Genomic DNA, 139469 nt, shown 5'->3' with positions numbered 1-139469 from the left:
GAGTCACAGCATTGCTTTATTTGGGAATTATCTTCAATTTATAGCAAGTGATACAGGTTTTTCACTTATTACAGCAACATTGTTCCCTTTAAATTTGTTTTAAATTTTCATTCATTTTCAGACAGAGAGAAAAGTTGCAAGCATAATACAAAGAATTCCTGGATACCCTCATCTGGATTCCCTAGTGTTAATACTCTCTCTCCTCCCACAACACACACACACACACACACAGATGATTTTTTTTGAACCATTTAAAGGTATATTGCCCTTTGACCCCTAAATACATCAATACTTCAGTGTGTATTTCCTAAAAGCAAGAATGTTTTCTTACATAATTACAATACACTTCTCAAAATCAGGGAATGAACACCAACATAACACTGTTATTGAATCTCCAGACCTCGTTCCTGCATCACTACCTGTCCCAATAACGTCTTTGATGGCAAAACAAAGTCCCCGGCTGCGCCTTGCGTTCAGGTGGCTTGCCTCTTCGGCTCCTTTAATCTGAAAGAGTTCTTGAGTCTTTGTATTTTGTGACATCAGCGTTTTCGAAAAGTACATGCCAGATGTTTTGTATAATGTCTAAGGATTCCTTTTAAAATAAATTTAAGTTTTAAAGAAGTGAGTTCATTTAAAGGAAAACCAAGTGACGGAAAGAACGAATGGTCCACAGACAAAGCAAAAACCGTGAAGACGCACGTGGATAAGAGTTTTGAGAAATGTTGAGAAACGATGCTTTAAATGAATTTCATCCTGCCCCCGGGTTCCCTGGGATGGTCAGGCCCTGGGACACTGGGTTAAGGACTGTGGATAAGGCAGTGACACAAAGCCTGTCCCAGACTACGGAGGCAGCTGACCTCGGGGCAGAGGTGGGGTGCTGGGCTCTGTCCTGGATGCTGGTGAGGGGCTGGGAGGAAGGTGTGCTTTCGCGTAGGTGCATGGTACGTGCAGACCCCAGCTGTGGCTCATTGAAAAAGCAGCCCATGAAATCAGGACTAGAGAAGAAAGCTCGACAAAGCGGCAGGAAGACCTAAGTGTGGACAGGAGAAGAGGTGAGTTTCCTGGAACCAGAAGGCAGGGAGGAGATCTCTGGGTCTTCACTGGGCAGGGGGCTGGAGTCAGTGCTACCGCCATTTTTAATAAAGGGATTTGTTCTGTGAAGTTTGGATTTGGTAGAGGAGTCGCACTTGGGGATCTGCAGGGCCACATGTGGACTTGAGGCTGCAGGTTCCCCAGCCCTGCAGGGTCCCCACAGCTGGGGGTCCTTGGCATTAGCAGGATGACCTGGCTACTTCTGGCCCTGCACTAACTATCCCCAGGGTAGGTGGCCTGGGGACAGAAGGCCATGGTGGGCGGCCTTGCCTGGCCCTAGACCCCGGAAGGGCCCTCTTACGGGATGGGCTGCTCTTGCCAGAGGGAGAGTGTGGGCAAGAGCTGGGGTGGTCCTGCGAGGACAGACCTGCATCTCGGGGGTGCCATGTGCCTCCAGCTCCCACCAAGTCTCCGCTGCTGTGTGCAGGATGCACCCCCCTACTCTCAGGTTGCCAAGAAGGTGGGAGGAGTGAGGGTGAGGGCAGGAAACGCAGAGCAGACTGCGGGAAGGCCGGGCACTGGCCACACAGGGGCCGCAGGTGTGGGGGAGAAAAGAGGGACCGTCAGAGTCATGTGACAAGGGGCATCGCTGCATCTTGGCCATGCAGAAAAGCTGGGGGGCTCCTGACCCCAGTTATTTTAGTTTCTCATCCTCAGATGAGAACAGCCTCCACCTGCCTCCACACCAGGTGGGAGAGACTAAGCGAGGCCATGGGGAGAGATGGTGGCCCTGGCGGGGAGGCCACGGGGGAAGCAGGAGCCCTGGGTGCCGAATGCCGGGTCTCTGGGCGAGCCGTGTGCGGCCTGGAGGCCCACGGAGAGGAATGGGTGGGAACGGATGGGTGTGGGTCGTTTTTCTCTCCCCACTGTGTGGGAGAGCAGTGGGCAGGCGAGTGTGGGCTCAGCGGTGGCCGGGAAGGCCAGAGACCCCACAGGCAGAGGGCATGTTTGTGAGCAGGTTGCTGGGAAGGAAAGTGAGTCCCAGGCAGAGCCCACGGCCCTGGGGAATGACTCCTCCCTTCCTCCTACATTTGGTGGGTGGCCGGGTGGTCGGGAGGGACTGAGGTGCGGTGGCCTGGGGAAAGGGACAGGAAGGGGGCACCTGCCCTCAGCCAGGATGGGGCTGGGGTCCTCTGGGGAGCAACCTTTCCCCAAGAAAGGATGCATCGTGATGCTCCCGCAGCCTCCAGCCACCTCCCACGGTCCAGCCTTCCCCCTTTCCATTCTCTCTCCTCTCCCCCTCCTGCTGCTATGCCGCAGCTGCATGACTGGCTGCGGACCTGGCTCCCGTCCTAGCTGGGTGACCTTGAACTAGTGCCGTGACTTCTCTGGGCTTCACTTTTCTCACCTGGAAGGCAACGGAGATTAGGAGACCTTACGGCCCTGGGAGGTTCTGCACCTTAAGGGAGGCCACATTGCAAGGGACCCGGCAGGTGCTGGGGCCAAGGGCAAGGGATGGGTAAAGGCCTGACCGTGCCTTCCCCACCTGCTCAGACGCACCGCTCCCTCCCCGTCTTCCTCCTTCCCTCTCTGTCTCATTATTCTCCCCCCCCCCCTTTGTGTCTTTCTTCTTTGTCTTCCTCTGTTGCTATTTCGGTGCTTCCTCCATGATGTTGGTGAGGGGTGAGCCTCTTTTCAAGTCAGGATGCCAGAACCCCGTCTAGCTGGTAAACAGCTGAAGGATGTGGTGGGAGATGAACTTTCCACTGAGGCTACTTTGAACTTATCCCTTCGTTGATGGGGGCTCCCCTGCTCCTCCCCACGTGGAGCCTCCATCCCAGCCCCATGAAGCCAGGATGGGGGCCGGGGGCCACACCGAGAGGGGTCCACACCGAGCGGCCACACAGGGCTCCAGCCACCTCTGCCTGTTCACCAGAACTGCCAAGAGGGTCTTCTCGAGGGGCGGAAGTGAAAACCACAGATGGGGCGATAGGGAGGAGTGGGGAGCTGAGCAGAGGCTTGGCAGGTGTACCTCGGAGGTGTGAGGCTTCCAGTGGAGAAGGCCGGGGACCAGCAGGTGATGCCCTGCCAGGGAAGGGAAGCCACGCCTGTGCTCCCCAGGAGTGGCCTCGAAGCCTTGGAGCCATGTCCGTGTGGCCCTGGCGGGGTCATCCTGCCAGAGCCTCCTCCTGGCCTGGTCCTGGGGCTCTCTCAGACTTCTGCAGGATGCGATGTCGTTGTGGAGCCTGAAGAACTGCACGTGGCTCCAGCTGGGCGTTCAGGTCAGTGGGCACAGACGTGAGCCTTTGGCGTGGATCTCACTGCCACGTGGTGAGCAGGAGGCCACGTCCAGTGGCCACCAGGGCCCGGCCACACCAGGACGAGCTGACAGCCCTGGGAAAAACTCTGAGCCTTCCTAAGCCTCAGTCTCCGCAACCCTAAGATGGGGATGATGCCGGTGCCTCGTGGGGCTGTGGTGAGCATGAATGAGTCAGTGCCTGTGACGTGCTCAGAGCAGTGCCCGGCACACAGTGAAGCACTCAGGAATGGAAGCCATCAGTATTAATGTCCCTGTTGTCATATTGTCATTGTGGCTGGAGGCTGTAGTGTTGGAAAATCAGCCCCCATGTCTGTGATCACTCTCCAAATCCCGGATCCAAATCCCTTTCTGCTCTTCTCATCCAGCAAACTCCTACACATCCTTCAGTGGCCAGCTCAGTTGTCCCCTCTTTTGTCCTACTTTCCCCAACAAACCCTGGCAGAGCTAGCGGCTTTTTCCTCTATGTCCACGCATTCTCTGTAGCAATGTGGTGGAGTCCCACAGGAGGCGCAGGTTACGTGCTTAGGTAGCACACGGGACAAAACTCAAATGTGGTCAACATTACTCTTGAGAATCCCGTAGGAAAGTTTGCTGGGACACCCTGAGAAATGAAAAGAAGCAAGGAGCCTAAGAGTGTGGACACAACATCATTTTTGTGTAAAAAGGGTAGGGGGATGGCAAGAGGTATTCATATTTGCTGGTGTTTACATCAGAGAAACAATAGTAAGGGTGGATGGTGGGGGGGACAGGATTTTAATGATATGAATTTATGCTGTTGGGGTTTTAAACCATGTTAAAGTATTTACCACTTGGCAGGAAGGAAAGAAGGGAGGGAGGAAGGCAGGGAGGAAGGAAGGGAGGAGGAAGGGAGGGAGGAAGGAAGGAAGAGGAAGGGAGGAGGAAGGAAAAGTATGCTCCCTTAGGAAGGCGCCTGCATTTGAGTCGGTCCTGCGCTGGCTCCAGCCGGGGTGTTTCCCTGCAGCATTCGAGCAGGCAGGTGAAGGGGCTGCCTTATGTTTCAGGCCCAGCATGTATGAAAAATGAATCTTCAATAACTAAAATTCCACCTAGTGTGGCAAGATTCCCGCAGCGTGAACAGTTCCCAGGATCTGAGGGAACAGGGGGTCCCCGCTGTGCCTCTGTCCTCCCGGGTGTTTGTTCGCTGAGGGGAGCAGAGGCCCAGCTGCTCTCTTTCTTTCTGTTTTGCAGCCGAACAGATACACTTCAGTTCAGGGGGGTTAAACGTGGCCAGGACGGCCCTCACTCTGCAGTGTGGGGGTATCACACTGGGCCTTTGGAGTTAGGTAGAAAAGTTGTGCTACACACCGAGCTGTGTGGCTTCTGGCTGGTCCCTTAACCTCTCTGGGCCTAAGCTTCCTTATTTATAAATTAGGGAAGAGAATATCTTCTCAGAGTGTCCTTATGAAGATTACATGAAATAGCACCTGCCTGGCATCATCATCACCACCACTGCATGGTGATGGACTGTGTCTGTCTGTCTCCTCCAGAGACTGTAAACTTCCAAGGGCAAGGACCAGATTTCATTCCTCTCTGCCCCCAGAGCCCAGCACAGAGCCTGGCTTTATACGGGTGCCCAGGCAGCGCACGATTCTATTAGGACATCCCGAGCCCAGCGTCCCAGAGTGCAGTGGGTGCCTGTGCCGTTGGTGGACAGACAGGCTGGTGTCTCCAGATCCCACAGCTGGGCTGGGGCTCTGGCTGTGCCCTGCAGTGCGGCACTGGTGACACAGGGACAGGAATGGGTTCCCATTAGAAGAGCCATCGTTAACGCGCAGACTCTGAAGCTCGATGGCCATATTTAAATCCCAGCGCTGTCATTGTTTACCTGTGTGGCCTTGGGTATTTTACTTAATCTCTCCGGGCCTCAATTTTCTCACCCATGAGATAGGTTGGTGTGAGAATTCACTGTCCTCAACTCACTTCTCATCAAGCTGGACCCTCCCTTTCCCTGGAGAGCCAGGCAGCTTCCTGCTCTGTCTTTGCTCGGGCCATTCCGTAGGCTCGGAATGCCCTTCCCTCTCCACTTCTTGGCTAACTCCTACTCAGCCTTCACGACCTGGATCAGGCGTCCCCTCCCCAGGAAGGCAGGAATTCCCTGGTCGTCATTGTCTCACTGCATTGCAGAGCCATCGCAGCCCCTGTGCCTCCATTCTTGGGTATGCCCCGCCCCCACACCAACGTTTCTGAAATCGGGGTTCGGCTGCCAAGTCCGTGGAACATCTTTGTGTTTCCTCTCCTGGATCCTTGAGATGTGTTAGAACTCGAGCTCTCCACACCTCCCTGCCAAGCCGGGGCCAGCCCAGAGCCCGGATGTCATTCATCTCGGCCTTCTCAGTCCCAGCACGGGCCGGGCACACGTCATCTCAACCAGGGACAGGTCTGACTGAGTCCCAGGGAGGCTCACACGGGGGAAGGGCCTCTGTGTGAACAGCCCCCGCCATCCTCCCCAGGCCCTGTGGCCGTCATCACCGTTCTGGACATGTGACACAATGCCGCACGTGACACGGCGCCTCCAGGCTGCCCAGGGCTGGGAGGGGCAGGGCAGAAGTGTCTCAGAGTTTCCCAATTTCTCCTGGACTGTGCGGGGCTGGGGGGTGCGGGGGAGGCAGCGCTGGTGAGGGGGACTCAAAAGGTGCTGCCATCTCTGAGTGGGGTTGCGGTGGGTAGGACTGAATGTGACTCCAGCACTAACTCTCGGTGACCTCGGGCCAGGCCTTTCCCACCCCAGGCTTCAGTGACCTCATCTGTAAAATGAGAGTGGGACAGGATGTTCTGCGTGTCCCCTCACCCCAGCACCAGTGCACAAGACCCCCCGGAATTGCTGTCTTCTCCCCACCTTTCTCCTTTTAAGGAGCTCTCGCACCTGTAGTGACTAACCTACCAATGAGAAGGAACGTTCATTGCCAAGCCTCTAACCCTCACCACCACCTGTGAGCTGTTTACTGCTGCCGGGCACATTCTACAGGCAGACTTGCAGCTAACAGGCTCAGAGAAGTTGAGTGGCTTGTCCGAGGCCACACAGCCAGGAGCTGAAGTTGAACCCAGACTGTCCAGCTAGAAAGGCTTTCACAACCCCGGCCAGGGAGTCCGCCCCACCCCCCGGAGTGGCTCCTCCCGTAGGAATCCCCCGCCAGCCCTGGGAGGGTTGGGAGGGTTGGGAGGGCCCAAGGTGGGGGGGGGGGCCAGCACAGTGGCAACCACATCCTGTGACGGTTGCCCTGGGGAGCGCCTGCTTCTCTCCACCTCTGGGACAGGTGAACAGGCCCCGCCCAGCCCCGCAGCGTGGCGGGGGGAGGGGGGCGGGGGAGGCAGCTACAGCCCTGCCTCCTCCATCACCCCTTCCCAGGAGGGAACCGGAGCCCTAGCCCTCACCACACAGCAGAGCAGGGCACTGGTCATCACAGCTGAAATCACAGCCTCCGAGTGGGCCAGCACTGCAGGAAACGCCCAGATTCCGCTGCCTGTCTCTACCAGCCTCCTCCCCGCTCCCTGGCGGACGCAACCCCCCTCGCCAGGCAGCTCTGGGCTAAAACCCTCTGAATTATCCTGCCTCGGAAGCTCTGGGGGCTGCGGTGGGAACCCCTCCGGCACAGCGAGCCCTGCCACAGGTGGGCTGGTGCGGAGCAGAGCGGGGAGGCAGCAGCTGCGGAATTCCCGCAGGCTCTGCCCGAGTGCCTCCTCCAGGAGGACAGGCCCTGCCTTCTCGTCCCTGTGTCCCCAGCCACGGTAGGCTTCCCAGTTCACCCAAACATTTCCACCTCAATGGACAGAGCTGCTGCCACCAACGCCCCACCCAGCGCAGACAGACACGCCACACACATGCACACACGCGCACACACACACGCCACACACATACACACACACATGCCACACACATACACACACACATGCAGCCTCGGTTCTATGAAGTTTAAGAACTTGTGACTCCACACCCAAGTTTCATTCAGCAATTCAGTTTAATCTTGGAACACTCAGCACAGGACACGGGGCCTGGACACGCTGACGGCCCCGGGTGCAACGCAGCCTGCCCTCGCGTTCCTCCCGGGAGCACCCTCCTCTGTTGGAGGAGGCGCATGAGGACTCGGCGCTTGGTGCAGCCGCTGGGCCCCCCTCTGCGCTTCTGCCCCGCAAGGACTGGGCCTCCATCTCTGGGGTCTGCGGGAGGGCTGGGCTGGGCCCTCTTTGTAATCTGTCGGAAACTCAGAATAAAGGCCCACTGTCCAGGGATGGCCACTGCAGAACAGGCGTGTGCCCCTGGGGGGCTCCGGGGGGCTCTGGGGCAAGACTGGCCTCGGGTCCCAGCCCCTTGGTGGGGGGCACACCCTCATCCTGTTTGCTGTCAGCTGCCCCACCCCCAGCAGCTCCCATGAGTGACAGCAGCCCCACAGCCCCTAGGACAGGGGGCTCCTGCGACACCACCAGGGTGGGGGCCCATTTCTGCCCCTCCCAGCACCTCTGGTCCTGAGCTGTCAGAGACTTGGAGAATGGACGCACTGGACCCCCGAGAGTCAGAAGTGGCCTCAGGAGTCCAGCCCAGCACCCCCTGGCCCCTGGCAGACTCTGCTTGTCCATCCCAGAGACAGAGGGCTCACTCCTCTTGGGGGCGGCACCCTCCGTCCTGGGGTGCTCATCGGGGCCGAGAGGGCTGTGCCGAGGAGTTCGGTTTGATGGAGGGAGACCGAGGGGCACAGGGTGTGGAGTTTCTTCCATCTCTCCAGGGGAGGCCTCTCAGCCCCATGGGGGTGATCTGGGAGGGTGGGGGCGGGGCCGGCCGGTAGGTAGAGCAGGAGGCTGGGAGTGGGGGCAGCCACCCGAGGGGCCCCAGCTGGACCCAGTCTAGGCTGCTCCGATGTCATCGTAGTCCTCATTATCAGTGGAGTGAGGCTGGGGACTGGGGGACCCTGTGGGCCGGGAGGCTCAGGTCAGCGGGAGGCCCAGTCACTGCCCCTGGTGCCCCACGGCACAGAGCTGAGCGAGTCTGGTCCCCCCGCCCCGCCCACGCTGCTGTGTGAAGCCAGCCTAGCGTCTTGTCCACGGCCGTCTCCCGGGCTAGCGTGTCAGCCCTGAGGGCAGAGCCTTGTCTGTCTTGCTCAGTGCTGCAGTCCCCATGATGGCACAGTGCACAAAGTGATGGACAACTGAATGTGGGGAGCCCCTCTGCTTCCACAGTCTCTCCCAGGGAGCCAACTGGCTGCTTTTGCTTGAATGCCTCCACTAACGGGGCGGTCACCTCTTATCAAAGCAACCTTTCTGAATATTTCTTCATCCCATCCACATCCACTTTCCCCACTTCTTAATATTCTTGTTTTGATTTTTAAAGGAAGAATCTCTTTCCCTCTCTTCTTTTCCCCTTTCTTTCTCCTTTTCCCCCTTGGGCTGATGCATCCGACAGATGCCCCACTCATCCACTCCCCGGTCCCTCTACCCGCCCTCCCACGATCCCCTCCGCAGCCACTGGCACCTGGACACCCAAACTGCTCCACTGAAGGGGGCTGGGGTGGCGGCGGCTGGAAGTTCTGGTACCACTCTCCCGACGAAGTGCTGGAGCTGTCAGCAGCCGAGGGCCCTGCTGGAAACCCCCAGAGCCAGTCACCCTCTGCCAGGACACAGCCGCTTCGCCAGCTGTCAGAGCTGGGAGGCCTGCACCACTCAGGAGAGCCAAGTCCTTAGCTCGACAAATGAGGACAAAAAGGCCCAGAGAGGGGAGGAGATTTGCCCAAGGTCACACAGCAAGTGGCGGTGGAGCTGGGACTAGAATCCTGACCTCAGCCAGCTCAGGGCTCCCAGCCTAGTGCTTCCTCCAGCCGGGCCGGCTACAGGATGGGGGCTTGGGGGATGCACAGATTACCTGAAAAAGTTGTCCGGGAGCCGGCTAGCTCCAAGTTCGGGGGCTGCTCCAGGAAGGAACTCCTCTCTGAAGAGAACACCTGGGCGTTCCATGGAGGCGGCTTGTTGCTGGTGTGATTGCAGTAATCCTCCCCGGAAGATGTGCTGGACTCGCTGTTGCTCCTTGGGTGACTTTGAGGGTTCAGGGACGGGGGGCCTGCGATGCAGTGCCCAGGGTTGGCAGCTGGGACATGGGAGACGTGCAACTCTTCAAGTCCTGGGCCAGGAAAGGGAGAATAATGAGGAAAGAAGCAGCAATGCAGCAAGAGGGCTTTAAATCAGACTTGAGGAAGAACTTACTGCCTACAGGAATTGTTAAAGTTAGGAAGGACCCATTGAGGGAGGCAGCTGCTGGTAGGTCTCCAAGTGAGCTGAGCTACTGTCTGGAGGCAGGGCTGTCATCCTAATCACCCCCCTCCGGGCCCTCCCCAGCCAGACTCACCTTCCTCCAAGGGAGGCATCTGGAACCTGCTCTGCTGGGCCTCCTCGTCTGTGACCCGGTGCCGCTGGGAATCTGCAGGCAGAGGTGGCAGTGGGGAGGGGTGAAGGCTCAGGCTCTTTGTCCCAGGAGTCTGGAGGAATGGCTGGTGTCCCTCAGGGCTGGGGAGGGTGCCCCTGAGGCCGAACACGGTGGGGGACAACCCCAGAGGTAGCGCGGGCTCAGCTTTCCCTTCTCTCAGCTCATGTCGTCATCCAAGCAGACCCCTGACCTCAATCTAGGGAAGACTCGTGTTTACCCAGAAACCAGCCTGGGGCCAGAAACTCCAGTGCCCTGGGACCCCCCAGCCCCAGCCCCAGCCCCAGCCCCCGCCCCAGCGGCCCTCCTGCTCCTTAAGGAAATGCCACGAGTCTGGGCTGTCTCCTTGTGCCCTGGCAGCTCTGGGCAGGAAAAGGGCAGAGATTTGTCCCTTCAAGGGGCCTTCCCAGAGCGGAAGCTGGATGGTCTGGAACTGCTGTGTCACAGCCTCTGTGGCACTTTCGAGTTTCAGAATCAGAGAGACAGAGATTCATAGAGTCTTAAGAATTTGAGTGTCTGGGATCTTGAAGTCAGCTCTTTTGAACCTCGTACCACTGACTTTTAGTTTCAGTGTTGGAAGATTTCGGACTCTCGGTTTTGCATCTTACATGCCTGGGCTCAGAATCTCAGGGAACCATCCCCGTGGCTCCCAAACACCAGCCCATGGACCAGCAGAAGTGGGATCACTCTGTCCTACCCCCTGCCCCCTGGCCCTGAGTCAGCAGGTAGGGCAGGGGCGGCTAGCTGTTCCCAACATCCACCCTCTGTCTGCAGTAGGAGATCCCCTGGCCTTTATCTGGACATACAGCCGCCCAGGGTGGAGGCTTTTCCCTGCCTCCCTTGCAGCTAACAGGTGGAAGAATGTGAGTGGCGATGACGTGGCCATCTCTAACGTCTCGCCTTTTGGCTGCCTGGAGCGTGGACGTGACAGGGAGCCATTCTGGACCGTGTGGACAAGCATCTTACGGACTGCACAGCAACAAGAAAGGAGACTGGGCCCTCGCCAACTTCTCAGGACACTGTCACTTGGGGTCTCTGTCGCACACAGCCAGACTCTCCTCCTGCCTTGCACAGGAGGGGCAGGGCGGGGCTCAGGGATTTTTGACAAGCTCCCAAGTGATTCTAAAAGAGGTGTGGGGCTCTCAGTCTAGTCCAGCCTTCCAGCATGGCTGGCCCTGTATTAGGCACTGTCTTTCCTCTTCCTGTACCCAGGAGAAAGAGAGAAGAGCTAGACCAGCCAGCCAAGAGGCGCAAGCTGGCGTGACAGTGGAGGCAGGGAAGGGGGGTGGGGCTGGTGGGGCCAGCAGGGCAGGATGGGACACGGAGGGGGGCGGGTGTGCAAGACGCCCTGACAACTGTGCCTCTCGCCCGCACTCCCTCATGTCTCACACCAACACAGCCACCTTAGGTGAATGTCAAGGGTCTGGTTAGTGTCTTAAGACCCTACATGGCCAGAGACAAGCATGGGAGGGACAGAGGTCAGAGTGGAGACGCCGCGAGACAGCGAGGTGTCTCCAGGGTCGCAAAGCTCTTTGGAAGTTTCAATGCAGGGCCTTTTACAGTCACTCCAGGGGGGAGCAAGGGGGATTCTGCCTATGCCATGCAGGGGGCACCAGGTGGGACCTACAGGAGGTCCCCTGGCCAGCTGGGCTCTCTCCCTGATTCGAGCAGGTGGGCCCCTGGGAGCCTGGCCCAGGCACTCACTGTAGAAGGTGGTCAGGGCCACAGGAGGCTGGGCGCTGAAGTCATAGTGCTCATAGTCTGTGTCTGAGCTGGAGTCCGAGTCCTCAGGGGCTGGGGCCCCGACCTGGATGGGCAGCTTGGGAACTGGGGAGAGAACAGAGCGGGGGGCATAGCAGAGTGGTGGGGGAAGGGCGGAGGGAGACGTGGCAGAGAACAGGGACAGCAGGGATGGGAGACAGAGTGGCAGGAGGGCACCAGGAAGCGCATCTGGTACGGACCACCCAGCCTGGATTTCCCAAGCTCCTCCCACTCATTTCCAATATCGGGAACTAAACAACATTTATTAATTAGCAAATACTTAACGTAGCACTTGCTCTGGGCCAGGCACTGTTCTAACATTTACCTGCATAATAGCTCTGTGAACATTATTATCCCCATTTTACAGCTGAGGCAACTGAGGCGCAGAGAGGTTCTCGCCCTGCCCAGAGAAGCAGGCGTCTGGTCTAAACCCCTAGACTCTACTGTTCAGTGCGTGGCTGCTCTGGGCTCAGCCTCGCGCTAGATGCTGTGTTCATAGTGTCTTCTCAACTATGATACGGCTACTGTGTGCAAAGAATATTTATAATATTTGGCTGAGTTTTGTATTGGTCTTCATGTCATCAAACTCTTTCCAATAAAGGTGACTGAATATATACATAATGCAACGTGATGAAACTCAAACTCCTTTGCAAGACTTTCTAGATTTATCAATCCATATATCATAAAAGATGGATGACTGACCTAGTTTTTCTTTACCCAGAAAATATGAAATAAAACTATGTTCCAGGAGAACCTTGATGGAACTTTGGGGCAGGCCACTGAGGGGGACAGGACGACTCAAGCACACTCGCCAATTAGCGGAGTCCAGGTTTCCTCTGAGAACCAAGATCCCAAATGCCTTTAGCCTGTATTTGTCCAGAACTTAAAAGTCTAGAGTCCTAGGAGGACTGAACTGGAAGGCCATCTGCCCATCAAGGTCCAGAGAGGGACCTCATTTGCTCAAGGTCCCACAGCCACAAGCTGGCCCATCTCTGGCTGGGCACTGCTCTGACCTAAGCAGTACTGTCCCTCCAGAAAGTGTACCCTTCCTGTCCTCCCCAGGCCCCCACACCCAGGTGGGGGACAGCCTACCTTCTTCTTTGGGGATGGTGATGGGGACTGCTTGATAGCTATTGACGCCTGCCGGGATGGTGGTGGGTGGCTGCTGGTGGTTCACCATAATGGGGAGGGCTGAGAGAGGGGAGGCAGAAATTCTACAAGTCATTTTTTTGCCCTCTCCCAGTCTACCTGGTTCTGTCCTCATTGAGACACCCCCCACCACATACATACACACACACACACACACACACACACACGCACACACATGCACGCACACACAGAGTCTGATCCTCCCATGGGACCCACACTGGTGATTCCATTTCTGCTGGGCGTGCTGGGAAAATCCTTCCCATCAGGAGCTGGATGGCCACTGCTGGACCATGCCACGCCTGCTAGGGTTCCGCCAAGGCCCATGTCCCCCTGGGATGGTCCTGGCTCCCAGAACTTTGCACTTACCGTATTTTCCTTTAACTTTCAAGAGGATGAAGGCTATGGCGATGAGTGAGGCAAGGAGGAGAATTCCCAGAACAATGCAGGAGATGAAGAGCATTAGCTCCCGAAATTCCGTGTCATCCGTTTTCACTGTCACAGAAGATTCTGGAAACAAGAAACCCAATTCAGGGAGAAAGAGCAATACACATAGATTTCTCTTTGTCCTTCTTCTTGCCTTTCCATGCTCCCTACAACTGATCCACTTCTCTTCTCGATCTACCTTCCTCCTCCCTTCTTTTTTTCAAATTTTCCTGTCTGCTTTTAGGAGTTTGCTATACAGTAGGTGCTCAGTAAATGCATATTGAACGAATGAGTAATTGACCAAATGAATTTGTGCCTGAACTTTCCCCTGGCCACCAGGCCACAGGGATCTCTCTCTGCTAGCTCTTCAGTACTTAGTCTTTGTTCTATAGACAATTATTGAGTGCCCACTGTGTGCCAGGCACTAGGCCCTTCAGATACAAATATGAAAATAGTATCCCAGGCCTTGAGGGGCTCTGTCTAGAGGGGAGATCAACAAGCAGACCCAATGCGATATGGGGAGGGCCTGCTGCGATGGAGGTGTGGACAGGGACCCTGGGGGCATGCAGCCCTACAAGGGGCACCCTGTTCTCTAGGCGGGAGGACCAAGGCTGGCTTCCCAGAGAAGGTGACTCTAAGCCACCCTGGCAGTGAACAGATCATCAGGACAGCTGGATCTCCTTTCTGTGCCTGGGACCACCCTTCCTACCAGACGTGCCCTCCATGAGGGCAGGAGTGAGGTCGGTGATTTGGGGTCTCCCAGCTCTGCAGCCCCTGCTCTGGTGTGACTTCTTGCCTTCACCTCCCTTTCAGCCTCACCCCTGCTTTAAAAAATTGCAAAGCACAAGAATGGCTAGAGGGCCAGTGAGGAGGGTGCCTGGAGCCACATCCGACTAGATGGGTCCCACGTCCTGTTTCCTGTGTAAATCCTGGGGAGCGGAGACAGCAGCATGGCAGGGAAGGGGATGAGATCATCCCAACCCCCGGCTGGGGGCAGCGTCTGCTTCCTCTGGGAGAGGACCCTCTCTCTGTCCTTGTTTTCTGTGTGCAAAGGGGGCAGTTTGGGCCAGGATGGGAAGCTGGATCCAGCAGCAAGAAGCTGGTAAGAGGGCGAGGCTGGGTAGGGGGCTCCAGGGAGGCTACTGCGGGTGTGCCCAGAGGAGCTGCACTCGAGGGAGGGGCTGGTGGACCAAGGCTGGGGTGTGGTCCCCGGAGGCCAGTTCTCTCTTTGCTCTTCCGGGGCGGTGTGGCTCCCACCCCAACCTCAGGAAGGGAGGGTGTGTGCAGGGTGCCTGTGGGTCCTGGCAGGAGCTCACGCTCCAGCCTGTGTGGTCCAGCGTTCATTCCCTCTCCGCGCCAGGGCCTCTAGCAGGACTTGCTGCCCCTTCAGTCTCCCCCAGCCCCTGTCCACCCGTCTCTGGGGTGTCTGGGAGAAGCTGAGAGGGAGCCAGGAGGCAGGGGAAGCGAGTCTGGGCTGGTCCCTGTGAATATCGGGGGGCCGCAAGGGGCCCTATGCCTGGACTATGTAATTGTAAGAACAGCTGACATCCAGACAGTTCTTACTGTGTACCAGGCCCTGTTCTAAGCACTGTATAAAAATTAATTCACTGGAGCCCACAGCAACGCTAGGGAAAGGTACATCACCCCCCTTTCATAGTCTAGGCATCTGAGGCTCAGAGAGGCCAAGAACTGCCCGGTGTTACACAGCTAGCAAGTGGCACAGCTGGGACTGGAGCCCCAGGAGTCCGCCCCAAGCCGGTCAAACCACACACAGCTGGCAGGGAGGCCAAGCATGCGGGTCTGGAGTTCAGAGCCTTGGATGCAAGCTCTGGCCAGCACTTGGCTGGCTGTCACTTCAGCCTCGGAGCCTCAGCTCCTTCCTCCGTGTAAGTTATAATGAGACCTCTCCCATTTGGCTGCTGAGAGGATGAAAGGGTGGGGAAATAGCGGCTGCACTGGGCCCTGGGCCTGGAGCATCGCACACACACTGGCTGTTCCCCTCGGCATCCCCACTGCCTGGCCAGCCGACCGCCCTCCGCCTCCCCGCTCCAGCTCAAGTTGGTCTCAGACCAGCTACGGCTGTCTCTCCAGTTCTTCGCTCACAGAGAGTGGGAGATTCAGTGAGCTGCAGGCCAACTTGGCAGGGAGGGAAGGGACAAGAAGCACAAAGTGCCCAGAGAGCCCCTAGGAGGCAAGTCCATTGGCTGCAGAGTCCATTGGCTGCAGGTGGGGGATGGGGAACAAACCATTAACACCTCCCCCCACCCCACAGACAGACACACACACACACACACACACACACGTACCAGAGCTTCTGAGAGTCTACGTAGTACCTGGCAACACTCACCTACAGTGACCGGCTGAACACTTGCCGGGCCTTCGGGAGTGGACAGATTGTGCAGCCTCCGGGAACCTGTCAGAAAGCACTGCCCCGTCAGTCAATGCACATTACTGAGCACCTACTGTGTGCCAGGCCTTGTGCTAGAAACTGAACAAGACAGACAAGTGACCTGCAACTGAGGGCATGCTCCCATCTGGGGCACGTGGCTGAGGAAATATGCCTTTCCCATCCCCCACAGTAAGGAGGAGCTCATAGATCAAATGCTGGGGAGGTTCTTTGGTTAGAATAGGAGCTAACAGAAGAATTATCCCTTCTTCCTGTATAAGCTGCTACAGACCACAAACTCGCTTTCCATCCAGTCTTCAGTGTGCTCTTCTTCTGGCCCAGGAGACGGGGAGCTGACATTACCTCCATTCCCATAACCAGTGTCCCCATTTGATAGGTGTGCTTACAAAGGAATGGTGCTCACAAGGTCCCCTGGCAGATACTGTCTGGTCTCCCAGCTACCCTGTGAGGTGTCTAGTATCAGCATCCACATATGGAAGTTAAGGGACTGTCTGAAGCCTCCCAGCTGGCCGGTGGCAGAGCTGGAATTCAAACCAGGTGTCTGAACTCAGTATGGATGCCTCTAAAATCAGGATGATGGCCTCAATCGTTACATTTGATGGAATATCAAGAGTTTATTTGGGCAGCACTTTTTCCCCTTATGGTACATAAATAATACTAGTGAGAGGCCAAGGTGGGAGGATTGCTTGAGCTCAGGAGTTCGAGACCAGCCTGAAGAGTAAGACCCCATCTCTACAAAAAATAGAAAAATTAGCCGGGCATGGTGGCACATGCCTGTAGTCCCAGCTACTCAGGAGGCTCAGGCAGGAGGATGGCTTAAGCCCAGGAGTTTGAGGTTGCAGTGAGCTATGATGATGCCATAGCACTCTAGCCAGGGCAACAGAGCAAGACTCTGTCTCAAAAAAAAAAAAAAAAAAAAAAAAAATGGTGTGACTTATAATCAATGCCATCTCAGATTTGGTGAAATACAGTAGAACCCAACTCATAGAGTGGTTATGGGGCTTAGCTGAAGTGAAAGCTACTGAGTGCTTGGCAATGCCTGCCACGTGATTAGGGTTTCAGGTGCTGTCACTGATATTATTATTATTAGTGTCTCCTAATATTATTTTTACTAGGAATGCCCTGGGATGGCAAATTGGTTTCAACTCTTGAGTCAATTCTAGTCAACAGGGACCATTGCTCAGCATCTAATAATGCCTGAATCAATATTGGATCATGATTCTGGGGCTGAGTTGAGCATCTGTACAAAAGAAAGCCCTGATTAAATAGCAGTGTCTGCCTGGGAACAGTGAGGACAATAGTCCCTCTTATGTTGTGTTTGCCATTGCTGATCTAGTCCAGCTGTGGTCCTTGGACTGCAAGTTCTTAGGATTCAGGTGGAATTCTGGTCCAAATCTGGGGGCTAGAGTGGGGTGGGTAGGGGTAGGGGTACCTGAGCAGAGGACCCTGGCTGCCAGCGACTGGCTGCAGAGGTTGGAGTTGTTGAACCGCCACAAGCAGTCGGAGAGGCTGGGCTCCTTTCCCTTGCATGAGTAGTACATCCTGCCCGGCAAGGTGTGGGGCCCCCCCTTGGGCTGTTCCACTGAGGTTCCACAGCCCAAGGTCTGGCAGAGCACGTCGGCCTCCTCTGAGTACCACTCACTGTCACACACCGTGCTCCAGACCCCTTGGAAGAATACCTCCACCTGCCCCTCGCAGGGGTCAGCGCCCCCGGTCAGGCGCCAGGACTGGTGCTCTGTGGGGGAGGGGCAGGGGGCAGAGTTAGGTCAAGATTCTTCGGGCCAGAATCCCTGCCAGCCCAGACCCACCGATGCCGTATCAGCACAGGCACCCGTGCAGCCAACTGGCCTCCAGATCTCTCGTCTCCCCCTCCTGCACGTGTGTCCCCCTTTCATCTGCCACATCTTCTCTGGCCAGCCCTGCGGCAGTACCCTAGATCCTTGCTACTCAAAGTGTGGTCTGTGGACCAGCAGCGTCAGCACTGCCTGAGATCTTGTTGGAAATGCAGAATCTCCAGCTCTGCCCAGACCTACTGAGTCAGAATCTGTGTTTTAACATCCCCTGTCCCCATTCTCGTGCGTATTAAAGAGAAGCACAGGGCTCACAGAACCTCCCGGTCTCACCTAGACGGCCCAACAGCCTCCTCGGGGGCCTCCCTGTGTTCAGTCTGCTGCTTGAATCCAGGTGACTAACTACCACTCAGGATGAGTGTCACCTCTAATGCCACCTCCTCCAGGAGATGGACAGGCTCATCCTGCCTGTGGCCTCTAAACTCCACCTGACCTCCCTCCTTGGGACATTTCCCACTTTCTCCCCTGAATTATGTTCCTCTAAGTCTCATCTCCCCTCCTGGGCTGTGACGTCCCAAAGGCAGGGACCACCTCTCCAGCACTGACGCCAGTAGGCCTAGGGTAAGTGTTGGTGGATGGCCATGTTTCAGCACCGCCGCGCACTGACCTGAGCACACCACGCCCGCGTCCTCCTTGTGGCCGCAGTAGTGGTCTCCTGGCAGCCCCAGGCAGTCCCACAGGTAAGTCTCGGCCCCGGTGCAGTTCACCTGGTCCCGGTGGATGGGCCCCCGGCCGGGCGTGAAGTGCAAGCCGGGCAGGGCCTGGACTGCCCAGCCGCAGCCCAGCTGCCGGCACACCACGTGGGCGTCCTCCAGGTCCCACGTGTCGTCGCACACCGTACCCCACTGGCCGCTCTCCAGCATCTCCACGCGGCCGGCGCAGGGGCCGCCGCCGTCCACCAGCCGCAGCGCGTGGTTCTCTGGGGGCGGGAGGGGTGTGAATGCTGGGGCGCCGGGCGCGGGAGGAAGGTCGGGGCTGGCAGGGGAGTTGTGGGCGGGCTGTGAGCACAGTGAGACGGGCTGTGGCCTGGCGGGCAGGACTGGGGATCTCCTCTGGCTGCGGCTGCGGGTGCGGTAGGCAGAGCGGCCAGCCGGCTGGTGGAAGGGACTAGAAACCTGGTGGGCGGGGCCTGGAGAGCACAGCTGGGGCAGGAGGGCCACAGGGCTCGGGGACCCTGGGAACCCGACAAATTTCAGAATATGGGGAACAGGCGGAGATAGAGACCCAGAGCAGGAGGGGGTGCCCTGTAAATAGGGTTAGAGACCAGGTTAGTATCGGGAACCCAGGGGGGTTTGGGGACCAAGCGTAGGGGGAGGAGTCTGGAGGCCGGAGGGGAGGAAACGCGGGTCTGGAAACGCTACCGTGCGGTCCTCCTGCGCGGGAACCAGCTGTGCTCCCACTGCGGGGTGGGGGTGCGAGTGCGGAGGGCAAGGCCTGGGTCCTGTGGTTGGAGCGAGGGGCAGCGGCCGAAGGCCTGGGGAGTGGGGCAGGCAGGGGCCTGGGTGGCGGGCGCGCGGGGGTACCACCGTACCTGCACAGGTGACCCAGGCCGGCTTTCCGTCGCGGCTGCACGCGTGCTCCACCACGTCGCAGAGCTGCCACTCAGCGCTGCCGCACAGGATGGCGGGCGCCCCGGCCAGCGTGGCGTTCGGGGCCCCGCTGGCGTTCCCCGCCGCGGGCCCCCACGGCAGCTCGGGGGTCGGCGGAGTGAGCCGGGCAGCCGCGCCCGCGCCGCCGCATCCCAGCGCGCGGCACACGGCCTCGGCGGAGTGGTCGTTCCAGAGCGCCCCGCACGCGGGCTCCCAGGACGCTTCGAGCAGGACCTCCACCGTCCCGCTGCAGCGGCTGCTCCCGTTCACCAGGCGGACCCCAAGCTGCTCCCCTGGAAGTGTCAGACCCGAGCTGAGACTTCCATGGATTTGCACTCTGACCATCCCAGCGGTGGGGCTGGGGCGGGCAGTTGCCCTGACTCTACCACTGACCTTGTACGTGACTTTGGACAACGCCCTGTCCAGCTCTGGGCCTCAGCCTTCCAGCCTGCAAAACGGGGCTGTGCTGGCTCATCCCCGAGTCCCCTTTGAGGCCTGACCCTCTGGTTTTCCTTAGAGTTAGGAGAGGGTGGTGCTCAGGGGTCTCTCTAGAGGTTATTAGGATGGGTTAGGCCTGGGATGACAGGGAACCAGAGGTCCGGTCCCCACAAACCCTCTTCGCTTGCCCCTGTCTTCAGGAGCACCCTTTTGTGAAAGTAGGGCAGAGTTCTGGGTTCAGGGGCCCTGGTCCCGTGGGTACCATGCGTCCCCTCCTGAGCCCCTCTGCTGCTCTGAGGGTCCTGTCCTGGAGGCTGCTGCAACCTGGGAACCCTGAAGGACGGGCATGGGGGTTGACCACTGGGTTGGAGGTGGCCTACTTCAGCTAATGGTGGGTCCCCCTTCCCCAGAGCCCCTCCTTTGAGAACCACCTGCCCATATTAGCCCAGGATTGCACCCCACGTGCAAGCACACAGCTTTGCACAGAGTAGGTCCTTATCTGTTGAGTAAGTGAAGGACCCTTCTAGTGGAACCCTGACACCTCCACCAGGAGCTCTTTAGCTTATTCTCAACAAATCCCCTTAAAGTACTCAATGAATGACTGGCCCACGGGCACGTGACTTAGCACTGGCCTCTCAAAAATGGTAGTTCTACGATCTCAAAGTGAATCTCACGGTGGAACTTCAGGCACTGGGTCAGGAAGGAGAAGTCTTGCCTGAAGTCAGGGAGCCTCCCTGGCACCCTAAAAGCTCATTTCCCTTTCTTGTCGCCCAGGAGACCACTTACTTGGTTTCCGAAAGCTGACCGTGGACCTGCAGAAAGATTACTTGCTTACCTGGCTCCAAGGGCCCACTCTCCGCGCTGCTGGTGTTGGGCGGGCCAGATGGGGCTGGAGACGGAGGACCTGAAATTAATCAGGAGTGGCCATGGTGGGTGTGTGAGCTCAGCCATGGGGCCACAGAGGCACCCTGCTGGGCAGGGGTCATTTTCTGGAGCCTGCTGTGGCCATATGAACCCTTTGAAAAGACATAGTCCTTGACCTTGCCTCCCTGCAGGGAAGGGAAAATTCTCATACTTTGGGGTTTCAGTAGCCTCCACTTCATCTACTAATTACACACACATCGTCAGAAATCAGAGTAGAGCAGGGAAGAATGACAGTGGGCTTTGGAGCCAGATCCACTTACTGGCTGTGTGACCATGGATGGGTGACTTAATCTCTCTGTGCCAGTCCCAATTTGTTGGCAATAACACTTAGGAAAGTGCTGTGAGGCTGAAATGAGACAACTTGTAAGATATATGCCATACAGAAGAAGCTTGAAAATGGGAGTGATTTACGAAAAACATTTTTGTTTGGAGAATTTGTTTTTGAGAATTTCATACCGGACTTTAGGATAATGGCACACCCTGGGCTGGAAACCATTAGAATGTTAAGTGCCTTTGGGCATGGAGAAACGAACATTCACTAAGGGCCTTTTATATGCCAGGCGTTTGCATATATTTTTCCATTTACTTTCAACAACACATTGAGGTAGGTATTAGCATTCCCATTTTACAGATTAGGAAAGGGAGGCACAAATAAAAATCGATTGCCTGTGTCAAACAGTGTCCATCTGTCCCTCCAGAGCCACTATCCCCTCTGTCAGGGGAGGCTGACTGTTTTGGATTAATTAGTGTCTTCCTGGGCCTTTTGGCCTCTGTTAGGTTGAGCCAATGGGGAGCTCCAGCAGAGAAAGGAGGGAGGGAGGAGAGCGAAGGTGTGGTGCTTCTCCCCCCCTCCATCCCTGTGAGGTCCCTGGGCAGGCTGCGTCCCTCATCTGAAGGTCATTGCTCCTTCAAAGTAGCTATCTCTCCTTGACTGTCTCCTCCCAGGTCTCCATAACCACTCCCTGGTCTTGTCTCCCTGGGCTCAGGGTGGTCACAGCTCAGCTGCTCCTAGCTTCTGGTCAGTGCGTTATCCTTTGTAAACAGTCCTTTTGTAAATAAGCCCCTTCAAAGTCTCCTGCTTTGAGTGTGCCATCTGTTTCCTGTTGGGACTCCGACTGATACATGGCCCGAGGCTAGCCAGCTAGCAAACAGCAGGACTAAGGTTTACAGGGTCTCCAAGGAATCCTCCCCACTCTGGGCCCGGATGTTCTGGTTTGCAAAGCACAAAGGGAGCCTCTGTGGCAAGGACCGCTGTGCCCACAACGAACTCGTCTGTTTCCTGGTTTCTCTTGCACCTAGGTTGGGGCTGTTGAAGTCTGGATAGAAGATGTGTGCGTACTTCTGGGCCAAGGCAGGTAAGAGGCAGTGAGCCTCCTCCATCTGTTACTTCCCTGTTATAGGGCATTAGGGGCCCTGGGTTCCGAGGGGATCCCCAAGACAGACTCGATCTTGACCCAACTCGGATTTTGTGTGAGTTAAGAAATAAGCTTTGATTGTGTTAAGCCGTGAAGATCTGGGTTGTTCCGTTAGCACAGCCTTGCCCTCCTCAGCCTGACTGATGCAGAGGCCAAAGATTCAGGCAGACCGCTGCCTGTTCTCGCAGCTTCCCCAGGGGATGAAGCCTCTAATTGCCCGTCCTCACTAACTCCCTTGTTGGCCGCCCAGCCTGACCCCCTGAAGGGGGAGTGACTCAGAATTCAGAGCACAAACTCCACTACTAATGTAATACTCAGAGCAAGAATTCAGATGTGCACAAGTTAGGATTTCAGAATCCTGGTTCCCACAGCAACGGACGCAGTCAGTGCTCTGGCGTAGTTTTCAATATTTCTACATGAAATACTGAATGCTGGCTGCACTGTGTATGATTGCGGGGAGGGGGGTGTGAGTGACTGTGTGAGTGTGTGATTGCGATCATGTGTGTGAGTGTGTGTGTATGACTTTGTGTGAGTGTGATTGTGTGCGTGTGTATGTGTATGCGGGGGGCTGTCGCTCCATTCTGCATTATCTCTGTCTGGGTCTGGGAAACCACTTTCTCATGCATACAGGCACACATGTTTTCTACTAGAACAGACAACCCTAGAGGGCGGGGCCCAAGGCTGGGTCAGCCCTGTGTCCCCTAGGGTGTTTGTTGATTGACTGAATGAATGAAAGAGAGGACAGGAGCTGCCAGCTCCAAGGCAGTTAATTGAAATGAGAGATGTTCGAGGGCTTTGTGTTTTGTGTGATAGGCATCCTCCTGTTTCCTGTCCCAGGAAGGGAGCTGGCTTTCCCGTCTCTGACTTCTGTGCTGCAGGAACAAAAGCAGCGGTTACCTGGAATCCTCTTTCCAGCTGGGGCTGGTTTCACAGAGGGCCCAGTGGGGGATCTGTGCTTCCCAGACATCGTTACCACTTTTGTCTGGTCCTGTGCTTCACACTTTTCTTTAAATTGGTTCACTGTTTTGCTACAATAAGTTTATTTGAAAAGGAACCTGCAGTAGTTTGAACCGGTCCCCAACGTTCATGTGTTGGAAACTTAATTCCCGACGCAACAGTGTTTGTTGAGACGTGAGACCTTTAAGAGGTGATTGGGTCATGAGGGCTCTGCCTTCATGAATGGGTGAATGCCGTCGCAGGAGTGGGCTAGTTATTGTGGGAGGGGGTGTGTTATAAAAGCGAGTTCAGCCCCCTCATGCTTTCTCTAGCAAAAACGCTCTCCCGCGGTGTGATACCTTTCACCATGTTACGACACAGCAAGAAGGCCCTTGCTAGATCTTGGACTTCCTGGCCTCTAGAACTGTGAAAAACAAATTTCTTTCCTCTATAAGTTATCCAGGACCCAGCTGGCCAGCCGAGTGTTACAGCAAGCCTGGTGGGGAAGCTTTCACGTCCAATCAGGGGCCCACCGCAATGTCGCCCTGGCCACACCCGGCTACAAGTCGCGGGTAAATGCCAGCTACCACCTGCTGCCCCAGCTCCATCAGATGTGCTGAGAAAAACATAGTTGTATCATAAATGCTAGTTGAGTGGATGATGGAAAGAGATGCTGGGTAGAGCTGGGAGGCAGAGCGGAAAGAAAGGACTACAGAAGGATGGAGGAGAAATCTACAAAAAGAACCAGTGTGGCACGCGTCACCTGCTAGAAGCATATTTTTTTTAAAAAATCAGTAGAAAGTATTTGCAAGTACATACGGCAATAGCCTTAACGACAACAACCACAGCAAACCAAGCCCTCCTGATCCCGAGACTCCATGTCTGGAGTCTGCCCTGACAAAGACAGTCCTGAATGCGGTACTGTGCAGACATCAGAGTCCACGCTTCTGACTTGGATGGTTCCAGATTCCTTTTTCCGGCTCAGCCCCTTCCTAACTGTGGGACTCAGGCAAATCACTGAACCTCTCAGAGCCCCAAGTGTCCCCTTTACGAAATGGGAATGCGCTGTAGCAAAGCTCCAGGCTGGCCGTGAGGATTACATGAGATGATACATGCAGGGCCTTTAGGGTAACAGAGTGCTTTGGGGTGCTGGCTGTCTCTGAGGGAAAAAAAAAAAAAAAGAATCCAGACTGGAAACAACTGAATTGTCTAAAAGTGATTGGTTAAGAAATTATAGCACATTAAAAATATTTGCAAAAAAATGTTTATAAAAAGTTTTTAATGAGGAGGGGAAGTTTGTGACAAGGTTAGTGGGAGAAGCAGAATACACAGTTATAAATATGGTTTGTGCTCTTCCCTGCAGCCCCTGCCCTCACCCCCTGCCCAGGTTTTAAGCTCCTGAAGGTCTTCCAGGACCCCGGGAGAGCCCAAGTTCAATCCCCAATTCTATCCTCTCAGGGCACTCGAAGCTGTTCCTTTGTGGGCTCAGCCACGTGTCATTACACAGTGACTCTGGTCACGAGCTGTCTAACGGCCCTCGATCTCGCTAGCTTCTAAGCATCACGTGGACGAGGATGGTATCTATTTTGTGCATCCCACACACTCAGCACCTTGCACGGTGCCTGGCCCAGAGGAGATGCTAAGAGGACATAAATAAATAAAATTCAGTCCCTACTACAGAAAAAATATCATGGGAAAAATAAAACACATGCCCATATGGTGAGTTTTCTTTTCTTTTTTTCTTTCTGCTTTGTGGTGCTAAATTTTTCAAATGTTCTACATCAAATAAAAATTAAAGATCTCCAAATAAATGCTGGGCTTTCTCCTGGGGGGACATGTGGCTTACTCACAGTCCTAAACAATGAGCTTTAATCGGGACTACCCACTCATCCTGCCGCGGCCCTCAGAGAGAGCCTGGGCAGATGGCGTGGCCTCGTCAGCCAAAGCCATACTTGCTCCTGGGGAAGAAATGAAGACCTCACGTCGCTGGTGGGTCAAGGTGTTGTTTTTCCCGAAAATGTCACATTGTTGGGTGGCACAGTGGAGTGGGGTCACTAGGCTGAGCCTTACGAGATGGGCTCCTGGTTGATTTGTGTCATTGACTTGCTGTGTGACCTTGGATGAGTCCTTTGCCCTCTCTGGACCATTTTATCACTTGTATAGCAATAGATTTCTGCTCTCTTCCCGACCTTGCATTCTTTGGATATAATTAGAGAAGATCAGTAATGAAAGACATCTATCGAGCACTTTCTGTATGCCCCATAGATGAGAGTTGTTATCTGTGTGCTTTACACATAGTACCAATTTGATTCCTCACAGCTACCCTTTGAGGTGGGTACTATTGTCATCCCTGTGTCTCGCTGAGAAAACTGAGACACAGAGAGGTTAAGTAAGTCACCCCAGGTCACCCAGCTGGTCAGGAATAGAGGCAAGATTTGAACCTGGGCCGTCTGGCTCTGGAAACCACCTTTTAACTAACCGCTGTGCACTGCTTCCAGCATTCTGTCAGTATAGACGGGAAATCTGTCCTGCACGCTCAGTCTGTCATTGCAGAAGTGGACCCGTTGTGTACAAAGAGCTCATATATATAAATGCAACAGAGGAGCATAGACCTGGAGACCTTAGCGCTCATTCTGTCCAACTTGGAGAGTGACTCACATAGAGCCGTGCTGTCCAATGTGGCAGCCACCGGCCACACGTGGCTCCAGAGCATTTGAAATATGTTTTATGCAGGAACTGAAAATTTTATTTAAGTTTTTAAAATTTTCTATTTAATTTTAAAAACCAGTATTCCATTCAATCACTGGAAAACTTTTTAAAATGGCCAGAACAACTGAGATATGTGATTCTCCTGTTTCAGTGGTAAATCTTATGAAATCTAAATACAGATCAAGTATTTCTGATGGACCTTTAATGTCCACATTGAGATGTGGTTTATGCATAAACTACACTCTGTGTTTCGAAGACTAAGAAAAAAAGAATGTAAAATATCTCAATAATTTTTTTAGGCTGGGCATGGTGGCTCATGCAAGTTCCAGGGACTAATTTCCAAAAGGGTCCCAGACTCCAAAGATGTGCAGCATGAGGAGACCTTCCCTCAGGACAGGGGTCCCTGGATGGCCTTTGTCTCACAGCCCACACAGCAAGGACAAGATCTGGCGGTCCAGCCTTGAGCTGCCCCCACCCCTTGCCCACCGGCTCGCGCGCACGCAGCTGGCACCAGCATGTGTAAATCCCCTTGTTTCAATGCTGAGGCCAGAGGACAGACAGACAAATGGACAAGAAGGGCCAAGAAATTTGGGGGGGAGCCCTGAGTGGGAGGGGCCGGGACTGTCGGGAATGTTTTTGTTTAAAAAGTTCCCTTGATGGTGCCAATGGTGAGCAATTGATAAAACAACTAGGAGGAAGGAAAAGCCTGCGATTCTATTAAAATTAGGAAGAAGCACAGCGCTGGCTCTCATATGTAACATAATTTGATGGGGGGGGGGTAGCTGTGTTCCACCTTTGGGGGGACTTGGAGAAGTTGTTGCTGTCCAGTGGGACTGAGTTCTCTTTGTTTCAGGAAACTGAAGCTGTCCCGGGGCTTAGTTGGATAGCGCCATCCTCACCTGCAGAGGGGACCAACTGCAGTGCATGGACCAGGTTGTACCCACTGTGGCTCTCCAAGCCCAGGAAGGTTTGAGTGACTTCTCTCCCCTCAGAGCCCCAGGGAAGGTCAGCGGTTCGGTGCTTTGGTATTATTTTATAGGATTTTTGTTTGTTTTCACACTCCCCCATTGTCCCCAGGAAGGGCTTTGAAGACACAAAGAAAACTCAACGCACTCCATTGACAGAGGCAAAGAGTCCCAGCCCCAGTGGACTTCGGCGACTCAGGTCAAAGAAATTCATCCTTTTAAACTTTCTTTTGTCACCATGTCACACAACAGGAGATGTTCACCTGTGTGGCACCTTCTGTGCATGCCCAGATTTCAGCCCCCCTCCTCTCCACCACCAAGGCCAAGGGGAAGTAAAGGACGGCAATTCATAATCTCTGCTGTAAGGAAGCTTAAAGATAAGATTGACACAACATAATAGGCTTGGGGAATGTTCAGTTTCTGGAATTCACTCTTTCTCTCCCACCCGGGAAAGTGAGTGTGTGTGAGCCACGTTCTACTGAAAGCTGAGAAATGAGTCTCTCACCGGCCTGCATTCAATTCCATTAACATTGGCTGAACTTGGTTCACGTGCTGGGAGCTGGGGCAGGTGTTAGGGAGATAAGTATAAGTAGGACGACCCAGGGAGTAGGAGAGTCGCAACCTTCCCCAGGCACCAATTCATCTGTGTAGCAGCCTCCACTCTAAGGAAATTCTTTTTTCATAATTTAGAACAGGGACTTTGGGGACAGGCCGAACAGTGATCTGAACCCATCTCTGCCAATCACCAGCTGTGTGGCCTAAGGAAAGTCACGAAGTGGAGCTAGGTTTCATCTTTAACCTGCCCTGGGCACCATACGGGCCACACGGGGTCTCTTCGAGGGGCTCATGGATGAAAAATGGAAAATGCTTAGGACTTGGTCTATGGCAGCTGCTGTTATCATCCCCCGTCCTGAGGTGCCGACCTCCTCTGTCTCGTCCAGTCTTTAGTGGACGTGGGAGGGCAGCTCGCCATCGACTCTGCGTTCCATCCTGGGCATAAAGATGACTCCAGGGGCCCCTCAACCCCCTTCTCTGCAAAGGGGCGGTTCCAGTTCCCCAGAGGCTGCGTCCTTTCTTCCCTTCTCCTTGCCTTTCTTACTAACGTTATCGGAGCTGCTGCAGACTCCCAACTTGGCTGCTTCCTTCCCTGGCTCTGCAGACACGGCTTCCCGTGTTCCTGGAGAGGAGATGTAGGCTGCAGTTGCCATGGCAACAGGAGCTCCTCTCAGAGAAAAGGCTCCTGGGGTCCTGGGCCCAAGGCTTGCTCAGGCTCCCGTGCCAGGCGGTGCCTTCTTTGCAGCTCCCAGGCGGGAAGCTGAGACACCACCGAGCACGGAGGGTTGCGAGCAGCTCAGTAAAAAACCCCGAGGGATAACAGTAAGGGTTTGGCTCCAAGAGAGCCCGGCTGGCCAGAAACACTGGCCCCACCAGCCCCATGTTCTTGATCCCCCATGGGAATTCAGATCCTTGAGTAGAGGAGAAAAATGTCCAGGTCCCTCTTCTAGAATTTCCACTCAGTCTCGAATGGAGCTCTGCATCTGGTTGGGGGAAAACCACCTAGCAGGTCTCAGGCAGCAGAAAGAGCATTGGATTGGAATTAAACGCGCCTGGGTTTGAAACCCAGCTTCCTCCTTACTGTGGGGTGAACTTGGGCAAGTCTCTTCGTGTGCCTGCCTCGCCTTCCTCACCTCACAGGTATGAAAACCTCACGGGACTGATGTAAGATCACAAGAAAAATCCAGCACTCGGCCCACTGTAGGTGCCCAGGAAGATTTTTTTTTGAATAGATGAATACGAATGCATCTCGGAGATAAATGTATGTGTGTGCACATATGTATGGTAGGTGGAAAAAGCATATCATGAGCAAAATATACAGGATGATAATATCCTTATAAACATAGTGCATAGAAAAATGTCTGATCATACCTCATAGAGTTCAGGAGGCTTATACATTGACCTCAAAGCTATACCTTTATGTACAAATTCTAGAAAAAAAATTCTCTGGTATGTTCACACGCAGATGTGCTCAGGGATGGTAACTGCAGCACTGATTGTAAATAGAAGAAAATTAGAAGTAATCGGACTGTCCCCCAGCTGGAAATAAACGTACTGTACTGTGTCACAGACTGGACGATTCAGCTGAACAAATGAACTAGGTCTGTATCTACTCACTTGGATAGATCTCGAAAACAATGAGAAAAGTAACTTGCAGAACAAAATGCCCGGTAGGACACCGTTTATATGAAATATAGCACATGTCCCAATATCATCCATTGTGTGCAGGTACATTTTTGTGTAATAACCGTATAAAAACGTGAAAGAAAAGGGTACACCCACCACACTCTGGAGTGTGAGTGTTCTGGGGAGGAAAGGGTAAGGAATTATTAAACAGTGTCTGTATGGTTTTCTTTCTTACTAATATAGATCTGAGCAAATATAGTGAAAATGTAAACATTTCCTAAATCTGGGTCATGAGGATGCATGGTGTTTGCTAAAACACTCCCAGTGTGTTTCTATGTGTTTGCAATATTTCTCTCTCACAAAACGTCTGGAAGATTCTATAATAGGCTAGTAACAACAGTTATCTTCGAAGGTAGCATTATTGGTATGTTTTTTTCTTTTCTTTGTTTTTTGCATTTTCTAAATTTTGTGTCATTTTTACCATGTATAATTTTAGTGATCAAAATAAAAACAAAATTTTAAAAAATGAAAGCATGAGTGAAAAACCTTTGTAAATTGTCTGTGTCGTATCAGTGCACCCCGCCAATCATCCTTGTGCTCTTCCCTGGGTGAGAAAACTGTGGAGTTTTATAGTTTTAAACTTTTTAATCTCCTTAACAATACTCAGAAGTAGATACTATTATTATCACCACTTTGCAGATGGAAAACTTTAGGATCCAAGAAATCACGGAACTTTCTGAGACAGTAGAACCCGTGAGAGGCAGAGCAGAGATCTGAGCACAAACAGAGGGTCTCCTGGGCTCTGCTGCAGGGGCGGAGGTGAGGGAGCCCGGGGCCTGCCTTCACCCAGCGTCCGGCCAGGAGAGCCAGGTGTCACAAGCTGACCGGAATCCTGTCTCTCTGAGGTGGGTGCAGAGGCCTGAGCGACCTGCTCCAGGAACCCTGCGGAGGGAGAGGCCCGTCCTTGAGTGGGGGACTGGTGAGTGAGCCCAGAAAGTTATTGCAGGGGAGGTGACCTTTGGGCCAGGGCTTGAAGGTCAAGGATCAAGGAACACATTTACCAAGGACTTCCTCTGCGCAAGTGCTTTATGTACGTTACCTCACAACAGCCCTGTGAAGTGGTGCTAGAATAAAACCCATTTTATAGTCAAAGAGCTTGAGAGAATTTAAGTCACTAACCCAGGGTCCCGCAGCTTGACGCTGACCAGCCCGAATTCAAATTCAAATTTGTTCCCCAGATTCACTCTTTCCCCTATGTCAGGCGGCTTCAACACATGAGAGCAGGTAGGTAGAGGGGGTTTGGGGCAGAGGCACATTGTGGTCAAATGCCCGGGGCAGGATGGGGCCTGGTGTGTTGGGCTGGAGGCTCAAGATATGAAATTCAAGAATAAAATCCCCTGGAGCATGGCCCTCCGTGCAAAGGCTGGGAGGAGGAGGAGCGGAGGCTGAAACCGCTGAGGCCTGCGTGACTTTCCCGGGGGCCTGCCCCCACCCACCGGCTCTCGGGAGGGGCCCTGGTTCGAGCCTTCCAGAGCTGCTGGAGCAGCAGTTTCTGGGTGAACGAAGCTTGTACGTGGGCAAGAGGTGAAAATCCTCTCCACTCCGGGGGTGATGCTCAGACGTTTCCAAGGTGTGTAAAGCCCCCTAAGAGGAGGCCCCCTTGAGATCAGGCATCCAGAAGCCACTGGGAGTCATCGGCCTCCCTCCTTGGAAGGAAACAGCCTCTCCCAACCAGGTGGGAATTTAGACTGGGCTGGGCCCGGAATGTCTCCCTGGGGTGTCTGGGACCAGCCCTGGGGCAGAGGCTGGGCTTACCAGGCTCATATCCTGTGCCCATCAGCCCCATCTCCTGTGCCCATCAGCCCCATAGTCCAATGATCCCCTCTCTGTCCACCACCTGCCTCTTCTCTTTAATTAAATCCAGGATCCAATGTAGGTTTGAAGAGAAGCTGGGGAGGCACGGGAGATATTCAGGCTGATAGTCCATGGCCGCCTTGTGTCGTTAACAGCCCTGATCCGTGGGGCTCAGGGCCCACTGGCCTCAGGGATTCAAGTTCAGGAAATACATGTGGGCTCCCGGGAGGTGACCTCCGAATGCCCACCGTGTGCTCCTGCTTTACCTGTGTGGCATGATCTCTCCTATTAATCTCCATAAGGGGCCCCTGAAGTCTCCATTTTCCAGATGAGGAAACCGAGGCTCAGTGGCATGAAATGACTTGCCCAAGGTCACCGTTCCTGAGAGGTGGAGCCAGAATTTGACTCCAGGTCTCTCTATACCTGAACCCACACTCTCAGCTATCAGGCCCACAACTGCCCCATACTCCCCTCTGCAAGTCACATCTGGGGTGCTCCTGAGGTGGCTCAAAGTCCTTTCAGGTTCCCACCTATTGTAACCCTTAGCCAGGGAGGTGCCATTCATTCCTTCTTGCTTCCCTCCTTCCTCTCGGCCAGGCTCAGCGCCAGGCCCCATGCCCTGGTGGAGGAAATGGATGTACTTGCGATTGATTATGATCAGATATAGGTGCTATCCCAGGGCTCGGAACAAAGAGCTCCAAGAAAAGTAGAGGTGGGAGGGAATAACTTCGACTTCAAAGAACAGGGGCCATTTGGGAGGGGTCTTAGAGGATGCATAGGAGTTCTCAAAGATGAGAAATTTAATGGAAGGTGGTAGATATCCAGACCTTTGCCAAACCACCTGAGAGATCTAATTTGCACATTTCCCTCTCCCTGTGGGGCAAAGTCTTTAGGCCTTTAAGCTGGGGCAAGCAGAGACCTGGATGAATGTTTGGTCAATGCCAAAGTATGACGAACACTTGGGAACTTTTGGAGAGGACTGAGGTGGGCAGCCCAGGCTCCAGCAAGCAGCACTCACTGCTCTAGAGTCAGGGTCTGACTTAGCCAACTCATCTCCCAATCACCCCTAGGCTGCCTTCCCAATCTACTCCTCTGGCTGGTGACTTTGTTTCCAAACTCTGGAGTCTTGGGGAGCAGAGAGGCCAAGAATCTGGCCTCTATAGGGTGGGGCAAAATATGGCAGAGTTGGAAACATGTGGATTGCGAGTCAGAATGATGTGGGTTCAAATCCCATATCTTCCTCTTAATATCAGTACTTGGCTTTCTTAACCTCTCTGAGCCTAGACACCCTTGTCAACATAAACAGTGATGTTAATACCAACCTCCTGGAGCTCTGGGGAGAATAAAGGAGGGGGTGGGCACCCCAGGGCTGACTCTCATAGACATTCTGGCAACACTAGCATGGTCTCTTGCTGCAATTCTGAACCCCAAGATATCCCCAAACTGAATGTGTTTTCATAACTCTATTGGTGGCAAGACCTCATCATTTATTCTTCATGATATGAAAAATAATGTATTTTGCTGCAGAAATGTGAATATATTTGATTACAGTGGCTGAGCAGGCCCCGCTGAGACATTACCTAATATTCAACACATATACCACATCACTTTTCTAAAAATCCCAGACATTGTAAATTATGAATTGCCCCTGGCCCCACAGATTCCAGAAAGGAATTGTGGGCCTGCAATGGTTTCCCGTCTCTCCCCCACAGGAGTAGCCATGACAGTCAGTTCTCAATCAAAACGTGAGGACAGAAAAGTCACCCTAACTCCCCCTGCCTCTTCCTCTCTCCTCACCTGCCTGCATGGAAACCCTCTTCAGAAAGGGATCTCTTCTGGAAAGGAGTAAGGAAAAGGCGAACAGTGGGGATGTGGGCACAGGCAGGCACAGGCAGGACCCACGAACATGGAAAGTATCCGGCTCTCAGTGATCAGAGACTTGTAGGGTAAGACCACGGGGACACGCTGCTGGACAGCCACCCCACAGGCTGGGACTAAGCTGTGTGGTGAGATGGCACTGGGGACAACAGAGTCGGCAGGGACTCTGCCCATGGCTGGGGGAGCCAAGCTGGTACAGCTGCTCTAGAAGACATTGCATGGTCACGAGCCAGCAGAGCCACTCCTGAGTAGCGTGGGGCTAACGTTTTTGTCCGAACCTACAGTAACAAATGACGCAGCACCTACCCCCACCACACACCCACACATACACTGCTAGGGTTGAATTGTGTTTCCCCCCCAAAATGAGTCCCGATTCCCAGTACCTCAGAGTGTGACCTTATTTGGAAAGAAGATGCAATCAAGTTAAAATGAGGTGACTTAGGCCGGGCACGGTGGCTCACACCTGTAATCCTAGCACTCTAGGAGGCTGAAGTGGGAGGATCGCTTGAGCTCAGGAGTTGAGAACAGCCTGAGCAAGAGCGAGACCCCATCTCTACTAAAAACAGAAAGAAATTAGCTGGACAACTAAAAATATATAGAAAAAATTAGCCGGGCATGGTGGCGCATGCCTGTAGTCCCAGCTACTCCGGAGGCTGAGGCAGGAGGATCACTTGAGCCCAGGAGTTTGAGGTGGCAGTGAGCTATGAAGACACCATTACACTCTACTGAGGGTGACAGACTGAGGCTCTGTCCAAAAAAAGAAAAATGAGGTCATTCAGATGACAAATTCAGTATGACTGGTGTCTTTATCAAAAGGGGAAATTTGGGCCCAGGCACATGCACGTAGGGAAAACACCACGTTAAGAGGAAGGCAGAGATCGGGATTATATTTCTACCAGCCACGGAATGCCAAAGATTGCCAGCAAAGCACCAGAAGCGAGGGAGAGGCTGGGAACAGAGTTGCCGTCCCAGCTCTCAGAGAGAACCGCCCCTGCTGCTGCCTTGACCTTGGACTTCCAGCCTTTAGAACTTCAGGACGGCACGTTTCTGTTGTCACGCCGCCCAGTCTGCTACGGCAGCCCTGGCAAGCTAAGTTACATGCAACTATACACACTCCTGCCACAAAAGCTGCCTCCAGGGGCGGGAGCTGGGGAGAGCCGGGAGGAGCTTCTAGAGAATTCCGGTGGCAGGGGGCGGGGAGAGGTAGCAGCAGGATGGAGGGATGTGCCCCCTTCCCTTCCCGATGCTGCAGTCTATGAGCCCGCAAGCGCTTCTCGGCACTGAATTCCGAGGCTGTGTTGAGGTCTTCAGGGAGGGCCTTAGCATCTGTCCAGAGCAAAAGAGCTGACGCGCTGACAAGTGGCCCCACCCGCTGTACCTCAGAGGGGTTCGGGAACACGCCTGGGGTCGCAGCGGAAGTGGCGGAGCCTGGAATCCACGTGGGTCTCACAGCCCCCAGAGCCTGCGTTCTTGCAGCCACCCGACAGCGTGCATCAAAACCAGCGCGACGCCCATTAGCACACCCACCTTCCTGCTGAGGAGACGACGCCCTCGATGCGTCAGAGCCCTAAAAACTCCCTCCCGCGGGGGAAGGGCTGAGTCGTGTGCAGATACTGGGCGAGATTTTTCTCTTTGCATTCCCTCTAATGTGGTGGTTGTAACGTTCTTACAACGAGGGTGACTAATGTTTACATCGCGTCTGAATTTTCAGCTAGAATTGGGTGGGAGTAACAAGAAGAGTGGGCAGGCTCGAGACCAGCCATTACTGTGACCTGGGGTAAGTTCCTGCCCCTTTCCAGGCCTCAGTTTCCCCAGGGGTAGGTTGGGCCAGCTGGGGCCTGACTGTGGGAGTCGGGGTGGCTAACCATCTCTGACTGTCGGCCTCCCTCGCAACACAGCCCCCCACCGTCCCCGAATCCTTCCACCCATTAGTGAAATGCTCCCAAACCAGGCCTGGGACAGAAGACAATTTAAGGTATAAGGTTAAGTGGGATTGAATCACCCAGTAAGCAAAGTATTCCTTTTCCAGTTCTTCTTCAGTGGTGACTACATGAAGGAGCAAACCTCCTGTGGAGCTACTCAGCCTCTAACACCTAACACTTTTTAACAAAAGGAGTGCAGGCTCAGGCTTGGATGGCAGGCTATTTGATGACACTTTTGTTTTCAGTGTTTTATTTGTTTATGTGGACATATTCTATTTACCGAACTAATATTGGTTTGAAAGATATGGTGGTGGTAGAAGATTTCTAGGTTTACATAAACTTACTTTTAAAAAGGAGTTGATGTAAAAATATTTGTGAATCAATTGAATACGCATAAAGGGCAAATCAGATCACACCCTTCTATATCTAAGACTCTCTAACAGTTTCCCATTTCCCTTGGATTAATTCCAAACCTCAAACCCCAAGATCTATGCTCCCAGCCCCTGCGGACCTCCTCTACTCCCCCATCCCTCTGTGAACCTCATTCCTGCCTCAGGGCCTTTGCACCTGCTCTCCCCTCTGCTCGAATGTTCTCCTCCCTGATCGCAGCATTCTCAGCTCAACTCATCATGCAGGTCTCTGCTCAAATGCCCTCAGAGGCCCCGCCTGGATCTCCATCCCTGTCACTCCTGGTCCCCTTACGTTGCTTTATTTCCCTTGTTGCACAAAGTCCTCTCTTAAATGATACTGTTTTTAAAAATGTGTTTACTTATTTGTCTATTTTCCCCATTAGAATATAAGCTCCTTGAAGACAAGGGCTTTGTTCCTTATCCTCAGTGGCTTAAACAGTGCTCAACATATAATAGTAGTTCAACAAAGGAATGGCAAAAATTGTAAGGGTGGAGGCAGAACTGGCCTTGGGACAGAGAGGAGCTGAGGCCAGGTAAGACGGTCGCCGCCAGAGGCTCAACCCGAGGGCAGCTCGAACCTCGGCCTCATTAGTACTGGCCTGCAATGCGCTGAACCGGCAAAGAAAGCCAAGCTGGTAACTATAACGGCAGAATGAACGATGGAGTCATAACATCACTGTCAGGCAACTGTCCTTGTAATAACTGACTCAGGCAAGAATCGTCAATAATGTCACAACTAGGGGGCACAGGCTTGAGGGGGACCGAACTATTACTATTTACATATTGACAAAGAATGTGCCCACAGAATTACAAAGGAGGGGAGAGTGTCTTCGCAGTGGGGAAGCCCAGCGGACAACACCTTCGCCCAGCAGAGTTAGACCCGCAGCGAAGGGACAGCACCGCTCCTGCGACATTCCTGCCAAAACAGGCAGGACTCAAATCTAATCCCGAAGAATCATTGGAACAACCCGGGTGAAGCACATTTTACAACAACTGGACTGTGCACTTCAGACAGGCCAATGTCATGAAAGAGAAAGACAATCCGAGACACTGTTCTAGATTAAAAAAGAATAAAGAGCGTGAGAATTAAATACAGCACATTGAATGGAAATTTCTTCTGCTTTAAATGATATTATTGAAACAACTGGCAAAATCAGAATAGGGCCTGTACATTACCTAATCGTTTTGTATCAATATTAATGTCCTGATTTTGATAAGTATACTGTGGTTATATAAGAAAATGTCCTTATGAAAAAGAGCCAGCGCGCTGGAGTATTTAGGGGAAAGGGACATTATTCCTACAATCCATTCTCAAAAGGTTCAGAAAAAAAGTAATAGAAAAAATAGATACATTGAGAGAAAATAACCAAGCCAATGTGGTCAAATATTAACAGTTGGGAGTGTGAGTAAAGAGCATATAGAAATTCTTTGTATGATTCTTACGATTTCTCAGTAAGTCTGAAATTAGGCTGAAATTAAAAGTTAAACAGAAAACAAAACTGGGGGAAGAATATGGCAGAGCCCGAGCACCGGGGGAGTGTCAGATGGGTGGGGCAGAGCCCAGGGTCGCCTGTGTCCATGTCGGGCCATGTCGGGCCACGTCAGGCCACACTGTCCCCTGCAATCTCGCGGTGGGGTGTGAAGATGATCGTGTACCTGGCTCACACGGGCCGGCGCCAGGCCCTGCTGGGCAGTGTGGGAGGGGGCCCTGGGCAGGGCCTGCAGACCAGGCCCCTCACCCCTGCTCCGTGACCTTGGGCACATCACCCCTTACTCTGCACCTTACTGTCCTCCTCTGACAAATTGGAGGAGACAACCGGCAGCTCTCTGGGGTTTCTTCCTGCTCAAATGCTGTCGTGATATTTCTAGAATCCCATCTGGGCAGAGCAACACATTTCTCAGGGAGTGTAATTCCTTTGGTGAGTGAGTTTCCTTCAGTTTAGCTGAAGGAAGGAGGGAAACCAAGGTGCTGAGCAGAGTGGGGACCGGGCCTCCTCCCCGTCCTGGGGGGCTTGCTTCCCCACCTCTGCCCTGCCCCAGCCCCGTTCCCAGGCACCGCTGGGAGAGGTGAACATCCATAGACTGGAGTGCAGGTAAAATTCTCCCCCCAGTCCCCATTTAGAAAGAGGCAGCTGGCAGGAGAGGTCAGTGACCAGAAGGTGACTCTGGTCCCAGCTCTGTCGGAGACTGGCAGGATTGCTCAGCTCCCCCGTTTGCTCTTCTGCAAAACAGTCAGAGCCGTGCTCGGCTTTGCACTCAGCCATGAGGACACAGTGACTTCACCTCTGCATCCTCCCTGGCACAGGGCTCAGTAGGTGACTCCACACTGGAAGTGGGGTGCTCAGATGGGATCCCCAAGGCACCCCGAGAAGCCCCCAGCCCTGAGGCTCCTCCTCACCCTCACAGCCTGTATCCCCAGGGCCCTGGCCCCAGCCCCACACAGACTCCCCGGCATCTGCTGGCACCACCAGAGACTCCAGCCCAGCTCAGGGTCCTGGTGGAGGTCAGAGGTGGCCTGGAAACTTAGCCTGGACCTTTGGATGTGCCCCTACCCCTAACAGGCAGCAGAGACCCAGAGACACCCTCCCTTACAGGGGAAAGCAAGCGGTCACCCTCCTGTGACGGGCCCATGTCCAACACCTCCCAAGGGCCCGAGGTCTAGCCCTACAGCTTCCTCCTGGCCCATCAGCCCAGCCTCCTGCCTCTGGCCTCTCTCAGCTGCCGTGTTCGGGCAGAAGGAAGCTGGACCGCAGGAGCCTACAAAATGGAGGGTGGAAATCTGGGGTTCCCTCCATCTCCTTCTCTGTACCTGTGAGCTCCTGCCCGGGCCCAGTTCCAGCAGGAGTTGTGGCCATGGGGCTCTCCTAGCACCCCAAGGAGCCTGGTATTTCTCCAAGAACGTCACCGCCAGCATCTCAGGGAGCCCCACTGCAGCCCTGAGCTCTGAGGGCTGCTGTTGGCCCTGCTGAACGGCTGGGGAAACAGAGGCTCAGGGCTGCTGCTCAGCTGGAGGGGAAGAGCTCAGACTACACGCGGCTCTGATGGCCCCGCTGATGGTGGGTGAGGTAACTAGTCCCCAGAGCCCAGGGGGACCTTTCCTGCAGAAATCTTGAAGTGGGTGGGGGTCCCCTGCTCAAACCCTGCCCAATTTCCAGAACTGGGTTTGGAGTCATAAGCTTGAGCTGAAGATCTGTCATCTGTTAGCGGTGTAATCTAGCGACTGTCACTTCACCTCTCCTGGCCTCAGTTGCTTAATTAGTATAATGGGGGTAATAATTCATACCTCCTGGGGCTGCGATGAGGAGAAGGCAGGTTTTCATATTTGCAGAGTGCTGCCCCGGAGGCCATTATCCTTGTTATTGCCTGGCTACCATTCGTAAATTGCATTTTCATGTGCACCTTCTGTGGAGCAATCACTATGCTCAGCGTTTTCATGAATTTTAGCTCATTCCATCCTTGAGACACACCAGTCTGGATGCGTCAGGAGAAAGAAAAGGGCCTGGACCTCAGCTCCTTTGGGAATTTCAGCCCCACCCACCTGGTGTGACCTGTGGGACCAGGTCCCCATAAGCTGGCCTCTCAAGGGCTATCCCACCTCCGGGTTTCTGCTCAGGTGGGTCCTTCTGTCTGAAATCCTTTTTTGCCCCTTAACTTCTTATTTTGAGATTATAGCCTGGCGCAGTGGCTCACACCTCTAATCCCAGCACTTTGGGAGGCTGAGGCGGGAGAATGGCTTGAGCCCAGGAGTTTGAGGCTGGAGTGAGCTATGACGATGCCACTGCACTCTAGCCTGGGCAACAGAGCAAGACTTTGTCTCTAAAACAAAAAACAAAACAAAGGAAATTGTAGATTCACAAGAAGTTGTAAAAATAGCACAGAGAAGTCTCCCTGTACCCATCACCCAGCTTCCCACAGTGGTGACATATTATGACACGGATTTAAATTCAGCATCAGCCACTAGCCTGGGACAAAATATGTAACTTTCTGAGCCTCGTTTTCCCCACCCATAAAGTGGGGGCAATGGCTTCACATTGTCAGGGTGGGATGGGACAAGCGTAGCTGGCACTTAGAGAGCAAGTCCCCGGCAGTGGGTGGTGGTTGCAGTGATCGTTGGCTTGCACAGGTTGTCACGTCTATCCCGGGCTGCTGCTGGTGTGTTCACCACCTTCCTCGCAACACTACAGTGTGCTCGGGGGCCAGCCTTCATATCCCACATCTCGATGCCAGCACAGGGCCCGACACACAGCAGGGGCTGAATAAACATGAAAAGATGGCGCCTCCTGCCAGTCAAGCTTTCCTGTGACTCACGGGGCCTCTCTAACGTCACCTTCGTTCCTGGCCCCGAGTGCATGGCAACTGCAGGCAAACCCCACAAGGAAGGGCCGTGGGGAGGGAGGCAGCACACTTAATCCTCTCTGTCGCTAAGAAGCCTTCCGGGGGCACTTCAGAGGCCCCTCAGCAGTGTTCCTGGAATCAGGGGTGATGCTGCAAGCCTGGGCTGGCATTTTGGGGAGAAACCTCATACCAGGATAGAGACCAGAGAGCAGCCAGCCTGGAGACAAGCCAGGTCACTCTTTCTTGTTTATTTGTTTGTTTGTTTGTTTGTTTTGAGACATAGTCTCACTCTGTCTCCCAGGCTAGAGTGCCGTAGCATCAGCCTAGCTCACAGCAACCTCAAACTCCTGGGCTCAAGCAATCTCCCTGCCTCAGCCTCCAGAGTAGCTGGGACTATAGGTGCACGCCACCATACCTGGCTAATTTTTTTCTATTTTTTAGTAGAGACGGGGATCTTGTTCTTGCTTAGGCTGGTCTCAAACTCCTGACCTCAAGCAAGTGATCCTCCCACCTCGGCCTCCCAAAGTGCTAATATTTCAGGTGTGAGCCTCCATGCCCAGCCCAGGCCACTTTTTCATGGTGGAAAAAGCACTGGGCTGTGGGCTGGGAGGCCTAAGCTCAAGTCCTGGTGCTTCATTTGCTACAGGTTTTGGACATTTCTGTTAACCTCATCTATAGAATGAGGTCGCCATATGGGTAACGGAGCTCATCGTGCAAACGATGCTAGGTTAACCACTGAGTCCTGTGTTCACATGTGTGAGGATTATCTTTGGCCTTGCTCTATAACATTTATAAGCTAACACTCTGAGCACTGCGTTTTGTGTGTGCATTTTTAGGTACATTACCTAAATTAACTTTTACACTTTGGTGAGCTGGGTGTTTTTATCTCTAGCATGCAGGCACAGGAACAACCCCAGCATCATGCACAGCTAGAATTCGGAACCCAAGTTGGCCTGACTCTATAACATACGGCAAGATGCCGGCTGCGGTTGTGATACTGTGCCTTTCCCACGGCTAAGTTCCTAAGGGCTGGATCTCTGTTGCTGGCAGCTGGCTGCCCTGTTCCACAACCGGTAAAGCCTCCAGGAACGTACATAAAGTACAAGAATGTTTAGGCTGGGTCCTTAGTGTTCAATTTGCCCCTTTTTTCCAGGGAGGAAACACGGGCCAGAGAAAGGAAGGAACTTCCCTGAGCTTACCCAGCAAGTCAGGGTCGGAGCTGGTTCCAAAAATCCATCCCCACCTTACCCCTCCTCAAGGCTCCTTCTCCTGCCCAAGCTGGAGAAGTTTCCCAGGAATCAGGGAACGTGAGCTTGGGTGTCATCCCCAACTTCAAGACTCACTGGAGAAACTGCCTGCTGAGCTGCCCAGGGTGCCAGGGACCCCCGATACGGGGCCCTCGTGTCCAGGACACCCCTAGGCAGCTTCCCCAGGCTCTATCCCTTCTCCGGATCAGTGTTTCCAAACTGGGGGGCACATTCCCAGAGGTACACGAAATTATTGTCAGGTCACCAGGTCACCGACTTGGCACTGAATCACACGGTGAGGGGGTTATGTGCCCTGTGTTTCCCTTTCAGCCAAAAGTCTGATTACAGGCTTGGAGGAGAAGGGCTCGAGCGGGCTAGTCTTTCAGGCCCCATGCCTGCACAAAGGGACGGCAGAAATGCCACTTGCTAGAATTTAGTGGTATCATCTTGTTTCCATCATGTTTATTTTCACCATTATAATCATGATGGTGGTTTACAATGGCTTTCCTTTTAAGGGAGAGATACAAAGTTTCTCCTGAAAATAAATGTATTTACAGTTTAAAACAGTGGTTAAGAACGACCGTTAAGCAAATTGTCAGGTCGATGTCACTTTGGCAAACACTGGAAGGCTGACTGGAATGAGGGGGCCCAGGAAGTGCTGTTTGGGGTAACCCACCAGGCCCTGATGGGCTGGGGGCCTGGGGGACACAGTGGCTGGGAAAGGAGACGGGACTTGGGGATCCCAATTCCACCAGGATGTGCTCAGTGCCACCTGAGCACCCGGCATGGGTGTTAAAGTTGGTGGTTTCAAGTCTGTGGTCCTGGCAGGGAGGGGGCGGCCAGGTACCGGGATGGGGTGAGGTGTCTTTTGCTACTAGGTGTTCTCGGGGGCCTTCCAAGGCCCTGTCTCCGAGCCTCAGTGGGGACCACCTGCTTTTTCCTCCTTGACCCCAGGGAGAAAGCTGACTCCATAGCTCAGAATCGAACAGCTTGGGGCCCAGTTGAATTCCTGAGTTTTCCTATCGGGAATCGAGGCTGGTGCCGCCATTAATAAATAAGGTTCTACTAACATGGACTGAGCGAAGGAGGCCGTGGGCAGCGTTTCCCACTCATTCTGGAGCCCTCTGTAATCATCCACATTCGGCTAAAGGTGCCAGCCCAGCTCCCTAGGGGCCGCCCTTTCCGTGCCCCCACTACGGTGATGGCCATGCTGGCATCCTCATCAGGCACTGACCCGTGGCCGAGAGCCACACTAAGCCAGAAGAAATATGCAGACGCCTGTCGTACGTTATGTATGTATCTGTGAGACGCAGTCTGGCCTGGCAAGAATGTAAAAAGAAATCAGAATAGAAAAGCAAACGTCTGTGTTTAATTTAATCCAACCAAGCGGTGACGCCATCTGGACGGGGAGGCAGATGTAGGGTATTAGGTTTGTGTAACTTGGATCCAGAGGTCCAGGGTCAAGGGATCAGCCCAGTTGGAGGGCACAGGCCATCAAAAAGCGGGCCGCATGTCCATCACTGGCACAGGAGAACCGCATCTTATATTTTGGTGAAACAACAGAAAAGCCTTAACTCAGTCCACTGAGATGGAAATTTCAACCTGCTTGGTACAACCCAAGTTAACTTTCATGGCACAATCGTTTTCTCCTCAGTAAGTGGCTTTTAACTCAGGAAGATTAGAGTTCAGAAAACAGATGGTAAAATAAACCAACACCCATAGTATTTATACGTTTGTGTTGAGTGTAATTTAGGTCGAGTTCTGTGTGTTGGTGCAGAAAATCCTGTATTTGTGATACTTAAAGAACATTGGACCACTGAGTTTCTCATGAATGTGATCAAGTAATTGACTTTAGTTCAAATTTTAAGTTAAAAATTTCAGAGAATTTGACAATGTAAACATTACTAGAATATTAAAAGGACTTAATATGCATTTTGCTTATGTTAGTTTTTTTAGATTGAAAGCATTTTCTGAAATCCTTGGAAACATGTTGTCTCTTATTCCATAAAAAAATAGAATTCATTATGTTTATAAATGCTGTTTAGAACACCAAAGGCAGTGCCATCCAATATAAATATAATACAAGCTACATACGTAATTTTAAATTTTCCAAGAGCCCCATTTTTTTTAAGAGCTGAGGTCTCACTATGTTGTCTAGGCTGGACTCAGACTCCTGGGTGATCCTCCTGCCTCAGCCTCCCAAGTAGCTGGGACTACAGGTGCACACCACCCTGCCCGGAAAGCCCCATTTTTAAAAAGCAAAAAGGAATAAGTAAACTCAATTGTAGAAATAAAATGTATTTAACCCAACATATCCAAAATATGATCATTTCAATATGTAATTCACATAAAATTTAGTATCGAGATATTTTACATTCTCTTTTGAACTCATCTTCAAAATCTGTTGTATATCTTACACTTTACGCATCTCCGTTCGGACTACCACACCGTAAATGTACGTTTCTAGTGGCTACCGTATTGGACCGCACAGGTCTAAGGGAGTTTAATCAGCTACATTTGTAAAGGGTGTTTATTAAGGATGTTTGCTCTGTTCCACTTGATTTTCACAAATATTAATCAAAGGATCCTGGAAAGTCATTATTAAAAATTACCGGGCTTATAAATAAAATATGATTTGCATGTCGAACTCACAAGTTAAGGAAAAAACAGATTTTTAAATTTGTTAATTTAAAAAATGAAATATTATTTTTAAAGTAACCACAGACAGCCTTTTCAGTGCACAAAAGCGGCCCTTGAGGACCTCACCGACCACAGCAAAGACGGGGTTAGTCACAGACCTCGGCGCTGCCCTGGCGGGAAATGCCCGGCTCTTTGTCACTGCGCGTTGTAGTGTCACATCTGGACAAACCCTTCTAGAGGGTCTGCCCGAAGCACCCCCATTCCACTGATGGAAAAACCAAGGTCCAGAGAAGAAAAGAAGCACAGCCACGCAGTGAATTCGGGGCAGGGCTGGGGCAAAACGTGGGGTCTCCTGGCCCCACCCAACCTCCCCAGTCGAGGACTTCTAGTTCATTGTCTCTGCCCCTCCATCCCCAGTTGGCTGATCAGGAAACTAAGGCAGAGAATTGCAGGCACAGACCAGCGGCGCATTGGAGGACTCAGACCTCTAAGCCCTGGTCATTCGGACAACACCAACCAAGGCCTGCCGAGAGGCCAGCCCAGAACCCAGGCTGCCGGGGCAGAGCAATCGCTGTGTGAGGCTCAGGACTGAGCATAGTGCCGGGACTGGGAAGGGGAGCAGGAGAGGGGCCTCCCGGTACGCTACGGCCAGGTCTGCCAGGGCCCAGGAGAGCCAGACACCACTGGCCTGTGGTCCCCAGGGCAGAGCCAGGCAACCCCACCCGGACATAGATCTTGGGGCGAAGGCCTGGAACTCCTTCATGGGCCTCCTTCTCCGGCTACCTTTCCTCCCTCTTTTCCATCGTTTTTCTTTCCTTTTCTTTTTCTTCTTGGAGGCCCTAATCCCCTTTTCCCAACATGGCCAGCCCAAGACAGAACCCCACAAGCAGATGGGGGTCGCCCTTGCCCTCCGAAGGCAAGGGCCTGCTGGGGTTGGGGCCTGCCTGGCCAGCGTGGAGAGCAAGGAAAGCTCGGGCAGGCCCCGGGCAGCGGCTCCGTGTCCCTCACATCGGCCCCGGAGGGGACAGGGGCTCCTTTGCATGCAGTCTTCCTTCTACCTGGAAGGCCCTTCCTGCTGGGTCGTATGTCTCAGCAGTAGGACAGATGCCACTGGCCACCGGTAAGAGAGCTCACAGAGGTTGCATTTGATGCCACTAAATCACATAGCAAAGTCAGGAGGAAAATAACCGCGGGAGCCAGGGGTCTGTGTCACTCCTCTCGTTTCCCTCTAGCAGAGGGGGCAGCTCTGGGCCTTTACCTTCTTTTCACTTTTTGCTAGAGCGTAATAGAAATTGAGTTTTGCTACCATTTATTTTCATGTTTCCCTTTACCTTTTGTTTATAGCAAATGATACTGGTTTTCCATTTACAATAGTGATGTAAAGTTTCCTTTCACAACTGAACTCGGACTAGTAACAACAAGTGAGTCAACTGAATATCCACACAGTTTCAAAAACATGAACTAGATAGCGGCCCGGTTCCAGGCCGGCTCCCCTGGCTGGCTGCTGGTCCGGCCTGCCCAGGCTCGGGCACCAAGGGCTCCGGGGCCCACTCAGCCCCGGCCCTCGTTCCCGCTGGCAGGCTGCAGGAAGAGCTGGTCTGAAGCCCTGGGTTGGGGAGGCCAATGGGCCCCCGCAGACCTTTCGGACCTGGCTTACTCCTGAGCCTATGGCTGGGCCTGCTGGGGAAGGGTGGAAAGGGTGGCCAAGACGGAGATCAGAAGTGGGGGCCACTCTTGGGCGATCTCTCGGTCTCAGCACGGGGACAGAAGGAGCTGGGGCTTTGCAGACTCTCGCAGAGTGAGGAGGTGGGGAAGCTGACCAGCCCAACACCCCACCACCCCCAGGGCTGAAGGCACACAAATTCCCGCTCCCTGAGCCAGCTGGCTTTCCCTGACCCTGTGAGGCTAGGGGACTTGCAGCACGTGCCCACAGATGGAGGCAGAGACAAGAGGCCCCTCAAGGCTCCCCACGTGCACCCAGTCCTCTGAGCCAGCCCGATGCCCCCTTGACTGTGTCTTCTCGGGTCTCCTTCAGCCCAAACCGAAAGAACTTGGCTCCCCCGCTGCAGGTTCCGCACCAGTTTCCCCACCCCCTAAACTGTGAGAGCCCAAGAGGGGCAGGATTTCTGCATCTCTAGACCCCTGCCCAGCTCCGGCCAGCCTGGACCCCATGCTCAGCAGGGCCAGCAAGTATCTGGGGTGTGCAGCCCAGCGTCCCAAGCTTTCTGGCCACCTGATCCCCTGGCTCAGGTGGTGAGGGTGTCTTGGCACCTGGAGGCAGCCCAGGATGGGAAGGGGTGGCCCTTGTGGGCCTTCCTGCTCATTCGTGCGCTAAACTACCCCAACTGGTTGTGCCAAGGCCACCGGCGCCTGGCTGTCCGGAACTCCCCTGGGCTTCCCTGAGTTCTGTCTCTGGATCTGCCCTCCTGTGAGCAACATGAGCCCAGTGGGCTCTGAGCTTCAGCTTTGGCATTAAAAATACGATCTTCAGGAGCCCTGCCTCTCTGGAAGGTGCACAGCTCCTTCCTGAGAGTTGGCAAGAAATAGGAAGAGAAGTTGCGGAACCTAAGAGTGGATGTACGCTTCTCTCCTCAGACCCTGGGACCCTTGGTAAGACCCGAAGCATCTGCCCGCGTTATCTCACTCCCGGGGCCTCTCAGGACTGGAGCTTGGTCCAGGCACATCCCTGGCCCCTCAGGGGGCTCCTGTGCCCTTGCCAAGCCCCAGCTGCTGTTGGCACAGCTGGAGGCTCCCCAGGACCTGAGTACAGTCTTGGCTAATAGGCTCCAGAAAGGTGACCACGAGAAAACAACCAGAAAGGGGGCCAGGAGGGCCGGACCCGAGTCCTCCAGCACAGGAGGTGAGGGAAGGGGGGCTACCTGTGAGGGCTGCCGTCAGCGATCCGGCGGTCACAAGGAAGAGCCACATGTCTGGGGCCATCTCTGGCTGCTACGCATGCCCGACAGCGGGAAGCACCATCCTGGGGCTGGGCGGTGACACGGCCGGCCGCCGTGTGCCCCTCTCGCCCGCCTGCTCTGCCCTTTGCTGTTTCTGTTCGAGTCTTTCTCTCCGCTGCTCTCTTACACTCATGTGACCAAACCCAGCCTGCGAGTGTCTCTCACGCCTCCCTGTTCTGCTTGTGGTTTTAGTCTCCAGGAAGCTAGGCTGGTGTTACAGGGGCTGGGGGAGAGAGCCCAGCTGCCTCTACTGGGAGCCCCCAGAGCCTGGCTGAACCCCGAGAGTCAAGGAGTCAGACACACATACGCACCCATGCGCACACACTTCCCTGAGGGTCTTCTAAGGAGAAGAGAAGTGCAGGGGCCTCATTTCTGGGGCCAAAAGGGAGAATTGATATGTAGTAGATGCTCCATCCATACAGATGAAGAGTGGGTGACTGACCCATTTGTCCTAGTCCATGGAATGACTTCACGGGATGAAATCCCAAGGCTTACCTTGCCCTCGGGAGCAATGGAAAGAAGGAGGGTGTGATCTTGGTACACTTTTGAGATGCAAGAGCCCAAGCCTCCCCTTCGAGAAACATAAATGGCAAGGGTCTGAGAGGTGGCTGTCCCACATGTCCTTCTACACAGAAGGCAGCCACGGCCCCCTGAGGTGGCACAGAAGGGCCAGCTCCCCCCACCCCTGGGTGCCAGGCAGGGCGTTCTCTGTGGGAGTCAGGCAGGGGCCGGGCCCACGAGGATGAGCAGGATTCCAACCAGCAGCTGGGGTGGGAGGCCTCAAGGCCAGAGGGAACCGGAGGAGCCAACCGCCAGGCAAGGGAGCCCAGGACCAGGTAGGGGAGGGAGAAGTGCTGAGTCCTCCAGTCACTGCAGGGGACTGAGCTACAGGAAGGAGGCAGGGACCAGGTGTGTTTAATTCACCACTCTGCTCCCTGTGGAGCAGACAGTAGGTGCTGAATAAATGTCTGCGAAATGAACACAGGAATAGACAGTGTGGCGGTCCAAGCAGAACCCTGCAAGTGGTTGAGCCCAGAAGGGGGCTGGTTCCAAATCCTGGCTCTGCCCCATGTGACGCCATCTCAGGTTCCCCCCTCCTGGCCCTCCACGCCCTGCATGGGTCGCTTGTCATTTCCCCACCTGGGATGGGGAAGACTCCGCCTCCCTCCGTTGGGTCCTGGCGGAGCGTTCGAGGCGGCAGGTTTTGGAGCCACAGGGAGCCAGGCCCGTCCCGCGGTGAGACCCCGCCCTGCCCCGCCCCGCCCTGGGCCCGGCTGCAGCCGCCCCCTTGTGGACAGTCCCGGCATCGCAGGCCGGCGCGCGGTGCCTCCAGCTCCCGGCTCAGCTGCAGGGACATCGCTGTGTGGAACTCGAGTGCGCTCTGTGGAAGGCGACGGGAGGAAACCACACCCCTGCCCTCAGGGAGCACGTAGTTCACAGACACAAGTGACCAAACCACAGGCCAGGGTAAGAGGAACACAACATGAGGCCTCCTGGTCCCAAGAGAAACACGTCTGAAATGGGCCGGGGAGGACGGCTGGACTTCCACTCCTGACCACACGGTAGACGGCCCGTGCGGAAAAAAATCCCTGATACAAAACACCAAAAAACACTTTAAGTCAGCTTTAAAAACGTACCACTGAGATGGCAAGAAATGGAGGGAAATAATCAGAGGCCCCAAAAGGACAATGAAGCACGAATCCAAAGAGAGGGTCAGGAGCGGGTGCTCTGAGGCTCCTGTGGGTCCAGGTGGCCGAGAGCTTCAGTGTGATGAACATGGGCAAATCCTAGAGCTGAGCAACGTGGAAAACACGATCAGAAGCCCCCAGCTAAAACAAAGGGCACTAACACAACACCCACAGTGGTGAAGGTGGGGAGAAAACTTCCACAAAGGAGCTGACACGGGACGTGCCAGGCTCAGCTTTGACCCCGAGTGGAAGAGAAAGGAGCGTCACCCCTGGATGCCCCTAACCACAAGTCGGCCACAGATAGGTCTGGAGGTGGAATGCACAGAACTTGAGTGGCAAAAAACAACAACACAACAAGAACCAACCAACCAGAGACAACACAAGGATTTACAGTAAAGTAGACTGTAGTTCCCCAGGTACTCGGCAGAAACAAATGGTGAAAATACTCTCAGGCCCTAAAGAATTCCCACAGAAAAAGTTCCAGGGAACGTGCAGAAAAATCATAAAACACAGTACACAAGGGCACGAAGCATTAAACAAAAGAATCAGACCTTCAAAAACTTCAGATATTGGAATTACAGTATGTATAATATAAGGATGTTTCGAATGCTTAAAGAGGTAAAAGTTGATCATTGAAGGTATAGATAAGGAACAAGAGACTATTGAAAATGACCAGGAAGATTAAAAAAAAAAAAAGCAAGTAGTACTTGTATAAATGCTGTAAAAACATAATATTTGAAACTAGACATCCAATGGACAGATGAAACGGCAGATTAACATAGCCAAAAGGAGAACATATGAGCTGAACAATGGATCCAAAGAACTTACCCAAAATGGAGCTCAGAGAGACAAAAAGATGGAAAATACGAAAGAAGTTAAGAGACGTAGATGATGAACAACGTCTTGAATATGTCCAATTAGAGTTCCAGGAGGAAATGGAAAATTTCCAGATTGATGAAAGACATAATCCTCAGATCCCGAAAGCTCCCACAGCCCAAGCATGATAAATAAATCTTAAAAAAACCTACACCAAGCAGTTCTAGTAGCAAAACAGTTGCCCACTGGAGAGAAGATGGATGAACTATGAAGCAGAGTAGCAGGTAACTTCTCAATATCAAGACAATGGAATAACATCTCAAAGTGCTAAGAGAAAGTGACCATCGACCTTGAATATCTTCCAAGAAGGAGGTTGAAAAGATACATTTTCAGATCCAAATTGACAACATTTACAACTAACAGACCCTCACCTAAGGGAATTCTAGAGGATGTTCTTTTTTTTTTTTTGAGACAGAGTCTCACTTTGTTGCCCAGGCTAGAGTGAGTGCCATGGCGTCAGCCTAGCTCACAGCAACCTCAAACTCCTGAGCTCAAGGGATCCTCCTGTCTCAGCCTCCCGAGTAGTTGGGACTACAGGCATGCACCACCATGCCCGGTTAATTTTTTATATATGTTTTTAGCTGTCCATATAATTTCTTTCTATTTTTTAGTAGAGATGGGGTCTTGCTCTTGCTCAGGCTGGTCTCGAACTCCTGAGCTCAAACGATCCGCCCACCTCGGCCTCCCAGAGTGCTAGGATTACAGGCGTGAGCCACCACGCCCGGCCCTAGAGGATGTTCTTTAAAAACAAGGAAAATAATCCCACAAAGAAAGTCTAAGATTAAAGTAGGAATGGTGAGCAAAGGAATACGTGAACACAGAAATAGATTAAATAAGCATTTTTTAAAATTTCTATATTTTAGAGAAGGGGTCTTGTGTCACCCAGGCTGGAGTGCAGTGGCACAATCATGGCTCACTGCAGCCTCAAACTCTTGGGCTCAAGCGATCCTCCCTCCTCAGCCTCCCGAGTAGTTAGGACTACAGGCATAAGCCACTGAACTCAGCTGTTTTTTTATTTTTTTAGAGACAGAGTCTCGATATATTGCCCAGGCTGGTCTCAAACTCTTGGCCTCAAGCTATCCTCCTGCCTTGGCGTCTTGAGTAGCTGGTATTACAGGTGCAAGCCACCTCACCTGGCTAAATAAGCATTGATTGTATAAAACAATTACAAAAATGTTTAATTTGTAAAGTTAGAAAATAAATGAGATTAAACTAAAGAACCAGAACATGATAACAAATGAATTGGTAAGGAGCAATCAGAGTGAGAAAGGTCTATTATTTGGTGGGAGGGCAAAATATTCACTAGCGTTTGACCTTGTTAAATTAAATGTGCATGCTAAACCAGCAGAGCAATATGGTAGAACAGGGTGGGGAGGGAGCCTGCCATAAATCCAAAGAAGGCAGGAGAGGAAAAGAAAGAGATGCAATGGAAGAACAGAACAAGCAGAAGGATGGGTAGGTTTCAGCAGGTAGACTGGGTGTACAGTGGCAAGAAGGGTGCTCCTGGCAGGGGGCACAGGGTAAGTAGGGGCAGGACAGTATAACGTGGGTGTTCCTGGGGCAGGACTGACATGACTCATCCCAAGCTGCCCATGTTTCATGGACATGAAGCTTTGAACAGGAAGCTGGAAGATGTACCCAGCTGGGCGCGCAAATCAATGAGCTCGTTTTTATTTATAACTCCTGGAGCCAGGACCTTCAGAACTCAATTTGCAAGGGGCACCTAGTGGCTCTGCACCCCGTGGAGAACGGGGTGCAGAGCCACTTTTCACCCAGACCTGCTCTCTCTCCTGACCTTGGCCCAGCAAAGTGGAGTAAGCAGCATGACCGAGGGAAGCCTGACTCTGCCCGGAGGAAGAGAGGACCTAGAACTGCCCACCCCACACCCCGCCACGTGGCACAGGGGAAGTTTAACGCTGACTGGCACTTACTGAGCACTTCCTGTCGAGCCCAACACTTCACATGGAATTTTTCCCCTCAATTCTCACAACAACCCACCCAAGTAGGTTGTATCTTTAGCATATCCTTGCAAATAAGCACACTGACGTTAGAGAGCTAGTTTGCTCAAGATCCCACAGCTCAGAAGTAGTAGGGCGAGGCTCTGAATCTAAAACCCCAAGTTCTTAACCACAGGCAATTCACCCTCTTGGGGATGGGGAGCTATTGTCTAAGCATAAAGGCTTTGGCTGAAACAAGACACCTCTACCAGGAAAGGCTCTGGTTCTATCAGACCCTACGCTTTGAACCAGCCCTGCCCCCAGCCCAAGTCAAGCCCACTCCTCAGTCTCCGGAGTCCTGAAACTCCTCGGTCCTGACTACAATCTCCAAACCAGCCACAGCCAACACTTGTCTTTCCCAAACCCCAGAGTTTTCTACCATAGTCTAAATATTCAGCACTTAAATGTATATACATTATCACTAATCACTTAGTCGCTCATTCAAAACAACTTTTATCATGTGTTCTAGGTGCTGGGGACACAGTACTGACCAAAAAGGACAAATATTTCTGTTCTTGTAGAGCTTACATTTTAGTGGGAGAGACACGTAATAAACAATAGACATAATAAATAAGTAAATTATATGGAGAAAAGAAAAAAAAAAATAGAGCTGCATCAAAGGGGTTAGGGATGCCAGAAAGGGGTTAGGATTTTAAATACAGTAGTTATCTTAGCCTGGCCTCCTCCCCGACGAATGGAGCCTGGGACAAAGGGCTTGTGTGCAGATAGGTTATTTGCCAATGTCATCCCAGGGAACAGATTGAGGAAGAAGGAGTGACATAGGAACAGAAGGAAAGTCAGTAAAGGATGCACATGAATTGGCCACACCCCGGGCAGCTAGTGCCCGAGCTCAGACTTCTGAAATGGATCTCAGAACTGTCTGCCCCGTGTGTAGCCTCCATGCCTACCACCCATTGCACCAGCACCGCTGTGGCCGACAGAAGGGAAAAGCATCCTGTCCACTTGGGAACTGTAGGCCTCCCTTGTGGAAGAGCTTCTCTGTGTTAACAGAGCAGAGACAGAAAGAGCCGCCTGCTTTGTGCCCATCCACATGCCTCCACCCCAGATATCCTGGTCTCTGGTTTTCCAGTCTTGCTCCTTCCAGGCCCTGCCCAGGAGTCTCTGTATGTCCACACCTCCAGCCACTTGTCCTTCCATGTACAGTTGATGACCAAAGGTACGCTCCCACCTCTGCCCACCTCGAGGATTTTCCTTCATCATTGTCCTTCAGAGCCACCTGTGAGTGAGGCCACAGGGCAGCTTCTGTCCATTTCTGGTTAGTAACAGCCTATCGTGCGGCCCCATTTATGAACCAGGTTTGAGGTTTTCCTCCTCCGTCAAAGGGAGCTCTCTTGAGGCCATAGAGATGTGACTTAAAAGAGAAATACAGATGCAACAGAGGTGTGTGCCGTCTGTCCATGTAACTTACTTGTGCCTTCTGATTCTGTTTAGGCCTGAAGCTATTCATTGTACAATGATTGCTGCCTCCCCTCTCCCCGGATCTTATAACCTGGTGTGTATAATACCCAGCTTGTGATACAGCCCTGCGGTCACCTAGTCATTGGTGACCCATCATCAGATACAAGTCTCTATCAGGACCCAGTAGCACCCCAGGAGATGATTTTCAAATGACAAGCATTTCTCTGCTACAGGAGCTATAGCTTTGATCCAGCACTTCAGGTTTGTGCTGCAAATTCTCTTGCATTAGAGCCTTCCGGAGACTCCACACAGCATCCTTACTCATCTGGTATCTCTGACATGATTAGACCTGTGGTTCTGATGGCCAGCGTGGCACAACAGCTTGCACTACCACCTGGACATGCCACGGCACCTTCTCTTACTCTGGGCCCCACCTAGAGCTGCTAGCCCTCCAAGTGACATGATAAATGGGTCGAACAGGATGCTACAGAGCCCAGTGAGGCCCACCATGGACTGTGCCTTGTTCTCAGTGGTGGGGGATGCAAGGTGCAAAAGCTTGGTCTTTCCTCTAGAGGTGATGTCTCAGCATGCCTCAGACCTTGGAACCCCTAAAATCTTCTCCAATATGGCAGCCACCTAAATCTTTGTGGGGTTTATTTCCCACCTTTTAGCATGCAGAGGGCAGCTCTCAAACTTTTGATCACAAGACCCCTTTATATTCTTAAAAATTAGAGAGGACCTCAAAGAACTTTTGTTTATGTGGGTCATATCTACTGATATTTGTCATATTGGAAATTAAAACTGAGAAATTTAAAATACTTACTTAATACATTTAAAAATAGCAACAATAAATTCATTACATGGTGACATAAATAACATTTTGTATGAAAAATTGCTATATATTCCAAACCCCTCAAAATTACTGGGATGAGTGGCATTGTTTTACATTTTTGCCAATCTCTTGAACATCTGGCTTTGTAGATTCTCATATCTGCTTCTTTACCCAATCTGTTGAGATATGTTGTTTTGGCTGAAGTATACGGAAAAAAATCTGGTCTCACAGTATGCAGTTGATAAAAGGAGGAGGATAGATAAATAGCCTTTTTTAGATAATTGTAGATATTCTTCTCTGATACTACAACAAAATTTGGCAAGTGATGGTTTCTAAACATTAGTACCAATATGGAATCCGAAATCAAACCAGTGACCTTTTATACACTATTAAATTAAAATCCATCGGTCTATTTTGCACTTTGAATGGCTCCCTTATCCATGCATGATCTGTGATAACATGCATTTTGGAACATACTGCTTCACAGAGTTATACAGATCTTCCAAATGTTGACATATTTCATTACACAATATCAAGAAAGCACATTCCCCGATGTCATCTCTGATCCCATCAGAAAACTCTGAGCATCGGGACGATGTCAAGATCATGGCAGCAGACACGAGTCTTCTAAAATTTCTAACAGCTCAAGTTTCATCATTGGCAACACATACTGTCAGTTGTTTTCTTGCAAGTGACAGGCTCATTTCATTCATCCTTAAAAAATTTGTCTGCCAGATTCTTAAGTCTGAATAAGCACAGTTTCAAGTAAAAATGGTGTTCCATGAAAAAAAAAGAAAAGGAAAAGTAGTCCAGCTGGCAAATGGAAGAATAACACAAGTGCTTTTCCCGGAGGCAGCCACTGTACTGCACAGTTCAGCAGGAGTGACTACTGCCCCCTTCTCCTTCTGTCACAGAATATTAAAAAGATGTGTATCTAAGGATTGTGATTTAATAATATTAATAATTTTAGCTGTTTCATTGAAGACATTCTTAAGTAAAACCAGCAATTCTTCCCCCTATTTTTACTCTGAGTGCACGGGGCTGGGGGTGGGGTGGGGGTGGGGTAAAGGATCCAGTGGCCACTAGCGCAGTTTGGTGCCACCCCTTTGATTCATGCAAAGGCACAAGCAGTTTCACCTGCCATTGCTTTTGCAGTAGGCAAATTATGTCAGTGCAAAGGGCCAATTGTGTCTTAACATTATTATGTAAATAATTCTGACCTTCTGGACCACGGAAAGGGTCTCAGGGATCCTTAGGGGTCCATGGATCCCACTTTGAGAGGGGAGGGAAGAGCCATGGTGCTCAGAGCTGAGACTTAGCATCTCAAATGCCCTAGTTCCCCTCCTAAGCATGGCCTGAGACATACAAGCCTTCTCTGAGGGGCAGCCCGGCTGTGTCTTCTCCCCCACGTGTAGGATTCCAAGGCAATTCGCCGCCCTGATCGGTTCCCATGGAACCTTTCAGTGTGGTGTCTGCTGAACCCAGCGCTCCACGCAGGAACCGATCAGCCTGGGGTCTAGCGGAGTGATGTCCCCGATGCTAACTTCGACCTTTGTGTAATAATCAAAGCCTCAGAACTACAGTAGAGGAACTCTAGAAAATTAGGAAAACAAAAAAGAATTACCTATAGTCACATCACCTTGACAACCACGTGGCTTAGGGTAGCCTTAAGTGTTGACGCATCCTGAAGTCCCCACTGATGAAAATCCCCAAGGCTTTTTTGGTCCTGACGCTGCGGAGCCGTGTCTTCCTGGCCCTTCCCAGTTGGGTCTGAAGACTCCAAGAGGAGGCCCTGACGTTCAGCTCTGTCCACTCCATGCATACAGAGCTGCCCCGTCAACATCTGGGGGCTGCAGTCCACTGGCCAGCTTCGTGTGCTCTGCACACAGGGCGCATCAGAATTTGAATCTTGCATTACAACTTCCAATGGTGAAACCACCCCCACCGATGATCTAGCCCTTCTGTATCAGTTTTCTAGGCTGCTGTGGCACATTACCACAAATTTGCTTCATGTCTGTTGCTTAAAACAACAGCCATTTATTCTGTCCCAGTTCTAGAGGCCAGAAGTCTGAAATGAAGGTGGCCGCAGAGTTGCTCCTCCTCGAGAGTCTGTAGGGGAGAATCTCTCCCTGGCCTCTTCCTCCTTCTGGAGGTGGCGGGAGGCCCTTGGCACCCCTTGGCTGTGGCTGCAGTGCCTTCTCTTCTGCAGGGTCTATCTAATCTCCCCCCAGCTTTCTCTCATTAGGACGCTAGTGACCACCGCTGGGGCACGCCCTGATGACCCAGGAGAAGCTCCTCCCTTCAAGATCCTTAGTGTGATCAAACCTTTTGCCATACTAGGTGATAGTCATAGGTTCCAGGGATCAGGATGTGGACATTTATTTGGGGGACACCACTCAGCAGACATTCATAGCAGCAGTTTTCAACAAGGAATACCTTTGCCCCGCGGGGACATTTGGTAATACCTGGAGATATTTTCTGGTTGTCGTAACTGAGGGGAGGGAGTGCAGCTAGCACCTTGCGATGAGGCAAAGGATACTGCTACACACCCTGCAGCGCACAGGACAGCTCCCACAGCAGAGCGTCAGCCAGCCCGGAGTGCCAAGAGTGCCGGTGCGGGGACACCCGACTTATAACAACGAGTTACTATTCCAGTACACCCTGGCTAAAAAGCAACCATTGCCATCCCCACCTCTTTACCTAACTTTATTTTTCATTATAGTCTTTGTCTTGTGTGGCATTAAATCTATCCTACATTTATTTGCTTGTTATGGTCTCTCACAGCCACTGGCATGTCAGCTCCATGAGGCAGAGATTTTTGTCTGTTTCGTTCACCGCTGTTTCCTCAGCACCTCGAACAGCACCCAGCACATGGTACGCAATCTCTAAATAGGTATTGAATTCAGTTATCAGCTGAGTAAGGTGTAGACATTTCCTGAGCCCTTACTACATGCCAGCCAGAGTGCTGGGTTATCTCATTGTGACACAAAAACCCTCTAAGGTAAGGATTAGTATCCCCCTCTATTCTTCAGATAAAGAAACAGAAGAGGTTAAGTTACTTGCTGAAGATCACATAGCTCTTAAGAGGTCAAAACAGGGTGACCCAACCTTAGAGAAATGATTTCCGTAGAGAGGATGCGTCTGCTGTGTACCAGGCATGGTGCCAGGCACTGAAATACACAGATGAAGAAAACACAACTCCTATCGTCAATAGTCTCCAGTCCAGTGGAAGAAACAGGCAGGCAAGCAGGCAGTTATGATGTGAGTCACTGCAGGGGGTATGAGGGGTAAACCAGCCTTGAGATATCAGGGGAGACTTCTCAGAAGAGGTGACATCTGGGTCGGGTCCTGAGGGACCAATATTAATGAGTCATGGAAAGTTCTAGGCTGGAGGAGCAACATGTGCCAAGATCCAGATGAGAAACAGCTAGAAGCTGACTGTGGCTGAGGGTAGAGTAGGGCAGGAGACATGGAGAGAGAGCAGCGGGAGATGAAGCTCAGGAATTGGCTCAGAGCGGTTAGTCTTGGAGGCCCTCAAGTTGGACAAAGGAGTTGGGACTTTATCCCAAGAACCGGGAAGGGGACTTGCAGGGTTTGAAGCTCGCTGGCCACAGTGCTGAAGAGGAACCAATAGGTGCTACTGCACTGGTCCCCGCAGGGAACACTGTTGCTCAAACAGGGCCAGCGCTGTGGGGTGGGAAAGAGGTGGGTGGCCACAAAAGAGAGTTGCAGGGCAATATCCATGAAACCTGGGGACAGCACCCTCGGGATATCTGAAACAGACATGTAATAAAAGGATAATAGGAAACAGCCATCACTGCTGAAATGTTGCAGCCCCACCCGCTCCCAACCTGTGGCTGGTGGTCTCACTCAGGTGCTAAGGGGACAGGGAAGACAAAATAAGCATGCATCCTCTACTGCCATCTTCCCCACTGGGGGCCGTGGCTTTCCACAGTCTATGTGGCCCTGGGAACGTCCTGCTCATTCATTCTGGCCTCATAGGCTTGTGAATTTGCTCTGTTCTGCTCCTTTCAAGGCACCTGGCTCTCAGGGTGGCTATGGGGACGGAGTCAGCCATGTCCTGCAACAACACAACTAGACGATGACATTCTGCGGGCAGCTACAGGCCTCCGTCAGGAACAGGAGTGCTGCGAGGACAACTCCACTGCAGGTTACGTGCCATTCCTGGCGCACCTGCTACACCCCAGGGCATGCTGGGATTGACCGCGCTGGTATAAGAAGCTGCTGTGAATGGCCACTCCTTGCTCCATGGCCACTGTGCTTTTATCCAGGTGGCTCAATTTTTTGGTTTCCACCTTTCCTCAACCCCAGGATCCCCCTCCAGGTACAGGGCAAGGTTGGCCAGGTGTAAGAAAAATCCAAAGTGTTCTCTGTGTGTGGCAGATCTTGGCTAGGCCTGGAAGATAACCTTGCCCCCACTGCAGGGCCGCATCTTGGTCATCCTTACAGAGTCGCAATGAGGTCGTGCATATTTGATGCTCACCGGTGACTATATAACCTGTGCACAGCGTAGCAGGACAGCACTGGGGCATTATTAAGAAATTGTACCTGGAAACTAGAAGCGAGATCAAGATTTCATTGTTCCATTTTTTCAACCACATAAATTAACTGTGCTGGGTTTTAGAAGGTGGGACTGGGGACCTGAGAGGTTAGGAAAGTTCCACTTTCGAACCTCTCCAAACCTGACATCTCTCACCCTGCCATGGCAACACGCATCAGTAGGAACTGGGAGATTCCAGAAGCCACTTCCACATAACCTCCTCACTGTGATCCCTTGATGAACACTTGCTGACAATGTAACCTACGAGCTTCTCACACTCAAGGGTGGTTGCGGCTGGATGTAGGCGAAAAGGCTCGGGTCCACCATCTTCCAACCAAGGCGTCTGCAGGGCCACTTCAGCATGTCACTGCACCAGACAGGGTGGCGGCCACTCGGCTCTCCGTGGGTATGCGGGCACCCAGAGTTGCCAAAATTTCTGCAATTTTAAGAGTATCCAAAAATCTGGAGTTTTATATGAATGTTTCTGAATTTTTAAAGAGATAACTAAAAATTTTTAAAGATTTTTAAGTTAAAAAACAACAAAACCAAAAACTTGACACCATGTGGCTAAACACTATCTGGACCAAACCACATAGACTTGTGGGCCACGGCCATGGCCCACCAGCTCTGGGGCTCCTCTGTACTAAAATTTTGCTCTCGTACTGTAATCGGTGTTGTAACTCGTGCCCTGGGTGACAGTCATGTCTACCTTCAGAACACTACTTCCCCTGTCTGTGAGAGGCAAGTCACCCCCACCTTCTCCCCAGCTGAGCACGTCCTTGGGACTTTCCCCGTGATTCCCAGTCCCTGTCCCCTACCTACCTCGGAGATGGAGCCTGCGCAGAAAGGAAGAACCTGCACTCCTCTTCTGTTTGCTGCTTTGCTCTCCTCTCCTGGTGTTTCTCTGCAGGCCACACTATTTTTAGAAACCTTTCCTTTCATCCACCATCTGCTACAGGCCACTGACAGCACCTTAGCACTCTCGTTTGTAAGGCCCAGCCCTCTGGGATGGCATCTGTCACATCTGCCAGCCTAGTGACATTGCTGAGAGAGGAAGGAACTGGGTCTGATGTGACCTGTGCTTTGTCACCACACTCCCGTGGCTAGAGATCACGAACTTCCTCCAAGAGGGCGTGGAGGTGGCTTGACCGAAGCATCGTCTCTCTCCCGGCTCTGCCTGCCTCATCCGAAGCACATGGTCCCTGACGACAGCGACTGAAACAGAGCCTGGGGTGGACAGCTCTGCTTTCTCGCCGTCGCTCCCCAGCCTTACCCCTCCATGGGCCAGTCCCATCCACCACGGCTTGGCTTCCTACCTGATATAACATGCTAAAAGCCCACCCTTCTGCTGGTGTCTGCAGCTTTCACGAGACTCAGTTTATTTTAGCTTTTAGCCTTCTTGATGTTATTCCTACAAATCTTGCCTTGGGATGCTCCTTCCATTCATTTATTCAGCCAGCACTTACTGAGCACCTACTATTTGCAAAGCACGCAGGCAGTCACTGGGAATAAAACAGTGAAAAATTAGACAAGGTCCTTGATCCAGTGGAGGGTCTGTTCTGGTGGAGACAAAAACCAGTAACTGAACAAGTAACACAGGCTCTGAAGACATTCAAACAGGACAGTGTGACAGGAAGGATGCTGAGAATCTAGTAGGCAACTACTTAAACAGGATGAGGCCAGACGGGGACCCCATGGAGAGAGGACATTTCAACTGAAACCTCCATAAAGAGAAGAGGCCAGTCATGCACTAATCCGGAGGAGGAGCAGTTCTGGCAGAGGGGACAGCAAAGACAAGGCCCTGTGGCGGGAAGGAGTTTAGCAATGTGAAGGGAACAGACAGAAGGTCAGATGGCTGAACTTGAGTGAACTTGAGGATGAGACCAGGTCAGAGGAGGGCAGAGGCCAGATCTCCCCGGGCTTGTAGGTCAAGGTGAGGGCTGGCGCTTGTCCTCAGTGCATCAGAGGGTTCTGAACAGGGCAGTGCCGAGGCCCACAGTGATTTGGTCTGAGGTCAGCGGGCCTCTCAATCCTGACTCACGTGTGGCTCTCGAGGTGCCACAGGCTTCTTGAAGGTGCCCCACTTCCTTCCTCAGTAGCATTTGCACAATCCAAATTGCACTGTCGCCCAGGAGCCCGGGCAGGGGTTTACCCCTAGGTCAGTTACCATGAACCGGCCTTCCTCCCGCCCCTCTGCTCACCCCTCACCGGGCCTCAGTCTCTGCATCTGTGAAGTGGGCACCTGTGACCAAATGACGCTGGCCTTCCCGGTTCTATCCGTCTAGCGCTGGGTTCTGACTGAAGAGGATGCACAGAAAGTGGGATCCTGGCAAGAAATGAAACTGAAAGTAAATATTCCTCCAGGCTCCAGGGACGCGGCAGAGGTGGGGGTGGGGGGAGTAGGAGAAAGAGGAGGGAGATTTTTAGAAAGCTGAGTGGGCAGGGGCCCAGTGACCCAGGCTTTCACTTCTCCTAAACACCAGGCGCACCATGTGACGCATGCCACAGGGGCGACTGAAAGGGGAAGCGAGGGGAGCCCAGAGTTTCTCAAGAAGTTAGAGAGGGACAGACTGAGCCCGGAGGGCTCTGAGGGGAGCCAGGAGGAAGGGGAGCTGAGGCAGTTGGGGACAGGGAGGAGACAGCAGGGCCGGCGGGGCAGAGGGAGCCCCCACCCCAATGCAGGCCATGTCTCATTAGGAAAGGGGACAAGATTTAAGAAAGGGAGGAAAGAGGAGGAGGGGAAAGTGGGGGAGTGGCGGCAGTGTGAAAGGAGGGACAGAAGGGGTCGGGCTGGAGGAAGGAGAGGGGAGAGTTAGGGGAGAAAAGGCTTGGGGCTTGGGGCTTGGGCGAGGGGAACACGCATCAGGGGTGGGAGGAGGGGAGAGGAGAGTTGAGAATTAGGAGGAGGTAGTAGAGTCCTCGCAGTGAGCAGAGGGACGGGGGCAGGGAAAGGAGGGGAGAGGCACGGGGGAGAAGAGGGGCAGAGGGGAGAGAAGGGTGGGCAAAGGGGGGAGAGAAGGGTGGGCAAAGGGGGGAGAAAGGAGACAGCCAGTGGGGAGGGGAGGGGAGGGGCGAGGCCTGGGCCTGGGGTGAGGGCTGGGAAGGTGGGGTAGAGAAGATGCCCGCGCCGCGCACCCCCCCGGGGGAGCCCCGTGCGTCCGGGGAGCGCCGGCCACTGCTGGCGCGCCGAGCGCGGGGCCCGCGGCCGTGGCGGCGGGCGGCGGGCGCCGCGGTGCTGCTGGTGGAGATGCTGGAGCGCGCGGCCTTCTTCGGCGTCTCGGCCAACCTCGTGCTCTACCTCAACAGCGCCAACCTCAACTGGGCCGGCGAGCAGGCGTCGCGCGCCGCGCTCGTCTTCCTGGGCGCCTCCTACCTGCTGGCGCCCGTGGGCGGCTGGCTGGCCGACGTGTACCTGGGCCGCTACCGCGCCGTGGTGCTCAGCCTGCTGCTCTACCTGGTCGCCTCGGGCCTGCTGCCCGCCACCGCCTTCCCCGACGGCCGCCGCTCCTTCTGCGGGGAGATGCCCGAGACGCCGCTGGGGCCCGCCTGTCCCTCGCCCGACTGCGAGCGCAACTCGCCCAGCCCCTACTGCGCACCCACCCTCTACGCTGGGCTGCTGGTGCTCGCCCTGGCCGCCAGCTCCGTCCGGAGCAACCTCCCCTCTTTCGGTGCTGACCAGGTGAGTGGCAGGAGGCCTGCCCCGACGGGAGGCCCTGGGAAAGCAGTGGTCCTGGGCTGAGAGCCAGGAGGCAGGAGGTGCTGGCCCCCAGCCTGACCTCGGACAAACCACTTCCCCTCTCTGCTCCCAGTTTCCTTGTTTGAAAGAAGAGGGGCGAGAGCCCTGACAAAACCAATGGCAACAGCAATGGGAATAACTATAGTTGGCCTTCTTAGAGCTACTCCCCGGGGTCCTACATGCCAGCCCCTCAACGTTTGCACCATTTTAACTCATTTAATCCTCTTCATTACCGGTGCGGTGGGTAGTATTATGCCCATTTTACAGAGAAAGACACTGAGCTTTCATGGCATTAATCAACTTGTCCAAGGTGATATGGAGGGCCCACCATGAGCCCCATGTCTGTGTGTTATAGGGTTCTGGGGACCAGGGCAGGACCAAGGCAGCCTCTTCCTACCGGCAGTGCCAGAGGTTGTCAGGTAGACTTGTTCAGATCCCAGCTGTGCCCCTCACTAACTGGCGGCTCTTGAGCAAACATCTCAACCCCCAAGCCTTTCTCCTTTCCCCCTTGGACAGAGTGTGGCACATAGGAGAAATTCAATAAATATTTGCTAAATGAATGAGTAAATGCCTAACAGCATGGCTGTATTTTGATAGCTCTGCTCAGCGGGATATTAGACAATAATTTAGACTAATATGTAATATTATTAAAACAGCCACATATGGTGTTAATGAGCAAAAGCAGGGTGTAGAACTGCATACAGATATGAGTACAGCTCGGGAAAAGGCTAGGTGTCAACCACAGTGGAGAAACCAAAGAAAGATTGTTACGGTCGTAGGGCCAGGCCGCTGGGCTTAAGCGCACTTCTTCCCTCATTGACTCTGTTTTTCAAATGTTCTTCAATTCCATATAGTACACTCATAAAGGGGACATTTTTTAAAAGGATCATTTCATCAACAGCATCCACAGTCCAGCAGTGAGCACAGTTTCCAGTGTCCTTGCAAAGGGGTCACTCGTCCAGCCTGTTTAGATTCCTTTGACAAGGGGGACTCTGTGCCTCCAGGGCAGCTCTGGCCATTTCTTATGTGCTATTGACCTTCCCTCGGGAGGGGACCAGGAGACCCCAATATTTGCCAGTCGGAATGTCCCATCTTCCCTTAATTCTGTTGTCTCTTTGACATCCCCCTAGTGAGTGCCCCCACCCAGGTGCCCTTAACCTGTGCCCTTGACCCCACTGACCTCCAGAGGGCCTCAGCCTTCCCGTGCCCACTGTAGCAGAACTGGTCTCCCTGACCCTCCCATGGCATCGACAGTGACAGCAGCTCCAGTGTGTTCTTCCATTTACTGAGCTCGGACTTTGGGCGGAGCAAGGCCCGGCTGGAAGGCTGCCTTAAAAAGTCAGGCCCTGAGCCCAGGACGATGCAGAAACACTAACATGGTTTGAGGCAGGGATGGGCATTTCTGGATTTGAGTTCTTTAAAAATGGCTCTGGCTGCAGTGGAGAGAGTGGGTGGGCTCACAAGCATGGGTGCCCCAGAGCGGTAAGAAGGCTGCGGCAGGGGCAGCAGACAGGGAGGCGGGTGGGAGGGAATGGCACCATCTGGCAGACAGCTCTACCCAGGAGCTGCGTGTTTAGCACACTTGCTGGTTTCAGGAAGGGCCATCCATCACTCTCCACAAAGTGTCTGCTCAATCTGGAAGAACTCATTTATATCCTGAACGGGTGCCTGGTCTTCCCCCTTAGAGTTACAATTGTCATATTCATTTACTTCCAATTAATAAATGGAAGTGGCTACTCATAATGGGACTTATTCAATTTTCTGCTTGAACGTCTAGAGCCAGGGTTCTCAGCCGGCATGCCCCTCCCTCTGGATCGCCAAGAGGACCCCTCAAAATCCCCACAGCAATGCAGTTTTAAGCACATCTGCATGGATTATAGTTTTACATATGGAAAAGGAAAAAAAAATACTTATGTTTTTCCCAACATAACTACAGAAAGTAAAGCTTGACACAGTCTTCCTAAGTAGTGGAAATATGTATCTCTGGATGAAAGACAGTAATGGATTCTGAGATTTGGGGGGCGATTAAAAGGGTGACATGTTTAACAATGTAAAGAATCTTTTATTTGCTCCATTGAGATGACCCTTAGTCGTCACTGCTTTCTAAAAATGTGGATGCCTGGGCCCTGCCCCCCAGACCTGCTGAGTCAGAATCTAGGACCAGGGTCTGGGAGAGGTGGGGCGGCCCGGGCAGCTGACTGGAAACCAGCAGACCAGAAGGGGGCCTGGGGCCTGACTGTTGCAGATTGATCCAAATCCTGGGTAAAGATTTTCAGCCCATCTGCCCTTGCTGGGGGGCCTGAATATTTTTTTTCATATGGCAGAGGGAGGCAAGTCGGGGGGAAGGGGTGGGTCAGCATAGAGTACTCTGCTTGCATCTCCAAACTGCAGAGGACATTCTCCATTAGACTTCTAACTGTTCCTTCAGTAATATGCATGCATCACATTTAATATTGTGGAACAGAACTGAGATCTTTATTGGCTTTTTTGTGATTATAAGAGTAATGCATAGTGTAGGTTGCTCAGTCAAAGACAAAGGGACAAATCAACCAGAAATGAACAAAGTGGCGTCAGAGATATCTATTATGTGCACTCCTCAGTGACAATAAAAAAGCAGTGTGTCCTGGGTATGCAAAAGCAGCTGTGCCAAAATGTCCTGATCGTTAACAAGTGACTCCCCAAGAGAAGGGTTTATTCATTCATTCAACAAATATTTATTGAGCATCTATTTAGTGATCAGAGACTAGGAAAGTACGAGAATGCCCACTCACTGACCCACGAAGTGTCTCCTTCCCTATGGGAGGGAGCGGTGTGGGTACGAGGGCGCCCCGTGCCTCCTTGGCCCTCACTCCCACCCCTTCCTGGCTGGCAGGTGATGGATCTCGGCCGCAATGCCACCCGCCGCTTCTTCAACTGGTTTTATTGGAGCATCAACTTGGGCGCTGTGCTGTCGCTGCTGGTGGTGGCTTTTATCCAGCAGAACATCAACTTCCTGCTGGGCTACAGCATCCCTGTGGGCTGTATGGGCCTGGCGTTCTTCATCTTCCTCTTTGCCACCCCCATCTTCATCACCAAGCCCCCCATGGGCAGCCAGGTGTCCTCCATGCTTAAGCTTGCTCTCCAAAACTGCTGTCCCCGGCTGTGGCAACGGCACTCTTCCAGGTGAGCAGGGGGCTCTGGGTGAAGGGAGCCGCCAATCCTAGAGCAGTGCGTCCTTCTCCTGGGGAGGCATGGTCCAGATTGCAAGGTTCTGGTTCAGCTAGGTCCAGTGACAGCCCTTTTTGATGATCTGCTCTCCAGTGGGCCAGAGCTGTGACTGAGGATGGCAGTGGAGGTCAAGGTGGTGGTGGTGCTGGCAGTATTATTGGTGACACCCTAAGTATAGAAAGTGTGAGGATGATCATGGTCTTGACAGTGATGGTGGTGATAAGGATGAGGATGATGGTGTTGGTCCCTACATTGAAGACAAACACTGGTAACAGGGATGACAATGGCAGTAGAGGTGGTGTTGATGGGATATAATATGAACCATGCTATGCTACCCTGTTATTAAGTACAACAGAGTCTTGGGAAACCGGCCAAACTTGCTTCCTCCCCTATTCTCTGACATCCAACGAGGGGTGGGGGGAGATTCTAAATGGCCTTGTATGAGCACAGTGGCTTCCTTTTGCCTTCTCCTTCCTAAGTTAATTGACTACGTATTCTATGCAAATCTGTTCCCGGACCTTGGAGCCAAGTACAGCTCCTGTCAGTAGGCTCTAGATGAAAAAGCTGAAGAACATGCTTCTCCCAATCTGGTATATTGCTGGAGGGTCTGTGAGTATAGTCGGCAGGTGTGTCGTTTTGATTAGGTATCGCTGCTTAACAGACCATGCCAGAGCTTAGTGGCCTAAACAGCAATCTTCTTATCCCCTCTTCCAGTTCTGAGGGTGACTGAGCTCAGCGGGGAAGTTCTTCTGCTCCTCATGATGTCACGGGGGCTGCGGTCATTTGAGAGCTGAAAGGGCTAGAACATCTAAGCTGGCTCACTTACATGGCTGGCAGTCAATGTGGGCTGTCAGCTGGGACTAAAACTAGAGCACCTTGCTTCCCTTTTGTGTGGCCTTGCCACGTGGCTTGAGCTTCTCACAGCGTGGTGTCTGGGTTGCAACAGGAGGGAACATTCCAAGAATGAATGTTCCAGAGGGAAGAAAGCAGGAGGGGTGGGTCTTCTTAAGGTCATTACGAGGCTTAGAAGTCCCAGAGCACCACTTCTGCCTCTTTCTGTTGGTCAAAGCAGCCACAGGGCTGGCCCAGAGTCAGTGGCACGGGAAATAACCTGCACTGGTTGGTGGCAGAATGGCAGCACATACTGGGAGGGGAGCAGTTGACAGTGGCTGTCTTTGAAGATGACCATGCAGTTGTTGTCCCTTTTGGAATCTCAAAGGCTCGTGCAAGGCTCTGGGACAAGAAGGGGTCAGAAACCTCTCAGGACAAAAGCCAAAGGGTGAGGTCTGCAGCAGCGGTAGATCTTGTCCCGTCTGCTAGTGATGCTCTCCCCCATCCCTGCCTCTCCACTCCCTACCGTCTCGTGTAGGGAGAGGGTTGTGATGTTGACTGTCGAGGAGGAGGGACTTGGGGACAGCAAGCAGGGGAATTCTGGTGTATCGAATCTGTGACAGCGCCTCTGAGTCAGGCTTGGACTGGGACTCCCCTGGTTGCCATGATGCTACAAGCAAAAATATCCCTTAAGCCTCTGCTGGCCACAGTCTGTGGTCTCACTTCCTCCAGGGCCCAGAGGGGCCACAGCTCTGCAGCGGGATGGTCTTTACCAGCCACCTTTGCTGCAGAAGAGACAACAGTGGTAATGTTGGCAGCAGTAGTGCCGACCCCGAGAGAGAGTGATGGTGACAGTAATGGCAACTCTGGAGAGGGTGCTGTGGTGACAGCGATTGCCTTTCTAAAGGTGGTGATATTAAGGATGCTGGCCTGGGTGACAGTGACAATGGTGGCAAAGGTGATGAGAACAGTGGGGTGGAGGAGATGAGGGTGGAGATCTCCAAGGTGGTGGCTGTGAGAAGTTCCAATACTGGGAGGAGGACTAAATTAGGGGACACTGGTGGAGGTGAGAACGGTGGCCCTGGTGGCGGGATGATGATGGCTGCCTTTTATCTTCTGCCCCTGTGGTCCCACAGAGACCCTCAAGGTGCCCACTTGCTGCCTGACCAGGGGTCTCCCCAGCCTAGGCCGTCCCCCCAAGAGGACATTGCCAACTTCCAGGTGCTGGTGAAGATCTTGCCCGTCATGGTGACTCTGGTGCCCTACTGGATGGTGTACTTCCAGGTGAGCACTCCTGCCCTGCTGCCCTGGGGGCCTGGCTCCCCACTTGCCTCACTGGCCTCAGTTCACATCGTAGAAGCCCAGGGCATGTGGGAAGAGGGGGAAGGTGGGGACAAAGTGAGTTGCTGCTACATGCCAGCTGGCGGGGGGCCTGGGACAAAGCCATCCCAATAATTAAACTCCCTTGGGTCATATAGCAGGAGGAACTCTGGAGACAGGCCAGAGGCCCAGCTCCCTGAATAAGTTACCCATCTCTCTGGGCCTCAGTTTCCCCATGTGTACAATGGGTGGCTTAGACAAGAGGCTCTTCCAGCTCTGCAGCATTTGGGTCCTCTGACTTGGTAGCTGTGGCCCAGAGAGGGTGTGTCTGTTGCACAAAGCCCCACAGCAGGTCAGGGGCAAGCTCAGTGTATTGAATACTTTGTAGCAGTGGTTCCTCAACCTGGCTGTGCCTCACAATCACCTGCAGAGCTTTTAAAAAATACAGATTCTCAAGTCCCACCCCAGGTTACTAAGTCTGAATTGCTGGGGAAGTCTCCAGTTTAATAAACTTCTCAGATGATACTGACACTCTAGTTTGACAACTGCTGTCTCCCACCTACCATGCCACCTCCCAAGGGGAAGGTTAGTGGTGTGCATGTATGTGTGTGCTGTGTGTGTGTGTGTGTGTGTGTGTGTGTAGGGTGGGCAGCAGCCTAACCCAGCCCCTAACCCCCAGGCCGTAAGGTCATTCCCTCCCACAACCCTCCCTAAGAATGTTGTTTGGAGCTGCCCACCTGCTAGGTAGAGGTGGCACAGAGAGTGTCCGTGATGAGACAGGGACGTGCGGGGTGTCCATGGCTGACTCTCAGTCATCCCTGTCAGAATACTGACATCCTCATACCAGTTGGTACAGGGCTGCTCCCTGAGCGACCCAAGCACCCTCCCCTGCCCTGGCCCCTCCTGGAGTCTCCTGGAACCCCCTCCGTTGTACAGCAACTAAAGAGGCAATGCCTGGTATGGCAGGGGCCCTGCTCCTGCAGCTGTGTGCAGAGCCTCTCGGCGGGTCTGTGTCTGTACAGTCCCTGTGTCAGCCTGGGGGACTCAGCTTTGCCTCGGTGTCAGATGAGAACTCCCCGTGGGGACAGCCATGCCATTATCTTCCCCATTTCAGCAAACATTTACCCACGCTTACTCTGTTCCGAGCCCTGGAGACACAAATGTGAGTCAGACCAAGCCTGGCTACCAAGGCGGAAGGAGGATGGGAAGGTGACTTTCCCCCTGAGGCCAGGAGAGGGGACAGCTGCCCAGCTGCCCTGTGCTGATGCTGGGAATGCCCGCCTGAGCGCCGGGAGCCTGCCGGGGCTGGAGGTGGGCGGCCAGCCCTGTTCAGCCTCTTGTCCACCTCTCTTGGCAGATGCAGTCCACGTATGTCCTGCAAGGTCTTCACCTCCACATCCCGAACATTTTCCCAGCCAACCCTGCCAACAGCTCCGTGGCCCTGAGAGCCCAGGGCAGCAGCTACACGGTGAGAGATGAAGTGTGTGTTTAACACCCAGCTTAGCCCAGGATGGGGGCTTCCTCCAAGAGGGGGAAATGAAGCTGCCTTCACACTCCCCTTCCCCAGTTGCAGGGTGACCTAGGATATAGGAAAAGCACCTGCAGAGGGGTCGGGGCAGGGGTCGTGTGATGCCCAGGCATCCTGCCAACATGCTCAACTGCTCAAAAGCACTCAGGCCAGCTTCACTCCCCCACGCTGCTGCTCTGAAGCAGGCCTCACTGCCCAATTTTGCACCCTCAGATCAAGCACACGCAGGTCCCATTCAACTCTACTTTCTTCCCTCTTTCTCTGGGACCCTTGAATACCTAGATCCCTGTCTTTCACCAGAACTTTCTAGACTAGTTCCTTGGCATTTGAGAGACTCATAAAATTAAAGATCTTCAAAGCTGGCAGATAAATGACATATTTGCCATTGTACTCCATTTCCTTGCCACGGCAGACATCACTAATCAATCATGACAGTTTTTCATGCTGAGCCCATAAATGTTCCAAGCATCCACTACCAATTGATAGAAGCTAGAATACAAGAGGAACCTATTTGCCAACCCCAGTTTAATCCCATCCCCTACAGTTACACAGTGGAGGAATGTGAGTTCCAGAGAAGGGAAGGAGCTGCCCCCAGGTCTTGCAGGAACAGTCTGGAGTCCAGATGTCCTGGCTGCAGCCTTCTCTGCTACCCTACCTCTCTTGACTTCCTCCTACCCAGATCCCGGAAGCCTGGCTCCTCCTGGCCAACGTAGTGGTGGTGCTGATTCTGGTCCCTCTGAAGGACCGCTTGATCGACCCTCTGCTGCTGCGGTGCAAGCTGCTTCCCTCTGCTCTGCAGAAGATGGCGCTGGGGATGTTCTTTGGTTTTACCTCCGTCATCGTGGCAGGTGTGCTGCGTGGTGTGGGGCAGGGGGCTGGCCTTTGTCTTTCTTCCATTCCAGAAGGATTTGAAGGCATTTGTGAAAAATAAAAGCGGGGCGGGGCTCAGCTCAGCTAACGAAGACTTTCATGCTGTGGCACAACCCTGAACCCTTTCCACTTAGTAGCTTTATGATCCTGAAGTCACTTAGGGTCTCTGAGCTGCATCTGTAAAATGGGGATTGCAGTCTTTCAGACTCTGAGCAGGGCCTGTCTCTGTCCTCACGGAACCTAGTCTAATGGAGGGTGTCATGAGGATCAAAGGAGAGGAAGTCTGTAAAGCAGCCTTTAACGTGCCTGGATCACAAGTAGGAACTAGAGAAAATTAAAGCTCAATAAACAGTATTGTGTTGAAAGTATGAAAACCAAAGTAGACTATTTTTCAGCTATGTGCTTTTAAGCATTTTGTCCTATTTCATCCTCACAATAATCCTGGGAATTTTATTCATGCTTCTTGCATAAGGGAACTGGATCTCAGAGAAGTTAAGTGATTTGCTCAAGGTCACACAGCTAGCCAATGATAGAGTCAGGGCTGGAACCCAAGTCCTCTAACTCCACGTCCGGCGTTCAATCCTCTAGAGTATTCTACTAGAGCATAGCTATCTCACAAGTAATGAAAGGGAAGGAGATAAAAATAGTTAAACTTGAAAGCCAGGTTAGAAACACTACAGCAATACTTGAGGTTACAGTAGAGAAGTCATGTGATATCACAGAAAGTAGGCCAGCTTTGAAACCAGACATAGTGGGGCTCAAATCCATCTGTGCCTAATTATTAGCTGTGTGACTGTGGGCTGGCTGATTGCTTAACCTAAGTTTCACCTCCTTCATTTGCAAGAATGCATACTTAAGTGCCTAGTACATAACAAGCCCTCAATTAATGACAGTTGTTATTGAATGCAAAACCTAGCTCTGAGCTTCCTAGCAGACAAGGCAAAAAGTGAGAAGTTGGAAGTGAAATCTTGACCGCTACTCCCTGGGCCAATATTCTTTTCCTTACCTGCTGCCCAGTCAGTCATTGGCTACTTAATGAGTACCCAACACATACCAACCCCTGCTTTGAGCTAAGCCAGCCGTGTCCAACCTTTTTGGCACCAGCGACTGGTTTCATGGAAGACAATTTTTCCACGGACTGGGGCAGGGGGGATGGTTTCAGGGTGATTCAAGCACATTACATTTATTGTGCACTTTATTTATATTATTATTACATTGTTAACCTCCCTGCTAATGATAATCTGTATTTGCAGCCACTCCCCAGGGCTAGCCTCACCACTTCAGCTCCACCTCAGATCACCAGGCATTAGATTCTCATGAGGAGCGTAAAACCTAGATCCCTCATCTGCGCAGTTATGAGAATCTAATGCCACTGCTCATGTGACAGGAGGTGGAGCTCAGGCAGTGGTTCAAGCAATGGGGAGCGACTATAAATACAGACGAAGCTTTGTTTGCTCACCTGCCACTCACTTCCTGCTGTGCAGCCTGGTTGCTAACAGGCCACGAACCAGTACTGGTCTGTGGCCAGTGGGTTGAGGACCATAGGGCTAAGCTGCCTCGAGTCGGCCTGGCTATAACCTCCCTCTTCTCCCCAACCAGGAGTCCTGGAGATGGAGCGCTTATACTACATCCACCACAACGAGACTGTGACCCAGCAGATTGGGGAGGTCCTGTACAACGCAGCACCACTGTCCATCTGGTGGCAGATCCCTCAGTACCTGCTCATTGGGATCAGTGAGATTTTTGCAAGCATCCCAGGTACCCTGGATCCCTTCCCCTGCTCTTGCACCAGTGATGGTGGCGCCTCCAAGTCAGGGGGCCCATGGGTGCAGCCTCCAGGGCTCATCTGCATGGAGGTGTTTTCTGAGCAGGGCTGTATTCACCCAGTGGGGATTTATTGGCACTTGGTTCATGCCAGCCACTGCGATCCGCTCTGGAGATCTGGAAGTGAGCAAGGCACTTCCCACTGTGTCTTTGCGGTGCTGTGCCCTCCACCTTAGATTGAGGGTGAACTCCTGTTTCCCCTTCAATAGCGGCCACAATACCAAGGCCCCTGGGCAGAGGGCGTCCTCCCTTCCTGCCCTTTGTTCATCTCTATCACAGCACACAGCAGTCTGTGTCATAATAATGCATTTCTAAGTCTGTCCCCCTGGGGCTGGGAGCTAGAGCTGCAAGGCTGGGGCAGAGGAACAAGGGCTTCCTTGCTGCAGGGCCCAGGGCTAGGCTGGGTGGGACATAAAGATAAACTTGGGGGAGAAAGTCATGCAAGCAATAAGCGAGTGGAGTGCTGGAGAAGTGATCACAGACCCACCGTGGTGGGGGCCACTGGCATGGCGAGAAGGGGGCAGGTGAGCAGGTGGGAGTAAGGACCTCACAGGCAGAGGGAACAGCAGAAGTGAAGACCCAAGCCTTGGGAGCGTGGGGGGCAGGGCTACAAAAGACCCAAGCCTTGGGAGCGTGGCCGTGGTGGGCAGGGCTACAGAGGCGTGGGGGTGGGGGTGGCATAGGGGATGGAGGTCTTGTGGGCTGAACCTGGATCTTGGAATTTCTCCTGAGGGCAACAGCACCCCCCACCTCCAGTCTCCAAGGGGCTTTGGCAGGGAAAGGACCCCATCAGAGATGCTTTAGACAGACCCATCTGGCTGCGTGAGGAGGATGGGAGTCAGGACAGTTTAAGAGACATTTGCAGGGGCCGGGCAGGAAGTGACCAGGGCTGGGGTTTGACCCAGGGCAGAGGGGGGACAGAGAGGAGGACTTACATTTAGAACAGATTTCAGAGGTTGAATCAAAATGATTTGGCGATGACAGTGCAGGTGGGCAGAGGGTGGGGGGGCAGAGGGAGGGTGAAGGTGGTGCTGGCTCGGAGGTGCTGTGGCTGAAATGGGAAACCCAGGGGAGCCAGAGCTCTTGGGGCAACGCACGGAGTGTCCAGGTGGAGGGGTTCAGCCAGGTGATGAGCAGCGCAGAGGGGAAGGTGTCACTGGTGCTGAGGTGTGGTCACAGCCTGGAGGGAGGCTTGGTGGGGGCGGGGAGGTGGGGGTGGCCCAGCGGGCAGGGCCCAGGCCTGTCCTCTGCTCCTCTGCTAACCCCTGTGGCCCCCCCACCTCTCCCTCCGCAGGCCTGGAGTTTGCCTACTCAGAGGCCCCGCGCTCCATGCAGGGCGCCCTCATGGGCATCTTCTTCTTCCTGTCTGGGGTGGGCTCGCTGTTGGGCTCCAGCCTCGTGGCACTGCTGTCCTTGCCAGGGGGCTGGATGCATTGCCCCAAGGACTTTGGTGAGTGTGGGGGCCTCCCCAGGAGTGGGACACAGGTGGAGGGAGGCTTGGAAAGGAGGTGGCAACTGCTAAGTGAGCCCAGGCAGAATGCAGTAGAGGGCTACACTCGGGAAAACAGGGTTCTAGCCCAGACTCGGCCAGTCACACAGCGTGGCCTCCCTCCTTGGGCCTCAGTTTCCCCAAGCATCAAAAAGGAAGCACTGAACTCAGTGGAATGCTGGCATTCTGGCTGAAAGGTCACCTCTCTCATGGTATTTGAGTTTCAAGCCCCCTCACGAATAGCTAGCGACAGGGGAGTTGCAGACACCCCGGGAGACTGTCAGGGAGCCAGGCGCTAGAGGGGTATCTACCAGCGTCTTCAGATCCCACCCACTGCCCACATGGCTCAGCTGCCAGCCCCAGGGCCAGGGCACCGCAGGGCCAGGGTGGCAGACAGGGCATCCCTGCCCTGACCCAGTGCCCACTGTCTTTCCCCAGGGAACATCAACAATTGCCGGATGGATCTCTACTTCTTCCTGCTGGCTGGCGTGCAGGCCGCCACAGCCCTCCTGTTTGTCTGGATCGCTGGTCGCTATGAGAAGGCGGCTCATGGCCCAGCCTCCCACAGCCGTTCCGGCAGGGACAGGGGCTGAACATGTCCCGTCCCACCCCCTTGCTTCTCTCCACGGACACAGACAGCAGCAGTCCCAGCTGTGGTTTCCTTCTCGTTTTATTCTGTACCCAACATTAGAATGCAATGGTTCCCATAAATAAGGGGCATGAGCCCTTCCTCATGACCTCGGTCCATGACAAGGGGCGGGGCGGGGGGCCTGGGTGGGAGGCCTTGCAGAGGACCACGCAGGGGACTTGAATAACAAGCACCAGAGGACCCGCAGGAGGGGGCAGGCTAGAGGCTTGCTGGGACCCCACGCTTGCTGCGCCAGGTGGGCTGGGGAGGGTCAGGAGCTGCCCCGGATCCTCTCCATGTAGTTACGAAGCTCCTCGGGGTCCTTCAGCCCCATGTCCTCACACACCCAGCGGATGTCCTCCTCGCCTGCCACCAGGATAGACTGCACGGCAGGGCCCCCTACGGGCTCCTCAGGCAGCTGGGCTGGAGGGGCTGGCGCGAACGTCACGAACTCTACACGCTTCCGCCGCCCCCCAGCTTCCTTTCGGGCCAGGGTGCTGGAGGAGCTGGAGGTGCCCCCAGGAGGGCAGGGGTCCTGGGTTGGGGCCTCCCCTCCTCCCCCACTCTCACAGGGGCAGCCCCCCTCCCCCTTGGGCAGGCCAGGGGACCGCCGGTCCAGCTGGCGGCTCAGTTCCTCCTGGTCGGTGCCCAGCCAGACCCAGTTGTGGGGCTGGGGCGAGGCGGGGTCGGGGGCGCTATCTGGAGGTTCTTTGCGCTGATAGCGCAGCACGAAGACCACCCCATTGACCAGGAAGATGAGGATGGCCACACAGAAGATTCCCAGTAGGGCGTACATGCCCAGCTCTAGGTCGGTGACACGCTGAGGGGCAGGGACCATCTCCTCCTCCTCTTCCTCCTCCTCTTCCTCCCTGGTTTCTGCCTCCTCCTTCCTGGCCGCCTCCTCCTCAGCCCGCTCAAACTTGCCCCTCACACCCACGCCGGCCCCTGCATTGCCTGCCACCTGCCGCTCACCACCTGTGCTGGCTTCTGTGGCTGGCGGGCTCTGGGCAGGGCTGGATGGGAGGACAGGGGCCGGAGTGGGGGCAGGGGGCAGCCCCAGCCAGGTGGTGCCAGAGGCCAGGGGCACACGGTGGCGGCCCCGGCGGCAGGGCTCGGGCGGGTGCAGAGCCACGTGTAGGGGCAGCCCCTCGGCGCCTGCCCCACTCACCACCACCCTGAGCTGGGCACCCTGCTCCTCAGCTGGCAGGACAGCACCAGGCTCCTCAGCCGAGACGGACAGTCCCAGGTCACGACGGTCGTAGAGCTCAGCGGGGGCCAGGGTGTGGTCAGAGAAAGACAGCCATAGGGAGAGGGCCACCTCCTGTGGGGCACACAGACACAGGCAGAGACACGCGAGGGTACGCACGCATGCACATAGAGACCACTCCCACAGAGACAGGCCACACGGAGGAGGAGAGACCAGAGAGAAAACAGAGACACAGGCAGATGGACAAAACACAGAGAGAGGGGATGTGTGTCAATCACCTGTTTGCCACTCAGCCCCAGGGTCTGAGTCATCGGGAGGGTCCTCAGAGCCATCTACTCAACCTCCCACTGCCACACTCCAGCCACTGCTTGATCACCTCCAGCCACAGAGAGCTCACTACCTCACAGGGAAGCCAGTCCTCACTCTGAAAACCCTAAGGTTAAGGGTCGAGGTACCAGGGCCCCCTTCTTCCCATTCCCCTCTGCCATCAGCCCCCACCTGGAGATGTTGACCTCATCCCCCTGACCCCCAGCTGTCACCTGCTTTAGGGTGGGAAGGGCTGACTGTGCCCAGCATGTGGCTGTGACCTCCCCAGGGTGGGCAGTGCCCCGGCTCAGGGCCAATGAGATGCCCATCACCGGCTGCACCCGCAGTTCCAGCACCGAGACTTTGTCGTCCGTCACAGCCAGTGCCTGCTCCCCCAGAATGGAGTCAGATAGCGGGGAACGCACCTGAGGGTGGGAAGGAGCTGGAGATGGGGGGACTGCTACGTAGCTTCCCACCCAAAGGGATCTGTCTTCTGCTCCCAGCATCCTCACAGGCTGCTCTCCACCCTTTGCACCCCAACTACATGCCCTGTACATACCTGAACCCCAATCCCACACCGAGGGGACAGTTCCCTCCTCCCTCCAGACCTGGCCCCCAGGTTCCCACACCCCAGCTCTTCATACCTAAAGGACTTCCCCCATTACACGCCACCCCATTCTCACCCAGTCCTGCTGTGCTCGTGCCTAGGCTGCACACCCCCCTCCCCAGGCACACCCTGGGCCCCCCTACACTCTTCACCCCTGCCCGTGACCATGCTGGGGGCCACCAACTCCCTCTGCTCCGCAGCGTCCCCTGCTGGCTCACCTCGATGGAGGTGACACCCGGCTCCCGGCCCACCAGGACGCGGCCGCCCTCCAGCGAGGCTACCCGCGGGTCCAGCACATGGGCGTGCGGTGCCACGAGGTGGGACACGTCTAGCAGCCAGTCGGGGCCCACCAGGTGGGTGAGGCGGCGGCCGCCGTCCAGCGGGTGGGCCGCGAAGGGGGCGAGAAAGCGCACTCCGGCGCGCTGGTACTGCAGGCTGCAGCCGCGGGCGCGCCGCTCCTCCTCCGCCACCTCTGCCTCCGGCTCCGCGGGCCTGCGGGGCGGGGCGTCAGCGCAGGCCCCGCCCCCAGCCCAAGAGGCCCCGCCCCCAGCCCAGGAGGCCCCGCCCCCAGCCCGCCCTCTGAGGGCCACGCGGCTGGAGACCCCCAGCCCTGCCTGCCTGTCCGGGAGCCTGAGCACGCCCAAGCACGCTGCCCCCAGGAGGCTCCAGTTCTTCAAACTCAGCCGCCAACCCCCGCCCCTCTTGCTCCCACGGAACTCTAGTAGAGACCCTCTCTTGTGGGGATGGGCAGCCTCACCCCCGGTTCTGGTGAGCCCCCCGCCAGGGGGTATTCAATATTTTACTGAGCTCTGTGCCATCTTAGGCTTTGCGGACACAGCAGTGACCAGAACAGACAGAACCCCTGCCTGCAAGGGGCTTTCATCCTCAGGGGAGGAGCGTGGGAAGGGTCCTCAGGCAACAAGCAGCATTAACCAGTACATGACACAGATTAGAAGTGGCAGGTACTGTGGAGAGAAGTGAGGCCGGGATGGACGAGGTCGCAGTTTCAAATACAGGGTCAGAGCTTGGGCAGAGCAGGGGTCAAGGGCAGGATGGACCCGAGGAACTGCAAGCACCTGGGCAGTTTTTCAGACCCCAGCTTGGGCCCGTGGCTATGTCCCCTGTGCGCCTCTCAGTCCCAGCGTGACCTTGTCAAGGGCCTGCCAGCTCCCTTAGGCCTCCACTCACCCTTCAGCTGGGCCAGGTACCCTCCAGCCGCGGACCTGCTCCAGGGTGGTGTCGGTCAGCTCAATGCGCAGGGGCAGCAGCGGGGCCCACACGGTCAGCCGCAGCGACGCCCGGAGCCGGCGCCACCAGAAGTCTACCCGCACCCCCCGACCTCCCCGGCTCTCCTTGCCAGCCACGAACACGGCATCACAGGCCTCAGACACCTGTGGGAGAGCAGAGGGCAGGGGGGTGAGCTAAGCCACAGAAGACAAGCAAGCCTGGGCCAAGGAGCCACAGGAAGGGCTGCAGCTGAAATTCAGTTCTGCATTTCATTGTCATGCAGGCTGCCACCGCTTGTTGCTTAAGCTACTGTCCTTAGTTTAAGAAGATTTTACTGTGCATCCAGGGTGCGCTCCCCATGGAGGAACTGGGCCATTCCTTGAGCTCCCCTGAGGTCAGTGGGGGAAACTGGCTATTCTTCCTCCTGGCAGAGTAGGAGTTTGAACCCATAACTTTGGCCCCTTATTTACGCTGGCTGACCTCTGGCGTTGGTACTGGAGCCATCTGACAACCAGCCTATAGCTAAATAGGCAAAGTTGGTAGGCAAGGCAGATCTATCCACCCAACGCCCTCACCTACCCAAGGACATACATGTCAGCAAAGGGCTGCCACAAGGGACAAAAGATACTGTCCCCATTCGGGTGGCTGGGATCTGTGTAAAGGCAGGTGCCATGCTTCCCCTCTTAAAACTTCAAGATGAAGAAAGTTGCCCTGCCCTTTTTTTTTTTTTAACTCACAGTCTCAAATAATAATAAGTACTTTTACCATTATATAATTATCACATTGTTATTATTAAAACAGCAGTAGTAGCTGCTGTTGTTTCAGCTCCTGCTATCTACTGGATACTGTCTTAGGTGCTTTCAATTCTTACAACCCAGAGGTATACTCCCATTTTAAAGTTTAGGAAACTGAGGCTCAGAGAGGTTAAGAGACTTGCCTGTGATCACACAACTAATTGATAACAAAGACGTGTTTCAGACTAAAACTTCCTGATCCCAAAGTACATGCTTTTAAGTCTTCCAGGCCAGCTCATTTGCCAATGCAATAATGAACGTGAACGTGCCCAGGGTGGGGGCAGTTGGGGTTACGTAGCTCCCGCTGGACTCTGGAGAGGTGGCTGAGACAAAAGAAGTTGAAAGTGTGGTTCCCCCCATGAGGTTTCTGGTCTCAAGAAGAAGCCGTGCTCTTGGGGACCCGCATGGGGAAGGAGAGAAGCCATGAGTGCGTGACTGTGCGCACACAGATGCACACTCACACGAGGCGCGCGCTGCCACTCACCTGCAGCACCTGTGTGTTGGCCGACTCGCAGCCGATGTGCTCTGTCACCTCCACCAGGGCACCCCCGCTGTCCACGGTGACAAGGCGCACAGGGACACGCCGGGGCACTCCAGTCAGTGGTGCCGTGTTCACCAGCTCCTCAGCCTGGGGGTGGAGGAAGAGCTCAGTCCCAAGCCCCTCGGCTCACGGGGCTCCTAGGACTTGGCCCCAGCCTGGCCGGGCAGACACGGAGGCCCCTTACCTTGGCCAGTGGGATGAGGGCTCTGATGTCCCGCTCCGACACCAGGATTTCCCACACCATTTTGTCTTTCTCTGCTTCGGGGGCCTGACCTGGGTACTCCAGCTGCCATGTGACGGGGCGAGTGACCGTCACGGCCCCACCTGTGCCATTCTCCACCACAAAGTCCACCCACAGGAACTCAGAGAGTTCAAGGGGGCTGCTGGCCAGAAGAGAGAGAAACTGAGTGCTTGCTGGCCTTCAGGCACACCCCAAGCACTTCCTGCATTCACCAAGTACGACTGTCCCCACTTTCCACACGAGGAAACTGAGGAATAGAGGTTATGTAACTCACCTAAGACTACACGGCAAAAAGTGGCAGGACCAGGATCTAAATGCAAGCATCTGAGCTCCAGAGCCCAAGCTCTTACCCACGCTCGGCCTCTCCAAGACCCATGCAGTGACTTCACCACCTCCCAGCAGGTTGCTGGCTCCCCTGCCTGCCTGTCCCCCCTCTGCTAAGATCTCTGCTTTCCACAGCCAGTGAGGTGCTGGAAAGCATTGAGGTCAATTCCACCAAGGAGGGAGATTCACTTCCAAGACCTGAATGATAACCCTTAGAGCTTCCTTTGATCCAAAACCTACGTGGTGGAAACTGTCCCCAGAGTGTGATATACAGCATCTTATTTTCACAAACCCTAAGGGATACATTATTATCCCCATTTTACAAGTGAGGAAACTGAGGCTTGGTGGCTTTTTTCATCGAAAAAGTGTGCGAACCAGGATTCAAACAGGGGCTATAAAGTCCATGCCCTTGGCCCAGGCTCAGGACACAAATAAGAGACTGTTAAGTGTTCAGAACTGCAGCTGGGTTTTGGGGGAATACTCATGGCCCAGAGGAAAGGCCCCAATATGGGGGCAGGGGGTGGGTAGTGGCTGTGAGGGCTGTAACTGGGTGGCCAGGATAGGCTGGCATCACGTGGGATAAGACTCACAGGCACCTGCTGTGCCTGGCACTGTGGCTGGGTCTGGGCAAGTAGTGGCTGAATGAATGATATGCCTGTTTGTGCTGCTTTCTTTAAAAAGTCTGTGCTTTTGCCTGCTCACACAGTGATCTGGAGGTAGCATGGCAGCCCCTTTCCCTTGGGCCTCCAAATCTGCCCACTAGCACGCTAGGACCAGCCCTCCCTCCTCCGCCTCCCCGGGGGAGGGGAGCTGCCCACCTGGAGTCTGGCCCTGTGAGCCCGGTGCGGTGGCAGGTGATGAGGGTGGTGTGGTGCTTGGAGCCCTTGAAGCGGTCCAGCTTGACAGTCCAGAGGGTGGGCTGGGCTGGGCGGGCGGCCTTCACGTGCAGCCCTTTCTTTACCTTGATCCTGGGAGAGAGGTTATAGGTCCATTTTGGCAAGGTAGACACGGAACTGTGGACTGGATCCGAGAGGGAAGACAAGGGGCCAAAGCCATTAGCCTCCTTCCTGTCTGGCCTCCCCGGCTCCGGTCTGAATGTCCTCCTGGCCATCCTCCAACCCAGAAGGACCCCGCCTCAGCGCAGGTCATACCGTAAAGCTCTCCCCCACCTACAGACCACTGATGACGGCCCACAAGGTCAGCCTTAGCCTGGCTAAGGACCCCGAGGCCCTCCAGGGTCTGGTCCATTCTCGCCTTCTGCTGTGCCATCTCTCCATGCACTGTCCGCTTCAGCTACACCACAGTTCTCCCCACATACGCACACACAGTTCTTCCCCACGCATGGCTCCAAGCCTTTGCCCAGCCTGTGTCTTCTGCCAGGTCCACCCTTCCTTTCTGTATCTACTGATTCTTTAAGCCTCCAACAACTCGAATACCATTGCCGTTAGAAAGCTTTTGCAGTGGCAGGATGAATTCCCCCGGTACCGCACCCCCGACCCAAGCCCCTGCAGCATTTTAAACCTTCATCAGAGCACACACACCCACATGCCAGCCAATCCAGTCCACGCCCTGCCCTACTGGGGGCCCCTTACTGCCAGACGGGCACTGGGCCTTGCTCATGCGTGGATCCCCAGAGTGGGGACACGGGGCATGGCATACTAAAATGTCCAGCAGATCCGTTTAGTGAGTGTGTGAGCGAGCACAGAAGGGCATGAGAGACAGGGAGACACACAGAGATGGGACACGCACAAACCCACACATGGGAGAGACATGTCACACTCTGCAAATCCTTGTCAGTTGGATTAGGTAGGTGAGTAGGGGGTCCTTGGGGGAATTCCTGCAGAAAAGGACACAAAGAATGTGGGCCTTCCTATGCAGGGAAGAAGGTTCTGTCCAAAGGTTAGGGACCTGTGGCGAGGGTGACAGGCAGGGAGAACGTACAGATGAATGTGACTGGGGCACATATTCCTCCCTGGGGCATTAGAGCAATAGCCCACTGCCCCCAGGCACCATGTTTTCCAGTTTCCAGGCCCTTCCCTGGTTCTCCCCCTGAGGGCAATGTTAGCCCCAATGGACAAAGAAATTCCAGGGAGGTGCCAGGGAGAGGGGAGGCTTCCTACTTCTGACTCCAAATTCAAGGCTGTGCCAATAATAGGGTCATGCCAGGGCAATTACACCTCTTTGCCCAGAAGGGGTGTGGAGGATCCAGGCTTTGCAGAAGTCAAAAATTCCAGCAAAGACCCTAAGAATAGCAGGTACCTGCCCATAGTCTTCCTGCAGAGGTTCCCACCCCCACCCAAGAGCAGGGGCACAGTGCTCACCGCAGGGTCAGGAGGCTGGCAGTGAAATTGTGCCGAAGCAGGAGGGTGGCACTGAAGACCTGGCCAGGCCGCACTGGCACATCGGGCACCCGCAGAGTCACAGCCTCATCCAGGGGTACCTCCTGGTACTGTGGAGGGTCTGCTGGGCGCAGCTCCACACCACCCACTGGCAGCGCCTGTTCCCTCGGGTCCTCTTCCCCGCCGGGGCCACAGCCCCCAGGGCCCTCCGCCGCGGGCTCCAGCGTGTAGGCCAGCTCAGCCCGTGTGGTGGAGCCCTGCGAGAACCAGTGCGAGGGGAACTCCAGCTCCACCACACAGGCGCCCAGCGATGGCTGCGAACACACAATGGCTGTGGTTGGCACGGGAGGTGGGGCTTGGGGGAGGGAGAGGATCCCCAGCACCCATGGCAGGAAACCCAGATCTGGAGGAGTCCATTAAAAAAGGGCCAGCACCAATCAGAGGGTGAACAAAGAAGGGGCGGGGGACCAGCATGGGCCAGAGAGACCTATCCCAGGTAACACAGCAAACTAGCCACATGGCTGGAAAGGTCTAGGTTTCAGAACACATCTGCAGACCACTGTTCTGCCTTTGGGAAAAGTCTCATGCCAAAGTGAGCCAATCCCAGTGCCCCACCCAAACCGTGCCCCAGGACTGCCTTGACTAGAACTCAGGCTTCTCGGCATCCTAAAGCTCAAGAACTAGCTCTTTCCAAACAATTCCTGTGCTAGACTCCAAAATAGTGGAAACAGCAATTATGAAAGTAATACTAACAATAATGCAAAAACACTTGCCAAGTGACTACCTGCTATAAGCTGTTCTTGTGTTCATCACATTGATGGCCTACTCCCACTCCATACGAAATAGGAATCGTTATTACCCCATTTTACAGATGAGGAAACCGAGTCTCAGAGAGATTAAGTTACTTGCCCAAGTCACACACGATGGGCTGAACTCCTAGGGGCCCTGAGGAACCTTTCACGGCACTGAAAGCTAGTGGAGCAGGAATGGAGTCAGGTGGCCGGTGACCCACAAACTTCCCAGGAGTGGTGAGCCCTTTCCCCTCCACTATGGGACCAGCCTTTGGCTGGTGCAGTAGCAGCAGCAGGGCCAGCCTAGGAGGGGCCCGCCCACTCACCTGGAAGTGGCAGGCTCCGTGGGCAGTGCCCGCAGGGTGTGTGGCATGCAGACGGGCACAGGGCAGGCTGCCAGGCCCCGGCGGCCAATCTTGCCCTTTGAGGTGGAAGAGGACCCGGGCATGGGGCTCTGCTGGAGTCACGGCTGCCTCCACCGACACAGCCCGCACGTCCCACGGGACTGGCCTTTGGTGGGGCTCAGTGACCTGAGGAGGGACCACCTGGAGGGAGAATGAGGAGGCTCAATAAAGCAGGAGGTGAGGGGCAGCAAGATCTGGGAAGATGGGAAGCCCAGCTTCCGATCCCAGCCTGCTTTCCCCTCTGGAAAGTGGGGAGCACAGCTAGGGCTGGGGAAGGCCCCCGAGCCACACACAGCAGAACTCAGGCATTGAGTCCTGTTAGCCTGGGGGTGCCTGGTGCCCCCTCCTTACCTGCTGAGTGGCAAAAGGCGGGTAGGAGGCCCGGAGAAGTGGCTGGGCCCTGGGCCAGGGCTGCAGGAGCAGAAAGGTCTCAGATCGGGAGCCCAGAGAGGAGTTGGCAGGTGGATAGTGGCCCACCTGCTGCACACGGAAGTGCTCAGGAGCATCCAGGAGCTCCAGGGCTGCTGGCAGGTAGACAGGGTCCAGGGGATCCTGATCACAGTCCACTGAAGAGGGATAAGGGGTACAGATGGTGACAGCTCCAGAGATGGCAGGGGCTGAACTGAGCTCCATCCTGGGGCACAGTGGTGGTGGGCAATGGAGGGAGAAAAGGGCTGTAAATGTCCCATGCACCCAGGATGCCCTAGGAATCTCCCCATTTCACAGATGAGGTTAACTGAGGTTCAAAGAGCCTCATACAGGTAGTACACAGAAAAGCCAGGATTTGAACCCGAGTCCAGCACTGGATGCCAGGTGGCCAGCCATCTCTCCTTCTACCTTCCACAGACATGGTCTTCTTTCCAGCAGAGCCTTCTCAATGCCTACCCTCCCCCATCTCTGCCCTCTACGTACTTGCCTCTGATACCAAGGCATCTCTGGGGTATGACTCTCCCCACATAAGTCTTATTTGGTAAATGATGGTAACAAGGTGAGCTTTGTACAAAGTAGAGACCCTTTTTCTGCCCCTGGGTCCTTGGCTAGACTTGGCTGGGCATCCACCCTCCCTCCCCCGTCACTGCCATGGCAACCCACAGCATCTTTCCAAACTTGCTCCCTTCGTCCCTGTACCCACTGGGTACTGGAGTGTAAGAGGGAAATGGGGGCATGCCGAAGAGGCCTGTGAAGCTACTTGTGTGTCCCGGGGGTGGTGTGGGGGCCATGAGACTAGGGAGATAGTCAAACTATTCAGTCACCAGAAAGATAAAGGACCACTTAGGCCATATTGGTTTGCACTATTAGCCCTAACAATAATAATTAATGTGTTTTGAATGCTAACTATACACAGGTGCTAGTTTAAACATTTTGTGTGTATTTAACTCTTTCAGTCTTTGTAATAACTCTGAATCAGGTTCTTTTATAATACTATGAATCACATTTTGTGGACATAGGAAATGAGGCAGAGAGGTTAGGGCACTTGCCTGTGGGCCCACAGCTGGAGAGTGAGGGAGCTGGGAGGTGAGCCCAGGTGTTAACCACTAGACAAGCCTGCCTCTCCATTGCCCCCCTCACCCCACACCCTGCCCTGCAACAGTGCCCCCTGCCTGCTTCATTCCCAGGACTATGTGTCCCCTCCTCTGCCGGGTGGCACCTCCCTCCTCCTTTTGGGCCAAGAGTGAATTGCAGAGAAGGAGGAGGGGAGTTGCCTCTCTCTCTAGGAAGCCCTTCCTGGTTATCTGCCCTCCTACCAGTCTCCTTAGTCTTTTGGAACCTGGTTGCCTCCTCTGGGTTAGTTACCTTCCTATCCACCCAGGGCCCTCTTACTCATCCTGGAATTCCCCCAAGCTGGGAAGCGCTCTGCAGAGGATTGCCTGGGAGCCTGGAGACCTGAGTTTAAGTCCTAGCTCTGCCTCAAAGCGTGTGTCAGTCACTAACATCTTGGAGCCCCAGTTTCCTCACCCCTAGAAGGGACAGGAGCATTTAGTGACACTGTGGACGGGAGGGCTTTGTAAGGTGTGGAACGCTGTCTGAAGGAGGGATTATTGCTGCTGCATAATGGATGTGACAAGGCCTTCCTCCTCTCTCTGTAGGAGGGACCTCCCACCCGGTCCCTCAGGGTGGGGAGCAGGTGGCTGAAAGCAGCCCCATAGCTGGACTGGGGGTGGAGTGGGGGGAATTGGTTTCAACCTCCTTCCAGCCCTCCCCACCAAGGAGCAAGTGTCTGAGAAACTCCCACTGCCCCCCTTCCCTCCCAGCCCCAAGCTAACAGGTGAGTGACTACTGCTCCCTGGGGGTAGCCCCTGGCCTCCTGGCCTCCTGCTACTCCACTGCCTCCCTAATTACAAGATGCTCTTAGCAGGACTCCCACAGTCCCACGGACTCCCATCACCCAGAGCTCAGCTCCCTAGGTGGGGGTAGGCGAGCAGAAAATGCCTCACTGTCCCTCACTCTTCTGTGGCATTACTCACCCTGCAACCACAGCCTGGCTCCCCAGCCCATGCCAAAGGCCCCCTCCCCTTCCCCCAGGGATGAAGCCTCACAGGGACTGAGGAAGGCAAGGATTGGGGGGGGGGGGGAGCATCCCTGGAGACTCCAAGGTCGGAGAGCCCTCGGGGCAGGGGAAGGGGGCTGCATGTCTCTCAGGTCCCAGGCAAAGAGGCTGCTTTCCACTCCCGCGGGGGTGGCTAGGTTGTGGGGGGAGGCTAGGAGCCCCGAGAGTGCAGCTCTGTAGACCGCAGATTAGAGAGTGGTGGTGACGCCGTAGTGCCAGGGACAGGGGCAGCCAGGTTAGATGCCCTGGCTGAGGGGACTCTTGCAGAAGGTGCGGGGCCGCGGGAAGGATGGTGGCAGAGCCCCTGCTCCGGGCTGGTCCCGGGTCCGGAAGGAGTTGCTGGGGTGTGCAAGGCGAAGGAAGCCATGGGGGCGGGCGGCTGGGGGCAGGTTCCCGGGGGCAAGACCTCTCCGACCCTCAGGGCACGCTGCGGGGCGACCCCGCTCAGGGTTTCGTCCGAGAACCCGAAGGTTCGCGGCTCCGGGGCATTCCTGGCACCCCGCTGGGCCCAGCCCGCCGCCCCTCGCCCCGCTCCTCCCCTCCCGCTGACCTCTCACGACGTCCAGGGCGAGGGCCACCAGGAGGCAGAGCCAGGGGCCGCAGGGCCCCCGGGGGGCCACTGCCGCGCGCCCCGCCATCCGGGCGCACATCCTTCCCACGGAAGGCGGGGACTAGGCGGGGTGGTTCAAGTGGCCGCGCTCCGGCCCGGCATCTCCCGCGCCCGCTCCGCGCCGGCCCAACCCGGCCGGCTGGGTCCCCGCCGCCGCCCGCCCGCGGCTGCAGTTCCCAGACAATGGAGCGGGAGCAGTGGATGGGAGGGAGCGAATCGCAGCACATGGGCTGCCCCTCCGCCCCGCCGGGTCCTAGCGCCCTCCAGATCCCGAACGCCGGAGCGCCTCGGTCCTGAGGTCGGGAAGAAAGCGCTTCCCGGGAGGCCACAAGGGGGGACTGGCCCGCCTCTGCCCGAGGGACATGTCATGTTCTGTTTGGCTCCCTCTCGGAAGTTTCTGACCAAGGAGGAAAAAGCCGCTTCCTCTGCCTCACCCCCGCCCCACAAGCAGTTCACCTGTGAAGGCATCTGACACCCGAATCAGAACCAGAATTCAGGGACATATGGGAACCGAGCTGCTGGGGCAGAAAGGGAGGGGGCCAAACGGGGCCAGATGCCAACCACCTGGGCCTGCCCTGACAGAGCCCTGGGCCACCCCTATGGAGGGAGGGCTCAGGTGTAGGCAGCTCCAGTTTCATGCTCAGCCCCACCCCAGGGAGAGGCCTGTGGGCCTAGGAAGGGTGAGGGCAGCCAACACTCCTGAGGAGAGGCCTGCTGCCCGGGTTCTGGCCCGTGCTGCCAGCCAGGCGGTGTTGGGAGAGGTCCAGAGTGGGGCTCTGGCTGTGCGTTAGTATCCCCTGGGCAGCTTAAAAAGAAAAAGCCATATCTGGGCCCTTCCACAAACAACTGATGCAACCTACAGCCCAGCTGGGAACCCTGGCGCAGGAAACTCCTGTGTGTTGTCTGTTGGGTGGGGAGGAGGGCAGGCAAGTCTTGTCTAGGCTGCCCACCCATTTATAACACTCCAGCACACTGTGGGGAAGGGGTACCGCCTCCCACCCCAACACACACACACATACTATTCCAGCAGTGCTGGTTAGTTCCTGGAAGTTTGGGGGTGGTGAAGAAAAAAAGAAAAAAAAAAAGTTTCTGGAAGTTTTCTACTGGGGGCATACCTTCTTCATTCCCCACAGTCCTGGAGGGAAGGGGACCTGGTACCAGCCTGCTTTTCGTTTCCCTCCCTACTAGCTTCACACTGCCCCTACAGGGAGAAGTCAAGAAGGCAGAGCTGCACTACAGAAACCGGTTTAGCGGTAGAGGGAGACATCAAAGCAATCTAGACTTTGAGTAAATACATTTTATTCAGAACAAGATAATAAAATAGCGTGCACTTTATTTAAAACCAACCAAGAGCTGAAAAAATATATCACTGCAGCTGCGATTCCACATCAAATCTTAACAGTAAGAACTGGGCATTTATTCTTCACACCATGTGTTGGGCCTGGCAGAGAAGGACACCCACCTCCATCACAGCCTTAAAGGAAGAAGTGGCCCCTAACTGCCAAGAAGGGATGCCCTGGTGGAGAGGGCAGCAGGCAGCTCAGCCTGCTCCCCGCAGAGCACACGAAGGGAAAGGGGCTGCCTGTGTTCTTCCCAGGCCGTGGGGGAGGGCACTGATCAGCAACTCCTCCTCGGGGACAGGGAACGGAGGGACGGGATAGGGAACCACATGCAGCTGTGCAGACAAGGAGGCGGGTCCTTCTTCCTCCCTCAGGGTCTCCGAAAGCCCCTCAGGGCATTTGACGGCCATTGCGGGTCCTACTTGCAGGCACAAGCCCACAAAGCAGCAGCTGTCTTTTGCTTTGGCTGAAGTGGAATCAAATTCTGAGAGCAACTGCTGTTTTCTTGACACAAAGCAGCCACAGTGCACTTTCCTACATACAGTATGGCAGGGGGCAAGCAGAGGGCCCTGCTGGCTCCGATTAAGGCACTTGTAACAGACTCAACATACACCCTCCTCCCCAGCCTCAGGGGACCCTGTTTCCCCCTCCATTATCCTCAGGTCCCATATCCCCCTCCCCACTGCTGGGCAATGAAGAGGACAGGAGCATCTTTGATGACTGAGATTTGGTGGGAGTATAGGGCTGGAGAGAAGAGCAAAACAGGAAAGGAACTGGGGACTCAGCAGAGGAGCTGGACAGGACAGGAGAGCAAGAGCATCAGGAGGAAGCTATGGCCACAGCAGAGGGGAGGCGGTTAAGTCACAGGAGACTGATGGCAGTGAGGTCGCTGAGAGCAGATGCAGAAGCCAGAGGGAGGCCCCTCCAACCTGCCCTGGCCAAGACAGGCTAGGAACAGAGAAAGGGTTAAGAGAGCCAAGCCCAGACAGAGAACCTCAGAAGACAGGGCCCTGAGGACCAGCAGTGGGAATGGGCTCTCTCTTAGAAGGGGACCAAGGCAGGGATCAAAGTTCTGAAGGTTCAGAAACAGGGCAAGAAAGGGGCAGGGCCCAGCAGGAGGGCTGTGCACCCTGAAGCAACTCAGGTCTTTGGTATGGCGAAGGCACGTGGGCATCCTGCTCACTCCTCCTCCACGCTGCGGGGCCCCTTTGCTGCTCGCCTCTGCCGCCAGCGCAGCTCCTCCACCTGGCGCTCCAGCCCTCGAACCTTGGCCTCCAGCTGGGCCCCTGAGGCCCGGGTGCCAGTGAGCCGGCTCAGCAAGGCATAGAGGGTCAGCAAGGCCAGGAGCAGCAAGGCCCGGGTGGAAGGGTCGGGCACCGACCTCACCAGGGCCACAAAGCCGGCCAGGAAGATGACAAGCTTCAGGCCCCACAGGATCCTCCCGAGCAGGGCCAGGACCAAGCCGAGGAGCAGGGACAGCAGCCAGTAGATGACGAGGGCCCCTGCTCCCCACAGCAGGAAGGTCTGGACCTGGCCAGGGCTGAGCTTCAGGTCCTCAGTGATGTGATCACCTGGAAGAGGGGAGAGGCACAGAGTCACGCAACCCAGACAAGTGGTGAGGGGAAGGAGGTGAGAACTTAAAAAGCGGAAGGTGCCAGCCCCTTGCAAAGGAATAATCTGTTCTCAGACTCAAAGAGCTAAGGGTTGGAATCTCAGCTCTGTTTCTTCTTGCTGTGGGACTCTGCTTAGGTTATTTCCTTTTGTTGAGCCACAGTATCATTTATTAAATGGAAACAATTCTACCTGCCTCACTGGGCCCTGGATAACAAGTAAATGAGATACTATAGCTCAGCACAATGTCTGATGGGATATATACAACTGGTACATGACAGTGGTAGTTCTTAGCCTGCTCTTGTGCCACATGCCTGGGGAAACCTGGAAAGTGTCAAGCAGCTTGGAGAAAAGTCTAGACCCTGACAGGGATAAACTCCCACAAACAAGAAAGTACAGGTGAGGCTTCCCGACGATCCAGTTGTACACCACTCACCATCTAGCCCCAAGGCATTCAGCAGCTGTGCTGCGATCCCAGACAGAGCAAAGAAGGCCACAGAGATGGCTGATGAGATGGCCCACATCACCTGGGACGAGGTCTGTGGAAAAAGCACGGAGTGAGATGAGCCCGTAAGTAACAATGCTGCTCTCCTTCAAGCCCAGTCACCACTGCCCAGGCAAGGCCTGCAGGAAGGTCTCCGACTTGCTTCTCAGCCAATGGTGAAGGGCCCAGGTCAGAGGTTTGGAGGCCTTGGGCCTGGCTGAGGGGGCCCTTCCACATCCACCTTCCAGTGCACAGGATGTACGACAGGCCATTTCTCCCTCCTGAACTGGAAACCAGGACATCTGGGACCTAATTCAACTGATTTGCTGGGATACTCTGAAGGAAAGAGTTGGTGTACTTGTGTGTGAACGAGGGGGGAATCATCAAATCCCTTTAGTGATCACCAAACTCTATAGTCACCAAATGACATGGTTTATAAAGATGGCTCATTTCCTAGTCTTTCTTGCAAAGAAAGGGCAGGAGCCAGGGAAAGGAGTGGAGCTAAAAGGCCCTAGGGTAGGAATCAAATGAGGAGGAGGCAAAAGGCAGGTACTATGGAGCTTCTTTTTGGTGGCACTTGGGGCTCTCTGCACCAGGGATTATGACATCAGCAAGATGCAGAGCCAACATGAGGTGGCCATTACCAACACCTCTTCTTTTATCTTTCCTCAATGTGCACAGTCATGGCAGAGACCACCTTCCTTACCTCTGACACCAGGTGCATGGTCTCTGGCCCAATCCAGGCATCCAGTGTCTCCCGCACAGACCGACCCATGTGGGTCAAGAGATCAACTGGGGCCTCCCTCTTCTGCTGGCCTGGTGGTGCAAAGTCTCGATGGGCCTGGGCCGATACTGAGTGGAGGAGGATGAGGGCCACCAGGACCATCAGGATGGCTTTGAACAGATGCCTGCTCCATGGTGGACTGCTGCCTGAGCCTGCCATGACTGGGTCTGCCAGGAGAGAAGCACAGGGTAAGCTGAGGGCCAGAACCGGTAGACACACCCACTCTCCCAGCTCTCATTGCCCTAACATCCTCCTCCACTCCTAACCCCCCAGCAAGCACCCAAGCTAAAGCTAGAAAGGGCTGTTAGCTGAGAGAGGAAGGACTGGGACTTCCAACTTAAGCTGGCCATGACCATCTAATTCCCAGTTTCCTCTTTCACATTCTTCACCACCTACATACTGATTAACCACCAAGTATTATTCAATGCCTTAGAGTGAGTAAGAAGATCTCTCTAAGGTGTATGCCAGTTATAAAAATCTGAAGGACTGTCTCTGTCTCTTAGGTGCTATGGGCATAAAAGAATTATAAAGACTCTAAGGCTTTGTCCCAAGGAGCTTATAATCTGCTTAAGATAAAGCTGATATAGAAAACAACATAAAAATAGCAGACAAGTAGGGTTACCACCATATAATGATGTAAAGAAAAGTGAGTGTCCCTTCGATAGCTCAGCTGGTAGAGCGGAGGACTGTAGCTAATTCCTCAGCAGGAGAAAAGTGCTCAGTTATGTGCCCAAACACGAATAACTGCACACATGCCATTTGCTCTGCAGGACTATCATGTGAGGTGGCTATGACCCTCCTCACCCCTATTGGTACAGATGAGAAGAAACTGAGACTCAGAAGTTAAGAATTTGCTCATGGTCCCTGGGCTAAGACATAGAAAGGCCAGGATTTGAACCCAAGCTTCTGCTTCCAAATCCCACGTTCTCCGTATCAGTTTTAGTGGGGCTACAAAACAAGAAAGAAAAAAGAAAACAAATCCCACATTCATTGGGAGTCAAGGTATCCAGTGGATCTCAACCACGGCTGCTCATTGGAATTACCCGGGATCTTCACAAAGTACTGATGTCTGTGTCCCAAGCCCAGAGGTCCTAATGTCATTTCTGGGTGTTGCCTAGGCTTAAACCTGCAAAAGCTCCCCCAGTGATTCCAATGCACAAAGTTGAGAACCACCGATACAGAATGACCTCAATTCCACACCCCCAAAGTAGGCGCTATAGTTTGAATGCCCCCCAAAACTCATGTTGAAATTTAATTGCCATTATGATAGTATTAAAAAGTGGGACCTTTAAGAGGTGATTAGGTCATGAGGATTCTTGCCTTCATGAATGGATTAATGTCATTATCTTGTGAGTGGGTTAGTTATCTCAGGAGTGGGCTCTAGATAAAAAGGATGAGTTGGGCCAACTTCTTCTATCTTTCTCTCTCTGTCTCAAGTGCTTGCTTCGGCCTTCTGACCTTCTGTCCTGGGATGACCCTCGCCTGATGCCAGCACCATGCTCTTAGATTTCCCAGCCTCCAGAACCATGAGCCTAATAAATTTCTGTCCATTATAAATTACCCAGTCTGTGGTATTGTTATAGCAGTAGAAAATAGACTAAGACAGTAGGCAAAGGCTTAAAGAAGAACCCTGAAGGAAAGATATAGTTACTAATAAAAAGCTAACATTTAGCTATTAATAGGTCTTGCCATGCACCACCTATCTCATTTAACCGTCATAACCGCCCGCCAGATAGGTATTGCTATTATTCCCTATTTTACTGATACATAAATTGAGGAAAGTTAAGTAATAAGTGGGGAAACCAGGATTTGAATCCAGGTGCATCTGACACTGGACCCCCTCACATATAACCACTCTGCTGTATCATGTCCAACTAAGTCTCAGAAGTGATTTAGAAAGTCAGACAATGAATTGTTCAAGAGCTAAAATAAACTTGGCATCTACCAATCATCTCAGTGAATTACTGGCGAAATTCACCTAATCACTTTGTGCTCTGATCTTTTCTGTAACATGATGCCACAGATAAAGAAGTTAAGATTCAACAAGTACCACCTCATCGAAGCAGGTGAGGATGAGCCAAGGAAAATGTATGCAAGTCCACCTTTTATTTGCCTCCATGCCGGAGAAATGTCAAACAGCACCAGCAAATCCCCTGTTCTCCTCCAGGCTCCGAAATGAACCTGTAGCTCCGGAGAGTTTCTATGATTCAAACCTGATGATCAGAGGCTAAGCCATGCCCCTGAGGTAAGAACAGTCAGGTTTTTGAAGTTTTGCAGTTATCTAGGCACTCGGGGAGTTGGCCAGAAATCCACAGCCATCAGGATGAAGGAGAGGGAAGAGAAGGGTGTTTCCATTCTTGCTTAGTGGGAAGGAGGAGGGTCAAAGAAAGAGTTCTAAAAATACTACATTTGGGGTACTTTCTAGCCCAGAAACAGCTGCTCTGAGCCCCTCCTGAGGCCTGAAGGGTCAAGCAGGGCTGCAAAATGCACAATTCATGTGGAAGTACCTCAGACTAGGAAAACCTTCTACTCTTTTTGGCACAAATTAAAAGCCAGATGGCTCCTGCCTGCCAGTGGTCAGAGATGAGGACAGCATAGGTCAGTTCCCGAGCTATGTGGGTCATAACCAGGTTGGGGACTTAAAGAGCAGGGTTGCTATCTTGGGTTGGATCCTGTATCCAAGGACCTCCACCAGGGGAGATCAGATGTCGTCTCCTCCACCCTAGAAGGTCAGGGTGCTGTGAGCTGCTCCTCCCACGGCAGCCTGCTGTGCTCTGTGCCAGCCTCAACTTTCAAGTGGCCACCTGCCTCAGTCAAGGGGAGCTGGGGGACCTTGAGGTAAACCCTCCACAGTGAGGCTGGCGTCACCATGCAAGCTGACCTTCCGAAGCGTACCAGAAACCAAATCTAACAGTATTTTGGACCGCACCCTTCAGAAATAACGAGTGTGGATGACTGGCTGGCTGGTTCATTTTTTCAAATTGTTTTAACAGGATTCCTTCTCATTTCTTCCAGGTTAATCCTAAGCAGTATGAACTCACTGTCATTATGCCTCCTCACTTCGGCCTAATCAAACACTTCTAATAAAGAAAGAGGCCATGGTATTCAAGAGCCAAAGCAGTCTCAACCTCCGAGAGGAGGAAGCATGTCTTAAACTTTTTCACCCCCGAATGCCTGGCTTCAGACAAATGGCAGGCACTCAACAACAACAGCTACAACAAATAATAATAATATAGATAAATTAGAATTTTGTGCGGTGCTTTATAATTTACAAAGTGCTTGTTACTTTACCATTTCATCTAACTCTTACAGCAATCTTTCAAGGTATTATTACTCTCCCCATTTCCCTATGAAAAGTATGGCTTAGAGAGGTCAAGTGACTTATCCAAGATCACAGAGCAGAATTGCAGACTTGATGCAGAACCTATGATTTCAATTTTGCCCTTTTGCTTGTCCCACACCCCACTGGCTCGGGAAGACCTGGTCTCTGCCCTCAAGGAGCTTAAAGTTCTGCCAAACATCAACAAGCTCAAAGTGGGAGGACATGCAGACTCCCATGAGGAAACCACCTACTAGGAGATGACATACCTGCCGGGCTTACAGGTCATGGATTTGTATCAAGAGGTATGAGACGACAGCAAAAGATGGGGACAAGACCTGCCATTTCTGTCCAGGTAGCTGCAATGTGGCTCAGATGGGGTCAGGAGAACCCAGGTGGGCTGGGGAAGCTGCTTTACTTACTATGATAGTGAGAAGGTACTACTGCATATGTTTAGCTATGGTTTGCTACAGGGCTAGGGTGGGGCAGTTCACACACCTCCTGCCAAGGCTGCTTCCTCCTCTTCTCTTTCCTTTGGTTAGTTTCCTTTCATGCTATGAATCACTACGTGGCAGGAGGGGCAGCTGACTTTGTGCGCTCTGCTGGACCTGACTGTTGCATCACTGCTCATAGCTGCCCCTATGGAGTAGCGGTTCTCAACACACTGCCCATCGGAACTGCCTGTGCAGCCTGTTAAACAAGGATGTCTGCCCCACCCAGAGCCACTCAAGACTCTCCCACATAGGGACTCAACCTTTTGTTTGTAAAGTTCCCCAGGAATTTCTCATGCATAACCAGACAGCTGCTGCAGATGATTAGCGACACAGGGAAAAGCCTCAAAAGTGTAGCAGTGTACAAAGAACCCCAGACTTCCCTCCCAGGTTCAACTGTGCCACAAACTAGAAGCCACTACCTTTATGCCTGTTAGTTAACCTGTCTGTGTTTCATTCTCCTCAAATGTAAAACGAGGTGAAGCCAAACTGGGTTAAAAGTTGCTGCAAAGAGTTAAGATGTTGCTGCAAGGACTTTGTAAACATCTATGGAAATACTTGCAGCACACAAATTGCTAATATACCACTCACTGAACTGTAGCATAACTTAGCAGTTTATCAGCCTGCCTCCCCCATTAGACTGACAGCCTCCTGGTCAGACTTGACATCTAACTTTTCTTGGGATCCCCAGAGAGTAGCACAGAACGATGACTAATAAATGCTTGTGAAATGAATATTAGAAGATCCGTCAAGAAGCGGCGAGGGTAGAAATGGAGAGACATGGAGAGGTGGGGAGGGAAGTTATTTTAACAGTTGATCCAAATATACAGAAGCCACCTGCGAAGCACAGCTGAGTCGAAATGAAGAGCCTAAACAGGACGAAGTCGCCACTGCAGAGAATGAAGTCAGAGGACTGGCAGGTCCAGGGCAACCACCGCTAACCGCTCCCCCCGCCCACAGCTGCTGCTCAGCAACTGTTTGGGGGGCAGGGCAATGGCAAAGGGGCAGCCGCGCCGCGCCCTCCCAGGGCCCAACCTCCCGGAGACAGGGTGTCAGTGGCATGTGCTATTTCGAACAGTGCGTCCTCTGCCAAGAGCTGTAGGGTGGCGTCGCTGGCAAGAGAGGTGCTGCGATCCACGAGTTCGGGGTACCCCGAGGGACTCAAACTGAGGCTGCAGGAGGCTGGGCCGTGGGGCGGGGGGCGGGGGCGAAGGGGCGCCGGCCTCGTCCCCTAGTCTGACAGCCACTGCGCCTCCTCTGGACTCACCCTCCGGCGCTCCAACACTTCTTCACGGAAATGCACGCCTCCCGGATGACCTATTAACGACGCCCCCGGTTGCATAGCAACGAGAATCCGGGTCTGCACTATGTTTCGCCCGCCACGCGACGTCGGACCCTTCCCCACTCGGGCTCCCCCGGCCTCACGGCTCCTCCCTGGCCCGGCCCGCAGCGGCAGCCGCCTCCCCGTGCTACGTGCTGCCCGCCAGTCCCGGTCTCGGTCCGCACTCACCGGCTCCGGTCGCCGCTATCCTTCACGTGCGACTTCACTAAAACGCGCCACCAAACCCGCGCCTCAACTGCGGGGCGTTGGTTTATAGTCTGCGCGTGCGCAAGGCGGGATGTGCTCGGAGACAGCCGGCTTGGCTCCCAGACCGAGCCGGTCCATGTGCGCATGCGCTCTGCCTCACCCGCGACGTTTCTTATCCCCGAGCGTTCCCACCGAGAGAAGAATGGGCTCGGAAGTTCCCGCTGGGAACGGAAGTCTCCGGCAGAAAAGAGGAAATAAGTGACTCTATCTGGGCTGTAGGGTAGGTAAACTAGATCTGTAAAATCGGGGTCGAAGCTAATCCGCCTCTTCAACCGCTTGGCATTTTGGGCAATGTAGTTCTCGAGCTACAAAGCACCTCCTCCTCCTCCCCCATCCTGGGGCTTTGTGGGAAATGTAGTTCTGACGGGCGCTCCAGAGCACCTGGTCTTTTGACAAACTTTTCGCGCTCAAAAGGCACAAATGGAAAACGTGTTAGAAGAGCAGTTAAAGGCACGCAGCGCTGGGAGAATGCATCCGCTCCCTCACAGAGCAAATCCACACCTGAAGTCTGCAGATGGTTCCCAACTGTTAGCTCAGAATTTTAGAGAAGGAAGGGAACCAACCCCCACACCCCATTTCTATCACAAAGGCAGCATTGTGAAGGGGATGGACCAGGGATTTGGATGAAGTGAACTCTTGCCTGCTTTGTGATCCCGGGCACGTCACTTCTTTTCTCTGGACCTTAGTTGCTTGACTTTCAAAACTATAAAGTACCTAAAAATACCACTTCACAGTTGGTGTGAAGTTTCAAGGAAGTAACAAGAGTGAACTTTTTTTTTTTTTTAAATCCAAGTTGCTGTCGAGAGTGTTTTTATCACCACCATTAGCTGCCATAGGACAGTTCCCCTTTGAGGTTAAAACCCCTTCCTCAAACCCAACCCTCTGAAATGTAACTCTTCACCTGCCCCCTGAGTCAGCCTTCTAATTCTGTCGCCTTAGACTGCACACTCAAGTGGCTCCCAATTTGTCACTTCACCCAGTTGTTTCTTCCCAACAAATGTTTCTCAGACTCATCCGTCTTCATCTGGGCCCTTGTCACTTCCTGCCTCTCAGCTAAGAGTCTTTATTCTAGAACGGGCTCTGGTGGCATCCTGAACCTCACTTTCCAGCTTTTCTAACAGTCAACTTCACATTTGCTTGTGAGATCAGATCGTGCTGATTTGTAGGATTACCAGTCTCAGGTTGCAGCCTTTCCTGGGCAAGAAATGTAACTTTTATTTTTCTATGACAAATTGATTTTTTTTCGACTCTCTTCCATTTGAGTGGTAGAAACAATCTCGGACAGTTCAGGGTTCCTCCCACCTTGAATTTCAGTTTTGGAGAATTAACATAGGGCCAAAAAGAAGTAGGGGGAGTTCATCTAATCTTCAGTGTCAGTTGTTTGAGCTGGCAACTCCGGAGACTCTCATTATCCTGCCTAATATTCTGTCACTTGTCCACACAGGTTACCACTGAATCTACCTGGGAAATGGAGCTGCTTCTGGGGGGTTGGCCACTGTGTCCCCATGCTTCCCAAGCAGCAACAGCAGCCTAGGCCTGGGGGAGCAAGGCATAGAGTTCCTTCCTCAGCAACCCACCAACACTTATGCATCCATCCCTCTCCCCCAAGTCTCCTGTTTACTGCAAAATCATCCTGAATCCTTTCTAGTCCCTGTAGAGATGGCTTTTGAAACTGAAAAGCCTTAAAGGGACTGCCTTTTTCATGCATTCTGCTGTCATAGCCATAAGTTCCCCAATAGAGAGACAGCTCCAGTTTTGCTCATTGTGGTATCACCAATGCCTGGCACACAGTGGGTACTCAGTAAAGATTTGTCCAGTAATTAATTACTGGATCTCCCTCCTTCTATTCTGTCCCACCCCAACCAATCCAGCAAGTGTCTTCCAGAGGGAACTCTGACAAGTGGTTCCATAGCTCAAATGCAATCAAATGCTGCCACCCCCATCAGGTCTACCCTGGGGTTCAAGGCTCCACCTAAACAGACCCATTTTATTTCCTACCACACATCCAAGTATAGTACTTGAGAAGTTCCTGATGTGTGCAGGCTCTGTGTGGCACTCTTAGATCTGAGAGCAAGAGTAACCAGAACAACTATGGTTCCTGCCATCGTGAAGTTTACAGTCTAGCAGAAAACAGACATCAAACAGATACTTATAAGTAAATAATCAAATAACTACAGTTATTCAAAGTGGCTTGGAGGGAATTACAGGGTCCTTTGGGGACCAAACCTCAGTCAGGGGTCAAGGAAAGGCTAACAACGTTTAAGGTGAAACGGAAGTTTATACATTGAGGGGTTGGAAGGGAAGGGGAGAAAGGGAGAGAGCTGAGGAAAGTGTTCCAGGCAGAAGTTCTGGAGCCAGCCAGAGTGGGTATGTTTGAAGAATTGAAAGGCCAGTGTGGCTGGAGAGGTCAGCATGGGGCAGACATGGGGGCAAGCTTCTCCCCCCTCCTCGCCTCCACCAGAAACTCTCTCCTTCATTCCTGGTCTCAGGACTGACTCCTTTCCTTTGTCGGGGCTCAGAGAACAGTACCCCAAAGTACCATGCTTTGGCATGCCCAGCACTTTTGAATGAAAGGAAATTGGAAGGCATTCCATCTGCCTCAGAATCAAAGAGCAGCTAACCTCTTGTGCCTCCCACTCAAGTGCAGGGAAGGAAAGGGTTTTCTCTGCAAGTTCCCTTATCTGGCTGAGAAAATTTCTTTCAGAAGAACTACAGTTGTCTTAAAACCCCCTCCCTAGGAATGTCATCAAATAACCAGGAAAGGTTAACCGCTGGAGACGAAAAGACTAAAAGTTGCTACCAGGTCCAAACAGACTTTTCATGTATTCTTCTGAAGGCAGCTCCAAGAGATTACCTGAGAGACTTTCTCTATATACTAAGACATCCTTTGTTCATGGTGTAGTTCTGCCCCTCACCTTGTTGCCACTTCCCCCAGCATTCAGAGGAACTTTGTCCCAGGCCATTGTCTGTTCTTTGGGCTCATTTTCCCTAAAAAATCATTTACTACTCTTCAAAATTGGCTACATTCCCCCATCTCCCTCTCCCCTATGAAGAAGATGCTATTGAAGCTTCAGCCATCTGACTCTTCTTTTTTTTTTTTCCCCTGACTCTTCTTTGAGTCTCATATTTTGTATGACTCCTGTGCACACTTGCATGTTGATAAATTTGTGTGCCTTTTCTCTCTTCAATCTGTCTATTGTCAGGTCATTTCAGTGAACTTTCAGAGGGTGGAGAGGAAGCTTTCCTTTTGCCCCTACTCCCTCATTCAGGTCTCAGCAAATATGTCACCTCCTCAGAGATGCACCCCCTGAACACTGTGCCTAAAGTGGTCATCCCTCTAACCCCAAGCACTCCCTAGTTATCTTACTCTGATTTGTTTTATTCATAGCACTTACCACTCTCTGGAATTTTCTTATGTGTTGTTTGTGTCCTCCCAGTAGAATGCAAGCTCCAAGAGAGTAGAAACCTTGTCTTTGTTGTTCGACTTTTTTATCTCCAGTTATCAGAACAGGGCCTGGCACATAGGTGGCACCCAATCAATATTTGTTGGATGAATGAAAAGCCTGGGGAGTAGCGTGAATAGATTTTTCATTGAAAGTAGATCACTGGCTGTTCTGTGGAAAGTGGATCAGGAGGTGGTCAGGCTGGAAGCAAGAGGACTTAATTAGGATGCTACTTTATTGGTGCAGGGGAGTGATGTCCTTTTTGTATGTTAACTCTTCACAACAACTCTGTGAGTTAGTTCTAGCCTTGTTATCACTCCTCCATTTTACATATGAGGAGATTAAAGCATAGAAATGTTCATCCAGTGAACTATCTGGGTCGAGCTGGGCTTTGAGCACAGAGTCTAACTTCAGAAGCCATGCTCTTGGCTACTACACCATCCTGCCCTTGGTACCTATAACTTTTAATTTTCTCTCCAAGCCTTTGCTTATGCTGTTTCTCTTCCTGGAATGCTCTTCATTCTCCTTATCCTCTATCTGAATATTGCCCACCTGTCAAAGTCCAGCTCATTCACACATCTTCAGTAAAGGAGACTTCACTGACCACACTTGTCCATCCTGCTCTTTTGTCTGGATATATTATAGACCACACCACATGTTATCTGCATGATTCCTGAGAGTCTCTTATCTTATAGATATTCACAAAGAATCATATACTGAGCTGGAAGGGACCTAGAAGACATTAAATGAAATTTATAAAGGCCATTGGTTTGGACTGAGCTTCTGTACTAGGCCCAACAGACCAAACCAAAATGGAGTTAATTCTCTGAGGCTCCACGCCACCACGCCAAAACCAAGATCTTTATATGACCTGAGAAATCAGGGGGGAGAGAGATAGTAGCCAAATCCCCCAAAAGGCCGGTTGTAGTCAGCATGAGACTCCCTACATCCCCTCCACTTTAACCTTTACAAGAGAAGGAACTTTGAAATGACCAATCCGCTTTTTGTTTTCTGTTCCGCTTTCCTCAGCTCTTTTCTGTCTAGAAAACCAACCTCCTCTGCTCAGCTCATCAAAACACTCATTCTATTTAATAGAACGGGTGTTGCCTGATTCTAGAATCACAAATAAAAGCCCGTTAAGGTCTTTAAATTTGTCGTAATTTTGTCTCTTGACAAAGACGAAGGGGCAGTGAAGCGGATGACTTGTCCAAAATCACAGAGCAGACTGGTAGTGGAGGCGGGACCAGAAGTTTCTTTCTTGGCAGGTGTCATTAATAGTTTCTCAACCCATCTGCAGCTGTGCTTTTTTCACTGGGCCACGCAAAGGTGGCCCGAGAAAACACCTGCCTCGGAATCACGTGGCGCACAAAAAGACTAAGGCAGGCCCGAGATATCTGCATTTTAACAAGCTCATTAGGAAATTCTCGCGCACAGAAAAGAAAGTTTAAAAAGACCAGGGTCGCGTGGCCGACGACCGCGCGGTTCTCAAAACAAAACAAGCGCTGCCAAATTGCTTTGGCTTTAAAGTAGTTTTGGCTCTCCTCTTCCCCCGCCCACCTCGCTTTACGGAAGGAGCCGAGCCAATCCGGAAATGGCCGAGTGTTCGGTGGCGGGCCCTTTCCTGCCCGGTTGCATTCTGGGAAAGGGTAGTTTCCGTTAGGTGCTGAAGGCTGAGGCGCGCGACCGTCCCATTCCCACGTGAAGCGCTACGCTAGCATAGCTCGGCGGGGCTGCTCCCAGCTCGCCGCGGAGCGTCCCGGCTGCAGCGGGGGACCGGAAGTGGCTCGCGGAGGCTCAGAAGCTAGTCCGGGAGCCCGGTGTGAGGCGCCTCGGAGCGTGGCCACGGCGCCATGTCCCTGATCTGCTCCAGTGAGTGTTGGCTACGGCCGATCTCGGGTCGCAGGAGGCCGGAGAGCGGAGTGGGAGTGCGTGCGGACCGTTGCGGCGCCCGGGTCGGCGCGAAGGCGGGAATGGGGCGCCCCAGAGGCGGAGCAGCGGCATGTCAGCACGAGGGTTCTCACCTCAGCGCGGGGTGCATTTGCGCAGTGCTCCGCAGTTTACATAGTGCCTCAGGTTTATTGTCGCAGGGGTTACTGAGGCCAGCCACCTCGTTTTACAGAGTGGAAACAGTTCTGAACAGAGCTGGTGCAGCGGAAACAGCTCTGATGTGGGAGTCAGGAAACCCGAGGGCTTGTCCAGGGTCAGCCTCCGTTTGGCTTTGTGAACTGGCTTAAAGCTCTGGGCCTCAGTTTCCCCATTTGCAAAGTAGAGAGCATTGCGCTGAGTGTTGTCTGACGTCTCGCCTGGATAGTCGGAGCTTTTGTGATTCGCGAAGGTCACACAGCGAGTTAGAGGCAGAGACGGGGCTGGAAGCCAGGTGTCTGGCTCCCGGTCTCACACTGTATGACTAATAAAAACAGCGCACATTTATAAAGCTCTTACAGGTTTACGACGTGCTTCCAAGTCTATGATCTCATTTTATCCTCACAAGAATTCCCTAAAGGAGAAATAAAGATACTGGTTTTAGAGATGAGGTTGTAAGGCTCTGGAAGAGTGAGGCTAAAGGGTACACGGCCAGTAAGTGGCAGAGCTGTATGACGCAGCTAGGTGATACGGGGCTTTGACCCTGAATCTGTGCCTTTTCCATGCTTTCTATTGTCTTTCCTTTCGGTATTTTATTATGGCATGCAGGTGTTTTTCCTTCTCATTTCATCAGATTACCAGTTTCCCATCCTTTTTTCTGTTCCCTTCCTTCTCTTCTCAGAACCTCTCCATTGATCCAAAGGGGAAGGAAGGAAGGGAAAGGAACAGAAAAAGGAATGTCTCACATCGAAGAAATTACAATTTGCAAAGTATTTTGACATTCATCATTTCCTTTCAGTCTTGAGGAAGCTCTCTTTTATATTCCCCAGCACCGTTCTTCCTCTAATTCACTTCACTCATTTATTAGATGTTTGCCAGGTGCCTGCTGGGCATCTGCATTGTACTGGAAGTCAGAGACCAGCTGTAATCCCTATCCTCAAGGGGTACAGTCTCTGGAGGCAAGTGTGCAAATGAAGCCTGGGGGGGGGGGGGTTGTCGTGAGGGTAAGTTACTGTGTGTAACATGCTTCAAATCACATAGTAATGGGCCAAGCAAATGTACCACATAAATGTTGTTTTATTATTGTAGTGTTTGTCACATTTGCTCCTTGGAATCTTCCAAACCATAAGTATCTTTTTATGTGCTAATGAATTGACTGTTGGCTGGCAGCCCTATTTTAGCTTAAGATGGGGGTTGGTCATCCCCAAAGACCAAGGCGGGATTAGAGAGTTGGGACTTTCATCCCTACCCCCCAACATCTGGGGAAGAGAGAGGGGATGAAGGTTAAGTTGATCACCAATGGCCAGTGTTTTAATCAATCATGCCTTTGTAATGATACCTTCATAAAAACCTAAAAGGACAGGATTTGGAGAGCTTCCATGTAGCGGGACATACGGAGGTCCCTGGAGGATGTCATGAGGCTCTGCGTTCCTTCTACCATATCTCACTCTATACATCTCTTCATCTGTATCGTTTGTAATATTCTTTATAATAAATTGGTAAATATAAGTGTTTCCCTGAGTTCTGTGAGCTGCTAGCAAATTAATGATTATGGGAACCCTGATTTATAGGCAGTCATCTCAGAAACACAGGTAAAACAACGTGGGGTTCAAGATTGGCATCCAAAGGGGGGGAGGGGACAGTTTTGTAGGACTGAACCCTCAACCTGTGGGATCTGATGCCACCTCCAGGTAGGTAGTGTCAGAATTGAATTGGAGGACACCCAGCTGGTATCCCTGCTGAACGACTGCTTGCTTGGTGTGTGTGGGAAAACCCCCACATCTGAGATCACAGATTAGTGTTGGGAGAGTATAGGAGGAAAATGATTCTCAGACTTTATAATTTCTTTGGTAATCCATCCAGGAGGATTATCACCTGGACTGAAGTGGATGTGAGGAATTGGAGTGGGTTCACGTGTATCTCCGTGTTGTGGAGTAAAATGGGTACCCAACTCTCTTTGTTCAAAAATGAGATGGGCAGGGATTATTGACTGCTGTACTCTAGGTCCCTGGCACATAGTAGTTGTTAATAGTTATTATTGACTGTCAGGAGACTGGTGGAGAAGCTTAGTTATGTAGCTGGAAAACATTCTGGGTCCAGTACAAAGCTGGCCTGGTGTCATATGTCTTGCTTCCTGTTAGTTGAGTGTGAGGATGCCTGGTCATGTTGGGGCCAATAGCAGGTGAGGAATCCCTAAGACCCAGGATTCCCTGCACCCCAAGCTCACTGCATGCCTTTTCTCTACAGTCTCCAATGAAGTGCCAGAGCACCCGTGTGTGTCCCCTGTCTCTAATCATGTCTACGAGCGGCGGCTCATCGAGAAGTACATTGCAGAGAATGGTACAGATCCCATCAACAACCAGCCTCTCTCGGAGGAGCAGCTCATCGACATCAAAGGTGCCTACTGGCTGACCTTAGTCTAGGGCCATCTTAGGTCAGAGCCTGAGAGGATGGCAGGTGGTGCCAGTGCATCGGGCGAGGAGATAGTGGTCTGTTAATGGCTAAAGGGAAAAGAGGTGTGGTGGGGGAGAGTCCCCTGGCTTATAGTTCTTCATCCCCGCTCTCCCTCTCTTGGCAGTTGCTCACCCAATCCGGCCCAAGCCTCCCTCAGCCACTAGTATCCCGGCCATTCTGAAAGCTTTGCAAGATGAATGGGTGAGTTCCTGAAAGAGAATCAATCAGTGTCTTCCTCGCTTGAAGAGAATGCATCACTAGACTAGGACTTGAGGGTGGGAAAGATCGAGCATTATTTAGAGTATAAACTGTGATATCAGGGACTGGTTTTATTCATCAGTGTATCCCCAGCACAGAGCAGCACGTGGTACATAGTAGGTGCTCTAGAAATAATGAATGAATGACTGCATCTTGTGGGACTGTCTGGCACAGTGGCTGACACAACGAGGCCAATCAATAAATAGCAGTAGCAGCACTGTTATTATTCCCTTTTTAGAGAGGTGACGGAGTGACATCTGTGATTTGCTGGTAAATTAGAGAAGATGGGGATGGGAAAGAGCTGGCTCCTGCTTGTGCTGTGTGCCCCATATTTGGCCGGGGGGTAGGAGCTCAGGAGTGTCTGCCAGCATATTCAGGGTCACTTGGATATCACTTGGGTCACTAATACTGGTCTAGGCTGTGGGGTAGGCAGCGTCCTCTCCTCAAGGGCCAACTCTACTGGGTGCTCCCCGCCCGCCCCCACCTCACAGTGATGTTGCCGTCTCTCAGGATGCAGTCATGCTGCACAGCTTCACTCTGCGCCAGCAGCTGCAGACAACCCGCCAGGAGCTGTCCCACGCTCTGTACCAGCATGATGCTGCCTGCCGTGTCATTGCCCGTCTCACCAAGGAAGTCACTGCTGCCCGAGAAGGTGGTGCCTCTCCCCTGCTATCCCCCACTCTGGGCTGGTCCTGCTTTGTGATATCCCATTTCTGACGTTATCTTTTCTTTCAGCTCTGGCTACCCTGAAACCACAAGCTGGTCTCATTGTGCCCCAGGCGGTGCCAAGCTCCCAGCCAAGTGTTGTGGTGAGTGTCCCCCCACCTTGGGAGCAGCCCATTTGTGTGCAGTGGCCCATGGGGCTCTCCTTATGTGAGGGTCCTTGGCACTCTGTGCCTCTCACCCTCCTTTCTTCTCCTCAGGGTGCAGGCGAGCCAATGGATTTGGGTGAGCTGGTGGGAATGACCCCCGAGATTATCCAGAAGGTAAGTCCTGCTGTCACTTGGGGGGAATGCTGATGGGCCCTCACTTTTCACCACCTGCCTTGAGTCCAGTGTGACTAAAAATCCCAACATTTGGGAGTAGAGTATGATGGTGCAGAGCAGGGACTCTGGGACCAGACTGCCTAGGTTTGGATTTCGATGGTGCTGCTTTATGATCTTGGCTTACTGAGCCAACCCTTCTGTGTCTCATTTCCCTTGCTTCTGAACTGAGAATATAATAGTACCTAATGTATAGGTTTGTGGGAATTTAGAAGATTTAATTATTGATAAGTGTGACATTTAGCTCTTACTGTTATTAAGCTATGAAGTTATCAAGCTGTTAAGCTACTTTGTTACTAAGATATGAAGCTACTTTTTAATATGTTTTCGTGTTTTTTTCCTATGGGGGAAACGAGACAGGAATTTATCATCATCATTTTATAGATGAAAGACACACCTCAGAGGAGGCAGAGCTCGGCTCCTGATTCTAAGTCCAGTGCTCTGTTTTATACACGGAATCCTCATTTGTGGGGCCTGGTGGTATCTTTCCAAGCAGTTCAGATGGTCAGCGTGCATCTGAGCTCTCGTCTTGGTGGCGTAGACCTATGGGAGTGCTACAGACCTGGTTCAGGTCCTTGCTCTGTTATTTATCACCTCTTTGACCTTGGGCAAGTGACTTGGCTTCTCTGAGGCTGCTTCCTCAGCTGTAAAATAAGATCTTCAACACCTACCTCATAAAGTTGGGGTGAAAGTAAAAGAGATAATGTATGTAAGCCTTTAGCGTAGAAGTTGTCAGGTAACAAGTTCTTGATGATGCTTGTGAAAGCACACATGTGACCAGCCTCCAGTGTGCCATTGTCCTGGCAAGATAATTTGTCTCACATTGTGCCTGTTCCTCCCCAGCTTCAAGACAAGGCCACTGTGCTAACCACGGAGCGTAAGAAGGTAAGTCCTCTTTGGAGCCAACAGAGCGCTGGCCTGGTGGGAGGCAATTGACCCCTTAAGAGAAAGAGGGGTGGCTGAGTCTTGTATTTATTGCTGCTTTCCTTGGGGGGCATTTTCATTTTATCAGAGGGGGAAGACTGTGCCTGAGGAGTTGGTGAAGCCAGAAGAGCTCAGCAAATACCGGCAGGTGGCATCCCACGTGGTGAGTGGCTGGGTCCCCACTAACTTGGAGTCAGGCCCTCCCCTGCTGTTTCTGGGGTGGGGTCGGCCAGCATGGAGAGCAGTGAGTGGAAAGCTGTCCAGGCCCTCTGGCCCTGTTTGTCACCTGGGCTGCTGAAGTTGTTAGAGCTCCTCTCCTGCCGAGCTCTGGGTCCCAGTAATGCAGAAGGGAGTGACCACATCCAGGCACAAAGCCAAGCGGGATGGATAAGGAGTAGAAGTAACTGTTGTTACTCTGAGGGGATGGGTGACCAGGGATGGCAGTGGGGGAGTTGTGTGGCTGTGGCCTGCCATGATCTGGGTGTGACAGAGTTTGGTGTGGCTCTCTCTGCAAAGGGCTTGCACAGTGCCAGCATTCCCGGGATCCTTGCCCTGGACCTCTGTCCCTCCGACACCAACAAGATCCTCACTGGTAAGAGTATGGGCCTGGCCCAGCAGGCCTAAGTGGGGAGGGGTGGCAGAGAAAGGTTCTTGTTCCTTGTCCTCTTCATGGGCCTGGGGACAAAAGTCCCTTCTTCAGCAAACGTGCCTGGGTGGGCCTGACTCATTTTTTGGTCTCATTTGGGTCCTTTCCAGGTGGGGCGGATAAAAATGTCGTTGTCTTTGACAAGAGTTCTGAGCAAATCCTGGCCACCCTCAAAGGCCATACCAAGAAGGTCACCAGTGTGGTGTTTCATCCTTCCCAGGTAAGGGGTTCTCCCAGCTACCTTTGGTCCCTCTTTCCTGAGCCCCGTTTCCCAAAACAATGGTCCCTGAACCATCCCCCAGTCCCCTACTGTCTCCTTGGTGACATGGAGCCGAGAAGGAGCTCTGACTCCTGAGAGAGGGCCTTTAGAGGGCCTCTGTTTGGAGTCAGGGGCCTTGCCCTTTACTCTGTGTAGAACCTCGTAAAGCAGGGGTCTTCAGACGGGGGGAGAAAGGAAATGGGTGGTTTGACAAAGCATATTCATTGAAATATTTTATATTAGGGAAAGTAAAAAAAAAACACAATGTTTATAATGCAAACTACAGAAGACAAAGCTCAACATAATCTTGACTCTCAAATATCTGAGGAAGACAGATGTATTTGCTTTCCCATGATTCTTAAGGGTGGAGGTGGTAAAACCTTGATGTTGACTATTGAAAGCGGTGTGGGTTACAAATAAAGAGAACCTCTCATATCTAGGGTAAAGGTAACTCATGAGACCAGAATAAAGATATTACGGGATTTGAATTTTAGGCCGGTAACAGTTTGGGTCTGATCAGTGCCTCCCAGACAGTCAGCCTTTCCCTTGGCTTGGACCTTAGGGAAATGAGAAATAAAAGAATAACATGGTGAATTTTCCATAAAACTAAATTTATTCAAATTAAAAGCACTATTTTCCTGCTTTCTTGGTATTAATAATTATGTCTCTTATGAAATTACATTCATAAAAGGTGACAGTTGTTTTTACCTTGTGGCTTTTAATGTCTTAACTAACCAAAATAATTGGTTAGTGAAACTGTGTAAGTTTTGTACCTGCTCCAAGTCTTTTGGAAAATTAATTTGCCCCTGAAATTCGTAAGTGTGGAATGCACTGAAATATGATCTCACACAATTAATGTGCCCCTTTCAGTCCCAGTGTTGCTCAGACCTGTGCCTTCCAATACAGTAGCCATTAGCTACATGTGGCTATTTAAATTTCAGTTAAATAAAAGAAAATACACTTCCTTGATTGTAAAAGTCACATTTCTCCTTTGGTCCTGGAAGTGGGTTGGGAAGTTGCTTTCCGTTGCAGTTGTCCTTCTTACCACTAGATGGCAAGGCCTGATGCTGTTGGAGTTAGCGTTTTAATAGCGTTTGCCATTGGCCCTCTCAGCATCACTGGATGGATAGGTGATTCCAGGGAGGGCAGGGTTGAAAGGAGAAGCGGTTGTTTGTAGTTGTGGCCATCCCCAGTTCCCTTTTGTAAGATCATAGTTGTCCATCTCTCTTTTCTGTCTCTGACATTCTGCCTCTTTGCTTTCCTTTTAGGACCTGGTGTTTTCTGCCTCTCCAGATGCCACTATCAGGATTTGGTCGGTCCCGAATGCCTCCTGTGTACAGGTCGTTCGGGCACATGAGAGCGCTGTGACAGGCCTCAGCCTCCACGCCACTGGTGACTATCTCCTGAGCTCTTCTGATGACCAGGTGCGGTCCTAGCCAGGGCCCTGAAGAGGCCTGTTGGTTCCCAAGTTTAAACATCCTAGGAGGAGGGGACATCTTACCAGCCATTTCCCCAGTGCCTCAATGGAGAAGGTTTTCTTTTTGCTGGGAGGCATTAACTTTGCCAGGGTTTGCCAAACCAAGGTCTTTGCCTTCCTGAAGGGCCACCGGAGCCTGGGGACCTACTTTCTCACTGGCTCCATTGTCTCTTTTCTTTTCAGTACTGGGCTTTCTCTGACATCCAGACAGGGCGTGTGCTCACCAAGGTGACAGATGAGACCTCTGGCTGCTGTAAGTTGTCTCAGAGGTGCTGGGCTCTTTTGTTTGGTGTTTATCATTTATTTTTGTTTTATTTAGTCATTTTGCTCACTTTTTCTTCAAAATATACATTTACCACCAGTGCCTGCCTAGTGCCAGGCTTTGTGCTGGGCACAGTGAGTAATGTGAAGAACAAGGAACCTACCTTTGCTGCTCTTAGCATCTGCCCGCTGGGCTGTGACCACAGGTCCATCTCCCCTTCTCCACAGCTCTCACCTGTGCACAGTTCCACCCTGACGGACTGATCTTTGGAACGGGAACCATGGACTCTCAGATCAAAATCTGGGACCTGAAGGTAGGACATGGAAGGCCTCCATCTGAGGCCCAGGGTCAGAGGGAACGCATGCTCTTGTGAAGATGTGTTGCTGATTCGGTGCTTATGACACCTAGCCCTAGGCGTGTCCTTAGGGTGGAGTGACAGTGGCTCTGCATGTATGATGTGATGGGTGTGATCTGGGGGGGTCCTGGACCTGGCCATCTACCCGTGCTGTTCCTGCTGACTGTTCTTCCTGGAAGGACAAAGGAGGACTTCTCAGGCGTTTGGGTAGCCCCATTTTCTTCCTCTCATGGTCAGTGGGTGATGTATTTTACTACCCGCCCCCCAACTGTAGGAGCGCACCAATGTGGCCAACTTCCCTGGCCACTCAGGCCCCATCACCAGCATTGCCTTCTCCGAGAATGGCTACTACCTGGCTACAGCGGCTGACGACTCCTCTGTCAAGCTCTGGGATCTGCGCAAGCTTAAGAACTTTAAGACACTGCAGCTGGATAACAATTTTGAGGTGTGCCTCCTCCTCCCCATCTCTCTCCATTGCTTCTCTTCATTTGTGGATTATTTACTGAATTGATCTATATTGCATCTGTTAATCCCCATTGGCCCCATAGTTTCTGTTCCCCTTGTGTAACCTCTGTTTCTGCTTCTGACAGGTGAAGTCACTGATCTTTGACCAGAGCGGTACCTACCTGGCCCTTGGGGGCACAGATGTCCAGATCTACATCTGCAAACAGTGGACGGAGATTCTTCACTTTACAGGTAGAGGCTGGCTCTGGGCCTCTGAGGTCTCTGGGTACCCAGGCGCAGAGGGAATCCTCACTGGGTTAGGAATCTCCAGGGCTTGAATTTGCCTAGGCAGCTTTAACACTGCCTGAGGCAGTAGAACACAGTGGCTAAGGAAGTGGACTCAGAGTCAGAATGCGTGGTGTAAATGCTTGTTCTAGCTCTGCCACTTCCAGGCTGTGTGGCATTGGGCAAGTTACTGTAGAGGAGGGAAAACATTCTGTCTGCCCTCTGAAAGATAATTGAGTCTATGAAATAAACTGACAGTAGATAGATTAGCAGGAGAAAAGCCATTTTAATTATGTGCATATGCATGTACAAAATGTGAGACTTGAAAAAGGTCAGATGATTGAAGCTTATACAGTCATGCACCGCTTAACAATGGGGATACGTTCTGCGATGTGCATCTTCAGACAGTTTTGTCTTGTGAACATCATAGTGTACTTACACAAACCAAGTTGGTGTAGCATACTACACACCTAGACTGTGTTGTGTAGCCTATTGCTCCTAGGCTACAAACCTGTACAGTCTGGTACTGTACTGAATACTGTAGGCAATTATAACACAACAGTATGACCTGTGTATCTAAATGTAGTAAAGATACTATATAAAAGATAAATGGGGCCAGGTGTGTTGGCTCATGCCTGTAATCCTAGCATTCTGGGAGGCCAAGGCTGCAAGATTGCTTAAAGTCAGGAGTTCAAGACGAGCCTGAGCAAGAGCGAGACCACGAGACGCTGTCTTTACAAAAAATGGAAAACTTAGCTTGGCATGGAGGCATGTACCTGTAGTCCCAGCCTGGAAGGCTGAGACAGGAGAATTGCTTAAGCCCAGGAGTTTGAGGTTGTAGTGAGTTATGATGATGCCACTGCACTCTAGCTGGGGCAAGAGAGCAAGACTCTGTCTTTAAAAAAACAGAAAAAAAAAAGGCACAACCTGTATAGGGCATTTACCACGACTGGAGCTTGCAGGACTGGAAGTTGCTCTGCGTGAGTCAGTGAGTGAGTGGTGAGCAAATGTGAAGGCCTAGGACACTGTACACCACTGTAGACTTTATAAACACTGTAGACTTGGGCTACATTAAATTTATAAAAATATTCTTCTTAAGTAAATTAGCCTTAGCTCACTGTAACTTTTTTACTTTATAAACTCCAAGAATTTTTTTTTACTCTTTTATATAACACTTAGCTTAAAATACAAATACATTGTACAGGTGTGCAAAAGTATTTTCTTTCTTTATATCCTTATTCTATAAGCTTTTTTCTATTTTCAAAATTTTTTATTTTTTTACTTTTTAAACTTTTTGTTAAAAACTAAAATGCAAACACATACATGTAGCCTAGGCCTACACATGATCAGGATCATCAGTATCACTGCCTTCTACCTCCACATCATGTCTCATTGGAAGATCTTCAGATGACCCGTGGAGCTGTCAATTCCTATGATAACAGTATCCTCTTCTTCTCCTAAGGCCCTACATGAGCCTGTTTTACAGTTAATTTTTTGTTTTTTGGAGACAAGAGTCTCACTCTGTTGCCCCGGCTAGAGTGGAGTGGTGTCATCATAGCTCACTGCGACCTCACACTCCTGGGCTGAAGTGATCCTCTTGCCTCAGCTTCCAGAGTAGCTAGGAATATAGGCCTGCACCACCATGCCCAGCTAATTTTTTTATTTTTGGTAGAGATGGGGTCTTGCTCTTGCTCAGCCTCATCTCGAGCTCCTGAGCTCAAGTGATCCTCCTGCCTCGGCCTCCTAGAGGGCTAGGATTATAGGTGTGAGGTGTGAGCCACCGTGCCTGGCAACTTTATAGTAGAAGGAATATACTCTAAACGATTTAAAAAGCATAGTATAGTAAATACAGACATACCTTGTTTTATTATGTTCCCCTTCATTGTACTTTGCAGATACTGGGTTTTTCACATATTGAAGGTTGGTGGCAACCTGGTGTTGAGCAAATCTTATCAGCACCATTTTTCCAACAGCATATGCTCACTTCCTGTCACTGTCACATTTTGGTAATTTTCACAATATTTCAAACTTTCCCTTGATTGTTATATCCATTATGGTGATCTGTGATCAGTGATCTTTGATGTTACTATTGTATTTGTTTGGGGGGTGCCATAAATGGTGCCCATATAAGACAGACAACTTAAATGGTAAATGTGTGTGTTCTGACTGTTCCACCTACTCGCTGTTCCTCCATCTCTCTCCCTCTCCTTTGGCCTCATTCCCTGAGACACAACAATATTGAAATTAGGCCAGTTAATAACCCTACAATGGCCTCAAACTATTCAAATGAAAGGAAAAATTGCACGTCTCTCACTTTAAATCAAAAGCCAGAAACGATTAAGCTTGCTTAGTGAGAAAGGCATGTCAAAAGCCAAGATAGGCCAAAAGGCCTCTTATGCCGGTTAGCCAGTTGTGAATGCTAAGGAAAAGTTATTGAAGGACATTAAAAGTGCTACTCCAGTGAACACATGAATGATTAGAAAGCAAAACAACCTTATTGCTGATAGGGAGAACGTTTTAGTGGTCTAGATAGATCAGAGCAGCCACAATATTCTCTTATTAGAGAATCCTAATCCAAAGCCTAATCCAGAACAAGACTAACTCTCCTTAATTCTGTGAAAGCTGAGGTGAGGAAGCTGCAGAAACAAAGTTTGAAGCTATCAGAGGCTGGTTTGTGAGGTTTAAGGAAAGAAGCCATTTCTATAACATAAAAGTTCAGAGTGAAGCAGCAAGTGTTGATACAGAAGCAAGTTATTCGGAAGATCTAGCAAAAATCATTGATGAAGGTGTCTACACTAAACATTTTCAATGTAGATGAAACAGGCTTCTATAGGAAGAAGATGCCATCTAGGACTTTCACAGCTAGGGAAGAGAAGTCAATGCCTGGCTTTAAAACTTCACAGAACAGGCTGAGTCTCTTGTTATGGGCTAACACTGCTGGTGACTTTTAAGTTGGAGTCAAAGCTTGTTTATCATTCTGAAAATCCTGGGATCCCTAAGAATTATCCTAAGTCTACTCTGCCTGTGCTCTATAAATGGAACAACAAAGTCTGGATGACCTGTTTACAGCATGGTTTACTGAATATTTTAAGCCTACTGTTGAGACCAGCTGCTCAGACAGATTCCTTTCAACATATTACTGTTCATTGATATGTACCTAGGCACCTAGGAGCTCTGATGGAGATATACAAAGAGATTAAATGTTGTTTTCATGCCTGCTAACACAACATCCAGTCTACAATCCATGGATCAAGGAATAATTTCAACTTTAAAGTCTTATTACCAATATTTAAAAATACATTTTGTAAAGCTATAACTGCTAGAGATGGTGATTCCTCTGATGGATCTGGGCAAAGTAAATTGAACATCTGGAAAGGATTCACCATCCTAGATGCTGTTAAAAACATTCCTGACTCATGGAATGAAGTCAGAATATCAGCATTTAACAGGAGTTTGAAAGAAGTTGATTCCAACCCTCCTGGATGAGTTTGGAGGGGTTCAAGACTTCAGTAGAGGAAGTAACTGTAACGCGGTAGAAATAGCAAGAAAACTAGAATTAGCAGTAGAGTCTGAAGTTGTGACTGAATTGCTGCAATCTTATGATAAAACTTTAGCAAACGAGGAGTTAATTCTTAGAGATGAGCAAAGAAAGTGGTTTCTTGAGATGGAATCTACCTGGTGAAGATGCTGTGAACATTTTTGAAATGACAAAGCACGACTCAGTTGATAAAGCAGCGGCAGGGTTTGAGAGGATTGACCCCAATTTTGAAAGTTCTACTGTAGGTAAAAATGCTATCAAACAACATCCGTTGCATGCTACAGAGATACCTTTCATGAAAGGAAGAGTCAATCAATGTGGCAAACTTCGTTGTTGTCTTATTTTAAGAAATTGCCACAGCCACCTCAGTCTTTAGCAGCCACCATCCTCCAGTTAGCAGCCATCAAAATCAAGGCAAGACCCTGCACCAGCAAAAAGATTGACTTGCTGAAGGCTCAGATGATTGTTAGCATTTTTTAACAAAAAAGCATTTTTTTAATTAAAGTATATACATTGTCTTTTTATACTAATGCTATTGTATAGTTAGTAGACTATAGTATAATGTAAACGTAACCTTTATATGAGCTGATAAAAAAATTTGAGATTTACTTTATTGCTAGATTTGCTTTATTGTAGTGGTCTGAAACAAAACCTGCAGTCTCCGAGGTATGCCTGTACATAAACCAGTAACATAGTCATTATTATTATCAAGTATTATATTACATATGTACATAATTGTATATCCTGTACTTTTATATGACTAGCAGCATAGGTTTGTTCCCACCCACATCACATGTGAGTAGTGCATTGCACAATGATGTTACGATGACTACGATGTCACTAGTTGATAGGAATTTTTCAGCTCCATTGTAACCTTATGGGCACACTGTTGTATATGTGGTCCATCATTGACCAAAATGTCATTGTGTGGTGCCTGACCATATAGCGTCCCGAGCTACAGAAAGCAATAGGGGCCTGGAGGCTCCTAGGGGGTGTTAGGGACACAAGTGATGAGAGTTGTGGGGAGGAAATGCACTAAAAAGTCTCTTGGGTAATAAAATTTGTCTCAGAGACAAATTGTTTCAGAAGAATAGGTGATTGTCTGTGACAAATACTGGATATGGTGTCCAACCTCTGTCTCCTCCCTTGTGATACCAGTTAGTTTTTTCTGGTTGCTGAGACTCCCAGGAAAGGGATTCATGACAGTTGTGTTCCTTAGTCAGATAGGAGAAAGAGGGGTGAGAGACATTGGTTCTCCTTAAGTTCAAAGCACTCAGCATGCCAAAGTGCCGTACTTTGGGGTATTATTTTCTGAGCCCCAACATTACTTAACCTCTCTCGAGCCCCAGAAAAATAGGAATGATAATAGTACATACTCAGTGGGGTTGTGGTGAAAATATACACAGGTGCTCCTCTACTCACGATGGGGTTATATCCTGATAAACACATTTTAATGCACTTAATACTTCATAAACCCATTATAACGTCGAAATATCTCAAGTTGAACCATCAAGTCCAGATGCTTCTCAACTTACAATAGGGCTACGTCCTGACAAACCCATCGTGAGATGGAAATATTGTAAGTCAAACCATCATTAAGTTGGGGACCGTCTGTATAACAGGTAGGTTAGAACAGTGTCTGGCACGTAGTAAGATCTGCTGTTCTTACTCAATATTGTGTCTTAGTCCCCTGGGGATTCAAGCAAGTGAGTAAGACAGACCTATTCTTGGCATCGATGGAATTTATAGTCAGCTTAGGAAGGCAGATGTAGGATGATTTCACAAACACTTATTTAATTGCAACTGTAAGTGCTAGATTAGAAAAGTATGAGATGCTGAGACAGCGCTAACAGGGTTTCTGGCCTTCTGACAGTTGTGTGGCCCCAGCTACATGACCTTTCCTTTCCTTTCAGAGCTTTATAGCTCCTCCATCTTTAAAATGGGAATGTTGTCACTGTCTTGCAGAGTGGGACACCTAGTGATGTGGAGGTGGCATGCATGGAAACAGGGGAGCTGATGCTCACTTAAGAATGAATGGGAGCTGCTGTACTCTTTGTTGATGAAATTTTCATCCTCATTAGCAGGTTGTGGGCGGGTTGCAAGATATTTCTTTCATACACCTGTTTTCCTGAGCCCTGCTCAGTGTGTCTGTGTTTAAAGGTGTCTGCTCTGACTGTATGGCCCACCGGTTTTAACCCTGCAGTGGACCTGGTGATTTGATTGGGGCTGAGTTAGGTAGGGTGGCAGGCTGAAGGCACAGTGTGGGCTTTCTAGTGAGGGGCTGCTTGATTCCAGGTGTGATCCTCAATCTAGGAGTTTGTCCTGATGTTCATGAATTTCCCAAGTCCCTTGAGGCATGTTGCCCAGCCCTGCCCTGTGCCCTGGAGTGGAACCTCATGAGCTAGAACAAGCTAATGGACTATTCCAGTTATAAGCAAGGAGTTAGAGCTAAACATATATCAACAAGCTGAACACTAAGGTTTTTCCTGAACTGAATCACAGTTGCCCAGAAAGCTCAGGTGAGAAGGAGGACTGACATTGCTTTATTCGATCACCCACCAATGAAAAATGGGGTGCCTGCCTCGTGCCAGGCACTGAGGGAGGCACTGGAGGCGCATAGTGAGCAGGTCAGCCTGGAATCCCGCCCTCGAGAGTGATAAGTACCGACGGGGGGAGGACTGCTTGTTTGGGGAGCTTGTTATTAGGGGTCAGTGTTCAGACTCAAAAGGAAAAGCCTTCTCACGGTTGCCTCTTGTCTCTCTCCTCAGAGCATAGCGGCCTGACCACCGGGGTGGCCTTCGGGCACCACGCCAAGTTCATCGCTTCCACAGGCATGGACAGGAGCCTCAAGTTCTACAGCCTGTAGGCCCTGCTCCTTCTGACTGAAGCTGGGCCTCATCTCAGTAGAGGGGTAGCGTGAGGGGTGGGGGTGGGGGGAGACTGCCGGGGGGCGGGGGGCATCTGTGGGCGGGACATTCACGTCATTTCACTCTGGTCGGGGTGGTCGCCTGAGAGCCATGGCGGCATGGACTGCCCTCATCCGTACACCACCAGGCCCCATGGGAACAGCTTTGGGAGGAAGAACTCATCCTCTGAAGGCCCAGGGTTGGAGCCCAGGGCTCTCCCCTCCTGTCATTCGTTGTGTCGACAATGAATGTGGTGGTGGCTGCTCAGCACCCACTTTGTTTCAGTTCCTGTGAAACGGGGAGAGGCTGAGCCGAGGGAACTGACGGGGATGGGCAGGAGAGCTCGTCCAGGGTTTTGTAAGCAGTGATCTAGTTTCATTAAAAAAAGAAAACAATAAATGTAACCACCTCCCTGTGTCTGTCTGTACCTGGGACATCCAAGCAGGGAAGGCCAAGGGAGGGGGCTCACAGGGGGACACTGCCTTCCAGGAAGCCCATCGTTCCTGTCCTTGCATGGGTATCTTACTTTTTTTTTTTTTTTAATTGCACAGCAGAAATTAAAACAAATCTACAAGCCATTTGTCAGAAGAAATCTTCCATGTCCCTACAGGCCTCGATCTTGTATTTCTAGGGACTTGGCTTTTCACAGAAGCCCGGGAGGGAGGGAGACGTGTAGGGAAAATTAGCTGGATCTTGCCAGTGAGGAAGTGTGAGCATGTCAGTAAAGATTCTTCAGTTGTAGGTCATGGAAAACCTGTCTCCAACTGGCTTAAATCAAAAAGATTTCATGGAGTCTGGCAGTGGAAAAGTGGAGTTAGAGCTTTTTCCAAGGAGCTAGCCAGCAAACAGTAAAGATCAGATAACAAATGCGCCACATGGGAATGGCCGTAGGGTCATGTGGCTACTTTAGATTGGGAGATCAGGAAAGGCCTCAGGTGGTGATATCGAAGCTGAAGCTGGAATGACAGGGATCTAAAAGATGGGGGGTGTTGCAGGCAGAGGAAGACTGAGGCTAGAGTGAGCAACATGTGGAGGAACAGGAAGGAGACCAGTGTAGCTGGAGTACGGTGGCCCAGGAAGGTCAGTAGAACCCTGACGAGGCCGTCCCAGGGCATTGGGGCTGGAATCCTGCTTGGAGTGGGTCGAAAGGACGTGAAAGGAGGAAGTGGGAGTCGGTGGTTATAGAGAAGAGATTGTGCCGGGAAGGGGAGCTAAGATACGGGGTGTTACCTGGCGGGGGCCGTGGGGGCAAAGTATAGTAGTCAATGTTGATGCAACACATCTCCAAGCATGTTCTGCTGGCTCAGTGCTGTGTGGTCAGGTGAGTTTGGGCTGCCGTATCTCCCTCAGAGGGTGGGGACGCCTATTAGTAAAAGCTCTGAAAAATCCTGCAGCAAAGAAACCATTTAACTTTTTAACTTAGCTTCAAATATTTGACCAGGTAAGCCTTTACCTGTGTGTACCTATTGATAGTTCATGGAACTCACCCTTTGTACATGCCAGAGTTGTAGCTGTTTGTAAGTAGTGCTTCCGTGAGTCTCTGGGAGCACACAGCCTCTTACTAGTTTGGGTTAGTACTTAGGGGTGACTGTGCCACAGCAGAAAGGCGAGGGGTGTGTGGGACACTTGCAGATTTCCACCACTTGCCAGTCTGCTTTGTTCCGATTTGAAGGCGTGGCTCGATGTCTCACTCTACCAGTTTAACGTGCCCTCAACCAATTTTAGGTATTTATTTCTTCAGAGTTTGAAAAGTATATTTAAGAAAAGATCAGTTGCAGAGTTTTCTTGAGGCAGGACACACTTAAAAAAGAGGACAACTGCTGAGTAAAAGGTGGGCTGATAACAGCTGTGGTTTGCAGATGGTAGAGCAGTGTCACGAGTTGGGGGAGAAGTGGAGGGCATGGTTGGCGACAGCCTGGGGCTAAGTTGGACCCCAGGGCTAGTACAACACCGAAGCCATCTAATGGTTTCTGGCGTTAGATACTGATGTGTGTTCTTAAAATCTCCTTCAGAGTGACTAATCTCATCCCGATGCCCAACCAGTTCCAAACGACTGCCCTACGAGAACTGAGACGTGGTGCTGTCCTGGCTAATATTTGGGTCATAAGGCTCTGAATGCATCACTTCTGTCCCTCCATCTGTCCACTGATGGCAACAGAAGAGCTGTGCGCTGGACACCGCCATACATTTGCTCGTTTAATTCTTAAAACAACCTCGCACTTGGCTGTCCAGCGACTGAGCAGCTTGTTCCCTGCACACCACGTGGGCTTTGTGCCTCTCTTCCTGTGCAACATGGAGCAGAAGGTGGGAGCAGAGACTCTGGAACCAGACTCCCGGGCTTCGAATCCTGGCTCTGGCACTTCGTAGCTGCAGGACCTTGGGAAGATTATATAGCTTCTCTGTTTCTTCATAAGATCGGGGTATTGTACTCATTAGGGATATTGTGAGGATTAAGTGAATATGACAAGTGCTTAGAAGAGGGACTACACATAATAAATGCTGTATGTTAAAATATATATATATATAGCTGCTGCTGCTGCTGCTACTACTGTTCTGTTTCCTCTCCCCAAAGACAGGCTAAATCCTCCAGGAAGCCTCCTCTGGTGCCCATTCCCTGCTCTGCCAGGTGAGTGGCCACACTCTGAGCCCATGGTTCATGCCTCCAGCATAGCTCTAACCATGTTACCTTGAAGGTGTTTGTATATTTGTCTTTCTCTTAACTAGATTTCAGTCTCCCCAAGGGCAGGGCCATGTATTCATTGCGGTCATTGATCTTTTCACCTTACGTCGCGTAGCTGCTAAGTGGCAGATTGAGAGATCCAACCTTAGGGGTTAGTCCAAAGCCAGGCCATGTGTGTCTCTATCCTTGATACGTAAAAGCAGGGGTTTGACAGACTGTTAGTTTCAGCCAAAATGGTTGGAGAGCTCTCCAGGTTTGGGCTCAGCGGCCTTGTAGGCGAGCCTTTTGGAAGTAGGTCTCAGTTGGGAGTTGGTGGATTCTAAAGGGCTTGCCTTTTCTGGACCCATATTGTCAGGCTAACGAGTTTTAATTTAGGGTCCAGTAGTCCTAGGTGCCCAAAGGGAAATGGTTTGATGGTGTAATCAGTGTGTAGAGCACCCTACGTGCACGTGAGCCCTTTGATGATCAAACCTTGCCCCCTTCCACTGTTGAAGGTAAGGGGGCATCTACATTTTTGTGTTTGACCTGGGAGCACTAACCAGGGAGGTCACCTGGGGGCAGTGTAGGGACACCGGTCTCCCCAATAACACTGGCACAACAAAGCTCCTTGTGGTGCCACAGCAGGACCCTGCCAAAAAGGGTTATTATCCTCATTCTGTAGGTGAGGAAACAAGCTCAGAGGAGTGCCTGGGCTTTAAGCCACCCTGTAAGTCATGGGGCTGGGATTTTAAGCTGTCTGGCTTCGGAGACCAACTGAAGACTCCGTCACCAGCTTAGGACGGGCATGGCCAGCTGATGACCCACTCCACAGCTACCTAGGAGTGTCGTGTCACAGTTAAGTGCGGGCTCTGGAGACAGAAGCCCAGGTTTGAATCCCCGTTCTGTAGTTTTCTATGACGTGTCTTTTTTTTTTTAATTTTTTTTTTTTTGAGACAGAGTCTCACTCTGTTGCCCGGGCTAGAGTGAGTGCCGTGGCATCAGCCTAGCTCACAGCAACCTCAAACTCCTGAGCTCAAACGATCCTCCTGTCTCAGCCTCCCAAGTAGCTGGGACTACAGGCATGCACCACCATGCCCGGCTCATTTTTTCTATATATATTTTTAGCTGTCCATATAATTTCTTTCTATTTTTAGTAGAGATGGGGTCTCGCTCTTGCTCAGGCTGGTCTCGAACTCCTGAGCTCAAATGATCCGCCCACCTCGGCCTCCCAGAGTGCTAGGATTACAGGCATGAGCCACCGCGCTCGGCCCTCTATGACGTGTCTTTATGTCTCAGTTTCTGCATCTGAAAATGGGTTCCTGGCGCCTACTTCATAGGAGTCTTGACAATTAAGTGAACGGATGTGTGGAGAGTGTGTGGAGCACTTGGTGAACGTTGGCTGCTGTGTATTTCCTCTGCTTCTCTCTGCACCGACACCCATGACACTGCTAGAGGCCATGGTGGTCCTCAGTGCTTGACACCTGTGATACAAAGCTTTCATGTGACTCTGCCTTTTCCGTTCTCAAACCTGACATTAAGGCTCTGGTGACGCGAAGTGTCTGGATCATAATCCAGGCGGGGAGGCAGGAGTATACAGAGGAATGCAGCCATGACACTGGACTTCGGATAGAGGTGCCCACACATAGGACGGGGTGTGCAGCTGTTTAGAAAATCAGGTAAACTAGGGGAGGTGCCACAACTGCATGTTGAAGAGGTGGAAGTTTGCTAGGAACGGAGTAGGGGTGGCCGGTTAAGCCAGGAGCTGGCAGCCGCAGCTCCCCGTGCTGTGCAGTACGGAGAGATGAGAGCAGGCTGAAGGGGAACACGGGTGGCGAGAAGTAGGGGCGGTAAGGTGGCTGGAGAAAGGCCCAGAAGGTTGTAGTGAGGCAGGCAGGGAGGTTGCTGGTCTCAGCCAGCAGCGTAAAGGCTAAGATCGCACCTGAAGGTTGTCAAAAATTGGAATCGATTTTTAACCAACATTTTAAAAGTTTTCTGTTGTGAAATATTCATCCAAAAGTGTCTGAAATATACCTGTACAGTGTAAAGAATGTTAAGCATCCTTGTATCCACCAGCCAGCTGAAGAAGGCGTGATGGCCTCCCTCCCTGCCCCTGCAGAGAAAGCCACTGCCTGAACTTGGTGCTGACCATCCCTTTGCTTTTCTGCATAATGTTACTGCCATATTGGTTTTTTTTTTTTAATTTTTAACTTTATGTAAATGATATCATCCAATCTATTTTCTTTGACTTTATTTTCTTGACATTTTTCTTGAGATTTACCTGTATCAACACACATAGCCCTGTTCATTCACTTTTGAGCAAACAAAGGCACATGGCCAAAGGGAACTCACACCAGGCTACTGGGACTGCATTCATTGGAGACAGGAGCTGCCACAGAAGTGTGGGTCCTGCACGGCCCATTCATTCGAGGACACTGCACCTGAGAGGGGAGTCCTGACCATCAGCTATGGTGCCTTTAAGCTGCATGGTTGGAAGCGCAGCTCCTTCTGCTAGGATCAGGGCTCTAGGGTCCAAGTTTTGCCATTGCAGTTGTTTGATGTGGCCAGCCAGCAGCCAGCATTCACTGCATGGTGTTCCTGATTGGAGAGGCACCAGCCCTTCCTCTGACACAATTAGGGGGCGGGGTCCAAGCCTTGTAATTGACCAGTGCCTTAGGCACTTGGCAATTGCCGATTCCATGGAGTCCTGTAAGAAGCCAACTCCTTTTTTGGGAGACCGGCTTGCAAGGGATAAACCTCAGACAGATTAACACTAACTCTGTATTCATTACAGAATTCCTTTGTAGGAATATACCATAATGCATTTATATGTTCTATTGTTGATAATAGACATATGGGTTGTTTCTAATTTTGCCTTTTTTTTTTTTTTTTAACTATTATAAACAATGTTTCTGTGAACATTCTGGTGCGAGGGTTTTTCTAGGATGTCAACCGAAGAGAGGATTTGGTATATAATGTCATTAGATAATGGCAATTTCTCAACATGGGTGTGCCAGTTTACATTCTGATTAACAGTGGTAGAGTCATCCTGTCTCCATACCTTCACCAGTTACTTAGTATTTTCTGATTTTTACATTTTTGCCTGTCCAGTGGGTGTATAATACTGTCTTGAAGTTTAATTTTTACATTCATGATTACTACTGAGGTTGAGCATCTCTCTAGCCACTTATAGACCATTTTAGTTTCTCTCTTGTGAAATGCCTGTTTGTGTCTTACCTGTTTTTCTATTTGTGTTGCCTTTTTTCTTACTGGTTTGTAGCAGTTTTTAATATATTTTGGATACTAATCCTTTGTCAAGAATGTGTTGCAACTACCTTCCCACTTTGCGCCTTGACTTTTCACTCTTTATTATGTCTTGTGATTTGACTGTGGGGTGCGCATTTTATTTGTAACTTTATCTGTGAGAAAGAATTCTTTCCATTGTAATTCACATTTGCTCCTTCCTGAAGCCTGGGAATCACTTTAAATTAAATTCAACCCTTGAGGTTTTTTTTCCCAGATTGAACCTTTAAGGGCAACCCCTTCATCCTCTCCTCCTCAGTCTAAGAATTTGGACTGTAAACACCAGAGAAGAAGTAATTAATTGTACTTTTAATTCTCAGGGGTGATTTTTCTTTTCTTTTTTTCCCCCAATCCACCTAGCACCAAGATCAAGATAGACAAGATTCCTTGCTGCCAGCTTCTGTGCAATGGGTTTATTTCTCCTTCACTTACGCTGAGGACTTAGCCCCCTGGAGTCCCAGCTTTAACAAGAGACTTATTTCCAGACTTGCCACCTTTGGCCGGCTCTGCCCTGTACTCATCAAAGCAGAATGTCAAGGTCTGCAGGGTTCTTTGGAAGTTCCCAGAATGGAAACTTGTTTTTCTTAGCAGAGTTTATGCTTTTACTTTACTTTTGGCCTATCTGCGTGCCTTTTTCCCCAAGTTAGTTCAACAATGATTGACACATTTTAAAATATTTATAATCTGGTGTTTTGGTGGTTTACTTGAAGTTGATCTGGGTATCTAGTGTTCCTACTGCTAGACAGAACTGAAATACTCTCACAGAAATGTCTGGACGTGGAGCCACATTTTAAGGTGTTAAATTTTACTTGCGTGGAAGTAACAGGCTGTGACGTATTCTCTTCCTTTTATTTAAAACAGAGCACCATAGAAGTATTTGATCTCAATGTGTAGAGTAGGTGGGGAGCTTGGGGTGGGGGAGACGGAAAGGAGGGGCGTCCCTTGGGTCTCACACAGCTGGAGCCACGCCCCTGCCGCCTCCCCAAAAGGGCAGGAAGAGATAAAACCTGAGGGCCAGGAACAGCTCTGCTTCCTGCCGCAGGTTAGCAAAGTGGTTTGTTATCATCCCCCTGGGTCTGACTCAGCTGCTCTCAAGGCCCAGCAGGTGCCTGCTCACCCCGGGCAGTGGAAATAGAGGAGGAAAAAAAGCTTTAAACTGGGCAAAATCCGGGCTAGATTTTGCTGTCTAGGGAAGCCAAGGCTCAGATCGCGTCCCTCCAGAGAAAGCACAGGGAACCGAGTGCTGCCGTGGACATCCTTGCTCACATATTTGTTTCAGTGAACTGACTGCTTTGACATGGAAGTGTTGACAAAATCTATGCACCATTTACATCTCAATTGCCAAAAAGTATGCACCTGTATACGCTTGAAAGTAGGAAAGAAATAATTGCGTTGTCACGAGAGCATCACAAAAAAGCAAACGGATACTTTTATGATTATATAGGGTACGGGAACGTCTTTGCCATATTCAAAAATAAAAGTATGAGGGGAAAAATTTGTTGTTACATAATCCTCTCAGACGAAGGTGAAATGCTGCTCCCCACCCACAAAGAAAAGCCAATGGCCAATTCGGTGGGAAATTTATAAGACGAGAATGTTGACCCCTTGATCTGTGGAAGCTCTTTACAAACAAGGAAAGAAAAACTGTGGAGAGCAGAAAAAAGACATCAAGGGTAATTTGTAAGATACAAGTGGCTATAAAGATGCTTGGCTTCTAATCAAAAAGAGCCACTTTAAAACAGCCGTGCTGTGGCCTTATGCTGTTCAGATACGCCAAGATTTAGAATGATATTGGTCTGTGGTGGCAAGGCTCGGGGACAGGCAGACACCTATATGGTCCCTGAGCCCCACAGTTGTAAGGGACGTGGCTTTTGACCTGGCAGTTCTACCTAAGAATGTCTTTCCAGAAAGTAGTATTCAAAGAACTACACGTTTACATAATTGTGCTCAACGCTTATCATCCTTAACAATAGACTTGGTCTCCATCAAAAGATCAAAACCACAATTTAGAGAATACGTCTATTAAAAATGGTAGGAAATGACACATGATGTCTACCCTTGTGTTAAAAAGTTAACAGAGAAAAGCCGTCTACACAATGGGATTCCAACTGGTACATACGGAACAATGCTTTGCTTAAACAGAGCACCAATGCCATTCATAGAACCACCCTCCCGTGCTATTTAAAATCCTCATAATGAGCTTGTATGGTGGAGGGAGGGGAACAGGAAGAGTTGTTGCTGGAAGGAACCAGAACCCAGGCCCCCAAGAGCAAGTCAGCCTGGCTCCTCCAAACAGCCAAGCTAAAAGTCCTCGCTTACATGGCACTGACCCTAAGAATCCCTCCTTTATCCCCCTGTACAAGCCAGGAAGCTGGGCTGGGCAGGGCAGGACTGGCTGTCACTAGCCTTAGGTGGGAAGACAGGCCCAGAGAAGGGAAGTCACTTGACTGACTTCCATAGCAAGTGTCTGGGCCTTCCTGCCTCTGCTCTCTTAGGCTACTGCCAGCCAGAAAAGCCTGAAGGCAGCGGCGCCCCCTCGCCCTGGCCTGTAAACTTGCACATATGAAACAAAAAACCAACCTAGATAAGCATTAGATTTTAGGGCAGGAGAAAGAGAATCCATTGAGTAGCATTCAGGAGATGTTGGCTAACTGCTATGTACTATTTTAAACAGTCTCATCATTAACTCATTTTATCCAACACCCTTATGGGGACAGGCATTATCTCCATTTTACAGATGAGGACACTGATGCCCAGGGAAGTTCTGTCACTCCCTGGATATGACAGCTAGTCAGAAGCAGAGGTGGTGACTCAGGCAGCCTGGCTTTGGAGTCCCTATGTTTCACCAGTACCCTGAGGACAGAAAAGGTTGCGTAGCCAGAGCCGGGGCCCCCCACGTAGTATCAGGGTGGCGGGCCTGCCTTGGGCCCTCTGGTTCCCTTTGTAACAGCTCTCTAAGCTCATGCCCTACCAGAGGCCCAGAAAGGTGTCTGAAGCCAAGTTCAGGCTTTTCTACCAGATTCTTCTCCCTGTCCCCCTAAGGCCGAACCCTACTCCCTCTGCCCCCCAAACCACTACCCACTTCCTAGCCTAGAAGATCTACATGTCAGGCTGCAAAGATCTTTGCTGCCAAGTCAGAGATGAAGGCCCCTGCCACACCCAGAATCGCCAGTGCTGGTGCTGACCCTTCTGGGGGCCGTGCCCACCATGGCAGGCCGCGGCAGGGCCAACAGGCTGCCATTCAACCTGTGCCGACCCCTCCTGTATGGGGGAGGGAAGCCAGCGGTTGGAAATGTCTCCCAGTGTCCTTTAGCGGCAGGCTGGCAGGCTCAGAGCGGGGCCTGGAAAGAGCCCCTTCAACTTAGGTTTAGTTCTTTTGTCCCTGGGAACTCTGGGTCCCTCTTATCCCCAGTGGCACACAGGGTACTTTGAGGATGCCCCAGTCAGAACTCCTGTGTCTGGGGAAGTTGACAAGCCTTGACGGGCCATTCTGTCCTGCCAGGTTCCCGACTCCCAGTTGTTGCTGTTCTTGGACTCTGACATGTTTTACCCTCTCATACCTTTGCCTTGTTCTGTTCTCTCTGCCCGGAACGCCACCTTTCCTTGCTAGGAGGCAAAGTCCCCCAAATTCAGCCTTGGGAGACATTGGACTCCCAAGAACATGGTATATATTAAGTATTTGTAAAAGAAGCCACAATTCTGAAAGGACAGAAGGAGGAAGAAGTTTCTCAGACAAGTTGTTATAGGGAACTTCACCTCTGTTTTCTGTAGGTTTGGAATCATGGTTTGTTGAGCCCATTCGCTGTCTGTTGCCTTCCTGGAGCCCCAGGGCCCAGGTCTTGCTCGGGCCCACCTAGGACAGGGGCAACGGCCAGCAGCCAAAGGACCACCCAGAGGAGAGGCCTCGGGCTGGAGTTCCTGCTGGAGCCTTCGAGAGAGAAGGGAATTGAAGGAGTGCAGGGCGGACGAGGCTCCCGCAACACTCTCGGCCACACCAGGCCTTTGTAATCAATCACCCCGTGCAGCACTGAAGCTGCCTTTCTGCAGATGATGTGGGCTGTGTCTGTCTCTGCTTAGTTCCCCACTGAATGCAGTTACACCATCTCCTGCCCTCCCGATGGCCGGAGCTTCCCCATTTTGCCAGCACATTCTTGGATGGGGGTGGGGGGCAATGCCTGAGGAGCCCACCCACAAGCCCCATAGCTGTGGGCCCAGCGTGGGCTCCTGCCATAGGAATCCTCAAAGCCCCCTGGCTCTGGAGAGCTCACAATGGCCTGGGGCCTGCAGCTGGGGAGGTGGGGACGGGATTCCACCAGCACCTGCCCACCACCTTGAAGTGGACAGTCTGGCCTGGCCCAGGCAACACCTGCAGTGGGATGCCCTTGACCCTGCGGTCATAGCTGTGCTGTAGGCCTGGGAGGCCAGGCTCCGGCCGTGGCTCACTGACCTGGCCCCACGATGGCCCCAGGCCACGGCCTAGGCTCCTGCCACCAGACATACCACAAACACCCACAATAGCCCCAACCCCGCCACCAGGGCAGGGCCCAGGCCTTATATGGGGGAGGCGGCAAGTGGGAGCCTCTAAGGGCAAAAGGGGCCCACCTGGGGGAGCACCCACCTGCCCACCAGGGGCCATAGGGAAACTCCTGCCCCAAAGGCAGGGGCAGACACCCTCCCAGCCAGGAGCCCTGGGGGCTGCCCAGAAAGCTGCCTCCTGCCCTTCACCCTGGCTCTCTGGCCCGCAGCTGGGGCCTGATGCTTGCTCAGTCGGAGTGATTGTGGGTGTGAAGGAGAGGAGAGAGCTTTCTAGGAACACTGAGGCTGCAGGTAGGGCAGGACCCATGGCCCTGGGCCCCTGCCTGCCTCCCTCCTGAGCCTTCCCCATCCCGTCCCTGACCAGACAGACTCTCCAGGGGTGCTGCCTGCCTGGAGGCCTCGGCACCACAGGAGGCTGCAGGATGCGTAGTCCCCACGCCTCGGGCAGGGCCTTAGGGGCAAGACCAGGGTGACAGGGCCCCTGCCCTAAGAGCTGGCAGCAGGATGGGGCTGCAGGTGAGGAAACAGACTAGTAACACCTCACTGGCTCTCTGAGGAGTAAGCCAGTTAGTGTGACGATGACTATTACTAATACAAAAATAACAAGGATGACAACTAAATGAAATGTGACATCCTAGATGGGACCACGGAACAGGAAAAGGACATTAGGTAAAAGCTCAGGAAATGGACTTTAGTTAATAAAGATATAACTCTGGTCTGGGAGGAGGTTAAAAAAATAATGGATCCATATTGGTTCACTAATAGTAGCAAATGTATTATACTAATGTAAGATATCAATTACAGGGGAAACAGGGCGTGGGATATGTAGGAACTCCCTGTGGAATTGTCTCAGTTTTTCTGTAAATCTAGAACAGTTCTAAGAAATAAGGTCTATTGAAAGCAACAAGAACAGGGCTGGGTGTGGCGGCTCGTGCCTGTAATCCCAGCACTTTGGGAGTTTGAGGCAAAAGGATCATCTGAGGTCAGGAGTTTGAGACCAGCCTGGGCAACATAGCAAGACCCCCATCTCTACAAAAAATAAAGAAAAAATTAGCCAGCTGTGGTGGTGTGTGCTGGTAGTCCCAGACACTTGGGAGGCTGAGGCAGGAGGATCACTGGAACCCAGTAGTTCTAGGCTGCAGTGAGCTATGATGATGCCACTGCACTCCAGCCTGGGCAACAGAGTCAGACCCTGTCCCTGAAAAATAGCCCACCGTCTGCAGTGTTCTCCATATGCCAGGCACAGACAGTTCCAAGGCCTTGCCTGTGTTAGCTCCATATACCATGACGCCATCCTCTGAGGGGGAACTGTTATCAGCGCCGTTTCATGGCACTAATTTCTGCTGCGATTAGCCTGGGGTCCAGCGGAATCTGAGCTCAGCAAATGTTAGGAAACACAAGTGATTATCATTTGTCCCCACGTGCAGCGGGGACAGCACGTGCCTTGGTAGTTCGGAGTCCGGTTTCTATCCAGCCCCTGCCACTTAGTAGTTGTGACCCAGGGTGCATCAGCTTTTCTGAGCCCCAGGTTTCCCGTTTGTAAACTGGGGATGCTAATGCTTACCTTGCAGGCTGGGCCGGAAGACAGACGGAGACACATAGTGGTGCACTCAATGCTGTGTGGCAATGACTTCGTGCTTGGCAGTGATTAACTTTCGCTGTGACTAGAGCTCAGCTGGGGAAAGCTTGGGGGGTCTGGGAGTAGAGCGGGGAGAGGCACCAACCCAGTGGAGGGGTGGGGGGTGTGGAAGTGTCTCTGGAGGGAAGGGCTCCTGAGCAGAGGCGGCAGAGCCGGGAGGCACAGCGGGTGTGGTGGGGACACGGCATCGAGGCACAGGGGATTTGGGGAGAGCGGGGAGGGGGCAGGGTGCACAGAGGTCCAGAGCAGACTTCAAGCTGGGGGGTGGGTGCTGGAGAGGGAAGGGCTGGGGGGAGAAGAGGACGCTGGAAGAGGAAAGTGGCCAGTGAGGGGGACATTTCCTGAGGGGCAATGTGGAGGCTTTAAACTTTATTTTGAAATCATTTTAGACTTACAGAAAGGGATTTCCATAGATCCTTCTCCCAGATTCCTCAGATGTTAACTGTTAACTTCTTACGTTTGCTCCAGCTCCCTTCCTCTCTGTGCACATGTACACGCGCGCACACACACACACACACACACTTACACACACACACACACACACACGCCCCCCTCCATACCATTTGAGAGCTGCTTGCAGACATGACTAATTCCCCTTTTCCTCTAATTACATCAATGTGTATTCCTTAAAAAGGAGATAAGCATTTCAGTAAAATAATCAAAACCAGGAAATCAACATCGTTACAAACACAACTGTCTGCAAACATAAACACAAATAATCTGCAAACCTTATTTGACATTCAGTGCCAGTTGCCCTCATAAGGACTTTTACAGCAAAGGGGAGAAGTGTTTTGCTACTCCGAGGATCCAATCCCGGACCGGAGTCTCAAACGGGCAAACCTCTCCGGCCTCCCCCAGTCTCCAACAGGCCCTCTGTCTTCCTCCGCCTTTCACAGCCTCGGCGCTTTTGAGGAGTGCAGGCCAGTCACTTCGCAGAACGGCCTAAGTGGGGGTTTGTCTAGTGTTTTCCTCCTGGTTTAAACAACAGATATTTATCATCTCACAGTTGTGGAGGCTGGAAGTCCAAGATCGAAGTGTCGGCAGGTGTGGTTTCTCCTGCGGCCTCTCTCCTCGGCTTGCACAAGGCTGCCTCCCGGCCGAGTCCTTGGACGGCCTTTCCTCTCTGCTGGGCATCCTCCGTGTCTCTGTGCGTCCAAATTTCCTCTTCTTCTAAGGACACCAGTCAGAGTGGATTAGGGCCCACCCTAAGCGCCATATTTTAACTTAATCACCTCTTTAGAGGCCCTACCTCCAAACATAGTCACATTCTGAGGGACGGAGGGGACATACGAATTCAACATATAAATCTAGGGGGACACAGTGAAGCTCATTGCAGGCAGGAGCGCCCCAGAAGTGACGTTGTGTCCTTCCCAGTGCATCCCATCAGGAGGGACATCCTACTGGTTTGTCCTCTTGCTGCTGATGGGACTTTGATCGATCGGTTAAGGTGGTGTCTTCAGGTTTCTCTGCTGTAGAGTCACGGTGTTTCTCTTTGCATCTTATGGGGAGATACTTTGACCTGCTGTGATTATCTTGCTCCTCATCAGATGTTCACCCACTAGCGTGGTGGTTGCCAGGCGGGTGGTGCTTCCTGAACTTCATCATTTCTTCTGCATCGATGCGCTTCCTGTTGTAGGGGAGCTTCTCCTGATGGGGGTGTCGGGTGCACAGAGAGCATCAGCTGGGGTCGTGGAGAGGCCTGGATTTTGTCTGGAGTTCACTGCCTGTGGGCAGAGGGCCCTGGGAAGTCACTCACTCGCTCCCCCACCCCCATAGCTGGAAAACAGGGATGAGAGTGTTATGGTGGGGATGGAATCAGATGAGACACAGGCATTTCCTAACCCATCTCGGACCCGTAGGGAGAGTGTGTCTGCCAAGGCCCTGGAAATGGGCCGGAAGAGAGAGGGGGAGCTTCCTCAGGGCCAAGGGCGAAGGATGTCCCTGAGAAAACGGTGCCAAACTGTCCTGGAGGGAGACAGCCCTGAGCTCTCGGTTATAGCTCCATGTTCTTGCAAAGACTCCCGGACACCGGACACCGGAGCTCATTGGCCTGGGGGGATCCCAGGTCCCCTGCTCACCCCTAGAGGGTCACTTCCCTGCCTGTGTGACTTGCTTTCCTCAACTGCACAACGGGGCTGATAGCAGCACCTCGCTCGTGGGTTGCGGTGAGGGGTAAGTGAGGCCATCCACGCCGAGCTCCCAGAGCAGGGTCTGCACCAGGCCGTCATTCAAGCACAACAGCCATTAAGACCACTGCTATTTTTACTGATGAGGAGAGAGGGTCAGAGTGAGGGGACTTCACTTAGAATCTTGGCTTTACCCACCTGGTCTCTTTCTAAACTTCAGTCTGTTCATTTCTTTCTTTCCTTTTTTAACCTCTTTTTTAATTTTTAAAAACCAGACTTCAGTTTCTTAACCTGTAAAATGGGACTAAGAATATGACCATCCTAACTGGGGTGCCTTGAGATTTAAGTGTCGGTTTCCCGCCCTGTCTCTCCTGCCAATAGAATCCAGGGACACGGGGAGGGCACCAGGGGAGCATGGGCCCCTCCAGGCTGGAGAGACAAGGCTGTGGGGACACAGGCATGCCGGGAAACCAGCAGGGAGCAGCGTCCTCCCTCAGTGGCCTGCAGAGTGGCCCAAAGGGAGCCCAGCTGTGGTCCCTGAGGACTATGCCTGCTACAGAGATGCTTCCAGAAAGCCTGTGGGAGCACATGTAACAGCAGAAAGGCAGCCCTGCTTCCCCTGCAGAAACAAAGAGCCTCAGGGAATCCTGCCAGCTGGGAAGAGCTGGGCGCGGCTGCTGGGCCACCGGCTCTGAGTTCTAGCCCCGCACCCCACCCTGCTCCGCAGCGGAGCTGCCTCGGCAGCATCAATTAACCACTATGAGCCTCAGTTTTCTCTTCTGTGAGTGGAGATGATAACGGTATCTAGCTCAGACGGTGGTAGTTAAATTAACCAATACATGTAAAGCCCTTGACCTGGTGCTGGCCCCACAAACATTAGCTGTCGCTATTTGCAGTGTGTTGAATTGGGGGCCCTCGATGAGATGTGTGCACACCTTAGCCCCCAAACCTGTGACTGTGACCCTATTTGGATAAGAGGGCTTTGCAGATGTAACTAAGGATCTCAAGATGAGATCATCCCAGATTATCCTGGTGGGCCCTAAATCCAATGACAAGTGTCCTACAAGAGACACACAGGAAGAAGGAGGAGAGGGCCATGCGACAAGGCAGAGTTCCCAAGCCGAGGGACACCTAGAGCCATGAGAAGCTGGAAGGGGCAAGGAAGGACGCTTTGCTTTGCTAGAACTTTTGGAGGGAGTGTTGACATCTTGATTTCAGATTCCGGTCTCCAGGTTGCCAGAGAAGAAACATCTGTCATTTAAAGCTGCCAAGTTGCTGGTGACTTGTTTTGACAGCGCTAGGAAACTGGCACATGTGTGAGCCTGGGCCCAGTCCAGGGTCTGTCTCTGCCTGTTCTGCCTCTTGTCTTCCCTCCTACTCTGAAGCTATTAGTCACCAAGGGTGTACCCATTGCCAGTGCAAACAGAGCCAGGGAGAGCTGCACCAGGCTGGGGGTAACAAAGGACCCAGAATGGGTCACCACGAAGAACTGGAGGCTCTCTGGGGTCTGCACGTGGAAGCCAGTAGGGGAGATTCATTCTGTTCAGCAGGCATTTGTTAGGACCCCTCCCACGTGTCAGGCCCTTTGCTTGGCTCGAGACGAGGAGATACAGTAGGAAGAGTCTCTGTCCTCAAGTTGCTCATCATGAGGGTCGGGGTTGTGTGAAAAAGAGTCACCAGGGAGGGCAAAGGTGGCTGTTGGTGAAGGGAAGTGGAGATGTGGGAGGGAGGGATGAGAGGTCTGTCTGAGAGGCTCGGCAAAGGCTTCCCAAGGAGGCAACCTCTGGTCAGGGTTTTGAAGGATGAATAGGAGTTTGCCAAGAGGCCAAAGGAAGAAGGGATATTCCAGAGCAGGAAAAAACAGCATAAGCAAGGGCACAGAAACAGCCTGGTGTGTACAGCGCAGGAGGAGACAGTGATACATGCTGACTGTTGACGGAGGAGCAGCAATGCAGGTGGAGAAATGCAGAACTGTGTGGGTGGGGTCAGGTCATGGAGGGGTGTATTGGCCCTGTGAGGAGTCCCGGGGTGATGGTGGCACCAGGGCACTCAACCGGGACCCTTCACAGGGTGTCCTGTGGGGTGGGCTGCTCCTGCTGGGTGTGGGCGGCTCGAGGGCCTCCCGAGTAAGGGGCTGGAGGCTCCAGGGCAGGCCTCACCCGCTTCCTGCCGTGCGTCTCACTTCCTGTTTGATTGACTTCTTTAAAGTGGCCAGAAAAGAACACGAAGAACTTGCTTACTGGGGCAGGCCAAGGGGGAAGCCCACACATCGGCCCCTTTGCTCGTTCCCTTGTTCCCTGTTTGTTAAACACACTGATGCCATAAGCATGATGCCTTTAGCCCCTGCAGGGCCCGGATACACTGATGGTGGCAGACAGGGGTCGTGCGGGATGAGCAGGGCGGGGAAAGGGCGTTCCAGGCAGCAGCAACGCACGTGCAAAGGCACAGAGGTGGGGAAAGGGGGGCCAGGGGAGCTGCGGACTGGTGTCTGTGTGCTGGATTGGGAGAGGCTCTGAATGCCAAGGTCGGGAACACAGACAGCTCCTGCAGGCAGCAGAGACGCAGGAGAGGTCTGCGTGCCGGGCAGCGCCAGGCTCAGACTCGTCTCCTGCATGGCGGGAGAGGGTGCTGATGCAGAGACGGGCCTGGCTTCCGCCCTTTGCTGCTGTGACATGAAGTTCCAGCCATGGAGAAGGTGTGCCTTAGGGACTGGAGTGCAGCTTTCTCCCGGTCCAGGGGAACACAGGACAGGGGACAGGGCAGGGCACGGCTCAGGCTAAGATCTGCCCCAGCCTCTCCCCTCAGCTCTCAGAGAGGCCAGGCTGAAGTGGCTTTGTAGGCACCCAGCCCAGCCCACCCTCCGGTCAGAAGGCCCAAGGCCTGGGCACTGTGTCTCCCCTTAACCCACGACCCCTCCAGGGAGGCCCAGCCCACGGACGTCCCTCCACCAGTGTCCCTGCAGACAACAACCAGAAATAATAACAATGGCAACTGCTACCCATGTCCTCAGTGTGTGCCAGGCTCTGAGCTGAGCACTTGGCTTATTATGTCCTGCGGTCCTCACAGTGGAGACAAGAACACAGGCTGCGAGGGCAGGCACTCCTGCAGCCCCGCCGCCAGAAGCGCTGCCCTCTCCCAGGACCCCCAGGCAGCTCCCTGCTGCAAGCACGCCAGACCCGAGGACCCTCGTTCTCCATTCCCGTGCTTTGGTCCTCAGTGTGTCCCCAGTCCAGCAGCACCAATGTCCCCAGGGAACTTGGCAGAAATGCCAACTCCCAGGCTGTACCCCGACCTGCTGCATCACCCTAGGGGCGGGGCCCAGCGATCTGGTTTGGAAAGCCCTGCAGGGATTCTGATGCACACTCAAGTTGAAAATCACTGGTCTACACCATGTGAGGCTCTCAGGGAAGGCCTGGTCACCATCGCTTGGACTCTAAATTCAGCTCTGTGAGGACCCACCTGACATTCTCGGTGTCCTCCTGCTCCCCCAGCACAGGCCTGACACTGCGGAGGCCTCCACGCAGGTTCTTAGACTCAGGCCGGGCAGGAGTCACCTGCTGAATTGGAGACTCCTGTCCTCTGCTCCCAGGCAGGGAGCCCCCAGCCAGGGCCCCCACTGCTCCCGTCCACTCCCGAGACTTCCTCTCGGGGTGCCCAGCGTGGGCTCCCGGCTCCTGAAACGCCAGGGGAGGAGGCACAAGCCAGCATCCTGCCCACCTGACTTCCTGCCTCCAGCATCCTCCGCCATGGAGGCTGTGGGACATGGAGGCTGTGGGACTCGGGGCTCTCTGAGGACGTGCAGGAAGGCCGTTTCCACCGTGGGAGTGCAGCCAAGGAGCCCAAAGACAAGCGTCATTGCCTCTTTCTTCAGAAAATGCCTTAGGGCCTTGCTCATCTGGAACATGTTTGTTTTTTTTTTTTTTTTGTAATGTTAGTAAAACTTAGTAACTTTTTTGTAGTTAGTGATAAGTTGTTCTCAGGGAGGGCTGGGAAAGGAGCCATGACAGGATTAGAAACAAGGGTTGAGAAGGATCAGATGAGTAAAGGTTTTAGCTGGAAAAGAAGCACCTTAGCAGGGTTGCCATGAAAGGTTGTACAGGATGTTCACTGCACAAGGGTGCTGATGGAGGGGGCAGGGGAGGGCTGGGATCCAGGGACAGGACTGTGTCCTATCTCAAGCCTGATGCCCAAGTACTGAGATGTGTTTCTAGCGGGAAAAGGTGATTCTTTTTCTTGTCCAAAGAGCAGTCTGGGCTCTAAGCCTTGTACTTTGGGGCTGGGATGTGCGGAAGGAGTACCTTTTAAAATTCGTATTTTATTGCTGTGAAGTTACTTACCCAAGGTCACATAGCTAGGGAGTGGCAGTGCCAAAACCAAACAGTGGCCATCTGGCCCCCCAGTCCCTGAGCTTGACCACTGCACCACACTGCCTGCATGGTCTCGTCCCCGGGACAGCTGTTTGGGCACGGGGGGGGGGGGGGGGGTGGGGGGTGGGGGATGAGAGTGCTCGCCCCAAGGTGGAATGGAAACACCGGCCTGTTTTCTAGGCAGGGCTGCAGGTGCTTGTCTTTGAAAGTCCGAGGCCTCCCGATGTGGAGGAAAGGAGACATTTTCCTATCGCTAATGATTTGGGTTGGGCCATGGCAAGAGATACTATCTGGATCACAACATTTTATTCACTTTCCACTCACGACAGTAGTCTCTCAGTGAGAGTGTATTAAGTGTCAGGCTCTGCATGAAGCCGATGTCTAAATGGAAGGTTCTTGTAGAGTCAACCCCATGGGAAGGGTCCTTGCCCTACATGGGGATACTGAGTTCTTAGCATGTTTTAATGAGTATCTACTAGGTGCTGAGACGCTGAGGTTGAAGGAATGTTCTCTGATGCCTGGAACCTTTGTCAACAGGGGAGAATAAGGACTTAGGGAACAATAAAAGGCAGACTTATATGTTCCCACCTTCTCTTATCCCAGGCCTCTCCTCATCTATCCCCCAGAGGGGAGAGAAGCTGATTTTCATAAGTCTTTACTGTGTGCTTTGTATAACTTACATCATTTGACCCTCACCACAGCCTGTGAGCAGACGTCATTGCTCCTGTGTGCAGATGACAACACTGGGGCTCAGCAAATGGAAGTGACCAGCCCCCAGCCCCTGTCCTTCCCCCTGCCCCACCCTGCCTTCCCAGCCGGGGAGCCCCCAGGGTCTCTTGTGGACAGGCTCCCTCACTGCCTGGGACCTCAGAAGAGCCTAGGGGTTTGTTCTCCAAGGATTATGGTGTCAGGAGAGGGCGGCCCAGGGACAGTGGACAGATGGACAAGGCCTCCTCTTCCTCATGCACTTACCCTACACACTGGTCACTCTCAAAAGCACAGCCCCAGGCACACTCGGCTCCCACTGTCTTACACACAGTGATTTTCCCACATGCGCTCGCACTGCCCTCGAGGCTTCTGCTGGCTCCTTCACGAAGAGGGGGTGGAGCCGTGGCTGCCAGCATTGATAGAGATTGTTGATACTTGAACACCGAATGGCAACTCACGCTCTAGCTGTCCCCGCCTCCCCCCCCCACCCCTAAACACACGCGCACACACATACTCTGGGGCTGACAGCTATTTCCTCCCTCGGCTCCACTCCGCTGCCTCCTCCTGCCTGGTGCTCTTGGCTAGCTGCTGCCAGAGGTGACCTCCTCCAGGGCTGGAATCCTGTGCTCCCGCCGTGCCCAGGTAAGGACGCAGTGGCCCAGGGGCTGGGCAGCCTTAGTGTCCTCTCTGGGCCCACAGAAGGCCCAGTATTACCAGGCGAGAGGGCTGTTACTAGGTAGGGTGGCAGAGGGTTGAGTGTACCAAGGACTGGGGGACACTTGATGCTCAGAAAAGGGAAGGACTAAAGGAAATGGCCTTAGGCATTGACCAGATGCCGGGCACAACTGCGAACCATTCACCCGCCTTATTCCATGTTCACAAGCAGCCTGGGTGGGAAGATTACACCAGCAGGCTTAGGGTGGTGGACCCAAGTCCACCCAGCCAGGAAGCCGAGGAGCTGGGATTCAAACCCAGGTCTAGGAGCCCCAAAGCTTGCATTCTCTGTCTCCCAGCCCCCTGCCAAAGCAGGACCCTAGCTGCTGGGCTCCCTGAGAATCCTGGGCGGCTGGGGCTGTCCCCCTGCAGGCAGAGAGACTGATCTGGTTTCCAAGGGTGGGGCAGGACTATGCTCTCCGAGTGTCCCTGTGGGACTTGGACAAGCGGCAGCCGGACTGCAGGGAATGTTTCAGAGCAGCGAGGGGTTGGCACTGGCCGTCTGCCAGGAGTGGCATCTGAGCCCCGCCGGGGTAGCTGGGGAACATTGGGAAAGTTGCTGTGCTTCTCCAAACCTCAAAATCGGGGTCTTGTAGGCTTACTGCAAACGTAATTGCTTGCTCTGCAAACTCTAAAGCTTAGGAAGTATGACCATTCTCAGCGGGCACAGGCTCCTGTCCCACCTCCCTGCATATCCCCTGCTCTGAGGGGCTCATCTGCCAGCAAAATTCTAGTTTGATATCCCAGGACCCCACCCCACAAAGGCCAGGATCCCTGGAAGGGAGTGATTTTCTCATCCTGGCCGACAGTGTTTCCCCTGGAAAGACGAGTACTGCCGACCATTGCTCTCCCCTTTCTCTCTTCTTCCTCCTCCCTCATCTCGTGCTAGGGGAAGGGGTAGAGGGGAGGGCTCAGGCTGGGCATGGAACTGCTGTTCCTTCACATGTTCGTGTCTTTTGGGTGCTCAGAACCAGCTCTTTAAACACAGAGGCTCAGTTTTCTCATCTGTAAAATGGGATGGAGAAGAGTATAGCACCTTTCTTCTATGTGAAGGATCTGCCACAGTACCCGGCATATCGTGGGGGCCCAGGAAAACCTGAGTCCCCTCCCCTGCTGCCTGCCCCCAGCTCCTGCAGGGAGGCTCCCACCCCAACTTCCTCAGCCCTCATGGATCTCGACCAGCCTCACATCAGATGGTCCCCCGGGTTTCCGACGAGGCTGTGCGCATGCATGTCTGGGGGCTGCCTGTCTGCCAGAGCCTGGCTCCTCCCGCACTTAGCTGAGTTGTTGCTCAACAAATACCTGTTGAACGAGAGCGTGAGTGAGTGAGTAAACAAGGGTAGGTTTCCTGGGGCAGGCAGTGCTGCTCCCCTGGGAGGGGAGAGATCTTTTGGTCCCAGTGGGCCCCCATCTGGGAGTTCCTCCTGCCCCGCTCTTGCCCGGCTCTTATCTTATTTCCTCTCCAACTATCAGAGGAGGGCTTGGCTCTACTGTTTGCGGTCAACACACTTTGCCAGCCACCACGGTGGGAGCGAAGGGCCGCAGGGAGGATCTGCTGAGTGGCAAGGTGTGGGGGTGCGGCGGGTAGGAAGGGGCAGCACAGACTCCCCTCCCAGCCCCAGCCCCCATGTCAGCGGAATCCTCCTGCCCTATAGTGGGGCCACGTTCAGGCCCCAGTGCTCTGGGTGTTGGGAAAAGGCATCCTGTGTGGACTGACCTTGTTCCTATTTGCCACGTGATCATCACAATGACATTGATTTAGTGTTTGCCCTGTTCTAAACACTTTCACGTATTAACTCATTTAGTTCTCCCAATAACTCTCTGAGCTAGGTACTGTTATGACCGACACCCGCGTTACAGAGGAGGAAACAGGCTCAGGAAGGTTAAATGACTCGCTCAAGGTTGCACAGAGAGGCTGGGCCCGGTGGCTCATGCCTGTAATCCTAGCACTCTGGAGCGGCCGAGGCGGGAGGATTGTTTGAGCTCAGGAGTTCGAGACCAGACTGAGCAAGACCCGGTCTCTACTAAAAATAGAAAGAAATTATATGGACAGCTAAAAATATATATAGAAAAATTAGCCGGGCATGGTGGCACATGCCTGTAGTCCCAGCTACTCGGGAGGCTGAGGCAGGAGGATTGCTTGAGCCCAGGAGTTTGAGGTTGCTGTGAGCTAGGCTGACGCCACGGCACTCACTCTAGCCCGGGCAACAGGTGAGACTCTGTCTCATAAAAAAAAAAAAACAAAAAACAGGTTGCACAGCGAGCATATGGGGGAGCTGGGATGTTTCCCCCCACTTCACCACCTTTGCTCAACCTCACTGACCCCCAGCAGCCTGCTCCATCACGTTCATGGGTCATACCCGACTCTCCTGGCCAGGCTCCTGCTCCAGGCTTCTCTCTGGGTTCCCCTGTGGCCCCTGCACTGCCAACCTCAGCACCTCCTTCCCTCCACGCAGAGCCCTGCGATGTCGGCCAACGCCACGCTGAAGCCGCTCTGCCCCATCCTGGAGCAGATGAGCCGCCTGCAGAGCCACAGCAACTCCAGCATCCGCTACATCGACCACGCGGCCGTGCTGCTGCACGGGCTGGCCTCGCTGCTGGGCGTGGTGGAGAACGGCCTCATCCTGTTCGTGGTGGGCTGCCGCATGCGCCAGACCGTGGTCACCACCTGGGTGCTGCACCTGGCGCTGTCCGACCTGCTGGCCACTGCCTCCTTGCCCTTCTTCACCTACTTCCTGGCCGTGGGCCACTCGTGGGAGCTGGGCACCACCTTCTGCAAACTGCACTCCTCCATCTTCTTCCTCAACATGTTCGCCAGCGGCTTCCTGCTCAGCGCCATCAGCCTGGACCGCTGTCTGCAGGTGGTGCGGCCGGTGTGGGCGCAGAATCACCGCACGGTGGCCGCGGCCCACAAGGTCTGCCTGGCGCTCTGGGCGCTGGCTGTGCTCAACACCGTGCCCTACTTCGTGTTCCGGGACACCATCCCGCGGCTGGACGGGCGCATCATGTGCTACTACAACATGCTGCTCCTGAACCCGGGGCCAGACCGCGACGCCACGTGCAACTGGCGCCAGGCGGCCCTGGCCGTCAGCAAGTTCCTGCTGGCCTTCCTGCTGCCGCTGGCCATCATCGCCTCGAGCCACGCGGCCGTGAGCCTGCAGCTGCGCCACCGCGGCCGCCGGCGCCCGGGCCGCTTCGTGCGCCTGGTGGCGGCCGTGGTGGCAGCCTTCGCGCTCTGCTGGGGACCCTACCACGTCTTCAGCCTGCTGGAGGCGCGGGCGCACGCCGACGCGGCCCTGCGGCCGCTCGTGTGGCGCGGGCTGCCCTTCGTCACCAGCCTGGCCTTCTTCAACAGCGTGGCCAACCCGCTGCTCTACGTGCTCACCTGCCCCGACATGCTGCGCAAGCTGCGGCGCTCGCTGCGCGCCGTGCTCGAGAGCGTGCTGGTGGACGACAGCGACCTGGGCGGCGCGGGCAGCAGCCGCCGCCGCCACCCCTCCTCCTCCTCCTCCGTGTGGCTCGGCAGCCGCCGCCAGGACTCGCTGCCCTCCGCGCGCCTCCTGGGCTGGCTGCGGGGCAGCCGCGCCGCACCCCCGCACAGGGGCCGGGCCCCATCCCAGGACGAGAGGGGCCCCCTGAGCCGGGGGCTGAGCACCACCTCCGGGTAGCAGGCGCGGGCCGGGGTCGCCTGGCCCAAGCAGGAAAGCACTGCCCGAAAGCACTGCGAGAGCCCCATCATGACATTGTAAACACGGGACTCCACCCCGAGATCACAGGCCGAGGGGCAGGACCCAGGCATCTGCATTTCAAAGCACCGGGGTGACTCAGTGGATCTTTTTCAGAAACAAAGTGAGTTAAGGCAGCGCTTCCCAAACCGTGGTGTGCCGCGAGTCCCCAGGGATCTCTTTAAAGTGCAGGATGCTTCAGGGGATTCTGCACTTCGGACAAACTCCCAGGCCGCGGCCTCAGTGCTGCTGGGACCACACTTGCAGTAACGAAAGGGAAAACTGTAAGACTTCTCAAGTTAGCGCACACTGGGCCAACCTCCCTGCAGCTCAATTCTACCAACCAGTGATGTTCTCTTGGAGTAGAAGAGGGAGAGGAAAGGTTTGAGGAGCACTGTTCCAGTGTAATCTCTCCGCTTTAGCCATTTAGCCAACGCTTATTGTACTAGACACTTTATCCCACAACCTTAAGGCAGCTTCTAGCCAGTCTTTACAGATGAGCAAACTCAGGCTCAGGGAGGTTAAGTAACTTGCCTAAAGTTTCAGGGCCAGTGACATCAGCGTCTGCACCCTAACCTTAAGCATCACATGCTCGATTACTATCTGGTAAGTGAACGAACATCCTTTGACCCACGGAAGGTACATCGGATAATAGCTGCCTTTGAGCCCCTATCTCGACCCTTGTGACCCAGCATTGCCCGACATGTTTGTGAGGTGGAAAAAGCAGCAGGTGCCATGGTCAAGTGTTTGGGAAACCTGGGGCTAATCCGAGTCTAATGGGCATCATTCCTGAAGGCCTCCTCAGTCTTTAGAATTTGAATGTATGTGGCAGCAGGCCTGGGGTTCTGTGGGACCCCTCTGGACACGGGTAATCCCAACATCTTTGCAGCACCCACCTCCTGACTGCAGGGGGCTGGGGAACTGTCACTTCCCATTTGCAGCTGGGAGGGTGACTTGTATCTCTGTCCTGGCACTACCACCGTACGGTGTCTATTTCCTCTACCGACGAGGGACTTGAGGGCAGAGACTGCTGTTTTAGCTCTGCATCCCAGAGGCTGACCGAGTCGGTGCCAGTAAACATTTGCTTGCTGGCTGAAACGTCAGTGGAAGAGCCAGGATGAGAAACTCTTGGGATCTTGGTCCAGTGCCCCTGATGCCACCGAAGGCTGGGCTGGCCACTCACCATTTATT

At 52.6% G+C, this 139469-nt stretch overlaps 6 protein-coding genes across 7 annotated transcripts; 3 read left to right on the top strand and 3 right to left on the bottom strand.

The window, feature by feature from the left end:
* Window positions 1-7956: 7956 nt before the first annotated feature.
* CD6 (CD6 molecule) lies at window positions 7957-20301 on the bottom strand (the record flags this gene model as incomplete). The annotated part of the gene is made up of 12 exons (XM_069470651.1): window positions 7957-8274; window positions 8835-8942; window positions 9222-9476; window positions 9702-9773; window positions 11481-11603; window positions 12630-12728; window positions 13053-13193; window positions 15457-15522; window positions 16949-17251; window positions 17974-18285; window positions 18898-19248; window positions 20229-20301. Coding segments are annotated over 12 exons (1968 nt in total), but the record flags the coding sequence as incomplete, so codon positions are not given.
* A 39485-nt stretch (window positions 20302-59786) lies between these two features.
* On the top strand, window positions 59787-72681 carry SLC15A3 (solute carrier family 15 member 3). The gene is made up of 8 exons (XM_069471446.1): window positions 59787-60818; window positions 63748-64037; window positions 66050-66197; window positions 67591-67701; window positions 68441-68609; window positions 70231-70389; window positions 71750-71905; window positions 72383-72681. Exons 1-8 carry the CDS (start codon window positions 60258-60260, stop codon window positions 72535-72537), a joined length of 1749 nt encoding a protein of 582 aa, XP_069327547.1. The 5' UTR covers window positions 59787-60257; the 3' UTR covers window positions 72538-72681.
* Window positions 72599-84710, bottom strand: TMEM132A (transmembrane protein 132A). Of its 2 annotated transcripts, none has more exons than XM_069470085.1 (11): window positions 84452-84710; window positions 81705-81919; window positions 81276-81494; window positions 80141-80472; window positions 78638-78787; window positions 77439-77637; window positions 77198-77341; window positions 75881-76083; window positions 74911-75184; window positions 74319-74510; window positions 72599-73893 (listed from the first exon to the last, which is right to left on the bottom strand). In XM_069470085.1, exons 1-11 carry the CDS (start codon window positions 84549-84551, stop codon window positions 72844-72846), a joined length of 3078 nt encoding a protein of 1025 aa, XP_069326186.1. In that variant the 5' UTR covers window positions 84552-84710; the 3' UTR covers window positions 72599-72843. The 2 variants fall into 2 exon arrangements, with proteins under 2 accessions (XP_069326186.1, XP_069326187.1); XM_069470086.1 differs by having other exon boundaries at window positions 77439-77634.
* Window positions 84711-86887: 2177 nt separating this feature from the next.
* TMEM109 (transmembrane protein 109) lies at window positions 86888-94117 on the bottom strand. The gene is made up of 4 exons (XM_069470084.1): window positions 94051-94117; window positions 88653-88897; window positions 87899-88001; window positions 86888-87422 (listed from the first exon to the last, which is right to left on the bottom strand). The coding sequence occupies exons 2-4, from the start codon at window positions 88887-88889 to the stop codon at window positions 87031-87033; spliced, it is 732 nt and encodes a 243-aa protein (XP_069326185.1). The 5' UTR covers window positions 88890-88897; window positions 94051-94117; the 3' UTR covers window positions 86888-87030.
* Window positions 94118-99221: 5104 nt separating this feature from the next.
* On the top strand, window positions 99222-115077 carry PRPF19 (pre-mRNA processing factor 19). Its single transcript, XM_069470082.1, has 16 exons — window positions 99222-99440; window positions 101901-102050; window positions 102232-102308; window positions 102876-103017; window positions 103101-103174; window positions 103289-103351; window positions 104252-104293; window positions 104421-104495; window positions 104849-104924; window positions 105089-105198; window positions 106506-106661; window positions 106898-106967; window positions 107204-107289; window positions 107606-107776; window positions 107922-108027; window positions 114367-115077. Exons 1-16 carry the CDS (start codon window positions 99422-99424, stop codon window positions 114462-114464), a joined length of 1515 nt encoding a protein of 504 aa, XP_069326183.1. The 5' UTR covers window positions 99222-99421; the 3' UTR covers window positions 114465-115077.
* A 21941-nt stretch (window positions 115078-137018) lies between these two features.
* PTGDR2 (prostaglandin D2 receptor 2) lies at window positions 137019-138221 on the top strand. Its single transcript, XM_069470081.1, has one exon. The coding sequence runs from the start codon at window positions 137019-137021 to the stop codon at window positions 138219-138221; it is 1203 nt and encodes a 400-aa protein (XP_069326182.1).
* Window positions 138222-139469: the final 1248 nt, after the last annotated feature.

Source organism: Eulemur rufifrons, chromosome 6, assembly GCF_041146395.1.
Source record: "Eulemur rufifrons isolate Redbay chromosome 6, OSU_ERuf_1, whole genome shotgun sequence".
Taxonomy (NCBI): domain Eukaryota; kingdom Metazoa; phylum Chordata; class Mammalia; order Primates; family Lemuridae; genus Eulemur; species Eulemur rufifrons.
The sequence above is the reverse complement of the archived record's forward strand: the minus strand, read 5'-3'. Positions and strand labels throughout refer to the sequence as shown.

What these genes read in the sequence shown, in the direction of transcription:
- SLC15A3 (XM_069471446.1), top strand. Translation starts at nt 60,258, where the DNA reads ATGCCCGCGCCGCGCACCCCCCCGGGGGAGCCCCGTGCGTCCGGGGAG. An exon ending in CCTCTTTCGGTGCTGACCAG is followed by an intron (nt 60,819 to 63,747) that starts GTGAGTGGCAGG and finishes CCTGGCTGGCAG; the next exon opens with GTGATGGATCTCGGCCGCAA. An exon ending in GATTTTTGCAAGCATCCCAG is followed by an intron (nt 70,390 to 71,749) that starts GTACCCTGGATC and finishes CTCCCTCCGCAG; the next exon opens with GCCTGGAGTTTGCCTACTCA.
- TMEM132A (XM_069470085.1), bottom strand. Translation starts at nt 84,551, where the DNA reads ATGTGCGCCCGGATGGCGGGGCGCGCGGCAGTGGCCCCCCGGGGGCCC. An exon ending in CGCCCTGGACGTCGTGAGAG is followed by an intron (nt 81,920 to 84,451) that starts GTCAGCGGGAGG and finishes ATCCCTCTTCAG; the next exon opens with TGGACTGTGATCAGGATCCC. An exon ending in CCCTCATCCCACTGGCCAAG is followed by an intron (nt 77,342 to 77,438) that starts GTAAGGGGCCTC and finishes CTCCACCCCCAG; the next exon opens with GCTGAGGAGCTGGTGAACAC.
- TMEM109 (XM_069470084.1), bottom strand. Translation starts at nt 88,889, where the DNA reads ATGGCAGGCTCAGGCAGCAGTCCACCATGGAGCAGGCATCTGTTCAAA. An exon ending in CCATGCACCTGGTGTCAGAG is followed by an intron (nt 88,002 to 88,652) that starts GTAAGGAAGGTG and finishes CTTTTTCCACAG; the next exon opens with ACCTCGTCCCAGGTGATGTG. An exon ending in GAATGCCTTGGGGCTAGATG is followed by an intron (nt 87,423 to 87,898) that starts GTGAGTGGTGTA and finishes CCCCTCTTCCAG; the next exon opens with GTGATCACATCACTGAGGAC.
- PRPF19 (XM_069470082.1), top strand. An exon ending in GCTCCCAGCCAAGTGTTGTG is followed by an intron (nt 103,175 to 103,288) that starts GTGAGTGTCCCC and finishes TCTTCTCCTCAG; the next exon opens with GGTGCAGGCGAGCCAATGGA. An exon ending in CACCAACAAGATCCTCACTG is followed by an intron (nt 104,925 to 105,088) that starts GTAAGAGTATGG and finishes GGTCCTTTCCAG; the next exon opens with GTGGGGCGGATAAAAATGTC.
- PTGDR2 (XM_069470081.1), top strand. Translation starts at nt 137,019, where the DNA reads ATGTCGGCCAACGCCACGCTGAAGCCGCTCTGCCCCATCCTGGAGCAG.